The 144,179-nt window shown below is 36.4% G+C and overlaps 1 protein-coding gene and 1 long non-coding RNA gene across 7 annotated transcripts; both read right to left on the bottom strand.

The window, feature by feature from the left end:
* Positions 1-64,180: 64,180 nt before the first annotated feature.
* MDFIC (MyoD family inhibitor domain containing) lies at positions 64,181-117,548 on the bottom strand. Of its 6 annotated transcripts, none has more exons than XM_062017549.1 (5): positions 117,463-117,548; positions 115,179-115,334; positions 104,742-104,873; positions 81,469-81,744; positions 64,181-67,648 (listed from the first exon to the last, which is right to left on the bottom strand). In XM_062017549.1, exons 2-5 carry the CDS (start codon positions 115,267-115,269, stop codon positions 67,401-67,403), a joined length of 747 nt encoding a protein of 248 aa, XP_061873533.1. In that variant the 5' UTR covers positions 115,270-115,334; positions 117,463-117,548; the 3' UTR covers positions 64,181-67,400. The 6 variants fall into 6 exon arrangements, with proteins under 6 accessions (XP_061873533.1, XP_061873542.1, XP_061873550.1 ...); XM_062017558.1 differs by lacking the exon at positions 117,463-117,548 and adding an exon at positions 115,762-115,852; XM_062017566.1 differs by lacking the exon at positions 117,463-117,548 and adding an exon at positions 113,413-113,452 and having other exon boundaries at positions 115,179-115,265.
* Positions 112,156-113,405, bottom strand: LOC133628746 (uncharacterized). Its single transcript, XR_009820818.1, has 2 exons — positions 112,806-113,405; positions 112,156-112,277 (listed from the first exon to the last, which is right to left on the bottom strand). It is a non-coding gene; the product is annotated as an uncharacterized LOC133628746 (long non-coding RNA).
* Positions 117,549-144,179: the final 26,631 nt, after the last annotated feature.

Here is a 144,179-nt window from a genome sequence, read left to right as displayed (position 1 = left end):
GATCAAAAATCTGCCATTGTTTGCATTGCCATACACTCCTATTTAGGGCATATGAAAGCAGACATTTTTACAAGAAAATAATCTGTAAAATTAACATGATGGTTCACTTCTGAGGAAAATAAATAGCTTGTTGGTTGCTAAATTTATTATAGATTTTAGTATACAGATTTGTTGTTAAATTAAGATGGTGAAATTCCTTGAGTTGCAGTATAAATTAATAAGAATTTTTTTTAACCCAACAACATGAAAAAAGCATCTAATTGCACATTGTCAGCAGCATCATATACTCCAGCAATTAATCACAGATTGCTAATTGTAATAATCAGCAATGATTCTAACCCATTTAATGAATTGCTTAGTAGTAGATCTAACTGAAGTTTAATCCATGTTGTAACTACTAAAAAAATAAACCCAATGGTACTATAATTTGATATGACAGTCAGGACTGCAAGTGTAAGATCATTAACACTTCACAGGTTATACCCTGAAGTAAATCTTACAAGAAGTTCACATAAATAAGGACAGATTTACACAATTATGTAGTTATGAGTATCACTCCATTTCTAACCATAAGTGAATTCTTCTCAATTTGCTATTCATTTGACTTTGATATGCATAAAAACCGCAATCCAACAGAAAACAAGTCAACTCATTTTTCCTTTTTTCCTATTTGGTTTCAGGACATTTATATATCAGGTAGAGGTACATGAACACAGACGGTTTCATCTAAGAGAATTTTTGCTTGTGAAAGAATTCAGAAAAGTTTCATTTGTTCCACTTAGGTTTGCATTTTTGCCTATTGTTTGACAGGAATGCTACAAAAGACTTACAAGGAGCTAAAGAGAAGTTAAATTTAGCAAATACAGGACTCTTTTCTGGGGAGAACAAAAAAAAAAGAAAAAAACAAAAAGGAAGTGCTGAGAATTAAACAAAAAAAAAAACCTAGATAACCCCTGTTGTGGCAACATCAATATTTTGGAATCCTTTTAAAATAAAAAATGCAAAGACAAGGGAGCTCTCTACTTTGTAAGGAAGCTCTTCATTGGTATTTGAAACTGAGTAACTTAAAAATGATACTGCAGCACACCATGCTCTGATCAAACACATTAGCTTGTAAAATTTCTCACCTCTCTGGAGCCAATGATGACATTGTTTGATTTTTATCTGATAGGGAGCAAAGCAGAATTAGGAATGTATTATTTCAGGAGATTATAAATAGGTCTACATTAAAGACATATAGTCTTGAAAGATGGTGTGGTTTATTTTTTCTTTTAGGCATCTAGCAGGTTACAGTTCTTGCAGATAAAGAACTTTACATGCTATAAATGCAATATATCTGTCAGTCAATCTGTGTTATTTGGTCCTAAAATACTCCCAGATGACTAATGTAGATGTTGGTATGGAGGCCTCATATTCTTTTGACAATGCCATTGGCCTGGGGAACTCTACCCTGGAATGAGAAATGCAGTTAAAAATCACATTATAAAATATTGTGCTTAATTTTAAAACATGACCAGCGGGTATAGTTATATAAAAACCTGTGTGTTTATGCAGGTAAGAAATTGGTCTTTATTTATTAAAGCAAAAAAAATGACCAAAGCTTTGCAACATCTCTGAAAGAATTTCTGAAAGAAAGGATTTCACAGTATTTTGTACAAAATATAACAAAGGGTTTTTTTTAAAGAATTATCTTTTGCAGATCTATTCTATCAAATGTGAAGATTAAGTCAGTCATTGGGCAAAGGCCCAATGCAGTGAAAATGTCAGAGCAGTTTTTACTGCTAGGTGACTACTGAGAGCCTTCCAATATAACTTTTGCTAATGTTTGCTCCTATGTCAGAGAGTTACTTTTAACAGTGAATAGTACTACTGTCTTTTGAAGATGAGACAAGCAAACCTACTTTCATCCTTTCACACTTACTCACCTTTTTCACACTAAATATCCTCACTGATGAATGTACTCATTGACTCTGGAAAATACCTGATAACTCACTGTTAATATTAAGTCCTAGGTAGATCTTTTCTAAAATCTTACACTCCGAGGAAGTTCAGAAAAAGCACAAAATTCTGAAAACTGAAGGGTTTATAATGATAAACAAGGAATTCCTTTACTTCATTAAAATGACTCATGATTTTATAATAACAGATTATTTATTTTTGTTATTTTTGCTAACCGTTACCACTGGCAGTCGATTGTGAAAATGTTCCAGTACTTCTACCATCATAATCAAGGTTTCCAGTTTCAGAAATTAAAGCTTCAAATCTTTCAATCAACTCTATGGACATGGAAAATGTTCAACTCACAACATTTTAAATAATCAACATTTGATTGAAATCACTGAATTCTTTCTTTTTTTAAAAGTTCACAGTGTATTGACTTGATCACGCTTAGACTTTGCCAACAAAATTCTTCTCATTTATTTCTAAATACACACATGTAAATGGTATTTTTCATAACTGCTTATTTGTGGTTATTATATGCTGAACTATTTGACCTTACCACTTTTTAACATGGATCTTTCTTATGAAATATTAATTGCTCGGAACTGCTACGTGTGAAACTGTGAGACAGTATATCCTTTGCAAAGCATGTTTGATTTGCCTATGTCTGCTGAAAAACAGCATTCTTCATGAAACTCCAAATTAATACTCTAAATTCTAAAGAAAATTTACTATGAACAACAAAATGAAATGATGAAAAGTTCTCATTCTTTTTTCAATATTCTGCATATTTACTTGAGCATCCACAGTAAGTTATTTGGACAATATTGCAAGATTTTAAAAAATGCTTTCTAATGTCAAAGAAATTTGTATTAATCAGAATTGAAAGCTATTTATTTTTTTTATACTCTACTTTCAGACAGGTCACATTTAGTGCAATTTGGTACAGTACATGAAACTAAATATTGCTTTCAACTTTTTGGAATCTTTTGTTTTACCAGACTTCTATGTTATTTCACTATGCAATTTACTGAAAGCTAGTAATTATTAGGACATGTGGTAGGCGTTTATCACCAGTAACATCACACAACCCACTCTATGATCAAGATACAATAGGGCAAATGGTACAATTAAAGGCACATTCTTTGGTGCATAACAATAGAAGCCTTGTGACATGGCAAGATTAAGAAAAGACTCAAACATCTTTAAAACTACTCATTACCACCAGTTAAAATGTGCATGTCTGACCTTTATGGTAATCAGTAGTATTCTGCTTGTGCACTATAGAGCTAAATAAGCTTTATTTTAGACACACAGAATTCTTTGTGGTGACCTGCAGTTAACTTAGCTGATCTCAGAGCTGATGCTTACAATGAATCAACCCATCAGTGGTCATAATGATAGGCCATCATCTTTATCAACCAGTTTATGATGACAGGCAGAAAACAGTACTGTAGCTTTTGCTGCCAAGTGGAGTAGTATTTAAATGTTGACTGCTACATACATCAGATTAACAAGGTTGCAAAGTTACCGAGAATCCCATTCCCTGAGGTGTAGATTCAGCCTGTGGTGCTATTATACTATAAGGTATATCAAAGATAATTGCTTAGTTTATTATCCTGTTGTCTTTTATGTCAGTCCCTAATTGTGAATTCAGAAACCTCTTGATCTCCCAGATCCTTATGGACCTGTTATTAACCCCATTCATTCTAATTAGGATTTATTACTATTTTTATTATTAAAGTGTGGAAATTTTAAGAATAAATGTTTCCAAATAGCCCACAACTCCTTCAGATGGCTTCAGTAAGAGAGAGATTGATGGGATATTCAGTCAGCAGTGTAAATAGAAGTCTCCCAAGCTCTTTTTCCATCCTTTGACAAAATTTGGTGTATCAAGGTTCAGAATTCTTTACCCAGTTACTTTAATATTCAGTTAGAGAGCAAGTAAACATACAAAATAATAAACCAGATTATTATTGTTCTACATGATTTTATAGAACCATCCCAAGAGGAAAGTGCAAGGTGGCTGTGTCATATCCATTATCTTCCCCAGAGTCCTGAAGTATGATAGTCAAACTTTCACAGTTCTTGTGTTGCACTTACAGAGAACAATTTGAGCACATTCCCACAAAATACCACATGAAACCTACAGAACCTAGAAACAGTTAAAAAACTATGGCCTGGCTAGTACAGATAAGTAGTCATTCATAATTCCTCCTAATGTATACAATATTAATCTGTATGTACCTAGAAAATCTGACTACTTCCTATACTTCAAAGTCATTGCCTTTGCTACGAGACCTAGAAAGTGCTTCAGGATTCATTATGACATGTGGAATATATAAGCAATAAGGCATGACAGGGAGTGTGGTTATCATAAGATAATCACACCCCTGGGTCATTACAAAGCATGAGGTGCAGCCGAGCACCTCTCATTCCCCCTGGGGTGTGATTATATCATGATAAGCACACTTCATGCAGTTACCTTATTGCTTTTATAAAAAGTCTTTGTTGGGAAGAAAAACTGTATTTTTTGCTTAAAGATGATAAAGTTGGCAGTTTACAATGTTGAGCAGTACTTTCTGCTAAGCTCAGTGGTTTATATGTATTAATCTACTCCTTTAGATTGTGCATCTGCAAAAGACAATCTGAAATCATTAATCAAAGGGAGTTTCTGTAAATCAGCCTGTGTCCGAATGATCAGGCTGGAAAAGAAAGTGTAAATGTCCCAGATAATCACATAGCCCATGACTGCTCACCAGACACCTATTTCTTTTCTCAGAAATCAAACAAAAAATAACAGTAAACTAAGTTGCTTAACTAAAAGTTAAAACGATGTTTTAAACACACACATTTCAAGTAAAAGTTAGGCTTCAGTAACTGGAAAATAATTCAACCTGCAAAACAAGAAAAAGTTTCTAACTTATTTTTGTCTCTGGTAGATGTTCTCCCACAAATTAAGGGTGACAACTGAATTTAGGGTCCTAGATAAACTACAAAATCCCACTGCTGTCATTCAGATTGTAGCCTAAGGGGTCTAATGTGATCTTTTGGATTTACAAACACCTGCTTTGGATTATGCCATATGTCTTCTTCGTGGCTCCAGGGGTGTATGCTCTGTCCACTGTTCACTTCATTTTGTGCTTTAAGAATGCACAACTGCACACAGGATATGAAGGTTTGCATCCATTTACAATTTATCAAGTGTGATGGCCATGTTCTGATTTCAGAGGCATTCAATGGTCTGGAAAGGGGCATATGTATGGGCTGAATTTGGCCCTGGGCCATTTATGAATATAGGTAATGCTTTTCACCTAACATGAGCAAGTCACAAATTTAACAGTTAATTTAAATAGGTCCTTGTCACCGTATCTTCCAGATTTAAGAGGCAGGGTTAGGAACACTGTCAGTACCCTGGATGAAAAGAAAAATTTCCACTAGCCTTCTATCTTCCAATATTTGGTTTGACACAGTGCTCTTGCTACAGAAAGATGCGTAAAATTTTGCTTCTTCCAACAACAATTTGAACTCTACTATTTTGTCTTTGCATTTTAATCATATAGAGGTAGAAGATTTTTATCTATTTATTTGATTTTTTTCTATAAAATGTTGCCAATTTCTCTTTCAACTGCACATTCATTTCTTAATACAGAATATTATGTTACTATATTAAATTATTATACAGAATATGTACTAAAGGTTTTATGTAGATATATACATGTAACACACATTATATTATAATTATTCCAAAATGAGGAAAACTATGTAAAAAAATATTTATGAATATTTCCTTAGAAGCTTATAGATTTAAAACAAAGAGTCTGTCCTATAAAATAACAAGGATACAAGTTAGCTTAATATTTATAACAGAAAGCAATTGAGAAATAAGAACTAACAATATAACAAAAAAACCCCTGAATTAGCAATTTTTTGGCCAATTTTATTTTTTTCACATGACAAGTTTTTATGTAACAAATTTGTCATTTGAAGTGATTCACAAATAACTTTGGAAAGGCATTCTGTATCTAAAAGAGATGAGTTGAAAGTGAGGGTTGTGGTTACTCACTTCCTTACAATTAAATGGAAATAACAGATATTAAAAGAACAAAGAAGAAGTAAACTTCACCTCCTTTGCAGTTAAAGTTTCAATTTTTTAAATTGCAGCCAGTAAAATTAGTCTGATATTTTCTAAACACATTCCTAGTCTTTTTAACTCTGGATATACTAACATACAGATATAGATCTCTGCCAATGTATCTCTGTTCAGAAAATCAAATTTTGTTCCCCAAACCTTACTCCACATTTTAGATGAATCCTTCATTAATTAAATGAGAGACTGAGTATGCAAGGAATACCAAGCTGAACTGATTAATTTGGAGCAATACTGGTTAGAGGGGTTTTTTTCAGTTTATTTGAAGCTGTGGCAAAGGTGATCCAATTCTTGTGTATGCAGTCAATCTTAATTCTGCCACTGTCTGATTTAAGAGTGTTTTACTTATGGCTTATCATTCTTTCAATATTGAGCTATTGTGTATGGGATAGAGTATCTTGGTCCTACATCACAGTTAATTATTCCTACCAGTATCATGAAGTGCTTGTTGATAAATTACAGGATACAAAGAACGGAATGGAAGAGGAAAATTGGGAAGTGGGACTTTGGGAAGAAGGAATGTTTGTGTTAATAAGGTACTACATAAATGTAGTACAAATAAAGTTTATTTATTACTGCACTTCTGCATATTGAGTTTGCTCAAGCCCTGATCTGCATTGCGGACCTTCAATAGAGTGACAAAAATTGGCATTACATGGAGGTGCATGCTAGTAATTCTCAGTGGACAGGTGACTACCAGCTTGGAAAAACAAGGCATTAGGTTACATATGTCTGACAGATTTCCAGTACCTTCCCTATTAAAGCATCAGTGGGTATTAGCATATTTAAAATCTGTTCATTCCCTGGACGGGTAACCATGGCTACATTTGCCAAGATTTTCTCTCCATACTATGCTGTTGGAGCCCAGAACAGAAGTGGTAGGTAAGCTTAGAAGTGGCAAGTAATGGTGAGCCAGAGCAGGTTCCTCCAAGGAGGCTAGGAAAGGCTTGTCAGCTACAAAGAATTTAGCAGGAACACAGGAAATATCTTCCCAGGTAAGAATTTGCTGAAAACATCCTTTCATTTACTGCATCAATTGCTACCTGACACTAGTTGACATTACATCTTTTCTCAGAAGGTGGGGCAAAAAACTTCACTTTATTCAGAAAGCAGACCATCTGTCCCCAGGAAAATGGCTTCTCTATTCCTAATAGTTAAAGACCAGTATAAGGTCTGAATATGAAGAGTTTGAATCCTTTCCAAGACGATTTTTTTCTGCTGAGTGAGGTTTTGAGTTTGGTTTTTTTTTTTTAGTTCTTTCAGGATAACTGGCATAAGTCTTGCTATTCAGATAAATTTCCATCCATTACTGGAATTCTGTCAAACTTAATACCTCCTTGACATGAAGCAAGAAATCAATTCCTCATCTCAATCTATGTGTGAAGACATATTTTTGTTTACTAGATTTGAATTCACCATTCTTCAGTTTTGAGCATCCTTTTGCTCTGCAGGAAAAGAACAGATCATCACCATTTACCCTTGTTGTTTTATCCGATTCTAAATTGTTATTTCTTATTCTCTTTTCTAAAGTAAATAACACAAAATTCTCATCACACAGTTTTAAGATGCCTCTCTTGTTTTTCAGTACCTTTTCACACATCTCTCAAAGGTCAACAATGACCCTACACAGTATTTTGTATGAGATCATATCTTCATTTCATGTCATGGTATCAGGAAGTTTTCTACTTCTTCCCTGTCTTGTTAATATATCAGTATTTGCTATCCTTTTCAACAGCAATCATACCCTGAGTAGATAACTTCCTAGAGCTCTTCATAAAGTTTTCAAGTTTTCTGAAATTATAATGTTTATTGAGTTTTGTCTGCCATGCTGTTTCCTATAATCTACTTTAAACAGGTCCTCTTGAAATTTCCCATGAGCTTTACTAATTTTCTGCAAAGTTGGTTCCTTGCTTTACACTATCCCTGAGGCAATCACATCCTGATTCTATAGCAATCTTCTGATCATTTATAATATATTTTAAAATTTAATTTATTAATAACTGTATTACATAATACAGGGACACAGATTAATCCATGAATCTATTGACAGAGTTTCTTATGGAAAAAATCATTTATTCCTATTCCTTTTCTTGTCTTGTAGACATTTTTACTAAAATAATTCCTGTCTGTCATCCAACAACTACTTAGAGACTTTAACAGCCTACCTCAAGTAAGGCTTGTAAAAGCCTTTCAAAATATAGGATTTAGAAGTTTTTTCTCCTTTTGAAATATCTTCAACTAATTCTAAAGATCAGTAAAACAATTTTGCTTTGTAAACTTTACCCTACTAGAACCTGTTTACTATCTCCCAGGGACTTTGTTACTCTTTTCCAAATTATGTCAACTAATTATGTTTAATAAACTTTTATTGGCCTTTAATTCTCTCTATATAACATTTGATGCATTTCAAAGTTTAGTTCCAGATTTATTTATATTTTCCTAATGAGGAGACAATATATTTGAAAGCCCTTTGAATGACTCATAGTTAATCCCTTTCCAACTTTAAAATATTCCTCTAAATCAGGGCATGACAATCTCACATATTCTGGACCAGTTTCAGATATTCGAGATATTTACAGATGTTGTACCTTCTATAATGAGAAACATCTGGTTCCATGTTAGAAATAAAAGTAGTTGAAATAAAACAGCTAGATTGAGTAAATGCTTATCTATTAAACAAATACTGAATTCATGGACTAGGAAACAATTTACTAAGAAACCTGTAAATAATTTCATTTTCCTAGTTTGAAGCAAAACTGTATGGTTAGAGTCCACTCTTGCCCACTATTGCTCCCATGTACAGAGTTCAGTCACTCTGCCTCAATAGCAATGTGTCTGTGAGCAAAATTTTTATTTTTATTATTATTATTATTCTCTCAGACACAGTGTTGCTGACATATAAAATTTATACAGATTGGAGCAAAATTGTAATTAGGATAAATATTTGATGTCCAAAGTGCTTTCACACTAATACAGCTGGGGAAGACAAAGATTTGTACCTAGGTAGTGTATTGTTGCTGCAGTCTTCTTAAACTTTTGCTACATTTTTAAAGATTAAACAAATAAGAAATATGGACTGAAGCAGGCAATATTGTAACAGCTTTACTTGAGGTGAGTTGTTAGAGTCTTTCAGAAAATGGAAGCTTTAAAGCAAATAGTTACACTTCAAGAACGATACAGTGTTGCAATCTATTTGTAATGATGGAATTAGGCTCAGCAGAAACAAATTCCTACTTTTCTACAGAGATCTAGTCGATTTGGAATATCTGGGCTGATTACAGGGCATGATGTGGAGAACATAAAGGAGTCATGAAAGATTCTGTCATTCTAGGGCTAATTTAATGTATCTTGCTTTCCTTTAAAAAAGCAGACCCTGTTTCTCTAACTCAATACTGCTTTGGTCTGCCATTCCTTATGCAATCAAAATTCCCCCTTAAACTAATAACAGCTTCACCTAAATGTGAAGCAAAGGTTTAGTAAACAGGAAAAATATTTTGTTTTCTGAATATAGTATATCAGCAGCAACGTATATCTGTGATTTAGCATGTCCATTATTACAAAATCTTAATAATGATTATACATCACAAAACTATGGAATTGTTATCAGTGAAAATTTTAAAGGCAAAATCCTGCAAAAGAAAAGAGTATAGATTTCTCTTTTTACAGGGATTTACAGTACTCATCAACTTGTATAGTTCACATTAGCATCCAGTGACATTGCTTTGTCTGTATATATTTCTAGCTGTCAACAGAATGTCCTGAGGCAATCGCATCCTGATTCTATAGCTATCTTCTATTCTTTTATAATACACAAGGGTCTAATTTTCCATCAGCAAAGCATGAAATCATGTAAGAATGCCACATAACCAGCATGTGCAAACAAGTAGCACTTTTTCTACACATAAAAATGCTTCATAAAATAACAAATAAATTAAATCTTCTTGTTCAAGTAAAGTGCTTGAAAACCAAGACCATTTTTAGAAATTAGAGTACTCTGTACAGAGTGGCTATTCTGTACTAATCCTTTAAACATGTGCACCACCTTGCAGCATTATTTCCTGTGGAAAAATGATTTATCTTTCCTGGACAAATAATGAAATCACAAACATCATGCATATTAATTAAATTAATATGAAAATTAAGCAGCTAGCAAGTTAACAAACCCTACCATTTTATAATTCTATGATTCAATTTGATGATGCCTCCTTATTGTTCCAACAGTAACAGCCTTTCCCTATAGCTGAGTAGGTTCCTATAAAGTGCTTTGAACAGAATTCAGTGGAGCAAAATGGGTACAGAGACTGCCATTGGCTACTTACAAGGTATTTCTACAGAGTAGCCAGAGAAAACACTAAGGCTTAGAACTTTGTGTACCAGAATATATGTGCCTATATGGTATGCACACTTCAGCTTCCTGTCTGGAACTTATGTCTAGTTCTGCAGCACTGTTTGCCATCACCAGCGACTTCCTTAAGCAGCTTGTGTTTACAATATGCTTGAATCACATTCAAGACGTACCTCTTCCTTGCTAGAAGAACCACTGAGACAAAGCTCAGTTTAGCCTCAATGTATTGACTACAGTTGCCAAAATCGTATTCTTCCTTTTTGGCTCCTATATTTCTACTTTGAGGGATTTTTAACACCCTTCTTTACACAACGTACAGTTTATTTAGCACATGGCTTTCAGATATCTGACTGCAAAGAAACCTGTTATAATTTAAGGCAAACATGTTTTGAATAAAGCAGCTATTGCTTTTCATCTCTATTGTATCTAGGCCAATAGAAGCTTTCAGGGAAAACTAGATTTTCTAGGATGAAGAGGACCACATAGTCTCTACTTATGAAAAGAATTTACCCAGATTTACATGTATAACTTTCAGTAATTTGCTTTTGGCAGCTCTTCACCTTTATTGCAATACCTTTGAGGAATGAGCTGCATGTGACAGTCAGACAACAGACATCTGTTTTACTAATACACTCTTGTTTATGGAAACATTTCCTAAATATTACAAAGTAATACAAAGGTGAAATCTAATTGCATCTTAAATACAAGGATATAGGAGAAAGGATAATTGTTGCCAAAGCATAACAGACATGACTAAAGTCCTCAGTGATGACTCACTGTAAGCAAGAAACCAGCACTAAGCTGGCAGGAGAAAGTCCTGACCTCTCTCCACAGCTGGAGCAGCCCTGCCCACATTGGAACTAATGAGCATGTGAGGCTGCCAGCCCACACAGGTGCAAGGATCTGCTCTGAAATAAATCCTATGGTGCAGGAGTATTGAGAGTTGGCATCACCACAACCAAAGCTAAGCGCTCATTAATCAGGGACAGCTTTTCAGCAAGTTTTCAGTGTTACTGGTTCACAGAGGCCAAATTAAAAAGACTATCTGCAATATCTGAAAATCCACCCCTCCAGTGCTCCTCTCCTAAAAACTGGAATTAAAGGAAATAATTATATAGCTGACAAATATCCTTCAGGAAAGAGAGGTCACCCCCATGGAACTGAATTAATCTTGGATTTGAGTAAATCCACTTCAGTGCTAGATCTTTTCTAGGCTACATATATGACCTTGTAGTCTAGGATGAGCAAGCAATCTGTGCAAACAGATGCTGAGTAAATAGTCAAGCAAGTAGCCTGTACCTCATACATGTGCTGTTACCATGAATCAAGACACTCAGATCAGCTGTGCCTACCAGAACTAAGGCAGAGAGATACCACTGTTTTCACAGTCTTTCTGTCTCTATTGTAAACTGGGCACAACAGTATCTCCTTTTCTCCCAGTGGTACTACAGAAGCTGAAACATGGAAGGCTGAAAGGTTCAGCCACTGTATCTGTAGTCCATTGACCTGAAATCTAGATAAAAACCTGTAACTGTGACAATGCATGGTGTGTTCTCCAAGTAAGCACAGTCATGCTATAAGGTACAGGCCAGGTATATATGTCTTGTCCGCAACAACAGCAAATGTAATCTTTCTTCAGCCAGATCGACAAGAAAATAAAAAAAACCTGGAAATAATAAGAAGACGGAGAAAATAAGACAAAGACAATATATTCACATTACGACATCTTGCTTCTCCTATATTTATGTGATTTACCAGTCCTCAAATGATTTTCCATCAGTCTTCAGATTGTGTTGTGGGATGTGGACATTCTCAATGTTCTCCTTTTCAGGAATAACTTTTTTGTCTTTCTTCCATACCTTCTGCAACTAGTAAATAAATGGTGATCTTACATAATCAAATTTAACATTTCTCATTTAGTATATATTACAGATGATGGTTCAGCTGTGTGTAGATTTTCTGCTTTATACCACTACTTGTGGTGCAGTGGTGTCAAACACCTGGTTGTGCTCTAAGGCAATGCACCAAACTGACCTGCTTCATATTCTTGTATAACTCTTATACTAAGATTCTGGATATTTTAAACTTTCATATGAAATCCTTTCTGTGAAAAGAAAAATATTGTTTCGTTCTCTGATAGCTGTGAAGGAAACCTGCAATTGCTTATGGACTGTAAATGGATGCAACGCTTAAGGCTGGAAACAGATGGAAAACCAGTCTCAGGAAGGTGACAACTACTTCCCTTATTAAGCTGCCTTGATGTTGATATTAAAACCTAATGATGTCTCTTTAAAACTTAACACTATGTATTTTGGTGAACATTTAAACAGATAGACAAGGAAGAGAATAGGAATTAAGCCTTCATAAGTCATAATGAGAAGCAGAAGAGAAAAAGGCTGTAAAATGGGAAAAACCTACATATTGCAGAAACACTACTTTTTATGAAATATGTGAGGGGCAAATAAGAAATGAATTATACATGAAAACAAAAATTAGGAGAATTACAAGATCAGGTAGTACTATGATGAGAGGAAATGGTAGCCATAAATCTACAACTCAATACAAGAAATTTTAAATGGCTTGGATAAGCATATTATTTTGAAATATCTAATTTAATTGTAGCTTCTTTTATGGACATATCATATCTAAACTATCTCTTTTTTTAAATGGTATTTGTTGAAATCATCTGTTTCTGATAAATATTTTTAGTACAGGGGCTTCTGAAAGACTAAAGTAAATGAGAGCCCCAGAAAATTTCTAATACACTGTAAAGATAATTTCAGGTATTTCTATGGAAGAAGTTGCGTAGCTTAGTAATACTGGATTTGTGGAGTCACACTGAATTTGTGATTCCTCACATTTGGGGAATCAACATAAAATTATATGTGGTTTGGGTTGTTTTACTCTGGTTAGTTGCAACAGGGTCCCAGAGCCTCAATGCCCACTGGCAAGTGGAGAACACCAGTTCCAGCATTGCTTGTCTGTCTCAGATGAACAAACTGTGATCCTCAAGATATTTCACAAAGTGTATGAAATCTCTGTAGGTGCACCTTTGCTTTAGCGGTATGATACCATGCATATCTGTTCCAAAATCTGGGTGGTAAGGAGTGGTTACTGCATGTGCTATGTACTTCACTGCTATGTTGCTACCAGTCAACTCTTCCCATTTCCTCTTTCCCAGCTCTGAAACTACTGGAAGAATCCTAGGAACAGCGCCTAACCACTTGTCTCAGATCTTCCTGTATTGAAACTGGAAGGTGCAACTGGATGTAGACATTCACTGCCTTGCTGCAACTTGGCTGAACATAGCTATGTATCTCCAAAATAATGTCTACTGACACATAACTACACCCATTATGATAGCTTCTGTATGTCCACAAGAGCCACTTAGGAGCAGACAACTAGGATTGCTGATACTGAACCTTCTCCCACTTCTTTTCACAAATTTCTCTCTGTCTTTTTCATTGGCTGCTGCATGTGCCATCCTGGCAGAGAGCCAGTACAGTGAGGCAAAGGGAGAAGGATGACGCCTTCTCCTTATTAGCACTGAAACTGGTTTCTGGCAGGTAGGAGAATCTTGGTAAAACATGATTAGATCCAAGTGTCTATATATTTCTATATCGGTATTATAGACAGATACAGATTGGGAGAAGAGGGGTAAAAATTAGGAGTATGTATATAAGTGCAATGCAAAAAGCTTGACAGGTCTGCAAGGGTTTGACTATCAGGGTTATCTGCCTCTCAGAAGACCTCCTCAGCAGCCTCCTATGTAAAAACATATGGTCTGCTCACCCAAAGACAGCACATGGGCTATAATTAGAGCAGTAGGACTAGAAAGAGAGAGAAGAATTAGATTCCCCAAAGAGCTGAAAGATTATCATCTTGATTCTTCATCTCAGTACGGCATGTTCCCATCCCTACCTCTCCAGAAGCCCCACCGCATACTGTGGTTTTGTAGAAGAATTAACCTCTTCTCCTGTACATTTACTCAGACTGTTTACTGAAACCATTCACACATAAAATCCTCAAGGGCAAAACATGCAGGCAGATGCAATTTTGAGAATAACTTAATTTCTCAGTTAGAGCTGGTAATAAACCAGGTTTCACATGCCAGGAAAATGATTGCATTTGAAACATTTAAAAAAAAAATTAAAAAAAAAAAAAAACCACAAATCTGAGGCAAAATTTCAACTTTCTCTTTGAGTATCATTAAAAAGAATATTTTTAAATATTTGAAATCATTTAAATTTGTACCTACTTACATAGAAAAAAATTCAAAATAAAATTGCTTGAAAGCAAAGAATTCTTTACTTGAAAAAGAGTAAAAACAAGAGCTTTGTCATTTACATTCTTGTCAGCCTCCTTTCTCATAACAAAATTATCTAAGTAATTCTTATGACAATATGAAATTATTTGTATATTTGTCTATATATCTGTCGACCTATGTTTTTATTTGGCTCTCAAGCTTTCTCATAATTTACTCTCCTAATAAAAGTACATGTGAACTGAAATCTGAACTGGTTGTACCTCATGCTGCTAGGTTTAGGATAAACTAAAAAGGTTTAGCTCCACACCAGAGATTATCAAGTCTCTTGAACATAAAAGTAGTTGAGGACAATTCACAATCTCCAAGTGTTCAGGATTTTATATCACAAAGGAGCACAAAATATTTATAAACTAGCAGTGACGGGATTCACTTGCTCTGACTAATAATGCAATTAAGAGTGCTAATAATGCCCAAGGAGAGTCTTTTCCCTGAAACCATCTTATCTTCAAGCTTCCTTAATGATTCTTTGTATATTTGATTATTATTACCCTTCCTGAGACAGAGTCTGACAGTTTATCGATATCACTGCCTTTTCAAGAAACAGATCAAGAAATAGCACCGCACCACCTCTAAACATATTTAGTGGATGCAATGCTAAGCTGACAAGACACCAACAATACAAGCAGACGTTCCTTTCTCACCAGGTCTATGCCATTCAAACCACTTATCCAGAGCCAGAGTTTCATCAGTTTTACACCAGAACATTTTAAGGAGATGTTATGCACGTTTCTTCAGAATGGGCTAAAATCTCATTGCACGATTTTTTATTATATGCAAATGAGCAGCATCTGATTAGGTCCTGAGGCAGCTTCACCTAGGTGTTCACTGGAATAGCAATGGGAGCTGGGGAAGAATATTTCATAACTGAAGTATATTTTCCCTTGGGGGACACCACCATTTGATTTTGACATTTATTTGTCCTGTGCTGTAAAGGACAAAACTACAATTACACTTTCTTTTTCTACTGTGCAGTGGGCATTGTGTCAGAAAAAATTAAATCAAAGGTAGTGTGTTCCCACAAAAAAAAATAACAAGCTTTAAAACCAAATTTAAAGAACATATGCAGAGTTAAGTCACACTACCTTAGAAGAGTTTATATTATTGACAATGAATACAATAAATATATTTTAGGAAATAAAAATAAGCATAAGAAATAACATATGATCCTGTTCCTGCTTTTCACATAGTTTGTTATTTAATACTATTAACAGTTACTAGCATTTTACTTTTATTATTTTTTCATTGACTACAAGAAAGAGACATCAAAAATAAATCAGCTGCTTGAGCTTATTTCTAATTTACTCGTTATGATCTTTCTAATATTTGGAGAAATTTGATGTAAATTAATTGAATACAAGATTAAATGAGTGGTAAAGTTTATGACTCTTATGTCTTGAATTTCAACCATATATAAATCTATTTCTATTATGTACATTGCCATGTAACAAATAGTTTCTCGTTCATGAATTCCACTGACACAACTCACATATCATGTAACGAAATTTGTCCATGTTTTACACAAAGTATGCTTGTAAATTATCAATACTGCAAACAATTTATAATCTACTATTGTACATTTCACTTCAAGGTTTCCCATACCTTGTGCATGGAATTTTCATAAATGGATCTAGTATTTCAAAACAAATTATAGAATAAAAGTGTTAGGCAATCGTAAATTGTTGTTTCATTCTTAAATTAAATTTGTACTTATTTACAACACTCATCCAAACCTTAGTCCAAACTAGAATGGTGAAACATGTCATCATGTTCTTTCCTTCCATTGAATTTAAATGCAGCTGAACATGAACAATTCCTAGGGTTAACAGTTCTCTAGCATGTACACATAACAGTGTTTTATAATCATATTGAACTTCATTAGTTGGAATAAATAGTAACAAATAGGAAAAAAAATGAGGTGTCGGTAAAAATGTGAAAGGTAGCACATTAAGCAAAAGTTTCACTTTTTTTTTTTTTTAAATTAAATCTGTATTTGTAGCAGAGGTACTTTGAGGTAGGATATCATGATATCACAATATCAGGATATCACAAAGTTTGCAGAAAGCAGCTGTGGCCACTTTGATTTGAATACATGTTAAACCTGATATGAAAGTAGGATGAGATTAAAACAAATACAATATCTGAAAAATGGGAAATGTTTTTTAATTTCATTTATTATTGAATCTTGCATCCGTTACAGATTTGACCAGTGGTGGTGGATTGGTGGATGAAAGTGATAACCTAGCTACAACAGTATTTGCTTCCTTACTACACTGAGCTCCATTCAACAAAGAATTGCAGAATATAATTTAAAACATATGAATAGTCCTGATAAAGAAATAATACTATTTGTATACTTGAATTACTTGCATTGCAAACTCATAGGTCAATCCGGTCACCAAAAAGAAAATGACATATTAGTATGCAAGAATCTACCTAAGATCTGGAAAACAAGGTTTTTAGCAATTGCATATAGAAGAGACATTACACTCAAGTCATTCAAAGACGATGTTCTCAAGCAGATGCTCCCTGTTTCTAGAAAGGATACTGTGGTGATAACACTCATAGAAATTCTCCATGCCTGCCTGTGTTTTTAGTCCAAAAGAGTCTGCCTCTCAAGATGTGGAAGAATGAGAGGTCTTTATATTCAGTTACTGCTTGGCCTCTGCTGACATTGGTAAGGGGAACATTAACAAGATACATGAAACATGTTTCTTGCAAAAGTTTAATCAGTGAAGTTCCTTATGATTAGGTTGCATGGTGGAGGGAATAGTTCAGTAATAAATAACAAATTTTTCAAAGGGTGTCAAACAACTGTTTTTTGTGAACTTTGGCCTTAATTTAATTCTCAGCAGTGCAATAGTGTGGCAAGCTTGCTTACCAGGGATAGCTTTCAGCATGGCATGACACCTTATATGATAGTTTGAAGTACAATCATTTTCAGTTCTGGAATTGGGAAGGGTTAGTACTTCTTGTTTTAAATATTAATTTCTTTACAATTTGGATACTGAAAAAAGACTATTATCATAATCTATATTTTTTTCCCATAACAGTGCATGCTGTCTATTGAAGGTTTCAAAATTTCACCATATCTCTTCAAGGACTGAAAGCTACAGATTTTTATGATTTTTTAGTAACAATTTTTTTAAAAACCCACATACATATTTGCTCTTTAAAATGCAGTGGTTTGTAATAATATATTATAACATTTAGGATTTTAATATCAATGCTTTAGTGTAATAAAACTTTCAGTGATTCCCTCGCATGTCTTGTTCAGACTTAAGTTCCTCATTTACATATCTGATGTCCCCCAAGAGACAGAGAAGCTTCAAGTTAATTACCCATGTAGCTGTAAGAACTCCTGTTTCTTTAGTAAGAACTCTCTAAAAAAAAAAAAAGCTAACAGTTATTAAATATTACTTTGAGTTTCAAAAAGTAATCAAATTGCATTTAAAGAGGCACTAAAGAGATACTTAAATTTAATATTCTTCACAGACTAAATAATATATAAACCATGTACAGCTTTTACACAATCCACAAATAAAACAATTGTTAAAAACTAATGAGAAGCCCAGCCTTCAGTAATTTTGAGCACTACAAATACTCAGCAGCAAAAAGACTCTTGAGCAGACTCTGCACTATTCCCTAATGTGTAGTAATTTTACAAGTCAAAATTGCACCTATTGAAAGCACTGATATATTCCTGACTGCTTCTAGTGGAGCAGGAGTATGTTACAAAGAGCTCATAAAAATGTGTAGAGAATTGTGGTCTTTACCAAAAATGACAAGTAACAGAATAAATATTTCTGAAATGAAACACAACTGCTGTAAAGACACCAACACATCTCTTGTATCTTGCCAAGCTATAATTACAAGGAGAAGCAACAGAGAAATATAATGTATGTTGTCATTGTGACCAAAAGCATCTTTAAAAATCACTTTTGATGTACCACGGAAAAGAGGAATGGAATAACTGGCAAGCATAAAATGGACTTTAATTCTAAGTGTTCTACACAGCTTCCACTCACAGAGCGTCTGAATGGCTTCAGAAGGATGTTAGACAATGTACCTAATACATGTCATCTGTTGCTTATTCTCTGTCATCCTCAGCTGAAGCTGGCAACTTACAAGTACAGATATCAGGTGAAATAATTAATCTGAGTATTTTACAATAAATGAACATGTGTATCTATTTCCCAGAGTCTCATGATGACATGCATGAGAGGTAAATTCGCTGACTGTCTCCAAATTATTACATGCATCCTATAATTAAGTTACAATGACTGAATAGAATGTGGATGCTCATCTCTATACAGAAGACAACAATCTCATTCCACAAAGACCTCAAAGGTTATTTGAGAAACAATTAGATGTCCTGCTATCTATACTAAACAGAAAGAAGGCTGAGGGCAGAATAGCCTTTCTTCTGTTTCCTGTAGCTTCAGTAGTCACACATTCACATGAAGCCAAACAATATTAATGCTCAGAGCAACACACACAAAACACATATGCCTTGTAAAAAGACGGTGTTACTTCTATCCAGAAAAAATGGAACAAGAGTCATGTATGTCATTTTATGGAGAGGTATTTGTTAACAAATTTACGTTACTTTAGTTCCTGAGCATCACTGTGTACAAAGTGAAAAGCACTAAATAAAACCATTGACATTATTCTGCTGCATAAAGACAGAGAATACATACTATTGTCAGTTGTGTACACATTCAGGTCTGAGGTAGAAAGCATTAAAAGTGAAAACAGAAAGAGGTAAGACCTAATTTTCACACGTCAACAAACAGTCTTCTACTGTATGTGGAAAACATATCTGATCGTTTCTGACACTTTATGTTTGGTCAGACATACGATTTATTGTGATAAAGACAGTTAAAACTCAGTAACGCTCACAGACTTTGAGAAAGCAAAATCTTACAATCCTTAGGCAGACAATGCTACCACTGACTTTAAAGAAGACAATAGCTGAAGACTTCAAATAGACAATATCTACTGTCACTGTGAGATGATCGTTTCTGGCTGAAATATGGAACAACATTGACAGATAATTGCAAAGGGAGTCATTTCCATGCCTCCTCAGTCAAAAAGAGGGTCACTGAGATGTAGACCTTTAAGAGTGTTTGCAGGACTCTATGGTACTGCTTCCTCCAGGTGCCTCATCTAAACTGAGAAATATCTTAGCTTGTAAAGCTTTCTTTCTATCATTTATTTCTATACTATTGAATCACAATGCAAAAACTTACTGAAAGCCTTTTCTAAGATACAAATGGTTCACAACTCACTACTCTCTAATATTTCACCCTTTCTTTCCTTCCTTTCTATTTTTTCCCCTTGGTCCTCCTATTTCTAACAGAACCAAGAAACAATTATGGGACGAGTAGGGTAAGTATCAGTAATGAGGTAGGTTTTGCCGTTTGATCTGAACAGTTGCCTAGGTGAAGTTCAAAGAACAATGCAGACCACTAGAAGATTTGACACTAGAAGATTTGTCTCAGAAATAATGGTTTGTTTAAAGTACAGCTTTAGATGAGAGATACATAAAATACTAAGAGGAAGACATGGTCCTGGACTATCAAAGTGAGATGCTTTGAAAAAGCCATTAAATCATATCATACAAATAAACTGTATGAATAAAGAAAACATGCTTCCAGGGTGTCTTTTATCTAAGCATTTTTTCTCTCTTTATATTTAAGTCCACCTATATGCTTAAGAAGATCAGTTTACCTGGCCCTGAGCACTGAATTAAGTAGAGAAATACAGGGGCATTCTACAATATTGAGCTACATTAACAGACACTTTCAAACAAAAACAGAAGAGGAAATGCAACAATTATCCCTGAAAAGAAGATATGAAATTAAGAGCCTTTTTCTTCATCTAGGAACCACAAGAGGACCAAGAGTGATTACTGCCAGCATTTTCATTATCCAGAATACAGATACAGGTGACTAGCAAGAGATAGTCTACTTTAAATGTGAGGTATGGCATAATCTGTATCTCAAAGATGATGAAAGTCTGCCTACTTGTTATGAAGATTGAATCTGGATTTTCCCGAATCAGAAGAGTGTGTAATTGTCTTTGGACCCTTGCCATTATTTTCAGTCCATGCAGTAGTCATTTCACATGAAGAAATTGAAGCTAAACAGAGCTCTCTATACCAATGATCTTATTTATGGCAGTCTTGATCCTGTAGTGAAATGAGTTCAGACATAGAGTACATTCTTGGACTTGCAACTAACTCGCTGGTACAAAATCTCGTGATTAATAAGCACTCAGTTCCATATCTGCCCCCTTGTATCATTCCCAAGGCCATATACCATCCCATCATCCACAGCAAAATAAAATCAGTGTCTGAATTCATACCACAGTGTTACATTTTTTTTTTATGCCACTCGTTGAGTTTGCCTGGTATAGAGTTCCTGACTTCACTGTTTTGTGCCAAAGGAGAACAGGAATGTCTCATGCTATATTTAAATTTACACAAATGTTGATGGCACAAGATTTCACACACTTCATTATAGCATGTGAGATTATTTGGGCACCATACTCAAAAGGCAAAGAATAAATCTTGCCTCCTCCCTGTGGCGCAGGGAAAGGTGATCAATCAAAAAGGTTGCTCAGAATCAGACAAAATGGCCGTATGGTGCTTCAGTGTTCAAATTATGTGTGTTCTTAAAAAAAATTGAATGCTGGATAATGATTTGCCACACCGCTATACTACAGGTAAGTTCAAAAGCAGTCATTGTCAGTATGCTGATTGATGTAAAGCTTTCAGTCTCTGGGGGGAAGAGTATAGCACTTCCTACTGCTTGATCCATAAAGCAGCATTTACTGCAGCCCACCTTCCTGGTCTGTGCTGCATAATACATTGCCAGATTATAGGAGTTAGGGAATTAAAAAGAAAATAAAAGAATGGATGAAAAAGCCCTGACCCCCTCCTCCATAGGTGAAATATTTGAGTCCTGTTCTCAGGGTGTTGGAAGTAGACACTAATTGCCATCCAGATACCCACTACTCACTTTCACCAAAATATTTCCCACTTCCGGCTGATCAACCAACCTAAAATTTAATTGAAGAAGTTTTCATTTAAGATTTACACTCTGTGATGACAAGCTGAGGCTGGAAGCCTTCACTGTCAGAGCTACAGTATAAAAAGAGAGAATGGTACTGTGTGAAGGAGCCCAAGTAAAAGGCAAGAAATGAGAAGGGAGAAAAAAAGCTCTTAAGGATATACTTCAAGTTTCTTTTGCTAAGGACCTACAATGTGCACTTCAAGTGATACTTCATGTGCCAGGTACTGTGCCAGCTGTTTGATTCTGTACTTGCTCCTTACTGATCGCTTTCTGGATTTTTGTAGGCTTTTCCTCATGACTGTTGAACAGAAACCTGTAACGCTATCTGCAGACAGGAAGGGGAAAGTATTATTGATCTGTGTTTGCTTTGATGTGCTGCTTTCTGGGAGTGAAATCCAGTCTGTTACAATCAGATGCTGCACAGCCTGAATTATGTTGAGGTTCCCATCAATATATAGAGTAAGCGGGAGTAAACAAACTGTAGCCACAAGTGAAAGACTTGACCAGGTTATTAAACAACGCAGAGTGATGAAAAAGGAACTTGTGCGGGATACAGAGAGGTCTCATTCTTAAAGACCTTTTGGGGACAAAAATATGAAAAAGGGAGCGTTTGATATTGGAGTCCACGCAGAGAAGTCAAAGAGGATTTGTGCTTTATGAAGCATAAAAGTGACTTTTGTAATGATACTCTATTTGGAAGAGAAATGCCCCAATTTTAAAAAGAGAAAGCAATTGAGATTCAGAACTTGCAAACCTTGTTGGTAGCCTTACAGATATTTTCTGGTTTAGAGTTTTACCTGAAACAGGGAGACAGAGAACAGAACACCAAAAAACAAGAATCTTTTCTCAAAAGTGTTTACAGTCTGAGAGAAGAAACATGAGCACAAGCAGTCTTGGGAAAAAAACACTCAAAGGTGATGATTAGAGACAAGGGGAACTAGACCTGAAAGACAAAAGAATAAATGGATTGATAGTGTTGAGCAAATAGTATTCTCCCTACCTCTGCTGAACATGCCACCATCTGCCTATGAGCCTTAGGGCAGGGCAGGCAGGCAAAGGGGAATATTGGTTACAAACAGGGACAGATGCCAAATTGAGACTCGCTAAAGGCAGGAACAAGTGACAGAATGAAATTTGTTCAAAAACAAAGACCTTGCAATGATTTAAAGTTCAACAACAAAACTGAATCATGGATGTGTGTTTTAGAAGTTTAAAATATGTTTGGATCTGATTATGCAATGTTTTGCATCTTGTTTTCTTCCTTAAACTTAGAAATCATCTGCAAATCAAAACAGCATTGATTTTTACAGAGATGTAAATACACAAAGTTCAAGTGTTAGGTTGTGTAGAAACAACTTCCAGCTGCCTCTGTATTGATCTCTGGTAGGTATTTTATTCAAAATGCAGAGATGGAAGTGCTTTTCCAAGCCAACAGTATTCCATAACAGTAGTCAAGCATGGTATGAAGGCTGAATTCATCAGTAGAGGAGGTCAAATGGCCAAGTATATGTTGATGGCAATAGTTGAACAGGAGTAGAATGATATTGACCTAAGTGAAATGTGAAAATATTGCAGGATGGAGTCCAAGAGATATTAGAGAATATTACAGCATGGCAACTACATGTACTAGAATGACAAAATAATATATGGAAGATCCCTTCATTTTACTTAACTCATCTGACTCATCTTTTCAGGGTGCAAAGGTAGAAAACAGAGATAAATGAAACCAAACACTAAAGGTGACTTCAGTACCCCAAATACTGACAATGTATTAAGATATCTGGAACTTATACATAGGACACAGATATGACACAGGACCAACAGAGGACTCACGACATTGTGAAGTCAAGCAGAATACTTTAGAGCATATCAAATGGCACTTGACCATGAGGCACCTGAAGTATTCCTAAAGAGAAAAAAAAAAATCTCTCCAAAAGTACCAGGTAAACACTCCCCTAAATGCAATCACCGACATAAGATTTATTTAATCTTTTTACCCCACTTATTTAACTCTACAGAAACATCTTAAGGTGGAGTTCTTAAAGAGAAAGGTGTTAGGGCCAATGCCTCTGGACAAAGGCTATTTCCCTTGCAAATGTAAATGATCATGACTTAATGAGTTACATGCAGAACATTATAATTCATAATGAAGGCAGAGGACTCTGAAGCAGGGTCTTAATTTTAATTATTTGGAGAGGTTTATGGAATTCTTCTGTTCTTGGGGTTTCAATTTCTCTTTAGAACAGTAAATAAAATTAACTCAATTTCCAGCTGTGGACAGATTGTGGGCAGATAGATAATTACCCTGCTGTACCCGTGGGTAGCCAACTTCCCCCACTGTTTAGTAGCATTTGAATTGTTTGCCTTATCTCTCACTGCTTTTGACTTTGTTGAGAAGAACGGAGGTGACATTTATCTCTTAACACAAACATATATTAGTAAGCCATTTTTAGAGATATGGACTAAGTGAGGGACCATAAGGCACATATATGGACAGACCTATTACAGCAATTTTAGTAACAGCAAAGACCAGAAGGGAACTGTTACATTTGGAGAGAATGTGATTGAAAGGTAAAGGATAAATTCAGGTGTCACTATTCTCTCAATGCTAAAAGAAAGCAGGAAAATAATGACCTGTAATTCCAACAGGGAGCAAAGAATCAGACCTTCTACAGACAATAGGGGTGTTTCACCCCATACTCCTCTTTTGATTTCCATATGAAGCCATACACTGAATAAATTCCTGGCACAGTTCTGTCAAATTTCCTATTACTGTAGCCAGTTATTAAATATCTAAGTTTGAGAAGTGACAAATGAGCACTATATGAAAAGCAAGTATTTTGGTATTTTCGTAACTTCTTGACACAACTGCTATGTAACCAATAAGAGCTGGATCCATCCAGATGACAATGACTTAAGAGTAAGACTTCAACATTTAAATAAGTGCTACAAGAAACAGGCCTCTGATCCAAATCAGGAGATACAAAATGTGTTACCCTGGCACCAACTTGCTCAACAATAAACAGACAGAGTAAAGCTACTTTGAAGAAAGATCAAAAGAACCCAAGATTGTCTAGAGCAGGCCAGGAACAGGATGGTATCTGAAATTTGAACCCTCTCAATGCTAAGGTGTGCCTCTGCCTTCAGAATCCAGCCCCAGAGCTGTCTGCTAAGGCCTGATGTGCGGGCTTTTTGCAAAATGTCCTAGTGACCAGAGCACTCAGAGAAGATGTATCTCTGTTCCAGCTTCTTCTTAAGATTTGATCTCTAAAATGCCATACCCCAAGAAGAGTGTCCTACCATGAAACTAGAACAAACTGTATAAGAGGCTAGTAAGAAGGTACTTGATAACCTGTCTTTCCAGGCTGGGCCACTGTGCAGTCAAAAGGGAAAAAACCTTGAAGTCAAAAGACAATATAGAATTGAGAGTCTAACTCTGAAGCTGTGGACAGACGGACACAGGTAGAGTCCACTTGTGGATAGATAGGTAGAGTCCACTCTCTAGCCATTTGTAGCAATTTCTTAAATTTATTTATGGAATGTACTATGGATAAAGATAGAAACATCTTGGAAGCCTCCTTTTACTCAATTAATGCCTGTTCTTGTAGTTTTTAATATTCTGCAAGATGGAAGATGACAGGAAGAAATGTATATGATTAGAAAATTAGCCAAACAGTCATTTTTTAAATATTTTGAACCATATGTCATGGTAGAAACTAACATCTGACACATTAATGCTGCTTTGGACAAATTTTTCTGAAAAATTAATTTGATTGCATTATAAATTAATTGTATTCTGTAACTAAAACTTTTTTATATTTTACAAAATTACAAAAAATTGCAGTGAGATATCAGTACAATGCTTTGTTATTATTTTAAATTGACAAACAGTGGGAAAACAACAAAAATGCTTTCACTCTCAATGCCAGAAAAGAATGTGGAAGTAGTCATAAAGAATGAACAGAGTAGGAAAATACTGCGACATCTGAGAGCTGGTTTTGACAGAAAGATTTCCAGCATGAATAGAGATGTTGTAAGTAAAATGTGGAAGACTTTGCACAGACTCGTAGTCAATACAGCAGTAATAATCCCTCACATGCATTATTTTTGAGGCACGGCTGCCCCTGTGCAATGTGTTACAACAACGAACTTCCAAACCCAATCAGAAGATGTCACAAACGTTACTCCTCCACTCCATAACACACAGTACTGAGTCAGGGCAGGCCTCTGGGAGACTTTAAACAAGCAGTGGAGTACAGCACCAAGGCAAGAGAAGCCCTCAGAGGTTTAAACTCTCCCACTTCTGTCATTGTAACTTGGTCTGACTCAGAGATGGCAAAAGCTGCGGCTGCTGCTCTTTCTCACACTATCTGTAAACAAATGTGCCCTGTGTATTCTTGATTAAAAACAAAAGCACAATAAAACCCCCACATTTTTTTCTTATTAGCCAAAAAACCCCATTTTTTGTATTCTTTTTTTAACCACTGATCTTACTTGACCACACTTTTTTTCAATGTCTTATGAGATTCTAAACCATCTCAGTTGAAAAGAAAGTGAAATTGATATATCCATGTGGTATATATGGCCTGCAAAATTCCTCTGCATGTGTTCACTGCTTCTCAGTTTACATGAGCAGTAAGGATAATAGAATTTCCACTGCTTTCTCACCTTTCATGCCCATTCCAGATTCTATAAGGGTCTCTGAGGGACTGGTGTTAAGCATGCTATTTAATGGCCCATAGAAAATACAAATCCACTGATTTTTAAAATCCCCACTCACTTGACTACATAAAGTCATTTGAAAAGTATTTTTTACTAGAATATGTACACAGGGAATTTGAAACCAAAAATTCAGAAGGTCTGTTGTATACAACCCCTGCATAGATGAAACCAAATATTTCTCTCCGCTCCTTATTTAAAAGTGTCATTAACATAAACAAAAGCTAAATATTGTCAAATTGCTCCATATCCCTTCTGTCCTTAGAGGTTCAGAGTCCACAAGCACCTGATTTAGTTCCAGAGGGATCTAGTATCCACTAGTACACAACAACAGTACAAGAACTGCATTATATTGAATGGTTGAGGTTGTCAAGGGCTCAGATTTAAGTTTGCAGTGATGCTGAATTTGCAGATTGAGCTAGTATCTATCATATGGTCAGGTTCATAGCAGGACCAAATGCCTTACTCTTCTGCCAGTCTCACCATAACTCAAAGGAAAGATAAACCAGTTATCTATATTTAAAAATCCTGCCCTCCCAGGTCCAAACCCTTTGTATCTCTGATACAGATCAGAGCAAAATTGTGGAGTCCACTGTAGGCATTTATAGTTCAGGGCAATGCTACTCCTTGCTTCTCAGAGTGTGATTTAGCCAGAAATGGGTTTGTTCAAAATCCATCTGACAAAGGGGAGGATGATAGGAGTGAGACGTGGCTCCTCCTCCTTCTACAAAGGATGCTTCCTCGCTGGCAGAATCCTCTTCTTCTCCCTCCCTCAGTTTGACAATTGCAGAGTACCAAGACGTGGAAATCATCCTTCCACTAGTGACATCTGTCTCCCCAAAGAGCTCTGGAGGCAGTTACTGTGATAGCTTTGGAGTCTGTCATATGATTAGGTGAATATTGAACAGTCTGGGACTTCATTCTCTTAATGCTAGTTCCTATGACTCACATTTGATTGGCTGGAATTAAAGCAATGTATCAATTTTATTTTCATTTTCTGTGCTAAGAAAGCAAAGAAAAAGACTTAATTTATGCACAGGGCTTGCAGTTTAGGACTGACTTGTTTTTCATTTATTATATAATATATCTATGACTATCAGTCAGCATTGTCCATTTAAGCATTTACTGGAAATACTGAGTTTTCATTGTGAAAAGCCTGATGATGAACATGTGAGAAAGCTTTATGTGCCTCTTTGCAAACAGAGACTTCAGAACACTCTCATTAATGAACCATAAAGGGAAAAAAAAAAAGTTTAAATAACAGCTCTCCTAAGAAATGACATTTAAAAAGAGTGCTGATTAATATCAGAAACAAGTCAAAAGAGTTAAAGAAGTTTTAAGTATTATCTTTTTTAGCGTGGCTATCAATAGGGAGCTGACAATAGTATTATTGCTATTTACGTATTGGTAACACGCTGGTATGAATTTGCATAACGTATTGTGGTTCTATGCTCTAGGGAGTTGCATTGTAACATATTGGTGCTTAATGAACTCTGAAAAAATTGATTTTCCACAGAGTAAATTAAGGAATGCATTATAGCTGTTAAAGCAATCTTAAGGGAAATCTGAGGCTTCCACTGCAGCACCGTGCTTAGTAAGTAATAAATTACATGTTATACTTATTTGCCTTAATTCATGCTAATTTTGTCCAATTAATGTATCACAGTAATTCAGAAGCCTGTCACAGGAGAGCTAATTATTTATTGGATTTTTGTGTTCAGCTCCCTAGGAGTCTACTAGCAAACAAACTTGCGACTGTCTTTCTGTTAGGTCCACAATGACATTCTTATGTCTTACTGTGGAAAGAAAAAGAATGTTATTATTTTCTGGTTTCAGTTATGAATGTGGATCATTATTCATGTAAGTTAGTGTTTTGTTTACAAACTGTTGTCACATCATGACAGCCTGCCATACTGTTAGGATGAGACACAGTATTTTTCCTCTTCCCCTAAATGCCTGAGCATGACATAATTCTTATTAAAGACCATGGCAGTACTTTTCACAACCTGAAAGCTTCTGCCAAGTGAGTGTAAAGTTCAAGAAAAAAAAGGCCTTCTAATTCTTTTCACTGAAATCTATGTTTTTCAGAATCCATTGACTTGAAAAATCGAGTACAACGTGTCCATAGCAATTGGTATTCTTTCACAAAAATAGATTTTTAACTGTGGCAGAATGTTAATTCACAGAAAAAAAAATGAATTATTTATGAGATTAATTTGTGCAATTCATACCTATAAATAATATGGCAGTTGCTAAATAATTTGCACAGAGTGATAAGATGCAGACATCACAGTTAAACAATATGAGAGTCACCAGCTGTGAAATACCCACTATCTGCTAGCATTCTGTCATGCACAAGCATTTACAGAAAATTATTTGTTGGGGGTGGAAAGTATTAGATCTGATACTTGGCTTCTTCTCATGGGTAGCGGGAGAATACTTGTCAGTTGATTACTGTCTACGTGAAAAGAAGTGATATTTTTTTTACTATGTATAACGCAAAGTGACGTTACTAGCAGGCTACATAAAATCATGTGATGTAACCTGCCATAATATGATGCACATGACCGACTGTGTAACAAATTTAAGAAGACTTATTTTAGAAGAACTAGTAAGAAATAAGCTATTACCCTTATTCCTTTTCAGCCAGTTGCCATTGATCTCTGTTTGCCTATAGCCAAATTAATAACTGGTAGTTCAGTAAAGGTCTCTGAGCAATATAACATCTCACACTTACCTTAGGTATTATTATGACTTTAAAAGCACCTGTCAAGTACTTCATAGTTTTCTACCATTGTTTTTCAATCTCTTCAATCTTAACAAGCACACAAAAGCTCAACAAAGAATTGATTATCCAGGTCTTGTTTCTGGGAAAACAGTTGTTTTACTGTTTATGGCATTTATAATTGTTTTATTTGTTTTCCTCTTCCACTTCCCTGCTCCAGAAAATATAAAGCCCACTTAATGTCAAGCATGTCTTAAATTCTATCATAGTCAACAGGGATAATGATTGAGTTGTCTCCTACACTAATAGCTTTATTTTCAGACTGCCTTACGTGGACATTCTGGTCAAGGGCACCCCTTCCAAGGCTGGGAGCACATGTGGCCAACCATACCATGTAAATATGATGGCTGCTTTAGGAATGGATCAGGAAAAGAGGTGAACTATGCAAAACAGTAGCAATCAACAAATAAAACCAAAAACCAGAAAGATAAGATCTCATGACAATATCAAAAAATTTTTCTTGGCAGCAAACACATCAGTTTTGAAAGCCCACTTTTTTAAAAATATTCATAACATTTTCCATGTCTTATTCCTTTTTTCCTTTGAGTAGTCTGTATCATTACCTATATGGGGAAGTTTAAATAGCCTCTTCTTGTGAGCCAAAACCTGCACAATCTGACACTAAAAATCATCTAAAACACTAATATGGAACAGGTTTGCATTGTAAAGACGTCATACTATGGATATACAGAATAGGAAAAAGCCTAAAAAGTTAAAACAAGATTTGGAATCCCTAGTTGGAACAAATGTTTTAAAAGCCCATGTTTACTCTCTTGTTAAGCTAATATGTTTGCTTCTGCTAGATGTAGCAGAAATTTATAAGGCAGCTTTTGTGTTACTTTAACCTAATATAGAAACTTTAAAAACAACCACAATACCAAAACACCCTTGGGTAGGGAAGGCTGATGACAAGGACCTAGCTATTCATTAGAGACTCCATTTTTAACAAAGTTTTGACTAATTTTCTCCTTCTTTCTCCAAGCCACCCTCCTGCAGAGACCAGCTGCATAACTAAGGTAGGGAGGAAGGGTATTGTACTTCCCCTTTGCTTCTTTCTGGTTGTGCCATCTAATAAACATCTTACTTTAAAATCATCTTCTTTCCACAGAGGCAGTTGCTTCTCTGCTATTTATTTCACTGAGTTCTCTTCTGGTTGTTCAGGATATGGCAAATGAAATCAAGTTTTAAACACCTCCTTGTACCACAGAAATGTATGAAAATCTTGGGTCACACAGCAGCAAGTAACAAGACTGCCATGAATTTCAACAGCCCAAGAGTTGCAGTCTCTTGTTACACTAAACATCTGTAAACAAAAATTTCTGGATCTGTAACTTTCCCAGTGCCAATGTATTTTGTCATTGCTCCTGACACCTGACGTGTTCTGACACACCACTTCTTTCCAACACAAACACAACTCCTTTCTCAACACCTGGAATGTCTCTGCCTCACTTTTTTCCCCTCCCATGACCTCCTGGTACCTCCCTGGAAAACATCCATCAGCAAAGAGTTTGACATCTCCCTTTTCAGGCTGATAAGATTTTAGTAGTCTTTCAACACCCAACAAATGAAGAAAGGCTTCTTGTGAAAGCAGAAATATGTATTTAAGGTCACATTCACAATGCAGATTATTTGTACAATCAGTGCCTATACAGTGTTTCCTGCCTTACAAAACCTGTCTTGTCATGCCAATGGGCCACTTTTGTCAGACCATGACAGAAGATATTTAAAGAACAAAACCCACAAAAACAAACATACTAAAAAAACCCAAAAGTGATTGTGGAACAGGGTGCAATTTTGGGGAAGATCCCCACTGGAAGGAGCATCTTCCTTCTTCTCTCAATGGAAACAGATTACTGGCTTACGGAGACTGCCAAACCAGTCATTGACTCAGGTTTCAGAAAACACTGCTGCTCAGAATACCCGCATCCTCTTAGTCACAGCAGGATGCAGAGCCAGCACAAATGTCTTTCTGGCACTTCATATTATCATGGACGAAATCAGGGCAGGTATCACTAGAGAGAAAGATGTAGATACACTCATAAAACTGCAAGCTTATACAAATAGCACTGATTTACTCACTGAGTTCAGAAACAGGTTATTTAAAGACACGGAGGGCAATGATAGCAAGACTTTTAAATAATAACTAAGCAGCACCTTGGCCTCAATTACAACACTAAATTAAAGCAGAAATCATATAAAGAAAATGGTGACCCAACTCAACATTAATTATAGAATAACAAAACCATACAGGTTGGAGTGGAGCTCCAGAAGTCATCTAGTTCAACCTTCTGCTCAAAACAAGTCTGTTGCATGAGGCTGCCTCAGTGGTGAATGATTACCTTATTGGGGCACAACAGAAATTAGAGATAGCTAGACAAGGAAGGAGGATAGTAGTTTGTTACAGTGTAAATTCTAGAAGAGAAAACAAACAGACATCCACTGCAGATTTTTGCTTTCCTGCCCACTGATGGTCAATCAAGGCCCAGATAACCCACAGCCTTGTTTCCAGGACTCACTCATGATCAGATTCCTCATCCTGATCACCATGAGCACCACAAGTTCTTGTTGTATACATGTGATTCTTTTATTCCTGTTTCATGTCTTTCAAATGCTATCAAAACGAATTGTAACTATTTTTCTGTCATTCCAAATTTTATGCAGAGTTTGAAAACAAGTTTATTTGTTTCTAGTTATATTATCAAGTTAGTTAGCAAAAACAGCAAAGTTCTGCTTGCTTATCAATATCACATACTATTGTGGACTTCTTTTTTTTTCCATCTAAAGATTCTGATATATGTTTACATGCCCTTGCAAGAGAGAGAACACAGCCATTGCTCTGTACTGCTTGCTGATACAACAGCAGTTGCTGACTTTCTTCAAAACTCCATTTTTTGCAAATTGTGATTGCATGTATAAACATAGGACCTGCAGTAATCAACTTCAGAACTACAGTTCAATAAAATAATTTATGAATAACCCCATTACACAAGTGATGCCACCTGATGTGCAATTGACCCCATGGTCTGTTGGACGGTTGCACCTCTCCTGCTGCTCATACAAACCTCCTTTATCAGCATACTACTGTAGTTCAGAGTTCTGTTTTATAAGTGTTTTATATTATTCTGCCAGAATTAACAAAAAGACTCCTTTAAGATCTTCAGGTGAAATGTATTACAGAAACGTGAATAAACTACTAGCTTATTATTTGATGCAGAGGTTGCTGTATAGCTCTACTGAGCCAATTACATTTACTTTCCACGCCTATCAGTATACACTCAGAGATTGATAGATGTGGGGTTTATAATTCTTAATACTTTTTTTACATCCTAAACCTATAGAGCCTTCAGATATTTTGTTCAGGAGATTTGGAATACTTTACTACTTGAAATAAAAAGAGCTTCAATTGGCAGGGTTTTATATCTAAATATTTAAGGCATTGATTTTACTTAGTTTTTCTAAAGCAACTCCTTTAGGAAATTGAGTGCTACATTGCTAATTTTAACTTTATTCATTTTAAAGTGCTCCAGGATACTAGCATAAAAGGGCACTGTAAAAACTGCATTGTGCTGTATTAGGTTTGAATAGGATGAGTTATAGAACTGTTTGAGACTTTGAATTTCCAGAATTTAGTTATTACAGTTCTTATAATACTAAAGGTTTCTTATGTATGCATTTCATGTTTGGCATTTTCTTCTTAATAATCATTATTTCTAAGAAATATCTTCTACAAACAGTCTGTCATGAAAGTATTATAATATTTTCTATTGCAATACAGCCGTACAAATGTGTTTTATAGGAGTTATTCACACCTACATAAATATAATTTAAAATACAAATGTTCATTGCCTAAATTACAGTGGAAATTATTTTTTCTTGCAATTAAGATTTAAAATAGTTCCAGCTTTGATTAATCTGAAATGAGATTTTTCTTTTTCAATACGGTAACTATGATCATCTATAAAACTGCAAAAATCTCTACAGCATGCAAAAAACTGTCTGAATATTACATAGTGAGATCAGTGGGTTGTATTCAGAGCAACCAATGCAAAAATGCATCATTTGTATGTATTTTGAATTTTAGGACATTTTTACTATACAAATTTGGAGGTTTATGGCCCACAACAGCACAACTAAATATTAAAAATACAACAATGATTATAGTCATTTTCCTTTGATGATTACAGAAGTCTAATCAGAACTATATATTTTATTTCAGCAAGAATTGGTTCCTAATACTTTAAGTTTTAAAACTGTAATATAGTTTCACAATTATATTTTTCCCATAAGTATTTCTTCAAAAAATAGAAGCATAGTGTGAAAATGTGAAAGATATTGCAAAGATTCTGTTTTTTCCTCTCTGTTTTCCAGTGATGTGTCTTAATCTCACATATAATTAGCATTCACTAAGTGATAAATATCTAACATAAACAGGCATAGAATTATCTTAAAAGCAATAAGTAAAATTTGAAAAATACTATGAGTTGAGAGGGAAAAATAATCAAAAGTATTGAAAAAGGTAAACATTGGCTTTGGAAGACCAATGAAAAATATTCTTCACACACAATGTGGGGTTTTTTTCTCCTGCTTCTCAATAAGGAATAATTTGTGAAGGGATAACTTAGTGTAGAAAAAACAAGATGGATGAACTTTAAGCAATATTTTAATAGATATACCACCAAACTTCAGTAGGTCATTGGGGAGACAGATCGATAGAATATATGTTATCACTAACATCAAAAAGAATAGATCTATCACAGAAAAAGAACCCCAAAGTATTAAAAAATTTAAAGCATTATCTATAACATTTTTATTCAATGGCTTTTCTGAACAATTGTGTTTGCTTGCACATTTTTTTGACAATAGAATGTCACACAAACCTTACTCTCATGGTCAAAGTACTACATGGTCTGTTTACATTCCATATGTAACTAGATTCAGTTCTGTTTTAAATATATATGCATTATTGATTATGACTCATTTTAGTATTAAAGGAAGAGGACAATAGTGTCGTCACCACAAAGCTAAAAAAAAAATTGTCTTCCTGAGTCATATCAAAAAGAAACTGAAATCCATAGCTATCTTCTCATTGGTCTTTGTGTTTCTTGGAGCATGTCTTTTGTACATTTCCAATATGTCCTTCATTCTTGTAGTACAGATCTGCCTTTTCCCTTCCTTGCTGAGATCAAATAAATTTGTAGTTTTATCAGCACCCACTTCTTCTGTGCCAAAGTACAGTAGCCACTTTATTGATGAAGAGAAAGTGTAGTATTTGTGCTAAAGTGGCCAATTAACTTGAATATCACAGGGCCTCTAAAGACCTCCAGCCCACAATGCATTTATGTCAAAACATGGCCTGATGTGCCAGGAAGAGTGTCAACAAGAGCAGTCAGTTGCAAGGAAGAATGTGAACAGGAAGCATCACCAAAAGTCTTGAGCATGTATGTAACACATCCTACTTTTCTTCCAAGGTGGTAAAATGGGGAGACCAGACTTTCTGAGACAAATAATAACCACAAATTTGTTACAAATCTGTGATAACTAGGATGAGTAAATAATATCTGTGATATGTCCCACAGCTGAAACTCTTAAATAGTCTAATTAATCTAAGTTAACTTAATCTAATCAACTACTTAACTTTCCCAGTAGTGAAATCTACAGTGGGTTAGATAAGAAAAAAACTATTTCACAATTCCAGTACAATGGCTGCTTTTTTTATTTAGAGAATATAAATTTACATACAAGTAGGAAATATTTCTCGTTCATGGGGAGAACAATTTTCATTATAATATTCTGATTTTCCAATGAAAATCACAACTTTGTTTAGCAAGCAGAAAATAAAGTTATTTAAACCATACCCTACTTTTTCCATCAAAAGGGTTTTGAGTAAGTATACTCAGTTTTATTTATACGACTTCCTTTTCTTGAACAAAATATTTGTACAAAGTAATTAATGTTTACAATAAAAATCATTTATGTTGGCTGAATGTAACATTTTTTAAAGTGTGAATTAGCCTCTCAAGCTTCATTCATAAAGGTTATTTAGGACTGGATTACAACTCATACAATTTTTCCCCTTGAGAACGGGACACAAGATAGAATACAGTAATAAATGCATTGAAATGCATTTCCAGTAAGAATTAGTCATAAAATTTCTCCCATGGAAAATTTCAAATACTAATCAATATGCAAGAAATTGAAATATTTTTATCTGGAAATCCTGTCATACTATCTGCCAAAATTTGTGCTCAGTCTTCACCAGGGAGGTTGCATGACAAAGATATTGCATATAAAATGGTAACCTTTCTTACCTAATTTGACTGAAGAAAATCCCCAGAAGATGTAATGTAGCTGGACAGTCCAGCTACTCATTTATTAGTACACAGTCAGGAAATATGACCTATTGCTTTTCTAATCTCCTCGCTAAAAGCACCTGAGTGGTAGCATTCCAGGTTTCTGGCACATGGTTCTTACACTGTTTTTTAATAGAAACCCCAGATTTCTTCCACTAATAAAGAAACTAGTTTAGGCCACAAACACAAACAAAACAGAAAACAAAAAGAGAAATATAACTTCTCACACTCTTCTGACCCAAGACCCTCTTCATACTTAGTAAGAACAGTAGTCACATTTAGTCACAATTCTTCTAAATCAAGTCAGATTGCACACAAATGCATCTATTTCTCTCCACCAAGTCTCAAAAATGTTGGGATAATTCATTGAGATATAGATCTCCAATACTAGGTCCCAACTGTCGTCTTCAGTCACATACTGTTCTAGTAGAAGGAGAGAAAAAGAAAGCAGGCCTTCCCTTGGGTTAGGAAGCTACTTTTTCTATCTCTTCTGAGCTCTTTTTGTCCATGCCTTGGTGTTATTTCACAGAGTGATTTTTGTATCTCTTTCAGGAGACTTTCACAACATTTCTGAAGAATAATCAAATGAAAATTTTCAGTCCTATTTCTTCTCTGTACTTTCATGTAGCTTCCACAGAATTTCAGCAAAGTCACACTTAAGTTTTGTAAATGAAAACAACACAACAGTCTTGTTCTCAATAGAGTTTTGGGGTCAATTTCCATGTTCAGCTTGGGGAAATAATTAATAAAATTATGTATGTACCTTTTGGTATATTCCTATAATTCTAATTAATTTAACTGAAACCATATCTGATTTTCAAGAAATGTCAGCCTGGGGTTTGTAATCACATCTGAAATACAACACTTTAGATTTCCATTGACTCTTTTGAAGTCAATGGATTTGGTTCAGAATAATTGACAATGAAGTGTACTATGTGACCCTAAAATTGTCCTAGCAGAAAGGCTCCATCTGTAATCGTACTTTATGGCACATTACTGTGTAGGTCTACACACTTGCTGCAGAAACACACTTTTGAACTTTGCATTAGTTTCTTCAAGCTGTCATCTTAGTGAAAGAATTTAGGGATGTTTTGCCATCAAAATGTGTTAAAACAGACATGAGTTAACCAAACTTCACAAGCATAAGTCAGCAAGTGTATTTTAAATCTTTTTAGCACCACTAATCAGCTATTCTTACATCTATACAATTAAAATAATAGAAAATTGCTGCAACACTCTGGAGAGCTCATTCAGTTCATCCTTTACTTCAAAGCAGGTGTCAGCACTTGGGAGATAACTAAGATACACAGTATAGCTTTCTTTTTGCCTACCACAACATGAAGGTATTCAGAAAGTCCCATTTTCATTGTTTTCAGGAGTCCAGTCCAGAAGCCTAGATATATGGAGGCGAATGAAATACTAGCTATCTAAATGTTTATACATTCATGTTCCAGTTGGCAGTTATCTACATCTGCACATAAGACTCAACCTAACATCCACTGAAATCAACGTGAATGACTTTACTATTGGGTTTCTCAGACTTTAGAGCAAGTCCCTATCCAGGCCCCCATGTGGAATAATTACATGCACAACTATAAACATACAATATTTCATACAAATTTGACTGTGTAAAGCACATTTATTTGAAACTTTGAGCTGTAAATGAACACAAGTCAGCATAAATGTTAGATGAAAGTTTCTCCAGCTAAATTCAAGCATCATTCTTAAGATCAGGATATATTCATTAATAACATCACTAGTGAATGACAGTTTTCCCCTGTTCTCACATACTTCTATTGTATAAAACTTTGTACACCTAAATAACTAGCAGTTTCTTCACTCTAAAGAGCTCTAATAGCAGCTCTTTACAAGGCTACAAGGACAACTCACGTGAAAAATTTAGATATCTACAGAGAACCTTTAAAAAACAGTAAAGCTTTGTTTTACTTGTTATTTCTTGAACAACAAGCTTTTACCATTCTGAGTGTTTGATGTACAATGGAGATGTTAATATCTACCCTAAGATACCTATAAATAGCTATCTTTTACTGTGAACCTCTTAGGCAGTGCATTCACATTTCATGTCCTTTCACAGTGCAGTTCACTTGGAGATAAAGGCAAGAGGAATTTGTTTCAGTTGAGCTATTCCTTTTTAACAGACACTTTCCAGCTCACTTGCAGAAACTGCCAAAAGGGACATCAAGGATTGAGATAAACTTTTTTTTCCCCAAGATTTCAAAGATCAGTAAAGTCATGGAGACTTTAAAATATTTATTTGTCATTGATTAAAGTGTCATTAAAATATTTGCAAGTTGATGGACTGTCAACTATGGAATGATCCTATGTCTTTAGTCCTCTAATTGTACATTCTTCGAAGCTGTCATCATCAGATTTTAAACTTGTCCTCTTGGAAACTGCTTCCAAGTTTTACACTTTTCCAATCACTGCTATGGATTTGTTTTCCTACAAGAACAATAATAATTATGTTCGTTTAAGAGTGGGCATTCTAGACACAGTGCTGAATTTTTCTGTTTATGTGCTACTCAAATCTAAAGCTATTATATATGCATATGCATATAACCAGGAAGTATTTTGTCCAAATATTTTTAAATGTACTGCTAAAAATAACAAATGTGATTTTTTTTGAAGCTTTCGTACTTTCCTATGTATGTTGCTTATACATAATAAAGAATGAAGATTCATCCAATCAGAATTTAACCAACTTAAAAGTACACATGGAGTTTTTGCTATTTATTTTACGTTATACAAAAAGTAATGACTAAATTATAGATTACCTAAAGACTTCAAAGTTGATTGATTACCACCTTGTCATACAAACCATTGTTTTAAGCAAAGGTGGATCCAGCTACTGATTCAAAGACTTATGAGGGACTCTATTTCATCAAGGGCTTGTGAGGACTACCACTTTCCACTGTCGAAATGCAGGAAAGCATATAATGGTAATTCTACACGTCTTTCTACTCTATTTGCACCTCTTGCACAAAGCATCATCACAGAGGGACTGCTGATGTTCATCGAGATCAAGGATTCAAATTTTTTCTTGTCTCTAAGTGAAGCAGAGGTTCCCTCCAACACAGGTCTTAGCACTAAGAACAGAAAAGAAAAAAACACTATCAACTTTCAATGTTCTCAAAAACTATAACAGGGTGACCTGTCTCCAGGCCTTCCTCCTAGCAAGGACTGGTTTACTGGCCAAAAACTGTACGGAGGTCATAACTTATAGAAGTGCTTTATTATTTCCTGGGTTAAAACATGCTACATAAATGTACACCATTTTCAAAATTATTAAGCAACAACAGAAGCAGAGCTAGAAGATTACTTAAAGGTGACAGACAGAATCCTGTTGCGTCTCTGACGTGTTTTGCCAGGAAAGAGTCTAATAACCATTCATTCTGCCCATTGTCTGGTACATACTAAACTTTTCTTTCAAGAGGGAAGTAATTTTGGATACATTTCACTGTCAATGTGGAGATCTGTTTTTTAAAAAAATCCAACATAATATAATGGTAACAGTCTTTGAAAAAATAATGTATTCTTTTAAAAATATTGTAATTAATTCATACAGTTTGTTTCCATAATTTCTTTCAAGGATTGGGACTAGATCATATAAGATGAATTTCAGCAGTAGAAAATATTATCATTTGGCACTTTTTATATATCTTCCAAACTGCAATGTTGGGTTTTTTTCTCTGACAAGGATCTACACTGAGCATTACTGTTAACATTCACACCAAGAAAAATGCTACCAAAACTGGTTCAGAAACACTAAGGCCTACCTGAGTGACAAGGCCACCTATACAGGTCTTTACCTTAATACTGGCATTGGGCCTAAGCCTTGATTTAAGTTCCCAGGCAACAGATCTATTAAAGCTGTATCACTAAGGTTCACACTGCCTCTGAAAGCTTTATTAAATGATTATTTCACAGTATGAAGGGAAACCTATTGAAAATTAATATGCAGCATCAGCTCACAGCTTTTATGTCAAAAAAGTAGAATTTTCCAAATAAGAAAATGTAAGTGAAATTTCTTTCATTGACTTTACTTGTCTAATCTGACCTCTAGGGCTATAGTCAATGTGGAGAAATGGCCATTTCGTCTTCTGTCTTAGGAGTCCAATCTTGGGCAGGATGCATTGCCCTCTAGAAGTGCCTCTTTACTTCTGCAGACTATAGAAAGAGCCCATCTAGCTCATCAGTGACTGAAGTTAAACAACATCAGCTCAGGCCAGGTGAAAGGGTTAAGATTTAATGTATCCATATGACCCCTGGGATTCTGTCAGACTCAAAGCAGCATCTTGAATATATACAGGATTTAGCATTTTAGGTTATCTTTTTTGTAGAAAACAATTTCACATTTCTACACACATTTCCTCAAAACAACTGTTCAGAAACAGTTAATTAGCTAAATTTCTACAGTGCTGCCACAGTCAGAATACACATTATTTTCTTCGATAAAACCCAATTGCATGTTTTATAAAGGTGATTTTTTTTAATGAACAGTTAAAACCTCTAAATAATTTAAAGATACAATCTAATCTGAACAAAATTTGTCATTCTATATTATTACATTGCTAAGAAATGTAATAATTCAGATCATACAGTCCTAAAGTTAAGAACAGTTAAGTAAATGGACAAGTTCTCTTGCTGACTTCAATTAATTTGGAAGTTGAAGGATAGGAGGAGCCCAGGCAGGCAGCTCCAGTCCTTGTGAGCATGAGGTAGTGGTTTGGCATAGAGTGACAGGTCTTTTTCTACTCTTCTCCTCAGACCAAAAGCTTTCATTATTAGAGTACTTGTATGACTACCCCTGTTCTGAGTCTTCTACACTTTTCTAACTGCTAAATAACACACATTCACCCAATGGATTTAAGGATAAAAATAATTTTTTCAGAGCATAAGATTCATGATTTTCATAAAACCATCCAACTCCTTAGTACTGCCTAAATGCCAGGGAATTTCCTGGCATATTTTCACAAATTAAGCTCTGAATTTTTACTGGTAGGCCAGACCACAGCAACAAACCTCAAAAGTTTAAATAACCTACAAAGTCATGTATGGTAAATGTGAGGTAGATAAACCATTTACTAGGTCACTAACTAACATCATTTACTCGGTCACTAAATCATCTACTTGGTCACAATGTTTTTCACAGTACATATAAACAAAGGTTGGTTCAAATCTCTGTTACTCAAAAAGAAAAAAAAAACCTTTACAGCTCCAAATTAACACTAAAAAAACCACCAGATAAGAGATAAGGACACACTACAGAGTTTATAAGATGGGTTGAGATGGTGTAAAATCAGTACTTTTGTTAGGAATTTTGATGGTCCAAAAGGTTATGCGTTGGCTATGTAAGCTATTTAGAACAGTTTACAATCTGACAAGTTGAAATGATTCTATAGCTTTTCTCACTAATCTCTGGAAGAAAAATAAACTTTGTAATAAATAAAAGAAAAAATATACTAAGATATATACCGAGTTTCTCAAACTTTCATGGAAACTATTCTATTTTATTACTCATCATTGAATCATTTTAACTAATCTGGTGATCTATTTAATGATTAAATTTTGTTAACAAAGAAGGTACATAACAACAAAAAATGGAAGGAATTATAAAAATCTTATAACCTCTCATGTAGTGATAGATCTTTTTTAATATCAGAAAAACAAGTTTTAGTAACAAATATATCATTGAAAATGCCCGATAATTCCTATCTATATAAATATGCAGGTCATTCTTACTCAATGGAGCTTTTCTGCTAAGCCAAGTAATCAATTTTTTCACCTTGCAAAACTGTGCTCACAAATACAGATAACTCAATTTTCTTAAAAGGACCATTAATAATAATTTAAGTAATTTACAATGTTGATTCATTTTTTTATTTGTCCATCTTGGTAAACTCTTGGCACTAAATAGTGCTCCCCATCCTTGTCTTTGTGTAACCACCAAGGGAATTTCTTGCATCTTCTCCAGAGGATACCTAAAGTATTTCTGAAGCTGAGAAAGCTAAGAAATATTGTTATGGAATATTTATAAAAAACTTAAAATACATTAATTTAGAACCTGTGACATATGCATTAAAGTAAAGCTAGTAAAAAATGTATCTATTTTCCTCAAGGAAATTCAACCGTTTTGGAGAAGTGTGACAATGATTATTGAATTCTTAATTCTATTTGACTAAAAAAAGGTTAAATTCAGTAAGAAACTTATTTTCATAAGCATGCATCATCAAACAACTCAAACATTGTTCAAAGTACTTGCAAAAAAACACCCCAGGAAGCCTGTTTTCATCATGTAGACTATAAAAATGAAGAAGTTTGCTAGTATTCTAACTTATGTACATACACTTGGTTGCAGCAGATATATCAAGAATTTTAGCCTATGTTCCTTGAACACTTTTTCTAAATCCTTCTGCACATAATTCAAACATTTGTGAAATACCATATTGTAATTCTTATGAGATGCTACCCACCTTAGGCATACAAAATACATTTGTAGAAACTATATATCATTTGTCTTATTAAAGAAACAACTTGATTCTTCCAGATCAGTCTCATGTGGTTATACTCACTTTAGTGATGTTTAGAAATTACAGACTGAGGACAATTCAACTCACAGTTCATATGTTTTATTCTCTATTTAAAATGCACCTATGGAATTTTCAATATGAACAGACTATTCTCATCTATTTATGCTGTTGTGACAACATGGAAGAGCTTTATATCCTTAAATGTCTACAAAGGAAAGCCAGTGATGCAGACTATGCAAGACAACTCCTGCTGTAGTATACAAACGCTGGTGGAGGACCCACAGATAGGGGCAGGGTGGCCTCTAATGAAGGGGCAGGAAAAAAATCCAGAAGAGATTTTGAGCTATAATCATTATTGAAAGGGAAGTTGGGACATACTCTTTAGAGGTCACACCTCTCCGAACATTTACAAAATGGTATAGTATAGTATAGTATAGTATAGTATAGTATAGTGTAGTTATAGAACTCATACTAACTGGTGTTTTTGTAACTGGAGTGGTACAAAGTTCATACATATGGCCTATTACCACGGTTTAGCTGAGGGCCAATACCTTGCTATGCTAGAGTAACTCCAGTGCTTTCTGTTTCTGTAATCATACTCTTAAAATCAGCAGAGCACAATGACGGTGCAAATATTTTTTTTTCTCATATAGTCTGATTTAAAACTTGCTTCTTAATAAAGATAAATCACAAAATTTCACCTCAGATATCAATAAATGTTTTTTAAATCAGAAGTCTTCAACCAGTTCCTCATACCTACATAGCTTCCTTCCCAAATTTTATAGTAATCACTCCATTAGACAGTATTTTTAAAATCAAATCATAGATACATAAACTACTGACACATTATTTTCTATAAGTGTTTGGGCAGTAATGTGCTGCAAAAACTTGACAAAGTTATATCACTAGCTGTGTCATATGAGGACATAGACTTTGTAGGTTTTGCTTTCTTTGTTTCGATACAAATACAAAAAGGTTTTTATCAGTTATGGCTCTCTATACACATTTGACTGTCATGTGTCACCTATCTATTTTCAGGAATTTATCCAACTTTCAGTAAAGTAATTACAGATTGTCTTCTTAAAAATATAAACATCTGAGAAGCAGATATCTTGAAAAAAACCCTCATTATTTGCTATTAGTGTATTCAAACACTATTTCATAAAGTTCAAATAATTTTTTAAAATGAAATATCTGCACATAAAATATACACAAATTAAAGCCAAATATTCTAGAAAAAGGTCATTAATGATGATCAAAAGAATAGGAGTTTGACAAACTGTACACTGGCTAACATGAATGAGCCACAAGTAAAATAGTGCATTCCTGCACTTTTCAAAAGTCTTTTCTCCCTGCTACCCTGAAGTTTTACAATGTCTGAGTAATAATAGCAGTTTTATCCCACAGAGCTGTCCCTTTTGACCATTCTGAGTGGGATCTGCTGACTTCAGTAAGGAGGGAAAAAAAAATGTTTTAATGCTCTTTATTGCAGCTAGACCCGCAAAACCAGCACAGTTGAGAAAAATAGATTCTGTTTCTTCTTGTTCATCTTCAATAGAATTCTTTAAAATGCCAATGAAAAAAATGCCTGGTTGTCATAGACCATTAAATGTAGAAGTTTTCAGACACGAACTGTGCTAAAGGAGGATTCTGTGCTTACATATAGGCTTACAGGACAGGTGCCTTATAAATGATTTGGAAGGAAAACATATCTTCTCTGAATCAAGTGTTGAAGGGGACACACATCATGCACTGAAAACCAGATCATATTCTCAAAGTCACTTAAGTGTGATCACTGTACTTTTCCAGCCTGAATCCCAGTGGCTCTGAAGCAGCTGAGGGAACTCTGTAATGAAGTCTCCTATGCGTAACTCTGGACCAGGCTTTGCTGTCCAGGCTGCATCACACTATCTCTATACCATCTGTATCCATGCAATCCACAATGGTGAACACAGACTCCCCTTAGTATCAAAGAGAGAGAGACGGTGGCAGGAGGCTTTTTCCAAAGGTATGTTGACACAGGAACCAGCTTTTGCTGTTGATCTGCCATAGCTTTGACTTCCTAGTCTTCAATATGTAACAAAGCCTGTTTTCCTCTTGGGTCATCTTTAGCACATATCTGAGTTTCAGTTAGAGTGCTATATATTAATTATGGACTATTTTCTGCTATATTTGCCTCTGAATTTTTACCCACAGCACAAATTGAGACAATGACTTTTAACATATGACTGTGGAGCAAGCGGTGTAAGGAATGGGCACCTATTGAGACTTTTTCATCAATCTAAAGTAAATATTTTTAAAACCACACATGCAACATGTGATTTGCTGCGACTTTTATAACATGAATTACTTGCTTGCCATTTTAAAAACTGAGTTCAGATTTCAAGCATCACTACAAGGACCTAGTTTTATTTTATTACACTGGCTTCTACTTTATTGTTTCATTTTATGTTAGACTGTTGAGATCTCTTTATATGACGTGTTTTCTTCTTAGCCATATTTTATTGAAATGTCAACTAGTACTAGGGATCTTTCCATGGCTTTTTGAAACTTAGAAATAGCTTGTCTCTTACATGATATTTTAATAATGTTGCCAATCCTCTGATAAGTTGTTCACATCAGATATTTAGCCCCAATACCTAACGCTTGAGAATCTACATTGATTCTCTTCACGTTCCGCTTCTGCATTCCAAGATTTATGAATATTAAGTTGTGCTTGCCCCAGAGCAAAAGTATACTCACTAAGATATTTGCTGAGATCAGGAGTCTCTCTGTCCCATTTTTAAAACAAAGGCATTAATACAGAAGCACTATAAAATGTATGACATTGAAAAAATAAGTAAAATTCAGTATTTTTAATAAAGTGAGAGAAGAATCCTCTAGTTCAAAACACTCTATCTGAGCTACTCTAAATAATGCAAAAGGGTAACAATTTACGACACTTGTACAGAATTATGTCTGCTGAGAAACGTGAATAAACTCTGATTTCTAAAACTATGATGATTATCTTTTAAAATAGTGGGCATCCAGGGTAAAAAGATATTGTTCCCTACAATTTTAACCCTTACAAATATATGGGCAGGGAGTATACACAGGACCTGTGGAGGTCAGTTAGACCCGGCAGCAACGGTTGTATTGTTACCCGGTACACACATAATTATTTTTTGCACCAAGCACATACCTCTTTCAGTACTGAAATATCTTTCACAATGATCAACTCAGCTTTATATTTTTAAAGATATACATGTGAACTTAAAGATAAACATGTGAACTTTTAAAATTCCTGCAAAGTCATATTTCTTTTTTTATTAATAATTTCATTTCTTAAATTCTGTTCCAAATGCTTTCATCTTCCTTTGTGATTTGCTCTGGTTTTATATGCACAAGAAAATAAGGAAGTTGAAATATTTAAAGTAAGCTGGTACAAATGAGAAGGAAAAAAAATCACAGAAGAAATGTGAACGAGATGGTTTACTGGTTTACCAACAAGTGGAATAAACGTGCTGTGACAAAAACATCCCATTGAGATAAGTGCTGAAGCAAACTAATAATTTATGTAGGCATATATTAAGATTCTCAAGGCTCAGTTTCTAAACTGTGACTACATATTATTTCTGCCCCTCTGTTTGTAATTACATTGCTTTCAGTTTTATATATTAAACAGTCCCCCAGCTGCTTTTTAGAAAGTAACAAATTGCTTAATTTTAAAAGGAACCACAAATGGTTAAGATAATTCAAGAGATACAACTGAGTAATGTAATTCTTCAGGTTGTTGTGGTTTTTTGTTTACATAAGTCTTTATAAACGAAAAACTGAGCTCTATTTGTGTTTATTACAGTAAATAAACACAATCAACTTACTGAAAACAACAGTATATGAGGTATTCCCAGCCGGTTTTGTATAAGTCATTACTGAAATATCTCATTGCAATTATTTTTCAGCAATTTCCTCCCACTGTTATTCTCTATACTATGATATATTGAACACAAAATAAGATACTGATATCTCTGTCTTCTTTTGGATTATGAATTAGGATGGATATAAATTGGGTTGTAAATTAAGAAACGTGAAACGTCAAGGCATCCCTTGGATACAGAATGCTCACTCTGTGCGGCAGAGACCTCACCTCCACATCAGCATCAGGGCTAACACTCAAGACACTTCAGGATAATTCACCATACCTTCAGAAATAAGAAATTCCCTGGCTTCAAGAGAAGCGTTAGAGAAATTTATTCTCTTTTTTACTGGCAATTGCTATGTAGGACATTATATGGATTCCTGGATTGCACTAATGGTTCTGTTTTCTGCCTGCCTCAGGCCACAGGGCTGTGATTACTTTTAATCAGTTTCAAGACTCCCCACCCTCAGCTGTGCTTTGGTTATCTTCAGACTGGATCAGTACATTGTAGCTTACCTATCATAAAGCTAGGAAGTTTCCCTGATGTTTTCAGGCTATGCAGAATGCAGCCAAAATGAAAGTTTAGGCCCGTTTCCTTCCCCTTCCTTTTCCTACAGGAACTTTCCTGGCTGTTCTCTATTTCCCATCAGCAGTCTCAGATATTACACAGTAACCAGAAATCCTGTCCTTTCTTTTTTTTCTTTTGTAAATCATAAATATTTTTAAAGTAGTGACAAAATAAATTAAAATAATATTGTTTTTAAAATTAAAAATCCCTGGTGAATAATATGTTAATTTTCAAAAAGGGCTCAGCCAAACGCTCAGATAGTTTATATAGCACATCAAACAAAATATGGCAGCTATTAAAAAAAAGCGAGGCAGATGAGATTAGGCTTGTGTAGGTTGTCTCACTGACATGCAGTGTTCTAGACAAGCAAGTGAACATGCTACTAGACAAGCAAGTGAACATATTACACAAGGATCTACGCAAACTACAAAACGATCAAAGACTGCTTCAATATCATAATGTAAAATTGTAATGGGAAGGCAGACAGGATGATAAAAAGAAGCAGATCTCTTTGAAATGTGAGTCAAGAGAAAAAAGTGACAGGCTCATAACATTTTCAGATGAGGACTGAAGATTATGGCATCTTCCACAAGAACAACATAGGAAGTGAACGCCAAAATATGCAGCTGTTAAAACATAAAATTAGCATATTTTTTACAAGCCATATAACTCCACTACTGGATAACTTGGTTAATTCTGAAAGGGAAGATATCCACAGAGAGGGATAGAAAGTCTAATTAAATGAGGAGTAATTTTACTAAATAAAGTCTAGAGTAATTTTCCATCTTCAGTACAAAAACTGCAGTCTCTATACAGTTAACGAGACTGGACGCCGCTCATTTCCCAGCTGCAATTCCAAAACCAAGAAGCCGCAAAAGGTCTTTCTCTTTTGGTGGTTTTGTGATGACCAGCAGCAAGCTTGAAGTACCTCAGAGTTTTGCAAATGCAAAGGCAAAAGCTGTAGTACTACCAGCTTTTGAAAGCTGCCACTCACAGCACTGGCTGTGGGAAGCCTGTTGCAGCCTCCAGCTGCAGGAAACCATGTGTTTTTTATTTAATGTTCACTATAAAACTTCTCTTTACTCATTGTTGAAATACAGGTTGCAGGAAGAACAGTTTTGCCCTTCAACTAGAAAAGTACTCAGTTAACTCCTGACAGTGAGACTAGCTGACCAGCCCTGCTGTGATGAAAAGAACAGAAGCTTGGTACAAATAGACAAGGGACTGTCATGAGAAGCCATGAAAAAGACAGGTCAAAACACTTCACAGTGTGATAAAGGGGAAAGAAAAATAAATAAATAAATATTTAAGAAAAAGGAATGTATCCAAGTTACACTGGAAAAAGCAAAAGCAAAATATCTGTTAAACCATCTGTGGACAAAACATGCTTTTAATATGATGGGGAGAGGTGCACATGGCTGTCTCACAAGTCTTAAAATTTCTCTGTTTCAAGAAAGCACTAATATTCCTGTTAAAATCATCAATAAAATCAGAGAAGAATTGGGACAATTTACTAGTTTTTGATAGCTTCTTTGTTTGGCTATCTCTTTTAGTACTTCTGTAATATAAATCTCCATCCTCAGACATAACAAAACATCAGGCAGCAAGTAAAAACACTTTGAAAAGCATCAGTCAATTTGATCCTACCAAGTGAAGAAAGTTGAATACATCACTATAGAACCTAAACAGCAAAACAAAGCTGTAGGTTCAGCATTAGGATCTACTAAATTCATGATGAGTAACAAACACTTGGTATTAAAGAGCAAAATGAATAATCACTTTATGATGAAGCTTATGGGCACAAACCTGCAGATAAATGTAGGAGTATAATCTGCTTCTGAACAATCTTTTGTGTGCACAAGCACATGATTAAAATAATTCAGGATGAGCATTGGTTACTTTTCAAGATGAGATTATCTCTTTGATAATCTCTCTGAATATCTCTTTTTTTGCCTTGCTAGTGAACGCTGGCTGAAGACCAAAGTAGGTACAACAAGAAATCAAAGCAACATGTACCAGGAAGCCAAAGTGGGAAAAGAAAAGAAGCAGCAGGTTTTTGCTCAGTGTCAGCTTGTAGGATGCATGCCGTAAGCCCAAGAGAGGGGCAGGTCACCCGGCCCACAGAAGCTCTAATGTTCACAACTGTGATTTGAGGCAGAGAGCAAAACTTTAAGGAAGTTTAAACAACAGGGTCAAATTCAACAATTCATATAGTATTAATAAGAGAAAAATATAAAAAAGAACCCCACTATCTGATTTTTTTTTTCAAAAATGAAATATCTTTTGTTCCAGGGAGAAAAGCAACTTATTCCTGCTGTATATTTGTTATGTATGAAGGGCAGTGATTTGCTGGTCTGGACAGGGAGGAGTAGTAAAGAAAAGATGTTAAAGTTTTTAAAATACAAGTTTATCAACAAATGCTTGACATTGGTCAAATAGTCTTTTTGTTTACTCACTATGACCTTAATACAGTTCTAAGCAAATCAGATCCTAGAAAAAAGTGCTGCTTTTTTAATGGGTAAAACTTTCCTATTTATGTGTTGGTTTGGCAGATGGATGGCTTTTTGGAGGCTTGTGGGATGTCCATTTTCCCTCGTTTTGAGCTTAAAAAGACAAATGTTCATAATTCTTTATTTCTGTGGAATCCTTAGAAATGTTTTTCTGCAGTTTAGCTAGTATTGTGAATTATTCCCTTGCATAGCTCCACAATCTACCCTTGTACGAGGAACAGAAGAACAAGTTAAGAAAATGTAAGAGAAGTGCCTAGGGAAGACAGCACTGCACTGTACATTACAAAGATCAGAGGGAGCCCAGAAGCAGAACTAGAAAAAAAACTCTGTTCACAACATGCACCGCAGTGCAGAAATTCCCAGAAAACTCAAATACCATCATTGTCATTTTTGAAATCAAGAAGGCTGGGGAAAAAAATGCAGAAGGGACCTGATAAAAGTACAATCTAATAAGTTACTTCTGTGGAAATATTTTATTGAGACATTTGACTTGAAACAATAGAAATGGTAGATTTTTAAATCCAATCAAGAGACTATCAGTCCTTGAATCAAAAACACCTCCATATCTGCTGAAGAAAGCTACTAAAAATGTGTATTTTATTTCCTTCTGTGGAAGGAATTCACTGAAACCACTAATTAAACAAACAAAAAAAAATCTTTCAGCCTAAGTAAACAAACAGAAATTGCACTAGGAAGAATATGGAGCATCATACTCTTCCCAAAATGTTTATTGTGACCGAGTAGTAAGCATTAGGTGAGAGAAGTAAAGGATGTGACCGAGTAGTAAGCATTAGGTGAGAGAAGTAAAGGATATGACCAAAACATGGAATGTGACAAGAACAACCCTTACATTTATATATGAGCAACACTACAAATAGCTCAGTTTCACTTGCTGTCACCCATACTTGACTGGCAATCCTCAGTTAACAAGAGAAGTGATAGAACATGTTTACTTGGAATGTTTACTAGGTCTATGACTGTAAGAGACAACATCAAAAATAGAAACTAAGTGACTGGTTTCTTAGAAATAGAAACAAAATCAACAAAAGAATATTACTGCTTTTAATAACTAACTGGAAGAAAACACGTGACAAATGATACCTGTCAAGAGACAGAAATTAGAAATCTTCAGGATAATTTGGTGGAATAAAGGACTTGGAAAACCACCTAGAAAAGCTGAAACACAGACTACCATGCTGAACCTGATCCTACTCTACATAAATTACAGATCGATAAATTGAGATCCAGTACACAAAGACTTATTAAAATAATTTTAGCAATACTTATGACACTCCTCTGAGAAACATGCTGTGAGTTGGTGCAAAATTTGCTCATCAGCATTACAAGGAGAAGGAAGAGGACTCAGCTAGTGCAAGCATTGCTAATGAAATAAAGATAAGGCTTTGTGCTGATGCCTGGCAAATCATTGTTAAGTGGTACCATATCTTGCATTGTCTTTTAAATGTCAGCTCTTGGAATAAATAGTTCATATGAGAATCATTGTTTCTTTGACTTTTTTGCTTAGGTTATTCTTGCTACTGCTTTTTAAGGAAGCATTTAGCCTCTGTGGTACCAAAGAAAAGCTTGAAAATAAAAATTTCTAGGCATCCAGCTATTTGTCTATCATTCAGACTCTAGATTAAAGTTGTAGATCATACAGTAGCAAACCAGTGATCTCTGTGGGTAAAGATATTCAAATATATAGCAGTTCACAAACATTAATACATTTGCATTCCTATATAAAACAGATCTAGACATAACTCTAATTTGTGATATTCTGACATTTTGTTTACTTGAAGAAGGAAACATAACCCCAAACCAAACATGAACTATTACATGTCCAATTTGGCAATTACAAGTTCTAAAGAGGTATGACAAAGTCTGTATCTGTGTCATTGGGAATCACAGAACCACAGAATATTAAGTACTGGAAGAGAACTCAAAAGATATATCAACATAAATTTTACTCTTTCCTGGATGGCTAAACTTGTGATGTTGCAACTATCCAAAGAAGTCCAACTTCTACACGCTTACATGGATATTCCTGTGATGCAGTCTGTTCCACTAATCTTCTAAGTGTTGTATGTGATTCCTTCTGTGTGCAAAAGCTACAGGGCAAACTGAGATCAATGTGTAATATGACTTGATGCCCTTTGAGTTTCCCAGAACTCTGAAACAGGCAAAATCACTTAAGAGTAGCTGATTAAATTTGTCAGGCAGCACTGTGTGGAACACCTGTATTGGCCCTAACGCAACTGGAACAGAATAGGGTGTCTTGCCAGTCCGTCAGCAGATTGGGTTATTCACAGGAGTAGGGGTAGAGCAGGATGTGAGCCAGAAGCACTCCAAGCACGAATACTTACTTAGAGGAACTCATGTAAATGTACAAATATTAACATTTACAATCATATTGCAATATGTTTTATAGAGATAAATTCAGTGACTGGGTATACTGAAAGGAAAGTTCACAGGACAGGTGCTTTCCCACATAACTCACCAAAGCTCTCTGAAGGAACAAATAAATTCTCCCTTTGGCTCTTTTTGAACACAGCTTACAGTTTTCCAGGCTATCACCTCTCAAGAGATTTTTAAGGGTTTTTTCTGGCTTTGGTTTTGTTTTGGTTTCTGAGTTTGTTTTTTTTTCTCTCAAACTGCCTGACACCATCTCTCCCAGCACTCTGAGGTACATTTCTGAGAAGGGAAAGGAAGAGGGAGATATAGGTTGCTCCATTGTTTTCAACTGTGAAGTTTTTAATACAATCAGCAAAGGCAGAAGTTCCCATGCTATAGCAGACTGCTCCTCTGCCATCAGACCTTTAAACACAGTGTTTGAAATCAGCGTAACAATAACAAATTATAATAGAACAAACAACACAAGTTGTTTAATATATTGTCAGGAAATAATCATTTATGCTAATTGTATCTACATGTGAGCAAACAGTTCAAGAGTTCATGGTTTAAAAGTCTACTAAAGACTATTTCTTGATACAGTTCCCTTAATTCCAAGATTTATGTGAAGGCTGGGTTAATATTCATATAGGTAGGTAGACAGTGGGCCTATGCACATGTAGATGTACATTTGTAATTCCCTTTCATAAATTATAGTTTTAGAAAATATACAAATGTAATGTTTGAGTTACATCCCAGGATCATATCTTATCTTCTATTTGAAATACATCAGAATGCTTTTGGCCTCTGCTGAAAATACAAAAAGATCTGAGAAAAAAAAGTGAGATATCCTACATGTATTTAAACCACATACTCCACTGAAGAATCTTTTGTTAAAGATGTGGGAGTACTTACCTTTCCTAAAGCACTATTTCTTGAAATGTCAGGATCATAGAGAATTACCATTAAGCCTCTGGACAGCATGTGCTTTCCCTGATTGTCTTTTCTATTGTTTATCTGAACTCAGAATTGGGCCCAAATAATTCAGACATAAGGCTTCAACAAGCATATTAGCCCAAGCAGCTGTTGGATATAGTTTCACACATAATCAGTAAAAAAATAAAAAATTTTAAATGCAGTCAGCACAGAAGGCATTGAAAACTAATGGCGTCCTTCCCATTTTAACAAAAGGCTTCAAAAAGTCTTTACACTATTGTGCAAATTGCCCACCCTTTGTGCACCAGCATCCTCACTGGGGTGCTGATAGCCTACTCAGGGCACCTACAGTCAACGGGATCTCGCTTTTCACTATCCTGATTAAGTAAGTAATGTTCACTTCCCGGGAATCCCCCATGGAGCAGCAGTGCTCCTACGTGCCCAGCTGAAACACCAATAATGACTGGATTCTGAGAGAATTTGAAAACCTTTCTCAACACACTTATTTCTATTTTTCAACCTATATTCAAAGTGATCCTTTGGCATTGTTATGTGATTCTTGACAGGGTTACAGTAAATTCATCATGCTAAACTGAAACGTTTCTGGCAGATGTCTACTCTGCAACAATCAAGCCATGTGTACAATAAAATGTGACAACCACAGTGCTACTTTTAGTTGTAAAATTTACACATATAATACTTTATTAATGCTATCTGAGAGCACAATTATGCAGTATATCATTTATTTTTTCATTAGAGAATTTTCATTGCAAAAAGGTGCTTCAGTATGTTATATGGAATTTAAATTTTATAAAAATTAGTCTTGATTCAAAAACTTATTATTGATAAAAAGAAAACAAACAAGTATATGTGCTAATAAAAAGTTTCTTTTTAAATCTTTCAGACTTTTTTTTCTTAGCCACTGTCAAATTAATTTTTCAGTATTTTCTAATTTTATTCCTGAAGGCTACCTAGCAACAATATATTTACAAAGTGATTTGGTGGGAGAAAAAACCCCTGAGTGATTAAAAAGGAATACCATCACTTTTCCAAAAGCAAACACTACAAAACAGGAGACAAGGAAACAGGATTTACTTTGGAAGCAATTTAAACTATTCATATTCACCAAAGTCAAGTTTAAATCACAGAAAACTACTTGTTCCATGAGTAGTGGGTTTAATTTTTATTTGTGATTTCAGTCTCTCACCTTGATTCTCTTGTATATAATAACACGTGAACTTCAGCTGTAGGCTTTTCCACTTTTAAATATTTTCATTAAGTCTCCTTTCCATTAATTTTCTGATTGTTTATAAAAGCTGAGCAAATTCTACAAGTGTTCCCTCAGTGGAATAAGAATAGGCCTATTTTCTCTTGTTAAGGTTTTGGGGTTTTTTTAATTGCTGTAATTTTTCACCTTGCTTACTTGGGACCAACAAGCTTAAAAGTTCTTAGTAGAGACTAATAAAATGCACAAATAGCCATGCAAACAAATACATCACGGGGAAAATGCATTTCTGTCATTGGACAAATCCCTATATGTCACAGAATACAGTCTAACAAACTACTTCTGAATTCCATAGGGGTCAGTTTTAATTTTATCATTTCATTCTCTCAAGAACACCACAGAATTGAGGAAGTAGCCTGAGGGAAGTAAATAAATAAGTAAACAAACCTAATGGTATAGTTTTTGAGATAAATTTCTCCTGGACTAGAAGAATGCAAAACTATTGCTGAATCAATTAACACAGCATTGTATTAACCTCTAATTAAGGAGCAGGGAAATAAAATATGCACTAAAGTCTCTATAATTTCCTGCACTGTAACATGTCAGAGCAACAGATATCCTCTAATTGGACTTGTGCAAAGCACTTGTTATTGTCCTGTACGACATCCTTGTCTCTAAATTGAAGAAACGTGGTATTGACAGATGGGCCACTCAGTAGATAAGGAATGGGCTGGATGATCATACTCAAGACTTGAGGTCAACAGCTTGAAGTACGAGTGGAAAGCAGCAATGAGTGGCATTGGGGTCAGTATTGCAACCATCCCTGTTTGACATCTTTATCGGTGACATGGACAGTGGGACTGAATGTATGCTCAGCATGTTTGTTGACCATGCCAAGCTGTGTGGTGTGGTCAACATGCTTGAGGGAAGGGATGCCATCCACAGATACCTTGACAGGCTTCAGAGGTGGGCCCCAACAAACCTCATTAAATTCAACAAAGCCAAGTGCAGGATCCTGCAAATGAGGTGGGGTAATCCCAGGCACAAATATAGATGGGGCAGAGAGTAGATGGAGAGTAGTCCTGAATAGAAGGACTTGGGGATTATGTTGGGTTTATGTAGAGCCATTTCTGGTAACAGGGAAGGGACTGCAGTGGTAGTCCATGTAAGAAGTTCAAAACTTCTCCTGGCTCTAAGTCAGACCCACCTCTGGCCAAGACCAGGCCAATCTGGGATCACTATTTAAGACTGGGAAATCTGCAGTGGAAGGAAGAGGTGGAGGAGGATGAGAGAAGAGTGACCATGCAAACCGCAAGGAGATGTGCTGGAGCAGAGACTCCCCTGCATCCTGTGGTGAGATGGCAGCTGTCCCCGACACCCATGGAGGGCAACAGTGGAGCTGAGATCTGCCGGCAGCTTGTGGAGGACCCCAGGGCAGAGGAGTGGCTGTGCCCAGAGGGACCGTGACTGTGTGGGGAGATGGCGTTGGAGCAGAATGTTCCTGGAGTTCTGCTGCTGTGGGGGAGACCCACTCTGGAGGAGTCTGTGAGGAGCTACAGTACTGCGTTCAGCTCTGTAACCCTCAACATAAGAAGGACATAGCCTGTTGGAGTGAGTCCAGAGGAGGGTCATGAACACGGTCAGAAGCTGGAGCACCTCTCCTATGAAGACAGGCTGAGAGGATTGGGGTTATTCAGTCTGAAGAAGACTCCAGGAAGATCTTATAGCAGCCTTCCAGTACCTAAAGGGATCTATAAGAAAGAAGTACTTTTCACAGTGGCATGTAGTGACAGGACAAGAGGTAATGACTTTACACTGAGAGTAGATTTAGATTGTATAATAAAGAAAATCGTTACTATGAGGGTAGTGAAGTACCAGAACAGGTTGACCAGAGAAGTTGTGGATGCCTCAATTCTTGGAAGTGTTCAGGACCAAGTTGAACAGGACTTTGAGCAACCTGCTCTAGTAGAAGTTGTCCTTGTCCATGGGAGGCAGGATGATCTTTATGGTCCTTTCCAATTCAAATCATTCTATGATTCTATGTAGAAAGTTAGTGTACCAAAAAGAAAGCTAGTATCCATTACTGGTCGAGAGGAAGTGGACCTTCTGGCTCTGTATTTTTGCTCTTTTAACATTTCAGACCAGATTTGTAATGATTATGATGAGTCTGCTGACAGACACATAAATCCCAGTAGTTCTTTATTTAATGTATCAGAATGTATTTTGTCTTGTAAATTTTCCATAAACTTCTCTTAGATGTACTTTCATACTTTATTTCAGTGTGAGCAGACTATTTATCTTAACACTGCTGCTCATCTTCCTTTCACAGCCCAATTTATTAACTTTTTTATATTAAGTAAATTCACTTTTTATCTATGATGTTTGTTTTGCAGGTAATTCATCTAATTTAAAGTATTTTGTTAGGGACTTCAATTTAGCTTTGCCCTTGAAATTAACATTTAATGCGTTTCATATTTTTGCAATAGAAATTAATCTTTATTTGAATTATTAGTCCAGAACTATAACCTACATTCACCACATTTGAATGTTGGTATGGGAAACATCTGTCTGACACATTATTCTGGAGAGCTTCTGTGAGAGGACATACATCTTTGTGTTGTGAAGATCCTGTACTAGTGAAAAGAAAGCATCATTTCAAATCCCTTTCAATAGACTGGACACACATACTGGTAGTTCTTATGCTTCCACCAGTCAGGGTAAGGAAGGAAAGAAAAAAAAAACCCACCAAATAAAATGCCAGCCTACAGAGATGTTGTAGAACCTGTTACAGGAAGACAGGCAAGGAGCAATCCATCTTGTAGACCTTGGAGACCTGTCACTGCTTTATCTGATATATAGATTATATAGAGATACTATGCCAATGAAAATTTTATGGAAAAATATTTCCTTTGATTCTTTTTAATGCTGACAAAAGAACACAATGAACCCCATTCAGACCATTAAAATAATCTATTACTGCTGCTAGACAACAAATCTGTGAGGTATTTCTACATCACCTCATCTAACCTCTCTAATACGAAAGGAAATAAAATTCTACCCAGTTCAGTGTTTATTGATGATTTGTATTTTTTTTCTTTAAATGTTATATATTTATATATGTATGCATATACACAAACAGCCTTTTAAAAACAAGTATACTTCAGACAAGCATTCAGTTGTGAACTATCAGGAAGTGGGTAATTAAATGCTGGGTTTGGTAGTTCTACGCATTAATATCGTCGTAGTTACATTCAGGTACTAAATTGGACATCAATTTTTGTTTGGCTTTAGATTTTAGCTCTTTCTGCATCTGTTGGAGTAAGAATTGCCTCAGAACACAATAATTTGTGTCTGTGAAGATACTGGTCCAGTGTGATGATCATAGAATCAGTACAGCTGGAAGAGACTTTTAAGATCATTGACTCCAGCCTTTGTCACAGCCCTATGAACTACTAGACCACTTCCATAAGTGCAACATCCAACCGTCTCTTAAACACTTCGAGGGACAGTGACTCCACCACTTCCTTGTGCAGCCCGTATGAACATCTGACAACCCTTTCAGGAAAGAAATTTCTCCCAATATCCAGCTTGAACCTCCTGCAACTTGAGGCCATTTCCTCTTGTTCTACTGCTTGATAATAGGGAGAACAGACCAACCCTCACCTTACTACAACTTCCTTTCAGGTCAAGGTCTCCCTTCAGCTTTCTCTTCTCCCGGCTAAATAGTCCCAGATCCCTCAGCCATTCCTCATAGGACACATGCTCCAAATCCTTTACTAGCTTGGTAGCCCACTTCTGGATCCTCTCCAGCACCTCAATGTCCTTGTTGTAGAGAGGGACCCAAAACTGGACAAAGCATTCCAGGCGCGGCCTCACCAAATGTTGCCACATCTGAGTCTTCAGTTGGATAAACTGAGGACAGTAAGTTCTGCAATTCCCTCTTTTTAAAGCAATTTTATGCCTCCTAGTCATTTCCGTGGCTCTGTTTTGAACTCTCTTTTTCAAAACATGTAGGTCATAAAGCAGTGTTCTGAAACTGTGCTCCTGAGTACACACTCTTCCCTGCTTCCACTCACCACATTACCCATTTTAAAATTCAAGGTGACAATGAGAGGCCACGGCATTTCAACTGAAAATCATTGTTCAGTATTTTCATCATCATGGTCTTCAAGTCTTTTCAAAGTGCTTAAAATGAATTCTTTTTTTAATTAAATAAATGCTAAATATTTTCTTTCCCTTTTATAGCATGGAAAAACATTTTCTCAGAAGAGGTCCATCCTACCAGGATCTCCATAACCAGCAAGTTGTGACACAGTACATACTTAATTTACTGTTCCAACAACATTGATTCATCTACAAATTCTGCTAGAAATGCCTTCTGAACACACAGTGATGAAGAGGTTGGAATAGTGGCAGGTAGAGTACCAATTTCTGCAGAATTTCTCTAAAATAATCCATTTAACAATTATTTCATTTGACAACTACTGTTTGAGATCTATCAGTTACTTGGTTTCAGTCTACATTATCTGCACATATTAAAGTATAATCTTGCAAATAAGGATGTCATAGAAGTCCTAAGCCAAATGTGTTAAGAACCCAAGTATATTATGGCTACACAATTATTTTTATCAGCCAAACTTTTATTCTCATTAGTGAATAACTGAGATTTCCTACAAAACTATACTGACATGCATTATGAGTTTTTTCATAACTTAATTTGTCATTACTTTCAGATCAAGTTTCCAATAGTTTTCACTGAGAATAAAATGAACATTCCTATAATTCTTCTAATTATGATTTTTGAACAGGAAGAATAGTAAGGTAGGATCAATCTTGTGAAATGCAATTTGTTTATATTAATATCCACTCTTGGCTGAGGTCTTTAAACGATATTGTAAGGCTACCACAAAGCTGAGAGTTAGTTTAATAAGCAAAATACCGCACCTCAGTAGCAGGTATTTTTTGTATAGATAAATATGTATTAGGCATCAAAGAATCAATGAGAACCAGTAGAACTGGAAAGGTGGTTTTAGTGAAAACATGGAGGATGCTGGTTTAGTGAACAAAGTGATGAACAGAAATAGCAAGAAGCTGAAAGTTGAGATGGAGAAAAAATACAGAAGCAACAAATGGAGATAAGATTCAATGACGTGGTAGGTTCATCTTTTCTATTTGTTTGCTCAGATAACACTTGCAGGTCTCCATCCTGGGAATTTCAAGAAGTGTTCTACAAATCCCATGAAGATATTTCAAGTGTTTATGTAGAATCACACAGTATCACAGAATCATTTAGGTTGGAAAGGACTCATCAAGTCTGACTATTAAACTGGCACTGCAGATCATAATATTGTTCCTTTGGGCTATTTCATTTCCTGAAGTTAAGGTGTAACTGAAATACTGTGAACTCGCATGCCACAGAAACCCATGGATGTTATGGACATGAATATATTTCTTACCTCAACACACCGTCCAACACATATATTTCTCATTAGCGGAGAAGGTCCCTTCACAAACTGTTCCCTCAGTCTTGTGATAGTTTAAAATGAGAAGCATAGCTCATACAGTCATTAATGCCTGAAACAAGAATCATACTGAAGAAGACAGGTTGAAGAAACTGGACTGGAATTCCTTGGACTAGGTAAGAGAAAACTTACACAACCTATATAAAAGGTTAATATATGAAAGGTTATGACAAGAGAATGGTGATTGTTCTACACATCCACTGGGAATAGAACATGGATACATCAGTCTTACTTTGTAGTAATGAAAATAAGATTAAACGGAATGTTAAAAAAAAGCTTTCTGTCTGTGAGACTACTGTGGCACTGGTGTTGACCATCTCTAGAGAGTCAAAACCGCCTTTCATCAGAGGTCTTCAAGAACACGTTTTTAGAAACTGTTTCAGCTTAGACTGCTCAACCAGAAGCTTTCTAGAAGTTCCAACCAACTATGTACTTTGGTGTTTCCATAGTATTTGTGTAGACATTTTGGAATTAATATCTTTCAGTGGCAGACTTATTTGTACAAATTACTCTGCAAAGTAACTGCCAGTAAAAGTTGGAATTCAGTATTGCTCAGAAACACAGTACATTTCCCTCCTTTTCAAATAGTGTGTGAGATACAAGGTCAGTATAACATAGCTTTTTTTCATTTACATGTACATATACAACAAAAATAATAGTTCTTCTTTCAGATGCTATAAAAATTAGTATCAGCTTTAAAAGGATGTGAAACATGTAAAAATTTCATTTTATCACCAAAAATCCACATTTTCACCACAGGTTTCTGTAACAAGACTTGCACATGCAATACACGGAACAATTTAAAAATCATTTTGATGCATTATGAATCACTCATAAAAAAATAAATAAGTGAAGACATTCTCAATTTTGGTAAATATTTATAGAGCCAAACAATACGAAGTATATGTAACAATCAAATTTCTAGTGAAAATGTGTGCAAGTAGGTTTATTTTGAAAGGAAAATTCCTACTCCCAGTGTCATACCCAATTAAATTCTCCAGGTAATGACCCCATTTGCATAGAGAGCTGAACCCACAAGTGGGAATTTTAATGGGCACACCACCTGAGTACATTAATTGAGAGTGACACTACTTGAACTAGTTTTGTGCTTACCCCACTGAAAATTCTACTCATATTATTTTTAATGTCAAGCTACAAGTCAAATTTCAAGATGATGGATTTGTTCTTTTTTAAGCATTGAATTTGAATAAAAGAAAGCTTTAATTCTGTTATGCATTGCATAGCTTTAACTAATCTGTAGTTCTGATTCTCACCATTGCTTCATTTTTTTCAGTGATTGGAAGTTAATTTTATTCATTAATTTGTGAATAATTACATAGAAAATAATGCCTTCTGTAGCTAAATTACTTTTGGATTGCTGTTTAATGTACGTTTAGCAGAATACGTTACAGTTAAGCTGGCATAACAGTTTACTAAAATGTAATTGTGTAAATACGTCTTACTATTCCTTCTGAGGAAACAAGATTGAGTATAAAATTTCAGTCATGGATACCTTAATTTTCTTAAACTTAACCCCATGAAAGCTTGATAGCTGCAAAGCAAATTACTGATGCAGAAACAGTAGTTGTCAACAGTAGTGGAAATCTTGCACTGTGTTTCTCTTTATCCTTCACACGCCACTTGTAATGACCTTGACTTTATTGTGGATTCTAAGCCACTGCTGTTAGTCTACATTAGATATGTAATCAAGGTATCTCTTCCTCACATGAAGAAACAGATAAATGAAGTTGCATTTCCTAGGGAGGAAAGCAAATCCATGTTGTTTAATATATTTTTTTTTCCAGCTTATTCTTATTAGTCTTCAGTAACTGAAAGTAGCACAGAATCTAAAAGTAGCATATATATGCCACTGTAGAATGTGTTGATTTTAAACTAGTATACTGGTTTTAATCTTGTGAGTAGAACTATATTGAAGATTGCCAGTTTGCAAGACTCTGCAGAGTCCAGCTCAACAAAACTTTCAGTTCTTTATTCCAATGAGCAAGACAGAATCAACATATTTTGAACAGCATGTAGGAAACATTGTTGAGATACAGTTACTCAGATATATTCCCAAGTTCCAAAGATATTACTTTCACAAGTCTGTTCGGCTGTGAGTTGCATATAGTAGTGAAAACAGAAAAGACAAATAATTTACAATGTGACACGCGTCTTGGTATAGTTTTGGGCCTCCATAGTAAACTCCCTCTCCATTCACTTTGAAGAGCAAAGATTTTTAAAAAGACAAACAAAAATCAAATAAGCCTGCTTGTGACAAAAGCTAAAGAAACAAATGTAAAGCACTGTGGAAAAAGATTATAATGTGAAACACATACAAGTTGGAGTACAGCATATTCACAGTGTGGTCACTTTGTGCAACTTGTAGATGAGACAAATTGCAGAAGCCTACACCACTGATTGAAGAGGAATTGTATAGTGCTTGGGCACCAATTACATACCCTGCTGAGATGACATAAAGAGCCTCAATTATAGTGGAGTATTTAGACAGTTAAAATAGCATATGCATATCAGAATAAAAATTAGTAAGGTACTATTAAAGGTATAAAAGGTATTATACAATCTTTCTTCTAATATCCCAAGAGTATGGAATGGCAATTTATTAACAGTTACTACAATACACATACATAAAGGAGGAAAACAGAACTGTATATTGTGTTTTTTTAAGTGAGTTGTACTGGTAAACTAAAAAATAGAGAGAAACTAATATCACCTAATCAAACTCAACACATGCTTATTCTGTAGGACAGTAATTCAGAGAAATTGATCTCTTTCCAACTACAGTAGAAATAGCCCATCCTATCAAAGACTTCTAAAGAAGAGAAAGTTTATCCTTTTATGTAACTAGCACTAAATCCCTGATAAATAGCGTAAGCAAATGCTTGTGAGGAGGCTGAATTTTGCACATACAATCAACTTCATATTGGAGTATATACTGAACACAGTGAAGTGCATCATAGAAGTGGGTGTGGGGAATTTTTACTAAACTCCTTTCAACATTGTGATGCTAAAATTGAGTTATGGTCCCTCTGCACACTTTGGAAGTGATAAGAACCTGCAGAAGAGTCAGAAGGGAGGAAAAGACTAATGCCTGTAGGACTCTAGAGCTACTAATGTCACCACTGACACTGCCTTAAGTCTAACACATAGTGCACACACTCATGTATACACAGAGAAACAGAGAGAAGATACCAGGGGGATATTTCTCTAATTTTTAACTTAATTTTGGGGTAAGACTAAGAATTCAGATATGTGATTCATTCTATGATATACAATTACAGAAATTTGGGCTCTTTAGCCTGGAGAAAAGGAGGCTGAGGGGAGACACGATCACTTTCTACAGCTATCTGCAAGGAGGTTGCAGCAAACTGGGGGTCAGTCTCCTCTGCCAAGTAACAAGTGATAGGACAAGAGTAAATGTCCTCAAGTTGCACCAGGGGAGGTTTCAATTGGGTATTAAATAAAACTTCACTGACAAGGTTGTTAGACACTGGTACAGGCTGCCCAGTCAGGTGGTGGAGTCACCATCACTGGAGATATTTAAAACTTGTGTAGATGAGGTGCTGAGAGACATGATTTAATGGTGGGCTTGGTGGTGTTAGGTTAGTGGTTGTCTTGGTGGTCTTGAAGGTCTTTTCCACCTGAAATGATTCTATGAGTCTATAGTATCTGTTGCCTTTCACAAAGTTACAAGACTGCTAACAAAAGGAGATTTACTGTGGAACAAAATCAATACCATTGTCACTGCTCTCCAAGAACATATATCAAATATTGCAATCTCTAAGACTTTTTTTCAAAACAACCTGTGTGAACATCTCAGAAAAGTTACTCATTTAGAAGATTACAAAAACAATGATTTGTCAAAGTTGACAAATAGTTCTTCACACGAGTACTATGGCTGAAATAAAATCATTATTCAATCGGAAATGTACCAAATGTTCCTGATCTTTCTTAACAGAAGCCACTTCTTTCTAGAAATATTATGTGTTACGGATACTGGCTAGAACAGTTAAAATAAATTTCAAATGATACTATTTGTCTATGTGTTTATTAGTTCTCTTATACAAAGAATTATTTTGGCACATAGTCTCAAAGGTGAGGCTTCACGACACATACTCAAACACAATTTCTGTCATTTTAATGTTTTACACCTGTAATGCCCAGATGAGATTCAAAATTTTTTTAGACCTTCTCAGGGCTCGTGTACACAGACATAGAAGAACATTCAATACATTTAAAATAGATGTATAAAAATTAGTGTAAAATATTATAAAACATGCTGTTTTCAGTTTTCAAGTAGCATAAGCATGTTCACACTTAGCTTAAGCCAACATGAAGAAAAATCTACTATAGAGTCTATAGTCTACCCCATGTGAGTTGAAACTAACTGTTTTTAAAATCATACCCTACTTTAAAATAGTGGTAACTCAGCATGAGTCTTCGTTTCACGGGCTGCACAGGTCATTAAACCTTAATACGTCTACTGCAATACTGTGAGCCATTTACACTCTTGTTCAGTTTGTTTTTAGTAAACCAAAGACTGTTGCTGCAGATGTATTGAAATAATTTTCATCTTGATCAAATGTAATCATTTCTGGAATTTCACTTCACTAACACAATTTCACTAAGAAATTAATTTGGCCTCTTAATGACTAACCTTTTTACCGTTGGAGATTCAAGCTAGTGCAGCTTCTACCATGTGAGCCAGTTTAGCTCCGCCTGTAAAGACAACTCATACACTGGCTCACCCTCTGTGCAAATTGCTCAAAGGTCAAAGCCCTTGGGAAGTACTTGGAAAGACACGAATGAGACACGAAATTACCATTCAGAAGAGTAACAGGACAAGACTAGAAGAAGAAGAAATCCTGAAGTTTCAAAATAAAGATCTTTATTTCAAAATAGTGTTTGTGAATAGCACATCCAGTTGATATACAATACAAATAGGAAGTTACAATTTTTTTCCAATGGAACAGTTTGCAGAACTATATACTGAAACACTGTACAAGTTCACAAGAAATGTTATAAAACAAACAGATTCTGGCATTTTATTTTCATTTAAACTATGTTTTCACATTTGACTCCTAACTTTGCTTGTTTTAAGTACACAAGGTGCTTACAAGGTTGCTTATAGAGTGAAAATTACAAACCAGAATTTAAGAATATAAATATAGAAAGGAATTCCTTAAACTAAATACTAATATTCTCCACTATAAAGATACATTTTACAAAAGTGCTAATATCTCTATGACAAACAGTAGCAGATTACATTTAAACATCAAACAAACCACACAAATTATTTTTCTTCTGATTGTCTGCAATACTTCTTTGATACTTCTAATCACTATGAGGGTTAATAAACACTATTTTTACTTCCCAGTATTTCACAAATGGAGTGGGAAAAGAAAAAATACATCTGCATAGTTGTGTGTGTATGTATGAGAGAGAGTCTGTACACATATGCATTTATGTATGAACAAAGTCCTTGTAATTATTATTTTTAACAGTTCTGGAAGTGAATGGTTAATAGTAAATATATTTATCAGGTTTTCATAATTTCAATAAAATAAAAGACCCTCTGAGTTCCTGTAAGTAGAAACAAGGGTTTGGGCAGAACAAACTGTGTAGATAAAGTTATACATAGAAAAAGACAGGACTCTCTAGATTGGTATTTTCTTTCTTGAAAACTATATCTTACTCTGGTAAAAGTAATTTTTAATAACATCCAGTATTCACTAGAAGCTTGATATGCAAATATGCAGTTTTCCAAGCATGAAACTGGAACTGCTCCAGCAGGGCATGGACAGTGAGGCAGGCCAGGAGACGAAGTCCTTTTCCCCGTCCCCCACAATCAGACAAGAAACAGCCGTAATTCACCTCTCTGTGACCAGAAGGGCGTGAGGAAGGACAGTTCATGGTGCTGCTTAGCCCCAGAGAGGATGTTCCCACCACCACTGTGTCAACCAGACCTAAAATGGGCAAAGCACTGTCTAGACTTTTTCCAAGGTGCATTGAGTCCCAGTGCTCACTGTGATGCCCCCAGTTTCCCCAGAGGCATTATGCCTTACAAAGGCAAAATGCCTCCAGGCACTGCCACTCAACCAAGGTACCTCTTCCCCCTTCCCAATGTGGTTCAGACTTTTAGGAGTCATAATTGAGCCCCATGGGCCTGATTCTGAGCTCAGGGAATTTATCAGTTTAACTATATGATTCCTTATTAGCTTGCCTATTACCATAATATCTTTGTGCTCTCTAGCTGGAGCTTAACCAATGGAAAATTCTGACATTAATGGAAATGCACTTAGTTTATGCAACACAGATCTGAATCTGGCCAAATATATCGGGGAAAAAAACCCACCATAAGAATGAATTCTTGTAGTAACTATCAAAACAACAGATAAGAAACTCTCCGAGTAAATCTGCATCAGAACACACCACAGTATTGCAGATGTTAAGGCAAAACGTAACATCTCCCAGCTCCCTAGTATAGTTGAGCATTCAGCTATGTTAACTTCAGTGATAACTTGCAGTAGTAGGCACTACTAGTCAGTGTTCACAGGGAGAAGCTTTGGTTAGTATCAGATCATTTCTTGACTTAGCTTCATACTCCTGTGATCTTTAGCTTGTCACATTTGCATAAACTGAATTCACTACAGTGGAAAGAGACATTTATGGTCAATTCACTCAACAGAAATACACTATTGACTCCTGTAACAAGGCCTAAATTTCTGAGACCCAACAATCTACAAATGGGATATCTAGACTGTAGATAGGAAAGTTTAAATAAGTGAGATCAAGATGTGTAGGCAGTTTACACAGAAAAGTTAATAAGCTACAGACATGGAGGGGAGAAATTAGCAGGTAGTAAAGAAAATTAGTATAATTATTCCCTAAATTTGGGAATGGCTTAAAGCCCTTTATATGTTGGACCAAATTCATTTCACAATTCTTGCCAGATCCCAACTATGTTTTGCAAACATTTAAAAACTCAATTCTTTTAAAAATAAAAGGGTAATATAGTTTTTAAGTATCTTTTGCGCAGTTATTTTAAAATAACACTTAAAACTTCTCTGAGAATAAATATTTTTGCATTTTTTTTTTATTCAGTGACAGAATTCTCTGATCAAGTCCATTTTATCTTTACACCCTGTTTAAATTCTGCCATGGTGAAGAAATAAATACGAAGCTACGTTAACACCGGTTCTAAAGCCTCAAACATTTATAGGACCACTCATAGTTTCTTCAGTTAACTTCTGATAACCTCTCACTTTTATGGCCAAATTTTGAAGAACTGTTAGTCTAAGGATATATTTAATGTCCACACAGATTTCCAAAGTCTCTTTCTAAAAAGAAGTATTTCAAGTAATATTAGTATTGAAGTAAAATATAAGTTCTCTATTCTGTCTTGATTGATAACAATGAAATCTTGGTTTTGTAGTCCATGAAGAAACTTTAATTGACTTTGCCAACTCTTCCCATAGTATCAATGCTGACAATGGAAAATACAAGGAATCTCTCTCAAATAAATGAGATATTGAAAGCAAAAGAAATACTGCCAATGTGACCACTGTAGTAAAAACAACAGTAGATTCCTGATATTGACTTCTGAATTAAGTTTAAAATAATGGAGCAAAGTTGCTTTCAATCCAAAGACAATGAAATAAAAAAAAATTGCTTTTCAGAATGACTGTTAATGGAGACATTTGAGTATTTAAACATTAAAGCAGTTAAAGGTAAATAGTTAAGGCTTTGTCCTGTAGTCTCTTCTCTGATCAAAATCTGTCACTCTATCCAAATGGTAATTTTTTCCTCATATAGCCTGTGGTATCAGGCCTCTAGTTCAGTTTCAATAGTCTTCCATTTGCAAGGCCAAAAGGAAGATGGAATGTAGCTTGAATTTCACATACAAAAACTATACAATTTGTGCTAGAATACAGATTTGAGGATTGCTTTTTAAAAAAATATTTATATATAGGGAATTAACAGTGCAATACCAGTTGTTTGTGTGAAAAATCTTACCTTGTCTTCCTTCAAACATATTTAAAGAAAAGCTCTCCAGTTTTACAGAGAATAAAATAAAAAGGGATAAATATTTCATGATGGGAAGCAGATCCCACAGCATTCCATGCAGATCTCCAAGCAATCTGAAGATTCACAACATGCGTCCATTATGCCACAGTCCATATCACATGGGCAGTTACAGTCATCCCCCATCTCATCCCCACAGCAACAGCAGCAGGCCTCCGACGTGCAGATGCCACAGGATGCTTGTCCCAGAACAATGTTACAGAGAGTAAGAAATTCACAGAACAAGCAAGCCAAGATACAGTGAACACAGCAATCTTCATACATACCAGTTCAGTAGCATGTCATGTATGAACGACCAAAACAAACAAACAAAGGAAAAGAAAAAAGGAGAAATCATTAACATATCATTCTAAATATATCATATTGTCAAATAAGTATGTGAGAGACAACAATTCAAAATAGATATTATCTCACACTGGAAAGAACAAGTTCTCCATCTTCAAGGTCACTTTTGGAGCCTATCTTGTCTGCAGTTCGCTATTGCCTTTGGCGCAAATTCCCTTTCCCCACTTCATTTTATGCAAATCCCAAGTATTAAACGCTGGCTTAGATCCAGCTCTCCAGTCATTTATTATGTAAAATATCTGTACCTACTATCTTCAACTGTAACTTTTTTCAGCAAGTCCATAAAGTGATTAAAACCAAACAGTAAAAAATCAGCTTATGAAAGAAACTATCTAAAACTATTTCCAGCCTCTCCCAGTGCATCTTGCCCTTCTGCATCTGTTTTGCTGGCTTCCTAGTTCTGAAGAAAAATAAAGAGAATTTGTCAAGGCATTTTTTTCTTTCTTTATAGTTTTATGCACATCTTAAAACCAGCCCAACAGCATGTTATATACATTTCTGTACTTTTAACAATACATAAAACATTCAGTCAGAACACAGTGTCTACCTCTTTTAACTACTGCTAAATTACATGATACAATTGAGGTGTCCCACAAATTGCCTGCAAAATATATGGCACCCGAAAAATAAATACATATATTTTCTTCACAGTAGCTAATATGAGGTTATGTTTTATATTTGTTTGAAAACAGTGTTAAAAACACAGGGATGTTTTATTTATTGCTGAGCGGTGCTTATACAGAGACAAGGTCTCACCCTGCCCTGACAGCAAGTAGGATGGGGATGGACAAGGAGTTGAGAGGGGACACAGCCAGGACAGCTGACCCCAACTCACCACAGGCATATTCCAGATTGTAGGACATCATGTTCAGCATGTAAAGCTGGGAGAAGAAAGAAGGCAGGGATGTTCAGAGTGATGGTATTTGTATTCCTGAGTAACCATTACATATGATGAAGCCTTGCTTTCCTGGAGATGGCTGAGCCCTGCCTGCCCATGGGAAGTGGGGAATGAATTCCTTATTTCGTTCCGCCTGTACACACAGCTTTTGCTTTGCCTGTTAAATTGTCTTGATCTCTACTCACGATTCTTTTTACTATTACCCTTCCTATTCTCTCCCCCACGGGAGCAAGCAGCTGTTTGTTTGCTGCTTAGTTGCCACCTGGGGTTAAACTAGGACAATAGCAATTGGTCTGACCATCTACAGATGTTATGTTCTATCACAGGCAAAAGCTTGCAATTACTTGCAACAGTAAAAATAAATAAAAATATTTATAAATATAAAAAAAATGCAGTAACTATAGCAAGTATCTTGATTAATTCTAAGAACCTGTAGCATCGCAGAAACTGTGAATGTAGGATAGCAAAGCAATGACTTTACATGAGTAAGTGGGAATACTTACAGCAATGCAGCAACAGAGGCTTAGACCTGCAAATCTGTCCCAAGATTCAAAGTAATTACCTGAGCTCTTATCCCACTCTAAACATCACACTGCTGAGGATTGTTTTCTCCTACTTACTATACTACTTAGATCCAAACTTAGCTTGGGAATACCTGTGCTGTAATGTCATAATATATATTAACCTCAAAAAATCACTACTACTACGCAGGAAGCAAAATTGAGAGGAAACCACAGGGAAGTCTGAGCTGCTTTTAAAGAAAGTTGCTGCTTGCATTAAAAGACTGTTTTTCTCAAAGACTGTTTTTCTCAAAGAAATTCTGTCACTAAAAAAATGACCTTCATAGAAAACCCAGAAGATATATGAAATAAAGCTGGGGAGTATTAGTTCACTGAAGAGGACCAAAGCCAGACCAATAGCAATTAATTAGCTAGTTGTCATGGAGATGGTGTTAAATTTGTTCAGGTACAATCTCCTTTCAGATTTTCTTTTAATATGAAGGAAAAAGATAAAGAGGCCAAGAGTTCTATCAAACAAGCCTTCATATTTGAAGAACCAAGGTTTTCACTGTTCCACATCTTTAAAACACAGCTGAAAGAAGCTAATACCACAAATTTAGTTCTGCAAATATTTTGTTATATGAAACACCACAACGTAACTTTATGTGTATCGGTACTGAAAATGAGATACTAAAAAAAATCTTGCATGCTTCATGCAGGAATATGTAAAATTGTAGAAAGAGAAATAAACATTCACAGAAATTATTATATACTATTTATTGATTGGCAAAGAGACAAGGTTCATAGGTTAAACAAAAGGGACTGCACTCAGAAAGCACTTTCTGTACCCACAAAAGAACTTTTCTTTCATAACCTAAAAAAAAAAACCATTAAACCAAGAAGGTGTGCTGATCTAACTAAAAGTACTTCAAAGCTAAAAGTTAACAAAAATGGTCCAAGATACAGAAAAAATTTTGGTCATTAGTGCTAAAACGGAAACTCTTTTTTTCCCATCTTTTCTTCATTGATTGAAATGCTAGAAGGATTTATTTATCTGCTGTTTATTTCCTTCTCCCCAGATGGCAAAACTTGTTTTCTGTTTAGAATATCTTCATATAACAATTTTACTTAATCTACACAAACACTTAACATAGATATATTCTTTACCGCTTTCTTCATTCTTGCAATGACTCATTTGTACAATGAACATAAACTTTGATCCACATTTCAAGGACAAACCTGAAATAATCATGCTTTTATATTCTTCATATTACTGACTTTTAATAGCATTCCAAGTAGTGATTATTTAACACATGATAAAGCATGATGTTACCTAGTCCTACGTAACTCATTGCATTCAGAATCATGACTTTCAAGGTCTGTAATACATTTGGATAAAATGTGTGGATGAATAATTTCTTCCATGTATGACTCCTACTTCTTATCTTCTTATCTACAGATGTTTTAATTATAAGTAAAAGCCAGATACAGTCGTAGTGTGGTTTTTGTAATAATAATAAATCTACATGCTACACAAAACCCACGCAACTTTCTCTAGTACCCACACTCCTACAACAACCTGTCAATTCCACAGAAAAAAAATACACAGCTAAAACCCACTTCCTTTGACTTCTGTTGCAAAGTGTGACCATCAGAGGAGTCCAATCACAAAGAAGATGTGATAAAGAATAGAATCTTAGAATCATTTAGATTGGAAAAGATCAAGTCCAGCCACTACCCTAATAACGCTACTCTCACCACTAAATAATGGCCACACATATTTAAGATAAGTCCAGGGATGGCAACTCAACCACTTCTCTGGACAGCCTGTTCCAATGCTTAACAACCCTTTTTGTTAATAAATTTTTCCAAATCTTCAATCTAAACCTCCCCTGATGCAACTTGACGCAATTTCCCCCAGTCCTATCACTTGTTACCTGGGACTGACCCTCAACCTCACCACAACTTCCTTTCAAGTAGTTGTAGAGAGGGATCACATCTCCTCCTCTTCTCCAGGCTAAAGAACCTCAGCTCCTCATCAGACTTGTGCTCCAGACCCTTCACCAGCTTTGCTGCCCGTCTCTGGACATGCTCCACAACCAAAATGTCCTTCTTGTAGTGAGAGGCCCAAAACTGAACACAGTATTTGCAGCTTCAGCAGTGCAGAGCACAGGGGCATAATCACTTCCCTGGTCCTGCTGATAACACTATTTCTGATACAAACCAGGATACCATTGGTCTTCCTGACCACCTGGGCACACTGCTGGCTCATATTCAGCCAGCTGTCAACCAACACTCTCAGGTCCTTTTCATTTCCAGCCACTCTGCCCCAAGTCTGTAGCATTGCCTGGGGTTGTTGTGGCCCAAGTACAGGACCTGGCACTTGGCCTTGTTGAACCTCATACAATTGGCCTTGGTCTATTGATCAAGCCCATCCAGATCTCACTGTAGATCCTTCCTACCCTTAAGCAGAACAACATTCCCACTGCTCAACTTGGTGTCATCTGCAAATTTACTGATCCCTATGTCCAAAACTCACTCCAAAATAGATGATCTCACGTTTTTCATTACCATGATGAAGAGACCACAAAAATACATTTCACTGCTTACAAGACTCTAATAATTCTTTCCAAATTCCAAGACTGAAAGCACTATTATAAATTTCAAATTATTTTACCCTTCAAAACTGTTTTAAGAGTTAAAAATAAAGACTATACTTAACTTCTGCTCTTTGGCTATACCACATCAAAATTCTACTATTTTTTTCAGGTGAGTGACTAACAGAATACATTAATCCAACTGGAACTAAACTTACTTTATATATTTGAGAAGATTTTGAAAAAAAAGAGTAAATTTTATGACCTTAATGTCTGCGAACAACTTTTCTGGAAATTTTTAATATATTTTAGTATTTGCTGATAGAGACATAACATAGTAATATCACACTTATGACACTGTATTACTGTAAAGAGATGCTAGCTTAAAATGATCTATTTCTTTATGTCCTTATATTTTGCTTGAGAATTCAGTGTCTTCTCATTCTTCTTTTCCCCATGAGAAAAGCTAATCCAACTAAGACTTATGAGTATGCCTTTATCAAGGACCAAACTCCATCTGCTTTGGTGTTGATAACTGTTGATAAATATTTAACTCCCAAGTTTCTTGGGGTTTAAGTTTTCATGAAATACTTTCACAGAGAAAGAAGAAATTAGTTTGTCTCAGTACGTAAGCCCATCATTAATGAAGATAAGTTTTTTCTTAGGACCTCCACAATATACTACATCAGGATCAAATATCTGTTTCTTTTCAATTCTTCTATTATACTTTTCTCTAATTAAAAAGAGTTTACAGATCAGCACCATACAAAAGTGAGGGTGTGGAGTGTCAAACACTGTACAGAGGTATACTTCACACAAAAAGACTCCAAAACAGTACATCTGCCTTAGTTCCTTTATCAAATACATTTGGTTTCATCAAAGTAAAATATCACATCTGTTGACTGTAACCCAAGCTCTCAAAAGCTATTCTGAATGGCATAAATTATGACAGGCTTGGTATGTAGGTAGTGACAGTATATTTTATTAGATCAACTCATAGCTGGGGAAAAAAAATGAGCTCTCAGACACTCAAGCTTATCTTTCATTATCTTTTCATTATGCCTGGGATGAAAGTTAGACCTGAAGTTAAAAGGGTCATCCCATGCAACATTTTTAAATATCCATGTAAGTTAAGCTGTTTCCTTAGTCCTTTGGCATATCCCCAAAAGTTACAAATTTGTTAGGAAACTTCATCAAAACTACTAAAGAATGCCAAGTCAAACAAACGCAATCAACTCGTCCAAGTTTTTGCTGCTTATATCGCATACACGCCCAGCTACTTTGTGCTGATTTAACTAAAAGAGGATAAACAGTACGTGTAACATCTCCTTTAACTCAGTTATGTTACCATAGACAATATATAGACAAGAAATAGCCTAAAATCCATTATTTACACGCTGTTATTCAAAGCCCAGAGGACCCCACTCTATATCTTATCCCAGTTGTAATAGCTATGCTCATTTAAGGAAAAGAAACAATACCAACAATAAAACAATTTTTGTTCACATCTTTAAACATTCACATGTGCACACTACTTTTTTATTTCTTTGCATACAGATATTACCCTGACATCTGAGGTCTTTTAAATACTGAAATATATATTTCTTTTATTTCAGCTTCCCTTTTATCACCTCCTCTTCATTTTTATGAAAAGGTTCAGCTCTATTTAAGAAACACTTTTAAGAGAACTATCAACCATTGAAATTGTACAAGGGACACAGAAGTTAAACTGAAAAATGTGCAGAGAAACACACACGCAGGCTGATCCATGCTGCTTTTGTAATGTTTGACACTAACTTGTCACAAACTGACCCAATAAGCTTTCATACCAAGCAGGCAGGTCACATATGATAAAAGGTTTTCATGTCTGCAATGGTAAATAAGCTCACTTACAGGATGGTGACCTTGGTCAGCTTCTTACTAACTATATTCACTGAGTTCAGACAACTCAAAACAAATCTCCAGGTGCTCTGCTGTCTCACAGCGAGAATCAAAAAGGGCAAAACTGCAATCAAAGTGGCAGCTGAGGTGCTCAGCGGGAGTTTACTCCAGGCCCCTGCAGAGCCTTGAACAGAAGCCCCAGCGGGTGCTACAGGCGTCCTGTGGCCTGTTCAGCGGCACAAGGCTGACACACGTCACTGACGGCAGAGACAGCCCCAGGCAGAGGGGCACAGCCAGCATGCAAGAAACCACCCTGGCCTGGCATAGGTGGGGCCACATTGCACAGAGGTGGGGCATGAACTTAGGGAGCAGCAGCACACCTGCCATCACACTGCCTTTCCTGCAACGCATAGGATTCACATGCAACCTCAGATACCCATCCCCTTCCAGAGAACACACTGCATTAAGGGAAAAATAAGGGACTGTAGAAAGAACAAGTTACCGTGTCCCATGGAGTACAGTTATCTCTAGATAACAGAGTTCCATTTACTTAGATGTGGGAAAATACAGTTACAAAGCACAGTATACATGATAATTGAGATTTTTAAAATAGAAAACTACCATTTCTATTGATCAAGAAAATTAAAATGTTGCCTGAACAGGAAAATTACACAGCAAAATGTGGAAACTTTTATCAGAGCTTCTAAACTCTCCATACAGATATAATCTCTGGAGTAAAAGGATCCAGTTCAAAGATACAGATATACTAAGAAGCATGTTAATTTCTAATATCTAAGATTTCTTCAGAATACGAAGCTTTCATTGTCATTGCTCATCACTGCAAATACTGAGACTAGTAAGGTGCTAGCTAGACCATGACCTTATAAAATGTATACCGTGGGGAGACTTATTTTCGTTATGTTCTCCACTCACTCCTGCTATGTTCTCCACTCACTCCTGTTACACTCGTAAATCACCTCCCAAGACTTTTACTCAAATAAATATGCAAACCACGCTTCAAGAACACCAGTCTTCAAAATGTCTTCTTAAAAATCTCAGGTTTGATCATGTGATAATATTATTTGCCTAGTGTCTGACTGACAACTGCATTCTCATACAGTCTCATCTAACAAAAACCTGCTTTGTTTTGCACATTGTGCTAAGATACAATTCCACATTAAATCAAATTCTAAAAGATGACAATTGAAATTTTGGCCGAAGATTTTCACTATACCGACCAAGTAACTGCTACCTGAATGCTATGGGATAGATTTCAGAAGTCTGCATATGTTTAAGAAAAACAAAAGAGAGAGAGAAATGACCAGCAGATATTTCTGCCATATCAGGCTATTCTTAACACACATTCACTCTGAATTTCAATAAACACCAATCCAATGACAGAACAATACATAAAATAAAACTCACCACTGCTCTTGTGGCACCCAAGAGGAAAAAAAAACCATCATCCTTTTCAAAACCATATGTCCAAAAGGAAAATAAACTTGACTGAAAACTATTTTTCAGTTTGTATAAAGTTATATAAACCAAAGCAAGATGCTCCAACCTCAAAGAGAGCTCTGCTACCTTGCTAAGACAACTACTCACTAATTTACAAGTATATGTATCTAGTGGTTCTTAAGACCCTGGCTTAAAAAAAAGGCCACTTGGTGGACTTGCTTTGTCTTCAGTTAAGGCATAAGTAGTCAGTAGCATGAGTTAAATAGTGCCCACCAAATTAATACTTGGTTTCAACATCTAGAACAAATGAAGTCGCATTATATTGAAAAGAAGGAGAAAAAATTTTATTCAAATGCACGTTGAAATGTTGAATTTTAAACAGTGTATTTCAAAACAACACCATACATTGGGTGAGATTGTTCACCGCATCTCTAAGCTCAATGGCACAAGATACACAGTCCAGAAGGTTCAAGTGGGTTGCTTCAGGCCTAGCTCCTGGAAAAACACAAGTGGTAACTTAAAACTGTGGGCAAGCCTACATTGCCTATGCTTCCCCTGAGCCTCATTCCTATGCTGCAGACTTTTTATCTACCTCACTCCAGCATCTAGTCCTATGACACTTCCCAAGACCTATCTTGAAAAAATCCTTAGAAAGAAAATGTCTTCTAATGCATCTCTGATTTAGAGCACCTGGGAAGGAATAAAGAGAAAATCATATTGTACATGCAGGAGGCAGGCTCATGATCCACTCATCATTACTTAACAATGTACCACTTCTAGAGGACTATAGAAGTTGTGTATGCCCTCAGGCTTTTGAGTATGTGAAGCAGCACCCTAAACTCAAACTATCGCCAGTTACTGGAGTTGTAGGAATGACCCTGACAAACATAGTAACTTGTGAAGTCACAGTAACTTGAAGCAACAGCTCCATTCCAAATCTGAATTATCATAGAATTAAAATCTGTATTCTGTTTCCATCATTAGCATTTTATAAATGACTGCTTTGATTAAAAAAATAGTAACATCAAGTTTCAAAAGGTTTTGGTAGAAAACTTTCTCTGTGCTACACGTTAACAGGTGCAAGGGAGCAACAATTCTCTTTGCTGGTGGTCCACCAACCAGAATTTAGGTTATCAGGGGAAGTCAATATGGATTCACCAAGGAGAGATCCTGTTTGACCAAGCTGATAGCATTCTATGAGTGCATAACTGGCTGGTTGATGTAATTGCTAAGCCTCTTTCCAACATTTTCAAACAATCATGGAAGACAAGCGAGGTGCCTGAGGACTGGAGAAAGGCCAACATCACGCCAGTTTTCAAAAAGGGCAAGAAGGACAACCCAGGAAACTACAGGCCGGTCAGCCTCACCTCCATCCCTGGAAAGGTGATGGAACACCTCATCCTGAATGTTGTCATGCTAAACATATGAAGGAAAAGATGGTTATCAGGGGGAGTCAACATGGATTCACCATGGGGAAATCCTGTTTGAATAACCTGATAGCCTTCTATGAGTGCATAACCAGCTGGCTAGATGAGGAGAGAGCAGCAGATGTCATCTACCTTGACTTCAGTAAGGCTTTTGACTGTCTCCCATAACAACCTCATCAGAAATCTCAGGCAGTGTGGATGAGTGGACAGTGAGGTAGATCAGGAGCTGGCTGAATGACAGAGCCCAGAGGGTGGTGATCAATGGCAGAGAATCAAGTTGGAGGCCTGTGGCCAGTGGAGTTCCACAAGGGTCGGTTCTGGGGCCAGTCTTGTTCAACATCTTCATCAGCAACCTGGATGAGGGGACAGAGTGTACCCTCAGCAAGTTCACTGATGGCACCAAACTGGGAGGACTGGCTGATTCCCCAGAAGGCTGTGCTGCCATTCAGTGGGATCTCAACCGGCTTGAGAGTTGGGCAGAGAGGAACCTCATGAGGTTCAACAAGGACAAGTGCAGAGTCCTGCATGTGAGAAGGAAGAACCTCATGCACGAGTACAGGCTGGGTATTGACCTGCTGAAGAGCAGCTCTGCAGAGAGAGACCTGGCAGTCCTGGCTGACAATAAACATAAGCCAGCAATGTGCCCTTGTGGCTAAGAAGGCCAATGAAATCTTGGGCTGCATCAAGAAAAGTGTGTCCAGTAGGTCAAGGGAGGTTCTGCTCCCTTTCTACTCTGCCCTGGTGAGGCCTCATCTGGAGTACTGTGTCCAGTTCTGGGCTCCCCAGCTCAAGAGGGACAGGGAAGTGCTGGAGAGAGTCCAGAGCAGGACCACCAAGATGATCAGGGGACTGGAATATCTTTCATACGAGGAAAGGCTGCAGGAACTGGGGCTGTTTAGTCTAGAAAAGAGGAGACTGAGGGGGGACTGCATTACTATTTATAAGTATAGAAATGGTAGGTGTCAGGAGGATGGTGCATCCCTTTATTCTATCGTACCTAGCAACTGGACAAGGGGTAATGAGAAGAAGCTGGAACACAAAAAGTTCCATTTAAACATAAGAAAAAACTATTTTACTGTTCAGGTGACGGAGCCCTGGCACAGGCTGCCCAGGGAGGGTGTAGATTCTCTTTCCTTGGAGGTCTTCAGGACCTGCCTGGACATGATCCTGTGTGACCTATCTAGGTGAACCTGATTTTGCAGAGGAGTTGGACTAGATGATCTCTAAAGGTCCATTCCAAACCCTACCATTCTGTGATTCTGTGAATGCAATTTTAATTCCGAAACCTCAGAAAGTACTATCTACAGCACAAGCAGAGTTTGCACCTGGAACAATTAATAAAGAGTTGTTAATTATGGTGGGAGGATTCTGGTGAGAGGGTAGACTAGTGGGCTTCATAGCTTGAACCAGGGCTGTCTAATACTTTGGAGACCAACAGGGGTAGTACTGACTTTCATGGGAAGATGTGCTATCTTAGGTAAGATAATACTGGACTTCATTTAGCTACCTAGTATATATCTACTGAAGTCTGCAATATATGAAGGAGCATGCTCCATTTGATAGTCTTTTAAATAAGCATGAAGTTAAATATGCCCCTGTGCAGGACTGGGTGGCAAGTCTGAATGTTTCTTGATTCTGTCTTGCTTCAAACACTACCAGATTTTCTGTTCTGTCAATAGATAGGATGTTCTAGAGTAAAATAACTACCTGACCTGGACTTATTTAACATTCCAAATAGGTGTGGTGCTCCAGAAACATCTTCACATCTTGTCTGTTAAGAAGAAACATGAAGAATGCAGCCTTTGGAAGAGAATAAGAAAAACTGAAAAACATTTTCTCTTTTCTACAGTCTAAACTCAGCTTGATGACTAAAATTTTAACTTTTCTTCCTTTTGTAATCTCTTCTTTCTGGCCACTTTGCTTCACTTAAAACCAGTTATTCTCCTGACTGGCAACAGATCAGAGCACTCATGGTGGAAGACAAGGCAGACGAAGTAAAAACACATGGCATATGTTTTCAGCTGTAAAACACTCCACAAAGCTATAAATTAGATTATAAAATCCAAGGTCATGCATAAGGAAAAGCAAAATTAAAGTTAATTGGAATATCTGAAAGTTTACAAGTTTATCTGTGTTTCCTTCTACTAAAAATATCAGGACTCTACAATAAATTTCGATAGCTGAGCTAATTTGGGTGAATGATTATTCAATACTCACAGTATAAAAATTAATATAATTTGTCTTTCTGCATAGGATTACACAAGAAACTGAACTGCATGCAAGTTATATTATCATACTGTAATGAAGTGCACAAACACACACCATTGAGTAAACTCAAATCCAGTAGTTCCTCAGCAGCATCCAATGGCTTATGAGGTTAACATCATACAAGTAAAAACAAAACCAAGTTGTAAGACAACATTGCAAATAATTTCCTATAGTTTTCTATCTTTTACATCTTCCTGTAAACCTTTTCAATACTTAGTGCTTCATAATATAAAGATACTGTTAGGTTCAAATTAATTTGTGCACCTTTTGAAAGAGTGTCTATGCAATCCTGTCATAGGCTTTACTTGTGTACTCTTCTGGCTTTATATAGTTAGATGTATTCATCAAGTACATACATTGCTGATTTAAAAGCAATTAAACTCTGTTAAAGCAATAATCTGGATAATTATATCAAATTTTTCAAGTGTAGCCTTCCAGAAGTAGTTAGCATTTCTTAAATTAATAAAAACAATTATTTTTTAAATTACAGATTTTTTTTTTCCCTTAAATTTCTTTATTTTATTTTAGATATTTCAACTGATCATTGTCAGAGTTGTCAAGTGGTGCACCTCATTGAAAAAATTAGTGACTTCCTGCAAGGTAACAACTCGATAAGAACATTACTTGCAGCCCCACCACAGGGTGAATTACTGAGAAACCAAAGAATATGTCCAAAGGCTTGTACATGCATGCATGCAAATCTGTAAGCACAAACACATCTGCCAGAGAACTGTAAAGAAAAACAAATTTCAAAAATAGAAAATGATTTTTTACAACATATATTTCCTTATAAGCACATCACAATACTCTAGGTAAAACTTGTGCCTCACTCCAATCGGTTAACAGAAAACTTAGAGCAGCAGGCCTTAGCAGTGCAGCTCAAGCTATTCAGAGCACACATCCAAGTTCCCATGTTCAAAACAAGGACAAGGTTAGATGTATAACATTGAATATATTTAGTTTTTATCTATCAAGTGTCTCAAGACAGTACATGTGACAGTGAGAATTATCCCGTATATCTGTACTTTGAAAGTATGCAAGTTAGTGTGATGACACAATGTAATTATCTATACTCTAGTCAGATATGCCTTTAAAGATATCATCTTTTCTGATTGTATATACAAAAATTTATATGGGCAGTTTCAGGTAAGTAATACAACCACGTCTCAGATATTAAAATCTGACATTAGAAATTAGAGATAAATCTGAAGGTACCTTAGTAATTTTCTCCTCATTGCCAAGGTTATTAAAAACAAAAAAACCACCAAGCCCTGACTGTATTCATTCCAATATAATTTTGGAAGAAAAAAAGGAAATGCTTGCCATAAACAATTGTACAGGGGCATGAACTGGGCAAGCACCATCTCTTTAGATCCCTGTAATTTTTTTTTCCAGAGGTTCAATTTCTTAAATTTAGAGGCCTGCACTTTGTACAAGTCATTTGAACAGATCTAGGTCTCTTAACTCAGTTTTTCAATACCATAAGAATGAAAAATTTCAGGCTGGAAGAACTGCATTTCACACAAGAGGAAGAGATAAGGGGGATATAGGAAGTCTGAAATGGTGATTTTGGAAAGAAATGTTAGAGGACTAATAGTGCAACAGAAAAATAACTGTAGGTCCTTGAAGATAAATATGAAAACAAACCATACTACAGAAGACCTGCCCACGGCACAGTGGAAGTGAAGCTTTCTTGATACTACTCACTGATACACTGAGTAGTTTTGACTGAAATAGTTCAAGTTAAGAGAAGTCACTCCACTGATATCAGTAGGCTTCATTCAGGCCACTACATGCAATCCTTCTGATCCTTCATCCTTTCATCTAGGCTGAGAATCCTCCTCATTTCACTGATCAGTAGAACAGTACCATCTCCCATTTCTCTAAGAATCTGTGTCTGTACCCACTCCCCAGAGGATTTTTTAACTAGATGTATCTATGCCTGCCTCAAACCAATAAAATTTATAGAGCCTCTTCACCATTCTTGTAATGGGCAGGAGCAAAGACTGTTGAGTGTAACAGTGCTAATGGGAAGGCAGTGGATTGAGGAGAAGCTCAGGAACTCTGGGACCATTAGAGTAATTGCAAACAGTGAAAACACATACACAGCTAAAATGTAAGGGAGATTATTTACTTTTGCTTATTTAAGCTGTGCATAGGGACTACCAAGCTTTTTCATGCAAATTATTTACAACCCAAATATCGCATAAGGCACGTTAAACATTGAAGCACAGGTCCAAATTTTATTATCCAGTGTTTGTACTTCATGGCTAGTCACAAAATCTGCTAACATAATATTTTCAAAAGCAAACTCTACCCTTGTGAAGCGATTACCAGCTTTAAGTATTTACTATGCTTGAGCTCTAGTGCTTTAACACTTTTTTCTGGTGTATATGTGACAATGTTGACAGGAGCTTCTGTCACTTCAGGATACTAACTAGAGAGACTAAAACATTTATCAGACTATGCTGGCCAAATGTTTGAAAGCAAGAAATCTCCCATTGCTTCAATTTCCTTCAAATGCTTAATATTTTCCTTTGGGGAAGTAACTTGAGTTTTATCATAATGATTTCTATTTGCTTCTGGAGCATGAGTCACGCTTTTCAATTATTTTCAGTTGATTGTGTAATTATTAGTGAGAATGGGGTTTGGCTAGTCTTTATTCAGTTTGGGGTTTTTTTAATAGGAATTTTTGCTTACCTTCAGGTGAAGTACCTGGCTTTTGAGAAAACGCAGAGCTTATTTTACTCTTCTTGCTGCTGTTGCTGTTGACTGACAAAGTGGACTGAATTTTTCTGTGCATTTTTTCTGAAACAGGAGCCGAAAGTTTTCTGTTGTCGGCAGGCACATGCTTGACCCCATTGTGAATTCCACTTCCATTACTCAGACCTGCGTGGCCATTTTGGATTTTGCCACTTTCTTCCTCACCCCTTTCCAGTGCTGAAGTATTTGGCTGAGGCAAACGTTGAGGTTGTGCTTAAAATGAAAGAAAGAAAGGGTCAATTTAAATTGTAACTTGATAACGGAACACTTTAAGTAGACTGGGACTACAAATAAATTACTCTTACTGACGAAAGAATAGGCTGAGAAAGAAAAAATTATCTCTAGATTTAAAATAATTACTAGTTATTTGGAAAATGTCTCGTATCTGCATGAGGCCCAGATTCATCATTCACATAATCAAAAAACGTTCCAGCTGAGCTTTGAAAACCTCCAGAGAAGGAGCCTCAATAACCTCCTTGGGCAGTCTGTGCCAGGGCTTCTTCACTCTCACAGAAAAGAAGTTTCTTCCCCATGCTCTACTGGAACTTCCCGTGTTCCAGCTTGTACCTGTTACACCTTGTCCTGTCACTGGTCACTACAGAAAAAAGACTTGCACCATCCTCTCAACACCCACCCTTTAGGTATTTGTAAGTGTTGATAAGATTCCCCCTCAGTCTTCTCCATGCTAAACAGTCGCAGTTCCTGCAGCCTTTCCTCAGAAGAGAGATGCTCCAGTTCCCTCTCCAGCAGTTCCCTCTCCAGCAGTTCCCTCTCCAGCAGTTCCCTGTCTCTCTTGACCTGAGGAGCCCAGAACCTGACACAGTTCTGTGGCTATTCAACATCTCATGGAAGGTTTACAAGGCTCTGAATTACAAAGAGATAATAAGGCAAGCAACTGAAGAAAGAAAAAAAAATCAAGAACGGAAGAAAAAGTAGCAAAAGTGAGATAACCTTCCAACCCTTACGATTCTGTGATTCTGTAAGCGAACCAAATGAAGAATAGTGGAAATGCAACAAAATGAGAGAAAAAGGTTTGAGAGGGAAGATACAGACTATAGTAACAGAAGTGAAGCTGCAGGTTGGTCAACCTACCAGTCTTCAGAAAACAACCTGAGTGACATGCAAGGAGCTGCATGACAGCCACCACAGAAGAATGTATTAGAGAAGAATATGTGTATTCAGGTAACTAAAAATACTTTGAGCTTGAATTCCTAAAAATCATGGAATTCTGGAAAGAACAAAATCAATTAAAATCTGGTTTTGTGGAGGAGGTGAAGCAGTGATCAGAACGAATATGCACGACACAGCTGTGGCAAGCCAGAGTTCCCTACTCCATATTCCTCAATTCAGAATCCCAATTTTAAAAATGGCTGAAATGGGCTGGTTACGGCTTCAATGGAAACAAACTGAAATGGTCAAAGGAAAAAAAAAAAAAACAACCAAAACTTGTCAAAGCAGGCCTCTGCACTGGCCTGGTTAAGACTCCAAGAGTAGATGTTTTACAAATGGTCTAATGAGAGGGCATGAAACTTGACCACTCTTTGTTGAGCTACTATATCACAAAGGAGCATACGTTTAATAACATGGAAAATGCATTATGTATGTATTTAAAGTCTATATGTAGAGATGCTTTGTAATAAAAAAGTGGTTTTGTGGTTTTTTTTTAATATAAGCTTTGTAACTAATTGAGTAAACTATATACACAGTAACATAGCAAGATTTCATAATAAAAAAAATCAGTCCAATCATCTCTAGCAAACAAACCACTACTGCATCACGCCTACACATAGAGGTTTTCAGACAGCCCAATCTTCAACTATTTATAAATCTAATGCCAAGGAAAAAACCCAGATTCTAACCGACCACTCAGCTGAAGAGAGATTAGATAGCGACAGCAGGAAATAAAAACAGCGCTGCAGTTCATTCTCTTTTCAGATGATTCACATCCATTTCACAGTATGATAATTTCACAGTATAGCTTTGTATGTAGATTACACTGTGCCCAAGATAACAACATATATAGATAATTTTAGTTAGCTTATTCTGAACAAAACATCTTCACTGACAACTCAGTTACATGTGATCAAACTTTCAGACAAATTCTGCTGGGACACAGATCGATATGGTCTCTCAAAAGACTTGCAGCTCTAAATTGGCTTGACAAAACCTCAATGCTTCCCTTTTATCAAGGACACTAATACTAAGATTGCTTCCTCCAACTATCATAAATTTGTCCAGATTAAACTTGAGATAAACCATAAACTTTACATCGCGGTCACGTTCATAAACAAATAGAGATACTTTTCATAATAGTTTAAATATGAACTTGCTCATTCTTTCTTGCTATTTCCTTTTTTAGTCACAGCAACTAAGATTGTAAGAAGATATCCTAGACTTCCCACATCTATCTAGGTCAGAGTAACCTTGATTAAACCTGCTTTACAAAACTGTTAATTTTGCAACACAGGAAAGAAAAGGAGGGCTGGGAGAAACATTTACGCTTTAGCCTCTTGAAAGATGTTGCAGGGAAACATAAATCGTTCCCTTCTATTACGATCAGTAACTGCTCACAAACTTCCAAGCCAACAGAGCAGGAGCAGGAGCACAACACTGACACCTGAACAGCTAAATGTTGCGCCAAAAGTTTTTCATTGGCGATGTTGAAACATCGATGTTGTTTCTGCATTCAATTTTGCATTAGTGTTTGCAAAACCATATTATGAACAGAACAGTAAGTACGGCACTTTATTCACTCTAGAATTCAATTAGTTTATATTCTGTTAATGTTTCCAGGCTTTTGTAAAGGCCTCAAAACAAATTTTTATGTAGTCTTCTCCTACTTGAATAGGATTCATTATGGTATACTAACAGGAACCCTTTGTGTAGGTCATCTTTCCACATAACAAATTTTGTTTAAAATCAAATGCTATTCCATTTTTAAAACTAGCCAATGTAGACCTAACCACAGTTTAAGATTAAATTTTCGGCAACATCAGGAATCAACATTTTACTCTCTAAAATACAATGTTCACACCCATAGCTCCCCATTATCCCACTCAAATGTAAATTGTACTACTAAGGAACAGTGTTTTTCATATTCCATGTAACAATGTTTTCTCATGCAGCACTCCCTATGATTCCCAACCATGGAATGGAATGGTGCAGTTCCACCAATAACCTAAAATTAGGGGAGAGGGATTAACATTCCTCAATAAATAAAAGCAATGGACAGTTATGACCTCTTCCAAGTCAGCTAAATCAGTGGTGGCAACTAACAATTGTTTGTATATTTTTGGCACTTTATTACATCACAATAACTTGACAAATTATCCAAAATTCAGTCTTCAAAATGAAGTGTGTTTGTGTCAAACTGTGGGTGAATGGGAAGTCTTGGGGAATCTAAACAGCTACATGTTTTTACTTCTATTATTATTTTATTGAGGGTTTAGGGAGGTTTTTGGTTGTTTCATTTATTTATTACTAAATAATCCTGTTCCCCAAGTACTCTTACTTCAATCTTTCAGCATTAACATACAACTTTTTAGCTGACTGGCTTTACAGTATTCACACGTGATACACAGGTCAAATCAAAATAGAATAAAACCCCAAATGGATTAGTTATCTCAATTTAAATTTATTTTAACTTTATTGATAATTTTGCACGAGGGAGACTTGAATCTTATGGTTAAAACACACTTGAAGCCAATTAGGAACTGTATGACCGCATTTTTAGCATAAAGAACAAAAGCAATTGACAGTTCCACAATGAAGCCACAACCACTCAGTTTAAAACAGAAATATTTTTACCTTATTTTTTAAAGGTTGTGTATATCTTAAAAAAAAAAGGTGTAATATGGGGAATGACACAATGCTTCTTAAAACACAGCGATACCCAGGGACTCTCACTCTCTCTTTAATGATCCACTGCTCTCATTCAGCTGTCTTTCTTTTTTCAAATCTTTACATATGTGACAGCTCTCAAAAGTAGACCATAGACCATCTGGCATTTTCAGAGGTGTAACTTGTGCAAATTCAGCTCTACTGGGAACACAATGCTATCTTCTGCCTGCGTTATAAAAGATACAATAGAATGTAGAACTTATGAGTTGTTTTGAATTATTCATTTTTTGCCTGTATATTCAAGAAATTTTACAAACTCTGCATTTTGTACTACATAATCACATGCGTTAAAGGTACAAAGAAACTTTTTGACACCTCTTTTCTACAGAAAGATGGCATTTTGTTTGATATGTGAACATTCAGCGCCTGTTATATCATTCTAAACAGGCCGTGTGCTGCTACAAAAGATCCCATTTTACACTCTATGTATGAGCAAAAATTTTATTCTTGATATTCAGTAACTAATGCAATACGCATAAAAATTTCAAGTACGAATTGGATGAACATTCAGCATCTTCAAATCAGGATGGCACTGGTCACTTACTATATATTAAAAGGTTTTTTTAGAAGAATCAGTCCTCACACAACGTAGAAATATTGTCATTTTGAACATCCACAATGAATAGTTTCAAATGTCCTAAGAAATATTGTGCTTTTTAGGTTAATGTGTTCCTAATCTTTAGCAAAACCAGTAGATTTAAGTCAATATTTTATACAGAGCTAACACTAGTGGATTTTCAATAAGAATGATAAATATTGGATTAATGATTCAATAGACTGAATCTTTTTTGATAGAAAACTAGCAGATAATGTAGCTAGTAATAACTATACATGAATCTGCTGCCTGTGGAAAAGTAATAAAAAGGCAATATATTGCTATAGCATATAATCTATTAGTGTGTTTCACTGCTTCCTTGTCATTGGTTTCCTTGCAAAGTGGGCCTTAATACAATAACTTCTGCTGTTATTTAACTGACTTTATGTAATAATTTAATTGTGAGGTTACTATCTGGTGAATAAATATCTGGTACTAAACATTTACTATGGTTTTGAACTACGCACATTCTAATTCAGACTGTAAAATCCTTAGCACAGTTTAAATGAATATGCACATATATATGCACACTGACAAAACATTGATTACACCTTGCAAAATAACAACTATTCTTCAGAGAAAAATCCTGATGTATGTATTTCATGGAAAAACGTATGTCAACACAGGGAAACTCCGAACCAAAAGAGGACAGTCTAAGCTATCATTAGGGATTTTAAACAAAAAGTAAAACCAAACATACATGGCATACAGACTCCTCAAATTCGTTGATTCAAAGTGAATCAAAAGAAAACGTCAGGAGGGAGAGAAGAATTGAGGCAGCTAATTAGTAGCCTAATCACATCAAAAGCAATTCCAAGACAGCTGAAACAGATACTCGTGGAGTTTGCCCGGCTGGCCAATGACATCGATGGAAAAAATACTTTCCATTTTACAGTCTGGGTTATCTGATTCCATACTCAGAGAGGTAAGAATGCTGTTTTTCTTCATTTATGACACAATAGTTTATGACATCAGATCAGGCCACAGAAGTAATATTTTTGCAGGTGGACTAGGGAGGAATAAAATTCACATCTCCTGGGTGGGAAAAAATAATATAACCTTTGGCATTTTCAAATATGGAGGAAAACATAAAGTATCATTTCATTTGAAAACATCCTCAACATTAGTCTGCCTCCAAAAACTATTTCAACCACAATATGAGGATGAGCCGTTTTAAGGAAACACAGAAGTCCTGCTTGGGTCCATCAATGTTGAAAGCCAAGATCTATATGCTACTGTGAGCTGGGTAAACTGTTTGATCTCAGTGGTAGCTGCTTCTACTTTCTCTCCATGGATCACATGGAAGAAACCACATGCAAAGACGGTAAGAATCAGGCCTGTGGTTTTTATCAGTGCGTCTTCATAACACAGACCTAAGCTTGAGGGGAAAAATAAAGCATATAAAAGACAGTCATGAATTGCACAGTATAACCAGTGGCTGCCTGCATTCTAGAGTAAAATTAAGGTGATTCCAAATTGCTTCTGGAAGAGACATAAATTCCTGAGATATAAAAGGCGACATTTCCAATTTACTAGCAAAAAGTCTCACCTTTTCAAAAATATTACAAATTGTATGCATTCATATGCTCAATAGGCACGCAATTTCAGTGAAGCTGGGAGAACTCAAAATATATTAATCTCTCTCCCTCACCACTTTTCTAACTAAAATCCTGACTAGTCTCCACATGGATCTTCAAACTACATCAATAGTTTTCTCTGCCTAGCTATCCAGAATATTAACATTCAGATTACAAAATGTACCTCTGAGTCAACCTGTGAAGTGGCTTTTGTCAGCAATTATTTTTGAATATTTTCTAGGACATAAATAGCATATACTGCAGCTTCCATATCACAGAAGGCATACATTAGCTAAATAACAAGGTACCATCAAGGTACAATCTATCTTTTAAAATCAATTTTTTACACTGAATTTTTTATACCATGCTGACTTTACAAGGAAAACAAAGTACCAACTAACAGCATCAACCTCCTTTTTAGAATTGCTTCTTGTGAGACATGAGGACATCTTCAAAATGAATACAATATATTATTATGAAACAGGATGTCCTTTGTAATGAAAATACTGTAGTAAAATTGCTGGTATGAGTTTTACAGGACCCACACTGAGAACACTTTGTTAAAATATGTCTGAGAACACATCCTGGGAACACCACATATAAGAGAAATGGGGCTGGCAGGGGACAAAGGGAAAAGACATTTTATCTCATCAGCTCTGTCGGTGAAGGGCTGACAGAATGGCAAATGCATGTGTGCGTGTGTGTTTACAGGTTGAGAAGGCGACACAAGTGCACAAGAAGGTGCCAAGAGTACTCTTAAATCTGTGCAAAGACACCTGCAGTGCCTTCCTTTGGAAGCACTGCAGGACCTTACATACTGTTTGAAGGGTTGCAGGAATTGTATAAAGATGTCTTTGACATGCCCAGAAAGAAGCAGTTACCACAGGGAAGCATAAAAAGGGCTGGTAGCTGGTTTACAAAGTTGATAGGCATTCCCACTGAAAATGTAGAGTGAATTTCTCTGGGTACAAACCCTCTTTCTTGGTGCGTGTTTGTAAAATGAAGAAACGTCTCCTGATTTTTTTTTTTTTAAATGACAGCAACAGCAAATTTTTAATCATTGCTGAAATGAGCAACTCTAACATTTTTAATTACCTATCTTTTAACAATTATCTCAAAATTCAAATATCCTTTTCTCCTCTTCATTACTATTAAATTATCAGTAAATTCTTATTTATCATATGCAAATTATGTCATCATTAGCAATGTTTTCTGTGAGACTGCAAATACTGGTATCTATGATAAACTCTGCAGTTGATTTGGAAATTCTTGCAAGTTTGGTTAAATATAGATAAAATAGTTAAATATAGTTAAGAATATAGTTATAAAACCAATTCACATTCAAAAGAAGTAGAGATGAGATGCTGAGGGATATGGTTTATTTTGGTGATCGGCTTGGCAGTGTTAGGTTGGTGATGATCTTAAAGGTCTTTTCCAACTATAATGATTCTATGATAATGACTATTAAGCCACATTTAACTGTAGCACACAGTTTTTCACTTCTTGAGAATAAACAGCTTGCCATGAAAAATCCAAGAAAAAAGATAAACACAAACCAGGACATTATTGGTAACAGGCACCCAGACACCTGGAAAAATGATTTCTATATAAAGCTGTGTTCAAAAGTGGGAAATTTTACTGCACACTTTACACTTGCAAGATTTAGCTATCCATTTTTCTCCTCAAACGTTCTGCTAGACGACCGGAAAAGAACTGCTGTATATTTGCTCTTATGATTCATAGCATTAAAGGTAGAGTCGTTGTAATCATCATGGGGATATTTATGATGTTATGATGTTTTACGCATTCCTTACTACTGAAGCTGCTATTGTTTATTTTTTTTTACTTGCCTAATTATTTCATCCTATATTTTCTACATAAGTAACTTATTAAGAAGCCTCTTAATCGACTTGATTTTTAATTAACTTAATTGACTTGCTTTAGAACGCAGAGTGGCTTGTATAAACTGGATTTGCAAACAAAATAATAAACACATTAAGAAACAGAGAATTAGGTATTTTTTTCATTTCTAAACTGCTGAAAGAGATCCATTCCTCCAACACAAATAATCAGTAATTTAGCAAATGTGAAGACGGTCTCCCAAACTATAAAGGATACCAAGCATTGCAAACCCAATACAATCTCATCTCACTGAGGAATAGAATGCTTTGTTTCTGGAGCTCTATTTTTAAAAGGAAGGCTAATTAACCACTAGATGCCAAAAAATGTAATCCAAGTTATTAGCATGACAATTACAGTACTTATGAAATTATTATCTATTACAACATACAGTTGTACTACTGTATAAAGACACACTAGTGTCCTATGGAATTTAACACATTAAGTCAAATATTTGCAACAGTTTTGAAGCCCCTCCATGTTGTGTTATTTGTTCCCAAATCAAATAAAATACATCAAAGAGAAGCTACAAACAACAGGATATCCCTTGCTGAGTACTGCCTCATAAGCAACACAGCAGGATGTACCAGACAGGAGAGATAACCCCAATGTCATCAACAGCCATAACCTGAGCAAGTGCACAAACAGATCCTGTTGGCTCCAGCATCTCCTGTTCCCTTCTTCAAAATCCCACTGACCAGGACAAACTAGACACTTGTTTCACTGCAGGAAAGAACATAGGATGGTCAAGCAAACAGCTTCTCAGCCTAGCCCATTCACTATTCGCCTCCGAGTTAGAAAATAGAGAAAGGTCAAGTTTATTCTCCATTGGCCATATATATTGAGTTTTCATATGATGAGTTTATAGCATTCAGTTAAACTCATAAAAGTGTACTTGGTTTTAAAAAGAATGTGAAGGCAAATGCCTGGAATAAGCAATGTTCACTGCTCCCTTGATTTCTAGTCCTCCACACATGTAAGTGACAGAATTTCAGAAGAGTCCAAAAAGACCTCCACCTCAAGTGTGACTCTGACCATCTGTTCTCAGTGCTCTGTCTTTTTTAATTTCTATAATTCTAAGTAATACTCAGTGCTACTATTAAAAAAAACTAACAAGATGAGAAAAAAATAGAAGGAAAGAAACCAGAACGATAGCAACAAAGAGTAATACAAAAAGGCAGAAGGAAAACACAGAATAACATTTCAGAAAATAGTAATATATGCACTGATAATTGAGTTTCTGATCCTTTTGCTGCACTTATTTTCTCTCTGCTATTCTTTCTTGCAACCTAGAACTGCTGCTAAGTTTGGCATCAGCTGATTTCAAGTAACAGAAAACCACAGAAGGAAAGAAAGCACAGCTGCAAGGAAAATAGAACAGGAGAAGCAAATGGGCAGTAAACACAAGGAACAGGCTAAAAAATGGAATTTTACATTATTAAAACAATAGTAGGGCAAAAACATCAAAAGAAAAAAGAGCAGATAGCAGCCACCCAGAAGAAGACAGCACTGGAGGGGAAGGAGATGGAAAGGGAAAAATTACATAGTGAGCTGAGCCACTTCAGTCTGTGAGGGCAGAAAAGAGTAGGGAAAAAAACTAAACAAAAAAGATCACAAGTAAACTCCTACTAGATCTGAAGTATTTGCTACAAATTTTACAAGTAAGAGAAGAATTAAATGATAAATCACTTGTTAATAAGCAATGAAATAAACTGAAGATAAACACATTGTACTTATACAGTGATCTAGCATTAAAGCAATAGTTTCCTTTCTGCTCGACATCAGAGAGGTCCTAGAGCCCAGGTCAAAAATCAGCTACTTTCAGCAACAGCAGCACAACAGAAAATGGAAGTTTGGTGTCAGAAAAGAGGGCAGGGACTTGAGATCTGCTACAATAACTCTTTGTGACTCAGCCTGTCATTACTACAGACTAGATAATTAATAAGAGTGACTGTCAGTATGACTAAAAAGATGTGGAAATGTAGTAAAGAGTGCAGCAAGTGTCCATCTATTTCCTGATCCTGAAAAAGCAAAGTATGAGAAGAAAGAGAAGCAAAATGTTGCTGCACAGATAACATTAAACACACTGAGAAGGGCTAGTCTCTGCTACGTATGTCCTTAAGCTACGGGAATCCCCTCATGGCAAGCAGGGTCTAGGAGATGGGTACAGGACTCCATCACTGATCTACCTGCCTGCTGTGCCCATGGGCTGTACCTCATCTCACAGCACTCCAGAGACCCCAGGTCACCAAAGGATTGAGTCACCCACAGGAAGTCCAGGAAGAACAACCATTAACGTGGTTGGCTCTTGGGCTGCTTTATGCCATCACTGCACCAGTGTGGCATTGGGATAACCCAGAAATGAGAGCTCTTTTTCCTTTTTTGAACAAATTGGTTTGGTGTGCCTTGAAGGGACATGGCACAATCTCACCCACAATGGCTTTGTGCAAGCTGTACAAACCAGATTCTTGAGAATACACCTTGAAAAGTCTTCTTATCAGAGTCCTTGGAAAACCTAAATTCTCCTTTTTCTTTCCCTAGGTTCAAAACTGCAAGCAACCATGGACTAATGGCTGCATCTCTGCAGCAGAGCTCACTGTCCTTTCCCCTCCCCAACCCACAGGCAGTTTAACATTGTTTTACTTTAAAATAGTAGTGTCATATGCTGAAGGGAAAGGCAGTGTTATATTTCAGAATGTAAAAATTTATCAGCTAAGAGATTTGTGTGTTGAATTCAAAGCTGGATGTTCTTAACACGTAATCATTGTCACCAATACTTAGCATGAAGGAAAAAATTCTTTTTTTTTTTTTTTTTACTTATCTGCTGTATTCTACTCAAATGATCTAGGAAGTCATCTTTCTGACTCAGCTGGACAAACCCAACCGTCCTGACCAAGCTTTCATACATGACCTCCATTACAGGAATTCATTATATTAAAACAAATATACATGCTAAATGAATTTGTGCCTGCTGCTCACGCACACATCCCTTAGAGCAGTGCAAAAGTCAGACTGCTGACTGTGCCTGGCGAAGACTGAACTTCCTGTAAAAATGATGCACATAAGTTTCCTGAAAGGAAACAAAGCATAAGCTGCTCAAACAATTCACAAGAAAGCTCTTGTATCTGAGACATGCAGTTACAAATCTGTCCTGCTAGAAAAATGTAGTTTCACATCAATACTCAACAGCTACAAGCACAAAAATCCAGAGAAACAAATGCATTACCTCAAAGGAAAAAGCACCAGATTATCTGAATAAACAGGTACATTGTCTTAACCGGTCAAAATTTTTTCTTTCATCCCATAACTAAGCTAAAATTCTGATTCTCAACTCTGTTCATGAAATAAGATATAAATATCTGTGAAATTATTGTGCCCTGATGACTTTAGATACAGTATGGTATCACTTGATAGTACAAGTCAGTAGCACCTGCAAGTCCTTGTACTGCAGAGCTGACTGAAAAGCAGAATACTGGGTTTTCTCTCTAACACACAGCAAGAAAGCATTCTTACTTCAAAATCTGTAAAAGCATTCAACATCACATATGGAATCATTTTCATTCTCTATTAAAAATATTTCTTTCAACTTATAAAACTACATAACTTGGCCCTCTGAAGTTTATTTAGTTCACCTTTTGTTGGAAAATACCTCTAAGTAGCATTTAGATTCAGATGAGGCCCATGCTTTGAATCAATGCTTCTTGCAACAAGGATCTTTTTCTGAAATCCTTTTGTTTTGTCGTATTTAGAAGACATGCTTCACTTTATTTGAAGAGAAAAAGAAAGTCCTTCTGTACACTAATCACAATTACTTTTTGTTTAAAATGGAGTGCAGATACAGCAGTGAAATCTGTGCTATGTCAACATTATTCACAATACTGAAAAGAGTCCATTTTTACATCTAAAAACATTTTGTTACAAGGTTTTGCAAACAAGCTGAAGGATTTCACAGATAACAAACAACATTCTAAGTGAAAGCATTAGAATTTACAGTTTGGGGTTTTTTTGGTTCCTTTAGAATTTAAGAGTTTTATCAAGTCACAGCTGAAGCAGCAACTTTGTCTTACCCAAAACAATCCAAAGTATAGCGGCAACACTTGGCTCATAGCAAAAGACAGCTATTACATTACCTGCAAATGACCTTCCTTGCTGCTGACATGGGCCTTCCAGCATTCATGTCATCATCAGCCACAGGAGCTTGACCATGCTGGTGATGGGTAAGCCAAACTGCTGCCTCCACCCCTTTGTGCTCTTGTAGCTGTTTTGTGCTTGGCAAACATCTCAACCTCACTCCTTGCCTTTCTTGGCCACAAACAAAACTCTTAGGAAACCATTCAAACAATGGCCAAAAGGATAGAACTGCACTTTTTTGGATACATCCTTGTCCACTCTACTAAGAATTCACGCTGTCATTTTATTTGCACTGCTGCCAGAGCCTTGCCACTTTGAGTCAGTTCACTACTCTTTTCATTCCTATTCCTTCAGCATAACTAGCTGCATTTTGTTGTGCCGTATCATTTTCTCAGGCTTCTGGAATTAAAATTCATTGTTTCTGTACAGTGTGTCACTGCCAAGCCACACCACTCAAAAATCATCAATATTTTATTTTTAAATGCATCCTTTTTATTGGCATTATCAATTTTCAGTCTAACTTTCAGCTTTTGGCAGTAGCTCCAGGCTAAGACCAGGTAACTTTTTTGTTAATTTTATGAAAATTTAAATCTCATATAATCACATGAATCCAGAAGCTTAAGATTTTCATAGTGTGTTGTAATATTTAACAGTTGATTAGAGTTTTTTTCCTTAATGCACAGTATATTTTCATAATGCATAATTTACTGTTAATTCTCCAGTAGTCAAAATACTCATTCTAATAAGAAGGTTCATTGCTACTCACAAAATAGCTTAAACATTTATGTTAACACACAGAAACTGAAATGAACAAGCCTTTATACTGAAGCACTTTAAAAATAGCATAACCTTCCTGTCATTGGTTACAGATATCTAACTGTAACAGAGAAAAGAGGGGAGGAACAGGAAAAAGAACTGTTGAAATAAAAATCAAAAGGATAGAACTTGACAAAATTATGCAAACAGAAAAGGAGAAAATGGTTTTACTTTATAAAATAAATATGGAAAAGAGCATGCAGAACAATTAATGACAACAAACCTTTAGCACTCTTCCAACTTTGACCACACTGTGATAGACATTACTATCTCATCAATCCATATCCTTTACTTTCTTTCAAATTTATCATAATTTCTAAAGGATTTTTTTTTTAATGATGAAAGCTTTGAAGTGCCATTCCATTATTGTCATTGTGAAACAGATTTCTAATTCGAAGTTAGAGTTTTGAGAGCAAAGTGGATTACTCTGTGGGAACATTTCCTGTGCTATCAAACAAATCCTCTCTCCTTTTCCATAAGGATCTGTTCCACAAATATCCAACAACATATTGATAATGAGACCTCAACTTTTTGTCCCATTCCAGTTATCCCTGCAGAATCCCTGGTGTAGATGCAAATTGACAATGAAATAAACCCTTTGCTTTCTGTTATTCAAGAAGGGAGAACAGCACAGCAAATGAGGTCTCTTTGTTAGGCTGTTCTCACAGAGTAAGAGTAACAGATGCTCTCTAGTACACAAATGGCCAAAACTAAATGGTGATTTATTTAAAATTAAGATTTGGTTTATCGATTAAATTGTAGAGGGAAATCCCTAAATTGTAGGAAAATTCCTCAGGTGTAACACTGCCCTACGAATGGGAATCAGAAAATCAAGTGGACAGAAAAGTAGACAAAGTAGCAGTCAAAGAAAAGGAACGAGAAGAGGAAGGGAGGAAAAAAAAGGAACTTCTATTAGAATTCCTTCTTTAAAATGGTGGTGTGTGTTTTTCCCCTTCCGTATCTTTCCAAAGTTAAACACTTATTTGTTATAAATATAAAACTAACACTAGTTTCAAATTTCCAAGACTTGATCCAGCACAGAACAGTTTACAAAATGGCTGTGATGAAAACTTATGAAACATGTATAAGATCTTTATAACTACTTCAGATGTGTGAACATACACTGGACATACTGTATAGACTGATTAAAGTATAGCTCTACTGAAAGATCTATTCCCATATAAAAATATTTCTCAATACTGATCTTACATTATAAATATGATAGTAATTATGATTATTCAAAAGACACTATAAAAGAACATATATTGAGGTAGAGAAATACTTTATATAGACATAGTTACAAAGCAAGCTAGGAAATACTGAATTGTTAAATAAGCTGGTGCAACTTAATACAATTACAGGTATGAAAACTACATGTTCATTACTCAAAGTAAGCTCTATATGCAGCCTCACCATCCAAATATTTTTTCACATCACTTCAGTGAAAAACTCAGTTCAATCAGTCAGAAAAATCTCTCCAGGCAAGGTGATCGCACCAAAACGTAATGTTTCCTTCATTTTGAAATTCAAACAAAAAGAGTATTGTTCACTAATCTCCTGTATTTCTGAACTGTATGCACCTAAAACATGTTCACTCTGGTTTGACACTGCTCTTATGGCCTGTTTTGGTCAGCATAACAGTATTTCATCTTTTCCTGTTAAAATGTGAATTTATTTCAACTTGCGACTTACAGAATGCAATTAAAATACGTGTCTGTCCCAATAAAGAAAGGAGATGGGCAAAGGTACATACTTTCCAAATAGGTTTTATTTTTCTAGAAAGATGTACTTCAGAGCCATACTTGAAGGCATGCTTCCTCCACCGAGTAATGGGCAAATGGCTTGTGCTGTCTCTCAGGGGCAAAAACTTGCCCCGAAGGTCAAATCTGACTCATAGGCCACATATTTTACAGGCTTGCCTAACAGTTTGCTCTACTTGACTTGTCTCAAAAGCAAACTTCATAACATTTTATGCAAACATTATACAACCTTAAGTCTGAGCTGCAAATCAATAAAACTCGCTTAAGCCTGAGGAAGCTCTGCAACAGGAAATAGTATCTTAGTTGAAATTCTGCTGTAATTAACATTAGCATTGTTAAATCTGACATTTTTTTCTAAACAATTCTCAAAATATTTACGGCTTCAGATTAAAGTAAAAACATGGTAATCAAGATAATTCCTAGAATTTGAGGGAAGTAGATTTGGAAGTAAAATTTAAGTCTCCAGTTTACCCAGGTCCAGACATTGAAGTCAGAATTTGAAAGCTCTTGTGTTAGAATGCCACAGGTTCACATTTCATGACCACAAATTTCAAGAGCAGTCTCCCTACACTCCATACAGAAATGTTTCCAACATGCTGGAACACTACAGTTCATTTAAAAACAGTTAAAGCTCAGGTGGCAAATAATCCATAGTTCTCTTAAATCAAGCCTCAGTATTTCTGGATGCCTACATCATCAGTATAATGAGATAACAAAACCGGTATTAGAAATAGCATGAATGACCACAGCTGTTTGACATTTGACATTTTTCAAAAGGATCCTTTGGGGTTGAATTGTGAAGAATTTTATTATTTTGAAAGGGAAAACAAAAAACCACCACCACCACAACAGCACACAAATAGGTCATAAGTGCCTGTTTTTCCTTGTCCTTTACAAAAATACCTTTGGGGAAAGGTACTTGTGGGTACTTTTGCACTGCAGGTATTAACAAAACGCAGGACAAGTAAGTAGTGTTCAGACTGTTCTTTCTTCTGGATGGCTATTTAAAGAAGAAAAATGTTTAACTACAATTTCTTAGCTAAGTTTTCTTCTGTGACCATGAGCCCCTCTTCATCTCTCATTTTACTGTCAGTAAATACTAAATTCTTTGGATTAAAAACTATTTTGGCTCTCTAAAGTTTGAAGGAATAATTTAATTATTTGGATGTGTACATAATATATAGTACTACTTTTTAGCTGTATAAACTTACTCCAAGTGTTGCACACACATGCCAGCAAATAGAAAATAAAATTTAAAAAGAAAAAAACTGAGAGAATTTTTGCCATGGTTTAAGTTCAAGACTTTTTTTTGCCAGAAAACAGGTTCCTAAAAGTACAACTTGCATGATGATACTTCACTCTGTAATTTGATGTTTTCTTTGCTAAAAATGACCAACTGAATACCGTTAGTACTGCAAATAGCAGACTGAAACCACACTGACTCACTGGTTTTGTAGTATAATATTTCACATAGAATGCAGTCAGACTTTTATTACACTTCCTCTTTAAGGAACCACTACAAATATATTTTACTTTTTCCCCTATGTGAGGAACCAATCAGGAAAAGAATATAAATAGTCTTTCCCATCTAGGCATAACAGCACATTAATTCTGAGACAGTACCTATACAACAAAGGAAAATATTCTGAAATTAAGATACAATTTACTTCAGGCTCAAACACAGCAAGCACAGTAATCTTCACATTACTTGAAGAATTTCACCTTTGTCTGTTAGTGATGATTACTGCCAAGCAAACTTCCCCAAGCCTCAGACCATAAATACAGATGATATTCTGAGTCAGAAGTAAGGTAAAACAGAAAATGAAAGGCTCCAGGTAATTCTGGCTACTGGTGATATGCAGAATACATGCATCTATCGCATGGTCATCTGGTGCAGTTTAAAGTTCTCACTGAAGTTTGACTACTGTTCTGCAAGTGGATCAACAACAGCAAGAAGTTTATTTCTCTATGTGGAGTCACCACAGAGTATACAAACTCCTCACTTATTGCAGTCCATTTTTAACTTCATTACTTCAAAATATTCAACCTAGAATCGAAGGGAAGAGGCTACACAGAAAGTATCTGCATCCCACATCATCTCTGTTGGCAACACTCGGGTCATTCCACAGGTAACTTTTGTAAAAAACAAAGACCCAGTCTGCAGTTTGTAACTGTAAGGATAAGGGTCCTCCTGCCTGGGAGATAATGAAATGCAGATTAAATTAAAATGCTGTAGTTATGCAAAAATGAGGTGTGGGATTACCTGGATATAAAATTGTCTCAGCTGAGAGGTTTGAACCAAGAAATTACTAGAGGAAGTAAAAATGGTAAAAAGATGGGTACACTTTCAGCAAGAAAAAGCCTAACTTTCTGCAAAAGTCTTCCTGGTGAAGACTAGGAGAAGTGCATCATCTTTATCTATTAAAAAAAGGAGGAGGGAAATGTAAATAATCCCAGATGAATCAACACTCAGGTGAACAGCAGAGAGAATAAGCCCCACTTGTATATGTGAGCACCAGCTGCAAACTCCAATTAATTTATTTGGAATACTGAAAATATTTGGTCTCTTGGTATCCTGCTAGCACTGACTTGACTTCCCATTTGTATTTCTCAGTGTACTGCAAGAGCAGTACTGTGCATTCTTCTCCTCAAATTCAACTGGTGCATCATCCATAGGAGTAAATCCATGGGTCCTTCACAGGCCTTTGTATTTCTGATAGGCAACACGCTGGCCTGTCTGTAAGCTAAATTAAATTTGTTAAACAGCACAGTTTTCACTACTACCTTTGTGAAAGGTAGTAGTTTTCACTGTGAGGGTGAGGGAGCCCAGAGGGGTTGTGGAGTCTCCTTCCTTGGAGGTCTTCAAGACCCATCTGGACATGTTCCTATGTGACCTGATCTAGGTGAACCTGCTTCTGCAGGGGAGTTGGACTAGATGATCTCTAAAGGTCCCTTCCAACCCCTACCATTCTATGACTCTATGAAATGTTTTATTTTGACTGGCAGGAATGCTCCAAATATGCTGTACAACACTTTCTTCCAGTTTATATAATCAAAATAATATTTTACTATTTAGTGGCTGAAAACTAGTCACAGTGTAATCCCAGTGAGCAACTATGAGGAAAATTAACTCCTTCTCATACAAAACCAATTCAAAACTAACCACAAACCACATTTTGCCTCCTGTGCTGTGCTAAGGGAACTAGCTGATGCACAGTATTTTTCAAGTTTTCATAACTGTCAGCTATCCTATGTCTGGTTAGGAAGAAGTTAAGAACTCACCAGGCTTCTCAACAGGCATGAGAGGAGTTTTCTGAAGACTTTTGAAGAAGTAGTAGTAAGAGATCTGCCAGGTCATGGGGAGAAACAGAAGTAACAAGGACTAGTTCTCTGCTAGGGAGAGGATTAGAAAATCTTTCTGGAAGAGGAGTTCTCAGAGAGGACCTTCACATCTCTACTACCTCTACTGGCAAGATTCCTCAAAGATTTACCTTTTTTTAAAAGAGGGATCTAAAAATCTAATACTACATTCCTGTATTTAAGTACTGAACTGATTAAAGTTTTGTTCATTCATAGGTTCACAGTTTTTTATACTTTGGTATATTTAGAACATTGTACATAAATTGCTTCTTTTACTAAAAGAATACACCTTCCAGAGACTTAGCAATATGTTCTGTATAATTTCCATTAATCTATTCTGCAAGATTTCTGTACTCACATACTCAGTTATGTTGCAAGAAGATTGTGTCTGTCATATTTTCTATCTTTGAAGAGAACCATTTAAGTAATCTCAAGCACTCTGCACTGCTTTTTAGGCAGGATAAACACAGTGATCTGAAATCACAATAATTGTAAGATGGCTGTGCACCACAAATTAGCCAAGCAAAGATACCTGGATTAATATCAAGCAAAAAGAACAGTTCCAACAGTAGATTATCTTCTTGTTGGGGAAAAAGTCACAAACCTAAACTGCATAATTTAAAACTGCAGAAATCACTCATTCAGCCAGAAGGAAAACATTCTCCAGACGTTACAATTAAATAGTCATGTAAAATAAAAATGGCAACATAAAAATACAGAAAACAAAAAGATAAAAATATCTAGCTTTATATTTCAATAAAACAAAATGCAACAAAGAAGAATCTAGTAAATAAAACAGTGGGCACAGAAACATGTAAAATTGTTTAATCCCCACAGAGCAGAATGAAGAACCTTTCTCTGAACAACCACTCTTATCAGGAGGGTGTTTCATGGAAGAGAAAGAGGCAATTGAAGCTAGGAAATGATGGATAGCAATGACCTTTCTATCTGTAAAACATGGGCATATTTTAGGTATTTAATCTTGAGAATTGGATTATTATTAATCTATTATTCATGACAATTTGAATCTATGGTAGATGTTTTGTGTTTTCTTAAATATCACATAGCTAAGGTCCTGCTGGAGAAATGGAAAGGAGATTAAATCTTCCCAAGCAAATAGTATTCAAGACTGGCTCTTCTTCACTCCTAAACATTCCTTCCCCTGCATAACAGTGCACATGGATGGTAACTTAGTACCTTCTGTTAAAATTCCACCTGAAGAGTCTTAAATTCACCTTATAGCCTATTCTTCTAAGAGGGGAAAAAATCCCCAACCTTTCTCAAAGAACAAAGCAGGGCATGGTGGTAACATGGGGCAGCAAGAAGGCCTATGGCTTCATTCTTATATCCACAGGTTACTCTGCTGCATGTTTTAACATCCTTACTTGCCAAAGGTGAGTGATAACAGAAGCAGAACACCTCCATTACAGGCCACCAGATCATACAATCAAGATAAGCAGAAGCTGTTTGCAGATACCTAAAATGTTCTGCCAAAGCAGAAGGAAAAGCAGATGTAGATATTCAAAGGATAAGGTCTTTTGAAAAGTGCAACCTCTACAGCCTGAAATAAAATACAAAATATGTGTTATTCTGTGAAGGAAAAGGAATAGCTCTCAGCGTTGCCTTGAAGAATACCTGAGATGAAAATACAGCGATTATCCAAGTTTAGAGGAATCGCTATGGAAGAAGAGATTTTCCTGTACTGAAGTTCTAAAATTGATGGGTATGGACAGCAATGGCCATCTTGTGAAGAACAAACCAAACTTAACACACCTAAAATGACCAAATACTTAGCAGTTCTTCCTGTTCTCAAATACTCCATTAAAAACTTTACACCTTATTTCTTGTCTAACTGAACTTCCAGACATTACATCTAGTTCTTTATTTGTCTGCTCTAGTTGAAGAATTGTCTTATCAAACTTCTGCTCATTTTAGTATCATGCTGCTTAGGGACTAGGCAAGCTCGTCTTTACTCTCCCTGTTAACACTAAGCATATTGAATTCCAGGAGTTTTTCCACAATAAGGCACGTTTCCAACTACTCCATTCATTCCTGAGATATTTGTGGTTCTCCCCAACCCATCTCCAACTGAACAAGATATTTCAGTAACATTTATGCAAATAAATTATTAATCAATACAAAACAATAATACAAGATTTTTTTTTTCTTATTTAGCTCGTCCATATTTTTATGTCAATATACAGTAACCTTTTGACTCTCAATCTCTCTTAAAAAAAGATTAGTTCCTTGGTTGAACCTTCCCATAACAATACCCATTTACCCATTCTGATTTGGGGTGAGAAGAGATGTTCCACAGGAGATGGGAAAAGGGCAAATCTGAGGGAAATCTAGTTTTAAAAAATGGGACTTGAGAAAAGGACTGCAAGGGCAGGGCAAGGTGAACTGAAAACATCTTAATGTGGAAAATAGGGGCAGCATTTTAGTTTATTGATGTTGCCTGGTAAACTGAGTTCAAAAGTGCAAATGAGAAATCGTACATAATGAAGTCATTACAGAGTCTCTAACACTGGACTTCGTTGTTGGTCTGCCAATAAAACTGACTGATTAATCTAATTCCATATAACAGCAGGATAAAACAGCTGCAAACAAGGAAAACCTTGGAAATTAAATGCTGGAAACATTTATAAAGTGAAAACTAAGGCTAACACAAATGGAGTACAACTGTGAGGGTGGAAAACAATCTGTATGGGAAAAACAGAAACTGAATCATTAGGATAGTGGTGAATGGTTTTTAATACCTGAAAAAATTTAAGTGTTCCCTGTCTAAAACAATTACAGAATCACTTTTAAAATAGACTATAATTATTAAAGCACTGTTTATTTCTAACCTCAAGCTTTTTTTAATGTGCAATATTCTACAGACTTTAGTCTACTGGGGTAATAGATCTAGTTGAATCACAGACATTCTGTGTGACAATACTTATTATTTAATAAGAAATACATAAGTAAAGTTTATGACAAACAACTTTCTCTTTGCTCTACTTGTTCTATTTTTCAAACTTCAGTTACTACGTAGACCAAGTTGTAAAACTGCAAACTACAAGAAGTACTTGTAATTGAGCCAAATATCATTCCTTAATTTTTTAAAGCAGAACAGACTTCCGTACTTAGCCAGATCCCCTAAAAAATAAGAAAAAGAAGCTGTTTTAATTTCACCATTCTTGTTTCTTTCATATACAACACTTTAATGTTAAATATCACAAAAAATGATGAATTGAAACAAAGAGAAGATTGCATCATAACAGTTACTCCAACTCATCTCATAATAAAGCTACTACACAAAACTCAGCTATTAAGACTAGAGTTTTAGAAACTTCCAGCTTTAACCTAAACTCACTTTTCACAAAGTCAAAGATAAAACTAGTGGTGACTCCAGGAGGAGTACAGCTATGCACACTTGAGCAGTACATTATACCTCAGAATTCTACCCTACTTTTGTCCCTTTATCCTTTTACTTTTTTAATTCAGCAATAGGTAACTCTCACATCACAAAGACATAAAACCATGTGTAACTGCCAAGTCACTTTACCAAGGACTTGCACAATCTGACACAATTTCTACTGTATATTCAAAAATTTACCTTTTCCTCTCTCATTTACTCAGTGCAGCCACTACAGTATGTCACAGTGGTGAATGAATTAAAGGAAGCACAGCACCACCCTACTGTCCTTACTCCTTTCCTCCACAATTCTGATCTTTCAAGGTCCCTTCCAACCCTTCAGATTCTGTGGATTCTGTGACTCTGTAATTCAGGCATGCTGACAATTGCTGACAAATCTACTTTTCCATGGGCCTGAGAATAAAGAAGCCTTTAGGGAGAGGGAATGAAGAGGCCACTTAAAAGCAGTGGATGTCATACACACCTTCTCATGTCCTCAACATAAGCACAAAGCACTTGCTTGGCTAGGGACAGTTAAGTCTAAAACAACCACCATTTGGAGTTCAGTAAACTCTGAAACTGTGAGGGAAAATTCTTTCTCCATATAGACCCTTAAGAATTACTTTTAAATTGTCAGGTAAATATTGTTAGGTAAACATACTCAATGCAAGTTTTCCTACAAAGGATCTAGATAACTTTTCAATATATTAAGGATATAAATATTTACTGGGATTCAATATTTAAAAAAAAATATTAACTAAGGTTTGAAAAGAACTTCAAATGCCAACACAAAGTTCAGGAGAAGTTGATGGTATAGATAGGATTAAAAAAAAATAAAATAAGGAAACAGGCAACTCCATAGAAAATCACCAATTACATCAACAGCAGATTCAGAAACATGAATTTATCTTGCTGTGTATCATGTAGTAAAGACAGACTGGCTCTGAAATGTGTGGTCAGGCAACAATCTCAGAGAGCTGGAGCACCACTCAGCATTTAGTCCATTTGCTTTCTGAATACACCCTATAATTAGAGAACAGTTTCTCATGCTGCCCCTCCCTTGAGCAACTAACGTTCAAGCATTCACAGAATTTTAAAGTAGTATTAGATCTGGCAGTTGACAGAAATATTTTCTTCTCAGGAGAGGGCAACTGTGGAGGATCTTTTGGACAGCATGTGACCTTCAAGATAGAAAGATGGAAATAATCTTGCATATTTTTTTATGTTTTAAAGCATCGAAGACATATACAAGGAATGTGGACTTGTAAAAACGAATTAAAAAAAGTAGTTCCACCACAGGTCTAAAACCTTGGTTTACAGCATTCTTCTAGTTTAGAAAGGAGTAACTACTTTGAGATTCAACTCTGTATAAACTTACACCTGACCAGTACTTTATCTGGAAGCAACTGCTATCACCATAGTTTACTCTGCCACTAATATACAACCTGAGAAATCAAGGGTGATGACACCTAGCACAGTTACATACTGCAGCTCATGATATCTCATGATAAGAGAAGAATGCAACATTAAGGCTCTAAAATGTAGATGCTACAGAGATCTATTTTATATTGCACCATTCAAATCACACCTTGCTCTGAACTTGTTGCTTATCTATGCTGACAGGAGTCATTCTGGGAAATAAATTCAGTAGACATGCATTATAGTTGCAACACAATTGCATTTGACACACATTTAAATGAGTCAACACACAGTATTCCGTTACAATGTGAAAGTAAGCCTAAATGGCAGCAATTTGTTCTGGAAATACTTACTTCTGATGAGGTCACCATCAGTGCGATTTCCCCAGACAGACTGGTCTTGTATCTCTGGTTGTATACTCTGGTTACTGGAAGGCTGTTTTATGTCTTTATCTCCTGTAGCAGTATTCTCTTGATCAGTTTTTTCTAAGTCAAAAGAAATGTTAATATATTAGTTTCTAAGGTATTTTCCCTCTCAGTCAAGAAAATTCATCTTTGAAAATTAAAAAAGAGACCATAAAATAGAATTTGTCTTAGCATCTCATATAGTTTCCATAGAAATCCCAATAAAGCTGATTTTCAACTTGTTTTCTTGTCCAGGTCAAAGAATTTCTCTTTAAGAATGTATTTTAGTCATACTGTGTTTAATCATACAAAGTAATGCTCAGTAGTTTTCAGAACAAGTAGTTATGGTTCAGTTTGTTTATATTCAGTTATCTTCCACAAAATTTTAAGACAAAAATTTGAATTGCTTTGTCACACAAAAAAATCCCATTATTTTTTTGCCCATGTACATGTGGCTCTGGCATGTAAAACACAGAAAAAATCCACAAAAGTATTTTCTCTGTTATTTGCAACTGAACTTATATTGAAAGACAAATGTTGAAACTTCAAAACTAATTAGTACAGAAATTCTGAAATTACCTATTTTTCTTTGGAAAATAACAGGGTTTTAAAAGCCATTCCTGAATAAAAGTCAACATTTACCCTATGATGAAAGGAAAAAATATTTTTTCTCTCCAAGTATATATAAGATGCAGGGAAATATGCACAGCAAGGTTATTTGAGAGATTCTTAAGGTTATTTCACAAGATGGAAGATCTTGTGATGATTTTGCCAGTTAACACATGCAGACTTACATCTTTTCAAACTAAGGTTAAGTGACAGCTCTCATTTTTGCTGTGATTAATGTTTTAATAGCCAAATTCACACACACTTTTTTTTGTTGTTGTTCTTGATTGCTACAGGTTTTTCCTACTGGCATTCATAGAAGTGTTACCAAATCTGGAATTACTTTGTTCATCATTCACAGTGACAGATTATCAGTTTATATCACTGTCTCAAGGGATCTATATAATACTAAATATTTTCAGTTTTTAATATTTTTTGAGTATATGCACATTTATTATTTACAGTAAATCTAAATGAGTAACTGCTGAAAAATCTATTAGCTCAATTTATGTGTTTCAGACAAGAATATGTTTGTAAGCCACTTAACCACAATGTAAGGATACCATATCCTCTAGTAAAGCAATGATCCCAGTCCTGAAATACAGCAAAATCACTTATCACTTACTGGGACATATTAGTTTCTTTATGTAACCAACAGCAGTTTGATTTTAAATCCTAACTTTCTGCCTTTGTTATCCACCCTATTAAACTGAGGCACTGAACATAATTCAAAATAATATATGCCATATTGTATGTATAGCAGCATGGGCCTTCAAGCACTGCTGCTCCCCTTCTATTAATTTCCACCTCTGAAATACCTGACTCGGCTACCTCTGTGGTACTTCTCTCTCAGCCCTTCCTCCCATCACCATTTCTTCAGCAACTTGTCAGTATCTCCTCAAGCCCACCCTGAGATGAACCATTTTACTGGGATTGGCATAAAGTTACTGAAGTGATTGGGAAGATACTCATTAACTTCAATAAGGCTTGCATCTTGCCCTGATGACTTAATTTCACCTTGATACCCATCCTATTAAAAAGAACAAACCCACAACAGATTTTTTTCAACCCCTTTGACAGACATTAGATACAAATTATTTCTTCCTGCTATCTATCAGATACAAATCCAACTGTATTACACATATAATGATTTTGCCTGTGCAGTTAGGTATCAGGTGCAAATATGTTTCAAAAAGTGTTTGAAAAGTGCCCTGAAACAGACGAAATGAAAATAAGTACTGTCTTGGAGCGAGCTACTGTAAAAGCACTCTGCTTTCCACACAGAGTAAGCTTAAATGAACTATTTTAAGAGATATCGCTCTTAAATTACTGCAGTAACAACACCAGGATTACCACCATTTCTACCTGGCAGTGGCAGTAAAAAACTGCAGAGAGTTTTCTTCTATGTAGGTTGCATGTGTATTTTTCAAATTTACTTCTATTATTCCAGCTGGATATGGTTAACAGCCAGTCAAACCCACACTAACAGTTAACAAGGAAGAAAAAGCACTACTAAAAAGTAAAAAAAAAAAAACAGACCCAGTGTTGGAGTTGAATACCAAACAATTTTGTCAGGAAGTTTACAACAATTAACATTTATTGAGTATCTGTTCTTTGCCCTATTGAATTCACATGAAGACTTCCCCATGAATGGGCATAACAGAAGCCTACAGCATTAAACATGTTTTTGGTAATTTACTTTGCACTCCAGAATTACCTGCTGGAGCAAGTAAGCTCCTGGCAGATGCTGCTCTGCAGGTGTGATGGGGTGAACCAGAAGCAGCTAAGGACCACTTTGCTGCTCCTTCCCTCCCCAGCCCACAGAGGATGAAGGGAGAAAACAGAAAGAGCGTAAGTGAGGAAATTTCTGGGTCCAGATATAGTTTAATAAGGGAAGGAAAGAAGAAGTAAAAACAGAACACGTGATTAAAAGGCAATCACTCACCACCTCCCAGAAGTAAAATGATGTTCAAGTCAGCCTCTAAACAATGGCTTCTTCTCCCAAAACCTCCCCTTCCTCAGTTTCTATTGCTTGGTGTGACATTATACACAGTGGAATACCCCTCTGGGCCAGCTGTCTGGGTTGTGTCCCCTCCACCTCCCTGTCCACTTGCTGCAGGGGCAGAGTAGGAAAAGAGAAACCTGTGCACTGGGCAAGTGGTGCTCAGCAATAGCCAAACCACTGGTGTGCTATCAACCTTGGTTTAGTCAGAAATCCCAAAGACAGCAGCACAGGGTCTGCTATGAAGAAAGTTAACTCCATTCCAGCCAGACTTAGTACAATGGGACTTTAGAGAAAGCAGATGTTTAGTTATGTTTATTTAAGGTTTTTTCATACATCCCTACTGATGAATCAGAATATTGAAGATAAACAAACATTGGGATCATAATAATATTTTTTTTATTCTAGAGGTGTAACTACAACATGCCAACTACAACCAATCACACATGAAGAAACCCTCAAGACAACACCTTTGAGTTTTTGTTTTGCTGCTGCCATTATTTTTGTGTTAGGTGCGTAAGGACACGGTGATGCACAGTTTATGAAGAATAACACACACTTTATGAATAATACCACATTTAGAAGTCCACTAAGAATCAATGCAAAGACCTTAATCTTCTGTGACGTGCCATACTGTGGCAGGGCAACTTTAGCAAAGCCTGTAGCTGGCTTTATTATTTATCATTTATGCCCAGATCTGGGAATAGACAGGTATGGCTATTCTTCTACTGCATCTTCAAGTAAATTTATAACACTCCTCTGTTTCAATCAAGCTTAATGTTAAGAATTTTTATGTAATACTTCTTTCGTATTTTAGCTTCTGCTTCCTTTAGTACGCTCTTCCACATTCATGTGACTAACCTCCAAAACTGACAGCCAAGAAGAAAAAGAGATGCTCTTCCTAGTAGTTCAAATAACAGAAAGAAAAGACTCATTATATTCTGAGTCTGGCAGTGGTGAGGTAGAAATCTAATCTCTCTTCAAAACCACAGTAAGTTACTCTAGGTCATGTCACAAAGGCAACAAAGATAGTTAAGTCTTCTTAACTACCACAGCTCAGCTCCCAGACTCACATCCTGTGTGGCTATGTATGTCTCCTAAACTTCTAGCCAAAAGCCCCTTGGGAGTGACACCCACACAGAGTACTCTGTGATTTATCCCAAAGGTAAGTATGGGCACAAACTCTATTTATGTAGAGATTAATACAAGTTTAAAGTCTAAATAAGGGAAAGATAAGACATGCTGGAAAAGTATAGAATTGAGGGAGGATGTGGAGTCTCCTTCCCTGGAGATTTTCAAAACCCACCCAGACGTGTTTCCTGTGTGACCTGATCTAGGTGGACCTGCTTGAGCAGAGCAGTTGGACTAGATTATCTTTAGAGGTCCCTTCCAACCTCAACCATTCTGTGATTCTGTGAAGTGCTTGTCCACTTGTACATTCACACTCCAGCTGCCCCGACATGCTCTGCAACACCTCTTGAGTTTACTCAGAAATGGGTCTCAGTGTCTTCATTCAACCTTAATGCATCACTAACTATGTAATATTCAATCTTTGAATATGCAAAAAAAAAAAACCAAACAAGTGCCTACATTAAGTCGATTCCATGTCCTGGTGTAATTGGCAGCTGATTGCTATTCAGTAGATTACACATAGCCTATATACTGGTTCTGCCATCTCTCCCAAGCATGTGAACTGTAAGAGTGCTTGACTAGCAATATGACAAACTGGACTTGAGAAACAAGTTTAGAGTTTGTCTATTGACACAGAGACACTGTGGATACAAAATGCTGCAACAACAGAAGTCTTTGTTGTTATGATGCATTCATTTTCTGCTCACTAACAATGTGGTGGACCACACCAAATTACAAGTAAAGCAACAGCAACAGCTGGGAAAGGCTTCTGGAAACCTGAATGCATCATTTTCATCAAATTGATGCAGACAAGCAGAATGGACTTACACAGTGGAGTCACTGTGATATCCAAAACCACAGAGTCAGAGACAGTCCAATAGTTTCATTGTTTAAGGGCAGAGGAATGATGGAAGCACGTGGGAAGGTTGCAGGGACGTAAACATGATCCTTGGAAGGCCAGAGTATCTCTGAACAAGCAGATGCAGATTGAAACATATATGGGCAAAGCTCATACATCCCAAATCAAATTTTGCTCTTCAAAGCAGAGGAATTACAAAAATTAAAATAAAAAAACCTCACAAAACCACAAAAGTAGATATATAAGGAACAAAAAAGTGGAAGACTGTTTCCAAAAGGAAAAATAACAAAACAGTTCTCTGTCTCAAGCCTACAGCAGTTGGGAGGGATTGAAGAGCACGTGGCAAACACTGCATTTCTAACACTTCCTTCGTCCGTTAATATCCACATTGGCAAGGAACCAATGAGGTCGCTATTTCCTACCAAAAGTTCCACTGTTCACAACAATAACACAAAGGAACCATGATAATACCAGGTTTTACAATGCAACCGTTAACAGCAACACCCACCAGCTACTTCATGAAATGCCTGAAAGTTTTAGTCATTTCACATAACAAATATGTTCAACTGTATTACTCGTGTAAAAAAATGTCAGTGTAATAAAACTAATCCAGCTCATGGTTTGCCTGAAATGATCTCATTTCATTAATGACTAGTACAATCTAGTTAATATTGATAACCCACAAATTATGATATTTACATTTAGATATTTGGTTGTTTTAAAACTAAATTATTTGTTTTTATTTAATTTCAATGGCTTTCATTTAAATGTCTCATGGCAACTAACAATGGCCTCAAAAATAACACTAAAAAAAAAAAAAAAAAATCAGTCTCTTAAAATATGAGCAATTCAATTGTACTTCTTGGAAAGCTTTTACATAGAATTTTCCAGGTGCAAGCTATGGAACAACTATGAATGTACTACAAGCTTGACAGTCCTGGACAAATTTCAATTGTGATAAATTAAAAATTAATAGCAACTGGCAAATAGGTACTCTGCACTATCACAATCATTAAAAAGTACAAATACTTCAGTGAAACTTCTTTTCACAAATGATCACACTAACTGTCAGATAGTCAGATATAAATTTATGTAATTCATACAACATTTCATATGCATACAAAGCCATTTTCACCTAAGAGCTAAGCAATACTCAGTGGCAATGGCTGCATTAGCAACAGCATGGGTCAATAAAAGTGGGCCCGTACAGAGAAAAAGTTGATTTTAAGGACACATTCCATATTATGCATGTCCTAGGGGCTTTCTACTTTGGACTAGCTCTCAGATTTAATCTAAGACTGAAGGCTTGTTAGTGGCTGGAGTGCATTAGGCACATTCCTGCAGTGCATCTTTCATATTATTTTGTCCAAAAGGAATCCAGTCCAGGTCACTCCCCAGGATCCCACTGCGCAAACCAAAGCAGGGGTGAACAGGAGACTTCAGAATTACACTGCTGATCCAAATGAAAACATATTAATTGCTGGATGCTATTTATTAAGGAAAAACAAGTTTTTAAAACAAAGAGAAATCTAGCTGCTGAGGGCCTGGAAATTATTCTGATATAAAATTAGTCTATGAGATGGAACAAAAGTATTTCAAATTTGGTGCAAGACCTTTATAGTCAACTCTATGAAACACAAGTCTATCACACCCATGTGGACATGAATCACTTTACTGGAACGGTCTGCACATGAAACTGAAAGCAGAAGTATATTTTTATGACAAACTAGAGCTAGACACTTTCGAAAGTTTTATGTTTTTTAGTCAGTAACATTCAGTAAATACCTCAGTACTGACAGAGAGCAACTAAACAGAATAACACAGATTCACCCAATTATCGACAGATTGCAAGTGGGAACACAAATACAGAGGAAGTATTTGGTAAGTTTGAGCAATCTGAGTGCACTGGTTAACCGTTAAAATAAAAAATCCATTACTCATAATACTGAGGCCACGCTGGTAAAGTACAATCATCACGGTGATAGTAATCATCGTTGCTTCAAGAACATCCAAACATTCCCCACAGCAAGTCTTCTGTCACCCCATCTCATTTAGCTAACACATTCCTTCAGTGCTCCTCATCATGAAAACAGTTATGCACAGAAAACAAGTAGAGGTTTGAATCACATTCTTGAAAATGAGCACTTGGTTCTTGTACTTTTCTGAATGGAAGTATTAGCTGCTGAATATGGCTTCTTCAGACACTAAACTAGAACTGTGTCTCCATCCAGCAATAGTGACATGATTTGCACCAGAGAGAACAGTCACTTCCACAACTTGACCTTTAATATTTCTACTAGACTTCTCCATCCTCCTCTCCATTTTAAAAAAATAAATTCTAGTGGATTTCCATGACCTAAAGATGGAAATCTTTAGATGATTACAATCTAAAAAATATTTTTAATTTTAGTAATAAAAATTAGTATTCTTTGTCTTTCTAAACTGAGAAAGCTAAGTATTACTCACTTGTTATTCTGGGTTATATTTAGTTATCAACAAGCAAAGGTAAAAGGACTCAAAATACCCTACAGATGATAGTCCCTCATTTTCTAAAATATGTCCTGATTCTCTAAATATAGTTCCATGTCCATTGATTTTCTTTCCTGTATTCCAGAGTCTATTAAAATGCAGAAGATTTAATGAAAAAAGTCCAGGCAATAATCATGACATGACCTCTAACACATGTAACATCTTCCTTAAAGAAGAGAGACTAATGGTCACTAATAATCATGTTCCTTGCTTAGGGACATTGTTTTGGTACCTACCAGTGGAGTAAATACTTGATGACAGCCAAATTGTAGTGAACATAGAGATGACACTATTCATTGACTACACTACACAGCACACAGTTAGAAGTAGTCATAATTTGATTCCGAAGTCTGTGGAGCTACAGAAGAGAGATGGCATGACCAGGGTCTTGAACAAGTGTGCAGGATAAAGCTACAGTTTTGGAAATATGTGACAAAAATTAACTACATGTTTGCAGAAATCAGGTTAAACCTTTGAGCATTGATATTGCCACAAAAGAAAAATACTATGATTTCATTTGCTCTCTCTCATAGCATGCTAACTGTGGAGGTGCAAAGTCCAATAATCTCACTAATGTTCATGCATTAATTCAAAAATAAACTAACGAGGAACAATAGTGATGGGGGAGACTGTGAGAGAGCATCTTGACTAAAATAACACACAAAAATTTTTTAAGTTAGAAAATCCAGAGCACGCCACATCTGTAGGCCAAACTATGTCTCACCCCATAGTTTTCACAATGCCTGCAACTGATGTATATCCCTGCAATCTGCCTTAGCTTTTGCCTGGTTTTTAATTAGGTTGCGGGATAGCTGCTTGTTGAATATTTAAAATTCAACTGAACTTTCTTTTCCTTTCATGGAAAAATGCAATTTGGCTTTAGCACCTGAATATATGGGATAGCAAGCAAAAGGAGAACTTTGAAGATGTTGCAGAACCTCGTTGAACTCATCTGAGTAGAAGTTTGTTCTCAGAGTATAAGATATCTATAGTAGTCAAACAAATACAAAAAGCATATTAAAGTATCCTGTTAACAATAAAAGAATTCTTTCTTACTAGAATGCACTTAGTACTTTAGTATACATACAAGCCCCTTTTTTTGATTAAGGAACCTTCATTCCTAGGGGCACACAGGTTTAAAGTATCTCACTGTAAATATTCAGACTCATCCCATAAATATAATGAGGTGATCTTAAGTAAAGTAGTAATTATATGAAATTACTGCAGATTTTTCCAGGTATCTCTAGCCTATTTCCAGAAATAACACGATCTTCAACCACAGCTTTTAAAATTATCACCAAATTCTAGCAAAATCAGTGTACTTTTGGATGTCCTGGGGGTAGTATAAAAAGAGTACGGTGTGTTGAAAGTTCCAGATGTATTATCTTAGATCTTTAGTCCTGGAATATCTGGACTACCTTACCCTGTAACCACACACTGCAAAGCTGACAACAGAAATGCTGGAATATATACTGGAAATGTTATGAACTCACCTCTTCCTCTTTCCACCCCCATTTCCCCAACAGACTTAGGCTAGAAAAAAGCAACAAATATCCACAGTTATCCTTAAATCTAAGTTCATTAAAATAAAAAAATATGTACTTGAATGCTGAATTCTGTAAAAAAACAGCATTCTCTTCCTGTGAATTATACATATGCTTTAAAATTGAGCATGTGCCTTGAAAGCTGTGGCCAGTGAACAAACCTGAATCGATGTTACATTTGTTTGTACCTTACTGATCCCTAAGAATGTAACTTTATAATCTTCTACCTCAACAGCTGTGAACTGTAATTGTGTCATTCAGATTTTCTGCAATTAACTTATCTGTGAATAGATCAGTGTTTGTCTCTTCACCTTTCACAAAAAGAAGAGCATGTGTTGAAAATCTTACAAAATGGGATCACATAAGACTTAATTTCATACTGAAGTCTCAAAGCGGCTCTTTAAGAATGAGACCACACTAGGCTAGTTAGTTCACTGACTTACAACTTCAATAACTTTGATGTATGGCCTACATGCAGAATTTAACTAGTGTGGCCACCTGACAACATGACAGATAAAAACAACATATTGAAAATAAACATGTATCAGAGATACTGCTGTTTCTGGGAAAAACATGATTCCAACAGTTCAATTCTGCATGCTTCATCTTCTGTATCTAATCTTTTTCTTATTATTATTTTTTTGCTGTTTAGAAGTTATGAGTCATTCTCTAGGATAGAAAAAAAACCCTCAAACCAACAAACAAACAACAATAAGATAAGTATAAGCCAATTTAGTGTGTCTCCCTGCCAGCATATTTTTTCACTTAGCTACGGATACTTTCTGGTTTCTCAAATGAGTCTTCAACTTTGATTTCACATAGCTATTGATTTTCCAAGTTACAAAACCAAGACTGCTTATTTAATCCACAGTTGCACAACTGTGTTACCAGGCTCTGCTCCAGTTAACCAGTTATGAATAAAGTTACAGTTTTTGAACAAGCTTATTTGTCTGTTCTTCAGAAGCTTTTTAAACGCCTGTCAGAACTCTGGAAAACAAAGGTGTAGCTGTAAATGAAAAAAAAAAAAAAATTAAGTCTCCTCTTCACAGGCTCACTCCACTCCTTTAATACCTCCAGTCAAACTTCCCTACGTGAAGGTAATCAGGCTATCAATGTATTTTGTGTAAATGCAAATAAAATATAAGTTAAAGAATTTCACTTTAAGACAAATGTACTTTTAAACAATCTTTTGAACGTGTGATATAAAACAAGTTAGTACCTTCAAAAACTGGTTTTAGCTGCAACATCATAGAGTAACCTCAGGAAAAAAAAAAACAAACCAGCCAAGTGACCTACAACCTGAACAATGCTCCTGTTCCTGGATCAACCTCTCTTGATTTACTTAAGAGACGTAGAAGAACAGCTTTACAGGCAAGAGGTTCTAAACACAAACACAAAGGTGAGAAACAAGAAAGTGTTTTTTAAGGAGCAGCATCTGCCTCTGAATGACTGCAGGTTTTCAAGTACTGAGACCCTGTGGTGCTGGCATCAGTGCACCTTTTTTTCTTTTCCTTTTTTTTTTTTTTTTTTTGTATTTTCTACATAGGAATTTCTGATTAAAATACTAATTCGGTGGAAGTGAAAGTGTTACAGAGTTATACCAAAGGCCAGGGGAGGGGAAAGAGAAAAGGGGTTAAAATCCACAAAACAAAACAGTAAATGTAGCATTCAAATAAAAGGCGCAACAATTACAAAGAAACTTTAAAGCAACTTACCTCGAGGGAGGGAGATCAAAGAGCTGTTTTCAGTCGGAGCTTGTTCTGGCCCTTCAGGCCCCGGAGGAAGAGGTTCTCTCGCTTGGGACATCTGCCAGCTCTCTCACCGAGTAATAAGGAGCCTGCACCCCCCTCCAACAAAACTAACACGCGACCCTGAAGGAAGAAGCAAATGAAAGGGCTCGTTACTGTATTTTATGCAGAAAACTCACGGCTCAGGGGCGAGGGACTGAGGAGGCACCGCAATGGAACGGCAGCAACTTCGCGGCGCTGCGGCGGGCGCGCCGTCTGCCCCCCGCCGCGAGCACCCGCAGGGCCGGGGGGCGGCGGCCGCGGGGCGGGTGCGGCCACGGGCCGAGAGCCGGCCGGCAGCGCGGGGCTCCAGGGCGTCCCGTCCTTCCCGGCGGAGCGAGCCGGCGGGCAGCACGGCGCGGCTTGCCCTAGCGCCGCATTTCCTCCCGCTTCGCCGCGCCACCCGGCCTCCTCTGCGCCCCACGGCGGGAACCCCCGCGCCGCAGCCGCCCGCCCCGCGGGCCTGCCTGTGCCTTCCCCCGGGCAGGGGCGCGCAGACAGTGGCACTCACACCCGCCGTCCCTCCGTCGCCAGTCACTCCTTCTCCACCATTTCCGGACAATGAAACATCCCGCTCCGGCTCTTGGCGGCCGCGGCTCGGGGCGGCGGTTCTGCAGGTCCTGCCGCCCGCCAGCGACGGGCCCGCGGGCTGGGCAGGGCTGGGCTGGGCTGTGTGGGGCCGGGGCCAGGGTCGGGGCCGCGGGGGCGGGCAGCCAAGCGCTTCGCTGCCCCCCACCCCTAGCTGGGCCTCCAGCCACGGAAATTCCCCACGGAGGCCGAAACTCGTCAAGCAGAAATAGGGAAGAAGTAAAAAAAAAAAAAAAAAAACCCTGAAAGGCAGGCTTTCATGCCTGGACAGGGTCTGCAGCTGCAGCGCTTGGCAGCGGTGCAGGGGCACCTTTAAGTGGTGTAACCGCTGGCTCAGAAGTTGTCGGCTGTGGTTATTGTTTTGCCTTGAACCAGTTGCACCTCAGAAGAGGGTACAGATAGGCATGTGAAGCGCCATAGGCCTCCACGCCTGTCCTCCCGCCCCTTCCACCCTTCTAAAAGATCAGTTCTTACACAACCTAACCTTTTCCTGTACCTTACTTGATAATATGCAGGAATGTAAGAAAAAGGAGTCTAAAGCAGACATACAGAAGCATTCAAGGCAACCCAAAAGACAATACAAGCTTATTTTTTTTTTTTCAGAAGTAATACCCAATAATGCAAACTACTTCCACCATGATCATCTGTCAGATGATGTTACCTATGTTCTCTGTATAGGAAACACATTTCCTTCCCATGGCAAGATTTTGTTTGTTCATCATTTGTTCATGCCCAGTGGAGGACTGCAATTACTGCTCATGTATGCTGGTGTCCATAAGCTACTTAGAAGCGGGGTTTAGGGGTTTTTTTATGACAGTTTACTAAATATACCTTACTAGTATGTATTATTATGGTGTACATAGAATCAAAGAACTATAGAATGGTTTGTGTTGTAAGGGACCTGAAAGATCATCTAGTTCCAGCCCCTCTGCTTAAACGACACTTTCCTCTAAGCCAGGTTTCTCGAAGCACCATCCACCCAGCCAGGTATTTTGGAGGAAACAAAAGTAGGAAGACAGAATAGCCAGACTACCTACATCCTAACATAAGAAACTATAACTGATGGATACTTATTTTGATATTGTAAGTGCTAAGAAATATTCTCAAGTATTGTAAGTTTACTTATTAAAGTTTAGCATTTCCCTGCTATGCTTGCAAACAAACCAGGATAGTAGAAGTACTTGAGTAGGAGCCAGTTCTGTGTAAAACTCTACATCCTTCAGGGCCTTCTCTTATTTCAGGAGTCATCAATAATTCCACGTCACTGTATAGCTTTATTATTGGTCATTATTGGTGCAAAAGAGAACATTGTGATAAAAGGTGTATATATTTTCTTCTGAGAAATACAATAATCATTTCATTAACTTAAGGTGTTCTCTGGTATAATATAATCTTTCTTTAACCTTTTTCCATCACAAAGGGGAAAAAAGATTCTATGTGGGAAAGAAGCTATGTAAAATATCCATTTTGGGCACACAAAGTCATTATCATACTGCATAATAATAATACTGGTCTTAATATCTACACTTTTCATCTACAAAAACATTGCATAACTTTCCGTAGTTACTTCTCTCCTTGCTGTCCTGGGGGCAGAGCAATTGGGACATAAGGTAGAATGACTTACCTCAAACTCCTAAGTGAGTCAGTAGCAGAAGAGAGGTTATGACTCATACTCAACATACAAGCCTGTGTTTTTCCTTTTGAAACTGGAAATATAGCAGAGAACAGTGGGAGGAGCAACAGTTTAGCCAACCACACCCTATCTTCAATATATTTCATTGGATAATAAATGTCTATGAAGAGTTGACACCATGTCATGATAGTGTTTTGATGTTTTTTTAACCTTATCTATGAAACGCACATGGTAAACTCGGATCATGTTCAGTTTATCTTCTTAAAAAAGATGATGAGCTGAGCTCACACTGCTAAGATTCAATTGTATAGCAGCCTACATAGAGTTTAAAGGAACTAAATGAAAGGAAGAGAATCTTCAACTGATACTGCAACTGATGCAGCAGGAAATAACCCTCAGCAAAATCAGATTTTTAAAAAAGATAATTCAATATATGGAAAACACAATTCATTGAAACATTAAAAATATCACACAATACATAATATATTACATACCGAAGGCTGTGATGATTGTAAGAAGATGGATACAATTGTGGTCACTGTTAATGAGATACCATAGATAGACAAAGTTCATTGGTATAAGCAAACCATACAGCACATCCTGACAGTACAAAATAGTTCTAACAAATATATGGGTAATCGGAGATAATTGTTTTATTACTTTCCTTTAAAAGATATATAATTATAAAATGTTATTGAAAATTCTCATGAAGTGGGCATTTCAGACACTAACATCAGCAGCCTTTCAACAGAATGCAAATATGAGGTGTATGTTGTCTCACTACAGGAATCAAGTTCTAGGCTGTAGCATGTATGTGTTCCAACATATACTTCCATTGCTAGATCATAAAATTCAGGTATGATCATCTAGACCATTAATATCAGATTTCAGCATGAATGTAAAGAGAAACTCAAAACACTTGTAAATAGGCAATAAGTATCAGTTGTAGGCAGGTAAAATTTCCTGAAAGAAAAACAAACAAATAAAAAACCCCCAAAATCCAAACTCATTTTTCTTCCCCTATTAAAAAAAATCTTGTAAAACAAATTACTATTACAAGCGCACAGAACACAAAATACAATCAGATGTTTTTAGGACAAAATTTGTCATCACTATTGTAGCCTGAGCTCCTACACAAGCCAGAGGGTACATATTAACTCCAGTCAAAACAGACTTGTGACCGACCAAAAGAAAGTGTTTTAGAAAGACAGTATCCCAAAATTAACTGCTGCAAAGGTTATTTACTTAAAAACTTCATCTATATTCCTAGCTTGAATTTTCCAAGGCAGACTCTGAGTCTTAGTTTCTTGTGGAGAAAGTTTTGAATAGCAGAGTCACTTATCCTCACCTCAGCAATGCTGTAGAAAATTTGTGCATAACTCTTCTTTTTCTTTTTAATTAAAAATGTTATGACTTACACGGCAAAGTAATCAATGACTATTACTTATGGATCAACACAGCTGTATGTGCCCCAATTTCCTCTAACACATACCATTCCCTCCTCGAGGCTACTCTAACTGATGCTGACTTCCTGTAGTGGTTTTGCCTGGGCCAGTTTGGTTTTTTTTTTGGAGCAAGGGGGGGGGCTACAGGTGTGCTCTTCTTTAAACAAAAAGAGTTGTCAGAAGCTTCCCCTTCAGCTGACAGGGTTAGGGCCAGTCAATTCTAAGCTGGACCCTGCACCTGACCCAGGCCTAGCCTGGTTGTATCCCTGCAGTCCATGGAGGACCACCGGGAAGCAGAGATCTACTTGCAGCCCGTGGAGGAGCCCATGCCGGAGCAGGTGGATGCCTGAAAGAAGCTGTGACTGTAAGAAGTTCATCCTGCTGCAAGTTCCTGGCAGGACCTGGGAGTCTGTGGCGAAGGTACCCACGCTGGAGCATGTTTGCTGTCAGGACTTATGATCCTGTGAGGGACCCAGGCTGGAGTAGTCTGTCCCTGAAGGACTGTTCTCGTGGTGGATGACCCACACTGGGGCAGTGTGTGAGGAGCTGCCCTCATGGGAGGCCCCATGCTGGAGCAGTTTGTGAGAAGCTACAGCCCATGAGAAGAACCCACACTGGAGAAGTCCATGAAGGACTGTCTCCCATGGGAGGGACCCAACAGTGTAGCAGTAGGAAGTGTGAGAAGGCCTCTCCCTGAGAAGAAGCAGCAGCAAAGTCCATCTGTAATGAACTGACTGCAACGCGTATCCCCTGCGCCTCTGGGGGTGTAAGGAAAGGGAGTCCTGGGACGAGGAGGGGTGGGAGGAGGTGTTTCTAAGACGGTTTTATTTCTCATCTCCCTGCTCTTACTGTTTCTTTAATAAATGAAACCTTTTTCTCCCTGAGTCTGTTTTGCCTGTGATGCTAATTGCCGAGTGATCTCTCCGTCCTTATCTAAACCCACAAGCCATTTGTTATATTTCTCTCTCTCTCCTGTCCAGTTTAGGAGAGGGAGTGATGTTATGACTGGGTGGACATCGGGCTAAACCACCACACTTTCTTACATCAGCAGAAACAGAGCATTTTACATACTTTGTAACATAGTGGACCACTTTAATGTTTCTAAAGATGGACAATAATATTTAGTAAATCTTATTGTAGCTGATTGCTTGTACCTTAGTACTTGTGAGTTCAAGTTATCCTACTATGTCCAAGAACATGATTTTCAACTTTGTAATGTGCATTTTTAACATATTTGTATTGCTCTAAACTTCATATCTAAGTATTAGGATCATGACAGGATCTCTGTCCTAAACATTTTATAGTGCAGCAATGCTGAAATAGTAAGACTATTTTAGTTAAAAGGGCTAAATAAAAGACTTGGAGTTCAAATGATATTATAAAATAACAGTATTAAAAGTGAGGCTTGCAAATTGTTGAGGTTATTTTGTTTGGTAGGTTTGTTTTGTTTTTTTTTTTAATTTTAGATCAAAAAATACATGCAATGTTTTCGTAAAAGCCCAGTAAAAAGGAATTTGAAAATCACTACCATGCCTGATTTGGAGTACTTTTCATTCTTGGTGCTCATGGCCTAGCTTGTGTATTGCACTTCTCCAAACCATTGTGCCTAAAGCCGTGTAAATTGTCAGGTGCCGGAACAGAGCTGGATGCAGCTGTGTTGTAGATGAGGGTTTGTACTCTATAAATCATAATCACTGAAGTGCTGTGGAATTGACACCAGCTGGTCCCAATATGGCAACTAATCCCTTCTAGTCCAAGGAAATGTACCTCCAAAGAGTTCAAACATAGAAACAGTTAAATGGGAGGATGCCCAAAATGAAATTAAAGAGATGCAGATTTAACTCCTTCCATAACCAGAAATGGAATTAATAAATACGTTCTCTTTTGGAGAAGCAATTGGTTCAAGTAATGCTGTACATGGCCCTGGGAGCGAGAAGAGGACTTTCTACTATAAATTATTCTTGTCCAAGTGTGGTGTTTTTCTGCCACAGGATGTACACTACAATGGGGAGAAAGGGAATATGATGTTTAATGACTACTCCGTGCTGGCTTGAGCTGGCAATTGAGAATTAAACTCAGTGTAAACATGAAATTAAAATATGTAAAAGTATTTTTTTCCATTTTATATTTCTATTTCCAGCAAGTATAAGAAATAGTTCGTTTTTGTAAAATATTTTCTAACACAGATTGGAAAGATTTCATTTAAATGGATAAATTACAGAGTAAACCAAAATAAAATATTCTGAGATTATTTCTGATGTAACCCCAATGAAGTCCATGGAGTAGCATGAAGATGAATATAGCTCAACAGGCTTTATCCTACTTAGGGCAAAACACATCACATGGTATGGTTTATGGTGGTTTCAGCTATTCCTTAACAAGCTCAAGCAAGTAGCTCACTCAAGCAGGTAATAGATCTCACATGAAAAAGTAACAGATCATATATTGAGGCGTGCAAAATGTCGTTTCATCACAACAAAATGTCATCTAGTAATTCATTACATTCTTACAAATAAGTCAATAAGAAATACTCAGTATTCAATTACAAATAAGTGTACTGGATTGCAACAGTTAATTTATTTGCATATATTCTCTCCAGTTATTCAGCTTTTCACTTTACAGTTAATATTACACCTGAATAAAAAAGTTACCTAGGACTTCAGAATATGCTTGAAAATCAGAAAAAATGAATGTTTAAAAATACTATTTTTTTAATGCATACAAAATTCTTTGGAACTTGTCTTTATATTAAGGATCATCTCAGCAAAGACAAACAATAGACAACAGCATTTTTTGAGCTAACAGGACAGGAAGTTTCAATGAATATTAATTAAAAAGTATGTCTAACTGAACACAGAATACTGTAAAATGAACTATATAGAGACTTAGTAAATTTAGAGTGATGTAATGAATTTACCTGAACCCCTTAGTTGTGAGAAACCTAGATGCTCTATTTTTACCAAGCAAAAAATCCCAAAAAAACCCTGAGCCAAATATTTCTTTCTGTAGCTTTTCAGGTTAACAAGGCTCCTTTTGCTTTTGTAACCTGAGCACTATGAGGATCTGGCATTATACTACATTAGTATTTTATGCACATTCCTTACAATTGTGAGTATTCATGAAATTTACATTACCTTTTCTCAGCAGTATCAAACTAATTGCCAATATCAAATGATGTTTACAAAATACTGTATTCAGAATTCCATAAAAATATTTCCATATGAAAAGAATACCTAGTCAAACTTTCCCTAAAATCTTAAAATGAAAAATACTAAAACAAGCATATTTTACAAATATAATAAATAATGCAATAGGACAGAAGACTGTATCTTATATTGCTGTATGAGATCATGGCACCACGTCTGGAGATCTATACAGATTTAGTTAATTTTGTGCATCTTCAGTAGGAGTTTGCAATACACAGTACAGTTTCTCCTTCTGAGCATCCAGAGAGTACACTATGAATGAGTATTAAAAACATTGTGCATTTTATGTCGTATTTTCATAATCTAGAATGCTCTTACTTAGATATTGTGTGTTATTCTTAATACATATTCAGAGCATATATTATAACTGCCCCTTTGGAACCACTAACATGTATGCTGTGAATGTGTATTAACAACAGAATGCATTTGCATATTATGAGTCCATAATACTGAATGCACAACCTAATCTTTGATAAAAAGTCATTGCTATACATAGAAGCAGAAGTTATTTTCTTATGCCTCTTAGTCATAACTGTGCCATCTCATACAGTCATTTCTCACCAATATTTTCATCACTCACAAAGAAAAAGACATCCAGTACTGCAACAATTCTGTGTATTGTGGTTTTCGTGAAGTAAAATATTTCATGAGGTCTTTTTCTCCATTTGTTGTTCTGTCTCATAATCAATATTCTCTTGAATTGCCTGACCATATCCTTCTGGTTTTTAATTTTGGCATTAAATGAGCATCAAATACTCATTTGGATATTACATGTAAAATACAGGTCTTAGGAAGAATGAACATACAAATGAGTTCTAATAGTATTTTTAACTATCATGATATTGTTTGTTTGTATATTTGCCTAAATAACAGCTTTTTCTTTTTGCCAGCCAGGAACATGTAATTCTCTAGACTGGGCAGAATTAAAATTAAAAAATAACTTTACAAAATAACACGATTACAAAACTTCATTTGGATCAATTTTTTTGTTTTTCTACACTAACAAATGAGCACCCTGGGGACCCATGGAAGTGCAAATGGAAAAAGGCACCCTTACTTGTCTAAAAAAGGGAGTTAAAGAAAAATTATCTTCTGTTGTGGTTTCTTGCCTAGCTAAGTGGAAGTAAAGCAAGTCTGATATAATTGTGTCTATGCTCCCAGGATGGGGATTTTCCCCAGGACGCAAAAGAAAAGCTAAGGACAACTTGGCTTTTGTCAGTACCCTTCTTCATCCTATAGACTTGCTGGAATACCTAGAAAGACACGAGACAAAGTTACCTATACCGTTTCAAGAACTGCATAGTGACCATACTGGCTGTTAGTTTCAAAATACTTTCAGCTATATTTTTTTAACAGGCAGTACTGGAAAGTAATTTTATAGTTTTGATATCACTGCAGAGACATTAACTTCAAAAAGTATTAATATAAGCACTCTGGCACTTAATGGCAGGTATAAGCTACTGACCATACAAGAACCAAATATTTATGCATGACTGTAATAATACCTCAGCTAAAATATTAATAAAATTGGAAAACACAGATTCAAAGGATCTCCCATACAGCTGGTATGTTTGGATCACATATATGGGAATGGAGTCCTGCCCACTCCACTGAATGATAGACACAATTATATTCTACATTAATGTGTGTAATATCTACCACATATCAGAGAGACTGTGTGTGTGTAAATGGGCATAAAATCACTGGAATTTTAGTGTTTTCCCTTTAAAATAAATGGTTGCATTTTAGTTTAGTGAGGAAGCCTAATGCATTATACAAAATCCTTCAGTTCTCTTTTCCTTTTTTCTGTGGTTTATTTAAAAAAAATTAAAGTATTAATGAAAATGCTGTAACAGTTGTAATGTTTAAGTATCACTTTATTTAACATTGTTTTACATTGTAAGAGCTATAAATAGGCCCCTGTAAACTTACACAAGCAGTTATTTTGAGGTCTGAACTGTTGTGGCTTTTTATTATTGTAAATAAAAGTAAAATAGTTTGTACTCTGTTATTTTATAATTCTAACATACCTGGCTTCCCCCTTCTCAGAGATAGTTTCAAGATATAAATGCCAGCAGTCTGTAAATTACCTTGATCATCAGCGATCAGCAAAACCAAGTTAAATACTTTTCTGTGGTTTTCCAAACTGAGCATCAGGTCTTCTTGATAAATTACTTGAATTTTCAATTTTATACACTTTATTATAATAAAAGTAAAGTTGTGATAACCATTATCTATAGTCAAGTAAAATTAAAGCAATTGCGGCATAGGTGGTTTCGCTGTAGAAACTCTGACATTTCAGTCCTGTATTTCTGACCAGTTTCCTGGGTTTTCCCTATTTTGTTACGTTAGTAAAATATCTTGTTAAAAAGTGAGATTTTAAAAAATTACTAGTGGTTAACGAATCCTGAACTTGATCCAACACTCTTCAGAATCTAGTTAAACCTCCAAGCAACCTGTGGGTTTCAAGACATTTTTTAGTGTGTCCAAGTTTTTAGGGTAAAGGCATACTTGTAGTAAGTTTACACCATAAATATAATTTAAAAGTAAATCAGGGTAGTAGTAGCACAAACTGCCATTTTTCACATGTTTTTGTCACTTGGAGTATGGACAGGAAGCAACCTAATCCATTCAATTTTTCTCCATCTCAGCAGCAGTCTGTTCTGAGGCTGGGAATTAGAGTATTCTTCCTGTGGCCACCTCCCAGTCTCAGCCCCAAAAAAAATAAATACTTCTTACCAGAATTGTATCTTGCCTCTTCCTATTACCATTTGTGGTTAATTCTGAAAAAGAAATACATAGAATTTAGAAAAGGGCTATTGAAATACTCTCTCAAAACGTCATAGCATCACTAAGGTCTTACTTTCTTGACGAAAGAAATACAATTTACATCTGGAATTTTATGTGAAGTAGCACTCAAGGCCTATATTCCATAAGTATCTCCTTCTGCCTGCCATAGTAATGGGATCACATATGCTAAGAATTTTTTTTTAAATTCCTTAATTTGTGAGAATGTGAAAATTATGCAAATGATGCTGTTGTCATATATGAAGAATTAGTATAAATGCCCCTAAATCTTTCCACTGAAATATCTTGTTCTAAAAGCATAGCTGGAAAAGACAGAAGATGAGAGTAGAGCAGAAACACAAACATATGTTGTCTTTTCCCTTTTAATACCAAAAAATAACTTTCTCTTATGACATACACACTTTCTAGTAGCCTTTCACACTTGAAATTCTTCTCCTTTATGAGATTTGCTGTGGAATGAGAAGTGATAGATAGCATCAACAAGCTCCCAGGAGTATAAAAATTTTAAAAATTAAGCAGATGATATTTGATCTCATTTTCTCAAAGTAAATGAGTGAACTTGAGAACACCGGGATGATTTTGGCCTCACATTGACTCGAACAGAATCTTGACCCATGGATACAGCACGCTGTAAAATATTACGTTAATTTTCTCTGCAGTTTGCAGTGAAATACTTAACTTCCGAATCTGGTAAAATAAAGTGAAGGTTTTAGAAATACACAACAGATTTCTGTACATATACTTTAATGTTTGTCTAAGTATCTGTCTAGACACCTGTGCATATACATTTGTCTTCATTTGTGAAGGCGGATACCTAGAACTCATGAATGGAAAAAGATGTGTTATAAAGTATTTCATTCGAATCAATATTTATTAGAGGAGAAAAAGTAACAGTAAGGCAAACCTACAGTACTTTAGGAAAAAAAAGTACTAAGTTGGATTTCTTATCTTGCTATAGTTAATGAAGTTTTATGATTTATTTTAACCCTGAAGTGGGTTTTAAAAAACCCTAATTATATTAATGTACTAAAAGAAATACAATTGTCACTTAGTTTCATTAAGCATGACAGGTGACAGTTCCAAAGATAAATGCCGAAAGTTGTGAAAATGGAAAGTTCAGGTTGAAGTGACAGTATGGTAGGAATGGGATGGAATTGGGCTGCTTACTGTGTTAATCAATACTACAATTTAGTTTTTTAATTTGTGAAGAATGTTTAATTTCATTAATTTATGGCTAGGTTCTTTCTACTTAAGTCTTCCTTTCAGCCTTTGGATTTTAGTTTAATTTTAAACGTTCTGGCTATTTATAAATCCACAGCCAATCTCATAAAATATCACTGTTGGGAAAGAATCAGTTTTCTGCATGTCATGTGGAATTTGGGAGACTGATAACATAACTAAATCAATTAACGAGGATGTGGCTCTATTAAGACTGGAAAAGTTGTACTATTGTCACCTGTGCTGTACTCTGTGCAAAACCAGAATATTTAAATTTGTTCAGTTTATGATGTCTCACTTATCTTTGCAAACCACAGGCTACACCTGCAATCCCCTAGCAAAACCTGGTGTTTTTTTAATTTCCAATTGTGAATACATAGTGCTGTACCAAGTCACTGTTATAGTTAGATTAGCAGAGTCTGTATCAAAGTGTCACACATCTGAAGCTCTTGAACTGGGACTGAGAGGATCCTGCTATAAAACAATTTCATTACAACTTTACGATTCAAAACAGAAACACACACATGCTCCATGCTGCCGTGCACAGACGGGGTTTGCTCATGTTGTACTTTGTGGTAGCCCATGTAATTGAGCTTTAGTACTTGGGGGTAAGCGAGCAATTAAAAACTTTAATTTCCAGTACAGTTAACGAGCAGTGGGAAGATGTGTGTACAGTAGACGTTTATGAATGGCTATCAGCAAGAGTGCCTACAGCTCTTAGAATAAACAAATATTTGGATTTTTTTTTTCAAGTGTGAATAAATAACATACAGATAGTAACCAATATTTGATTTTAAACTTTAGAAATTAGAGTCATGAAACCATGTAAGCATTCTTCACGGCACTATAAAGTCAGTACGTGAAGGGTTTCTAGAGCAAACCTTTAGCTGTGGTTTGGGGTACAAAACCCTTTTCAACTGAAAATACAGGCAGTACCAAGTATCAATACTGAAAACTACCCCTGTCAACAAATCTAAGATCCTTGACACTATTAGAGACAAGAAATAATGCAAACATGTTCATGGTCAATGTAAATAAATATACAAAGTGTAACTTACCATGAACCTGTTGGTAGCTAATATCGCTTGTTTCTGCTCTCTGCATGTTATATAAGCTTTTAAGTTACATATTGGCAACTTACGTTGCTGTTTACATCTCCTGTACATCTGGCGTATTATTCTCATGACCTACAAAAATTCACATATAAATGGGTAATGTCTCTTAAATTTATTAATCCAGTTTGATTAAGAGACAACATTCACGATGGAGGAGTATATGAGGCAATTTATGGCTTCTGAGGGTGATTAAATGCTGAAGTGGAGCTGAGGCATTTGATACTTGCAAGAGCTATTTATTGCTGGAATATTCCAGCCATATGAAGGTTTTTCCCATCAGACAGTAAGAGAAGCACATTTAACAAACAACATTAAAAAGATGGGTTTTTCTAGGTAAATGAAGGCTTTAAAATTCTGTATGTAACTACAGTTGAGAGACTGTGCTTGTGTCCTGTGAAGGGCAGGTGTAGGTAACGTATATAGAATTCAGAAGGAAAATGTTCCTCTCCCTAAGAGCAAGACTAAGGACAAATAATTGCATGAGGGAGTTACCTGTGTAAAAACTGAGGGCTGAGGCTGAAGTGGGAACATACGTGATTTGAGTTAGGATTTATGACCCATTTTCATATTGCTACTGTAAATGAGCAACAATTATCATCTGCCAAACTGGCCTGTTAGCACATGCTGGAAACAAGTCCAGAGCGACTGCAATTCTCTGGTCTCATGGGAACAGGCCTGTTTCATTTCTTCCTTAAAAAATATAGATGAAGTATGGAACGACACCTTTGGAAGCAGCTGCTACAGAGTTAGGAGAGTGAGGTTCTGGTGGACAACCCCCCTAAAAGCTTGGAGAGGGAGTTGGAGCTGAGGGTTTGGTTAATCTTTTTTTTTTTTACTGAGTTTGGATTTTTATTTTTTTTTAATGAAGAAAGTGTCACTGGTAATTATTTAAACTTGAAATAACGCCTTCTGCAACTGAACTACTAAACCCAAGAATGTTGGGCTGTAACCAATTGGGAAACCAACCTGTACACAGCCAGTGACACTTCTGATCATCATTCTCCTTCATCCTATTCCTCTGAACTCAGGCAACAGTCTAAAGCTGTATCAAATTCAACCTTCTTTTCATTTAGTGGAAATGAAGAAGGAAGGTAGAAGGAAAATACTGAAGAGTTGGGCAAGCAGGTTTGTAGAGTCTGTCCAAACAGATTAATCAGAAAGCAGATAACTTTACTTCCACTGTCAAGCTGGTACTTTCTTTACTGTTAGTCAGAAAAAAAATAGAACATATTGGTCCTTCTCACTGGCCATTATGGAGAAAAAGAAAAGAAGTCCCATTTCTCTGAGGAATTTTCTGTCTTCAGCTTTCTGACCAGTCTCACTTCTTATCCTATAGCACCAATTCACAGACATAAAGGGAAGTAATCTGAATTGGCGAATATACCAAAGAATCTTTTTTAACAGCATCCTGGAAAAGGCTGGAGATGGACTATTATTGCACAGTAAAATTCATGTAGACCCACAGGGCTGCATCTGGGAAGGAACAACCCCATGCACCAGTACAGGCTGGGGGTCGACCTGCTGCAGAGCAGCTCTGCAGAGAGAGACCTGTAAGTGCTGGTTGGTAATATGAGCCAACCATGAGCCAACAATGTGCCCTCATGGCCAAGAAGGCCAATGGCATCCTGGGATGCATCAAGAAGAGTGTGTCCAGCAGGTCAAGGGAGGTTCTTCTCCCCCGCTGCTAAGGCTTCATCTGGAGTACTGTGTCCAGTTCTGGGCTCCCCAGCTCAAGAGGGACAGAGAACTTCTGGAGAGAGTCCAGCACAAGGCCACTAAGATGAACAGGGGATTGGAATATTTTTCGTATGAGGAAGGGCTGTGGGAACTGGGGCTGTTAAGTCTAGAAAAGAGGAGACTGAGGGGGGATTGCACTAATATTTACAAATATCTAAATGGTGGATGTCAGGAGGTTGGAGCATCCCTTTTTTCTATTGTATCTAGCAACAGGACAAGAGGTAATGGGATGCACCTGGAACACAAAAAGTTCCATATAATATAAGAAAAAACTATTTCCCTGTGAGGGTGAGGGAGCAGTGGAACAGGCTGCCCAGAGGTGTTGTGGAGTCTCCTTCCTTGGAGGTCTTCAAGACCCGCCTGGACATGTTCCTATGCGACCTGATCTAGGTGAACCTGCTTCTGTAGGGGGGTTGGACTAGATGATCTCTAAAGGTTCCTTCCAACTCTACCATTTTATGATTCTATGATTTTTATTTACAATTTCTAGATGTCTAATTTCAGTGTCCAGTTTCTTCTCCCTAGGTAATTTCAGAAAGGAGAGAGAAGGGAGGTAGGAGGACTGAGGAGTGGTGTTGTGGCAGGTACTGATTTTCACTCCCTTTTGCTCATAGATGGTCTGTAACTCCCATTACATATATGGTCTCATGTGGTGAGAGGGCAGAAGTAAGGGATTGCCGTGTTGAGCCACTCCAGAGAATCTCCTAGAACAGTCTAACTCAGAGAGCAGGCAACACCAGGTATTTCAGGAAAAAGTAATAATATTACTTTCAGTAATAAAAGTGGAATAATTCCTTCACATCCACACACGGTGAAACCTTATACTAATTTGCAAAGAGCTACTTTTTCTTTTACTCAGACATCAGACTTTGTCCATACAAGAGACCATCCCTACGCAATAAATGGTTTATACAGTTCAATCACTACATTTTGTTTTTCACAAAGAAACATATAAAATCTCATCATAATGTGATCAGGTATTACAATTTTTTCTCCAAATATTCCTCAGGCTTCAAACTGAATACAGCCTAAATGCATCTAAATTATGAATCCCAGCTGAGTTTCTTTAAAGAGAGTTTCTCTACATGTACCATTGTCCCTTTTTTTTTTTTAATGCAGGAAACCTCAACTCTCTTCTAAAATCTACTACAAACTTTAACTGTATCTACAAGCAAAACATTTAATCTTTGTACACCTTTTTATTATTTATGAAATAAGAATGGCAATACTTCTTTCCCTGGAAGTTTATTCACTTGAGATCTTGGAATGGTAGGTAGCAATGAATTCCAAGCAATCATCTGTTAAAAGTCTCAAGGAAGAGTTTGGAAAATTGATACAGGACGATGTCAGGAGGCTCCATTAGGAGGCACCACTACCAGATTTTCAGACTTGCCTGACTCTCAGTGTTCAAATTTGGCCTGTCTCACCCATGGTATTATTGACAGAGATGCCTTTACTCACTTTCACTTTCCGCAGGCAGTCAGAAAGGATGTGATGACAAAATAAGAGCTACCGCCAAGATAGCAGGGTAGTTCTAATCTCCTAAAGCATGCTGGGCCACAGTTTCAGAACAATCCCACAACACTATTTAGAAGTTGACTGGCTTCTTGTTAAGGATATAACAAATCAGTTTGTTCATTCTTGGGATGATGATAATGCCATTTCACTGAAGTACAACTGAGTTCCTTTTACATTTTCTGTGTGCAGAAAAAAAACCTCTGTAACAATACTATTGAGCTTTCTGAAATGAATACCTCTTGAAGCAATAAATCTGTTAAAGGAAAAAAATGGTTTCTGGGCACCAGGGCTATATGTTTAAGAATTTGAACTTTCTTAATGCCTAAAACCTGGAAAAAAAGTCCAGAAAAGGCACCCAATTAGAAGGATATTGACTCATCCTGACAAAGAAGAGAGGGGGGAGAGAGAAAGGGAGGAAGGAGGGAAGAGATCAAGGCTCACAACAAAAGACCTATTCATTTATAACAGCTTGGCTGTGGAACCATTCCAGCATGCTTAAAAATACTTTATCCATTAGCTGGGAACTATTTTCTAAATGACAACTTGCTGCCCACATCTGACCACAACCAGCTCCCTTTTCACATTGAGGGTAGCAAGGTTCACATCGTCAAAAGCAGCTTGCCACCTCTTCTGGACGTTGCAGGGGGATGAAGGAGGGTGAAGCAGAGGTGTGAAACAAAAATCCTTGACCTCCAGCATATAGAGAGGGGAAGTACAATGCTGTTCAGTTCCTCCCAGGCTATTTTAAGAAAAGAGAACAAATGAATACAACATTTAACTAGAATTCTCCTCACATGAAAGACAGAAGGAGCATTTTAGGTTAATCAAGTTATTAAAAATTATATCCTTTAATGCCTCAGTGTACGAGGTCAACATTAGTCCTTTGCAATTTTGTATGAGGCTGCTTTATGTTGAGCTCTGATCACACACCTGAATAAAATCATCAAACATATATCACCAATGTTCCTACATCCTGCATGTTAGGCAACAAACATTTTTAATTACAAACACTATATACTTGTTGAACAGCAGGGTTTTTTTTAAGATCAAACTATTCTCTCCTAAGAACACTTCCTCCTCAGTTTTAAAGTGGTATAGCTGGAACTATCAATATTTTATGCTAGGGACTGTGGATACAACTTCATATAAAAGCTTTTATTTATCTGAAATGTGACTGCTGCTGTAAAGTTGGCATTTTTACCTTTTGCTAGTGTTTTGTTGCATATGCTTTCAGAGCTTAGTTTGAGGAAAATGAATGTCTGGTTTAATGTGTGTTTATTTCTCTTGACACATACGTTGCATCCTTAACTTAGTTTGCATTGAGACTCTGGAGAAGATTCTGGGAGAATATTGTGCAGTTGATCTTCTCATCAAAGTATCAGCTTTTCTAAATGTGTCAGTCAGCTAGAGGAAAAAGTACTCAGTATTACAATATATGCTATCTGATTCACCTTCTTACATGGATCATCTTTGCAACTTTTTCTCATGTGGATATTCTTAATAACACCAGCCTTATGTAAATGCAAAAAGACTACATCTGTATCTATCTACAGCATCTATTTAAAGTAAAAATGCAGTGAACAAATGCTTAAGTTCTTAAAACAAAGTATTTAATAATTTATATTTGGGGTTTTGATTTTAGATATAGAGCAACAAGATTTGCAAGGATTCCTTGCTGTCCTTTCTTGGTTTAGTTGATTGTTTTCAAGCTAGGATGAGAAAGTAGTGATGAAAGTTGGCATTGTAAATAGATATTCATATGTGTCCAGTCGTTTCTAAACATGGTTTTACTGTAAGGAAACTCAATGAGTGTTCAATAGCTACCTTTTTAGCTTTTTGAGATATGATAGCTCTTAACCTAGGCTTACAAGTACTTTGAAATATTTATGAATAATACAACACAGGTCCTAAAATATATCTCCTTTTATGAATACCGGCACATTGTAACCCAGATGTGCAAAAGGCTCAAGAAAATTATCGGGGCAAGATCAAACATTTGTTTACATCTCACCTCCAACAAAATATAATTTTACTTTGGCTGACCTTTAAGTAGCTGTAACAATTATGTAATGAAGTAAACTGCAAGCCAAATACAGAAAGAAAGACCAGAGGTCACAGAACTAAAAATGTACAAGAAACAAAATCTGGTTATTTTTTTATCACACTAAGTATCTATGTTTTATGTGCAATGCTGGACTTGTAAATGTTTCTAATTTGATGAGGAAATATATCCAGGTTTTAATAGCTCATTTCATTTTCTGGGGTACATCAAAGAGTGAGATGACCTCAATGCAATACCACGAATGAAAAGAATTCCTGAATTTTGAGTCCAGTGGCAGGGTAATTTCAGAAGCCTTTCTGTCACTGCCTTCCCCCTGTCTCCTGAAAGGTTGGGTGGCTGAAGTTTCTTATTTCAAAGCAACTTTTACCAACTGCAAAAGAACATTCTGAACATTAATTCATTTACAGGCCATGTGAAATAGGAAATGTGCTGGGAAGCAGTTGTGCTAGTGCAAAGGGCAGTTACAGTACTCCTAGCACGTTGTCCAGGAGAAAGTGCCTGGTTTGTCTCTGTTGACTTTAAGCTCCTTGCTCTGTCATTCCTCAGAGAACACACCAGGACAGAAAGGAAGGGATCTCAGGGACTGTCTCCTCTTTCCAGTCCATAGTGGAAAATGTTCTGCAGCCCAAGACGATGCAGACTGCTTTCCTGTCAGGTCAGGTGTCCTTACATTTCTTGTCCTTAGGGCAGGTCAGAGCCTTCAATAAACTTCTCTCTCATTCATACCTGGGCTTCTCTGCCAAAAGTCCTTTTGGCTTAGCTCAGAGCTTAATGTATACACAGAGTTGCTAATCAGACAAATTTGACTCTCAAGCAAAACAGAGGATGATTAGCTTGGTTACATAAGCGTAGCCTATGTATCATGTATTTCACTTGATTATTGAATTCTAATTTGTGAGGCTAGTGGTCTTAAAATAAGAGAAAGGCTTAGAAATCCTGGCCTCCTCAAATAGGAGCAATCTTAAGCAATATCGTAGTACAACAAAAGGTAATTATTAATAGCAATAAAACATTTTTACAGTGAACACTTCAAAAACAAAATGTCACTATTCTTCATATTAATTCTTTTTATAGAGATATATAAGCAATGAAAGGTTTGTTTAATAAAATATTAAAAAAAAAGTAGAGAACATAATAGACCAGTCATCTCAGTACCAGATAAGACCAACTTCAAAGTACCTCATTATCTTAGAATCATAGAATTGTTTCAGTTGGAAGAGGCCTTTGAGATCATTGAGTCCAGCCTTAGTACTAGTCCTATCAACCACTAAACCATTTTCCTACGTACAACATCCAACCATCTCTTAAACACCTCCAGGGGTGGTGACTCCACCACCGCCCTGGGCAGGCTGTTCCAATGACTGACAACCCTTTCAGTAAAGAAATTCCTCCTCATATCTCGCCTGAACTTCCCCTGCTGCAACTTGAGGCCATTTCCTCTTGTTCTATTGCTATTTACTAGGGACAGACTCCCACCTCACTACAACTTCCTTTCAGGTAGTTGTAGAGAGTGATAAGGTCTCCCCTCAGCCTTCTTTTCTCCAAGCTAAATAGCCCCAGATCCCTCAGCTCCCCTTAGATTCTCCCTCCTCATAGGAGACATGCTCCAAATCCTTTACTAGCTTGGTAGCCTGCCTCTGGATCTTCTCCAGCATCTCAGTGTCCTTGTAGAGAGGGGCTCAAAACTGAACACAGTATTCAAGGTGTGGCCTCACCAAAGCCAAGTAGAGGGGAATGATCACCTCCCTCCTCTTGCTGACAACACTGTTCCTGATCCAGGCCAGGTTGCCTTGGCTTTCTTGGCCACCTGGGCAAACTGTTGGATCATGTTCAGCCGCTGTCAATCAACACTCCAAGGTCCCTCTCTGCCTGGCAGCTTTCCAGCCACTCCTCCCCAAGTCTGTAGCACTGCTGAGTGTTGTTGTGCACTTGGCCTTATTGAAACTCATGGCATTGGACTTTGCCCAGCCATCCAGCCTATCTAGATCTCTCTGCAGAGCTTCCCTACCCTCAAGCATATCAACACTTCCACCCAGCTTGGTGACACCTGCAAACTAAGGGTGCACTCTATCCCCTCATCCAGATCATTAATAAAGATGTTAAACAGGAGTGGCCCCAGTACTGAGCCCTGGGGGACACCACTCATGACCGGCCAGCAACTGGATTTAACTCCATTGACCACAACTCGTTGGATCTGACCATCTTACCAGTTTTTCACCCAGAAAAGTATTTGCCCATCTAAGCCAAGAACAGCCAATTTCCCTGGAGGAAGGTTGTGGCAAACAGTGTCAAATGCCTTACTAAAGTCAAGGTAGACAACATCCACAGCCTTTCCTTCATCCAACAAGCTCATCATCCTGTCATAGAAGGAGATCAGATTTGTTACACAGGACCTGTCCTTCATAAACCCATGTTTACTGGGCCTGATCACCTAGTTGTCCTGCATGTGCTGCATAATAGAACTTGGGGTGATCTGCTCCATCAGCTTCCTGGGCACTGAAGTCAAACTGACAGGCCTGCAATTTCCCAGATCATCCTTCCATCCCTTCTTGGTGGCCCTGCACTGACTGTCTCCAGCAGTTCCCTGTCCTTCCTGAACTGAGGGGCCCAGAACTGGACACAATATTCCAGATGCGGTCTCACAAGGGCAGAGTAGAGGGTAAGGAGAACCTCTCTTGTCCTACTAACCACAGCCCTTCTAATACACTCCAGGATGCCATTGGCCTTCTTGGCCATGAGGGCACATGGCTGGCTCATGGCACATGACTCCTGAGGGACTCCACTAGATACAGGCCTCCAACTAGACCCTGCCCCATTGATCATAGCTCTCTGCCTTCTTCCCTTCAACTAGTTAACAGTCTACCTCACTACCTAATCATCCAGCCCACATTGTCTCAGTTTTGCTGCCAGGATGCTATGGGAGATACTGTCAAATGCTTTACTGAAACCAAGATAAACCACATCCACTGCACTATCACCCTCTATCCACCTGGTTAGATTTTCATAAAAGGCTATCAGGTTGGTCAAACATGATTTCCCCTTGGTAAAGACATATTGACTGCTGCCAATGACCCTCTTGTCCTTTAAATGCCTGGAGATAGCACCCAGGAAAAGTCATTCCATCACCTTTCAAGGGATGGAGGTGAGGCTGACCAGTCTGTAGTTACCCAGGTCCTCCTTCTTGCCCACTTTGAAGACTGGAATGACATTTTCTTTCCTCCAGTCTTCAGGCATGTCTCCTGTTCTTCACAATTTACTGAAAATGATGGAGAGTGGTTCAGCAATGACTTCCACCAGCTCCCTCAGTACTCGCGGGTGCATCCCATCGGGGGCTCATGGATTTATGTACATCCAGATTGCTCAACTGATCCTTAACCCAGTCCTCATCAACCAAACAAACTCCTCCTTTAACCTGACTTCCTCTGGAGTCTGGGGTGCGTGAGGACAGTCTTCAGCAGTATAGACAGAGGCAAAGAAGGCATTAAGTAACTCTCCCTTCTCTGTGTCCTCTGTCACCAGGGCATTCACCTCATTTTTTTTTTTTTCTAACCTGAAAAACCTTCATTTTTTTACTTTAAAAGAATATTGGAACTATTTCTTACCTCTGTTCATCCTTGTTGCCTCTCTGTATCTTTTTGACATGGTGAAGGAGAGGAGAAAACTGAACCAGGAGTGTATACAATGTTCAAGATGAGGGCACACTGTGGAGTTACAGAGAGATATAATGATGTTTTCTGTTTCTCAACACATATCCACTATTTATAACTTGAAGATCTCATTCCTGAGTGACAGGTTGTGTATATTAAGGTAGGATTTACATATAATTAAAACTGAGGTGGTTTTTCCCTGTGAACATCATTTAACATTTATTTACATTTCATGTCACTTATTTTATTGCCAAGTATTATGTTTTGCAAATCTTCTTAGTTGGTCCTCATCCAACTTGTCTTGAATATCTTTGTAATACCAATAAACTTTATCATCTCTTTTTTCACCCACCTTTCCAACTCAGTTTCTGCTATGTTGAAGAGCACAGGTCCAGCACACACTTTTGGAGGTCTCTGCTACTACTCTCCTCAACTGAGAAAATTGACTATATAAACTTATTTTGTCTCCATATTTTGAGCAGTTATTCATCCATTCAAAGACCTTCCCTCTTACTCTATGACAACATAATCTGTTTTATAAGAACATTGTAAAAAGGGCAAGGAACATTGAAAAATCCTTTTGAAATTGCAAGATGATTTTGGCAACTGTCTTAATCGTTGTTTTTGTGATTGCCTCCTCCTTCAGTGAACTCTACTCAAGACTTTATATTTTGCTTTACAAAAGCCACACTACTTCTTCTTACACAATATACCATATTTATTCTTGCATCCACTAATTCTGTTCTTCTAGTCCATCCATATTTACCCAGTTCAAATGGAAACAAGCAGTTTCCTTGATCCTCCTTGGATTTTTTTTTTCTAAATCAGCATCATATATGCACCTTTCATTCCTTAGGTATCCAAGCAGTTTAAAGCCAAAGGTTACATGCTGTACTAAAGAACCTGACATCCTCATACTCAAATTACTCTAAAGTTCTTGATTTCATTCGTGTTAACTTATTTTTTATCTTAATTTTTTCATCACTTCCCATAATTTCTTTTGTTGAAGCAGTTGCTTTGGTGTCAGAAACTGTTTTCCAGGGGCTTCAAAGATGGGACCCAAGTTTCTCCACATTTAACACACTTGCAGAAAAAATGCAAGTAGTTTCAACTTTATCTTCCCTGAATCTTTTGTGCAGACTGTGTCTATAAACTCATTTCCTTCTTGTAAGTTTCTTGTTTTGAATGTGTTTGAAAAAAATAACAATTCTTTTCTTACATATTTTTGGTTTGGGTTTTTTTTTCCTTAATTCATATTAAGGCTGTCCTTTCCAATGTGTTTCAGAAGTTTCTTCATTCTAATGTAGTTCTTTTTTTCAAAATAAAAAAAAAATTTGCTTTGTTTTTCTGGGAACAATTTTGAAATTAAGTACATAATGGCCACTCTGTCATTCTAAGCTTCCTGTGTTGATTGCAAAACAACTCTGCTTGCAATAACATTTACATTAACACCTTTTATTTTAATGTAGAGGAAATTAAATAATCTCTTGATGTACCTAGAAAAGAGCATGCTCATAATAAAGAAATGGTGGTAGATCATGGTACAAGGCTATTAGGATAGTATCTTGAAATTTAAAGTTGTTCTTGACCATCCCAAAAATAGAGAATAACAGTAGCCAAAAACCAGTGTGATCCAGTATAACCGACCTTCACATCATCTCGAGCCAGTGGCAGATGGACAATGTCCCGTACGTATTGTTGAGCTGAGGACCATTGTCAGCATCAGTTTGCAGTTCTTTGTCCCAGGTAGAACAGGTGATAGCTCCCACAGCAAGCCTCATATTGCAATAGATTCACTTATTTCCTAGAGTTTCTCTTTTTTTTGACAACTTTCTCTGATTTGTAGTATCACTCAGGAAGTCAGATCACTGTGGTGGTGAGAAGCAGGGACAAGTGGAACCCCTATATGGAGCTGCTTGCTGAGATGATGGGTTATACATGGTGCAGAAAACATGGCTATTAAAAAGAAATAAAGGGCAGCATGTCAGATCTGCAACCATTCTATTGGGTCTTCCATTGTGCCTGATCACAGCCAACCTGCAATTCAGATATCAAAATGATCCTCCAACCTATAACAGCCTGTATATGGCCTTTGACACTCACAGGTGGAACTGTGACTGACTTCCACAGACTAAACTATGTGGGAAAGCTCAAAATATGAAACTAAATACAACAGGAAACACCGAATAGAAAGAGTAAATTGGGATAAAACTGGCAAAAATGACATCAAATATCAGTTGCCAAAAATGGCTACCAATTTTTGTACAGAATGGTTCAAGAAAAGTAAGAGATATTAATGGTGTGGTCAATTCCTGACAGGATGGTAAATTTTATTCAGCTATTAGGTGATACAGAATTTGAACACAGAATTTTAGATCATGTGGTAGCATTCAATACTCACTTCTTACAAAATCACTCCATATTTAGGAGGACTGCCAAAGAACAGTTTAGGATTTAGTCAGTCATGGAGCATGTTTAACATTTGGCTTACAATTTGAAGGATTCCAGCCAAATCTGCAACAGTAGGCTCTATATGACTTATCCTTACTTCTGTTACCTGCAGGATTTGTAGTCTCAATCAGTTGTTAATGCTTCTTTTGTAAGATTATAAAATAATTGCAAATAGCTCAGATTAGGAGGTGTGAATGTCACTTAAAGCTCATTTCTGTTTCATATGCTATCCAGCATTCTCTGTAGGCAGCAGATGAGGGTCTACAGAAAAACAAGAGCCTAGAAACAAACAATAATAACAAGTGCTAATCAGAGTGTAATAATCTTTTGAGTTGCTCTTATGTTAAAAGGTAATCACAGATATTCACATGGCAGTGAATAAATAGCATTTCATATGGATTTCACAGTTACAGAAAGTAAATAAAGAATTTGATTTCCTAAAGGGCATCAGGAACAAAATATGAAGAAAACATATTTGAAGTCTTAGCACTGGCTTTTAGGGGAGCTGCAATTTATCAGTTATGGTATGAGATCCTGTGCAGGCTTAAGCGACTTTTGCATCAGTTCTCTATTAACGCTGTGCTTGAACACATTTTTCAGTAGCAATATTGCATCAGATGAGTGTCTTCTAGGTGAACAACATGGAAACAAGCATGTCCAGATGTACTTGGAAATAACTGTATTGGTAATTTAACTGGTGGAAACTTCCATTAAAAACAATGTAAGTACCACCCTGATTAGATAACAAGGAATGGTTTCATGACAATGGATCTCAAGAGATGCCATCAATGTAAGGAGCCATCCCTATTGTCTCCTGTTCTGGTGGCAGCTGGGACAAGCAGGTTTTTCCATATATAGGCCAGCTGCTATTCCCATAGCTTCCATACGTGAGCTGAGGTTTTCAATACAGAAATGCAATTAGACACCTAGATCTAACCATACAGTCTTCCTATGTTTCACCTTTCATTTTTAAAATACAGTAATAATACCTACTCTGCCAGTGCATGAAACATTTCCAGCATATACAAAGTTCTTGAAGAAAGGGTGTTGTTGAGTAAGAATTAGTTTTTAATTTCTGTTTCACACATAAGAAAGATGGCATCCTTCTAGGCACTATTAAGATTTCTTCAGAAAGTTGAGATGCCTGAATAAAATAAGAAATTAATAGCAGAATCTCAACACTAATTACAAATAAAGATAAACAGTATTTTTCAGAACATAACTAATGTAGAAAGCAAATAAGATTTCTAACCTATACTTTATTTTATGCCTGTTTATATGAATATATACTAAACCAATACATATACATTATATACCTGTGGGCATAATGCATGTGTCCTAGCCACTTGAAAGCTTTTTATCTGCTTGTAAAACAACGTGTATCTGCAATGTGGTTCTCAACACATACATTTCATATAGATTTCTTTCTTTGTTTGATTAACACAAACAAATACACTTTGGGGACTAAAATACAACAATTATGAATAACTGAAAGGAAAAAAATAGTATTTTAAAAATATATTTATCATATGCTGTCACATAATCTTTGTATTCATAAATATGGTAATTACGAACAGTGGACTTTAAAATCAACAATATAGTAGCATGTGAAAAGTAGTATAGTAGTTTGTCATGATAATAACCTCAGTGATATGATATTCTTTATGTACACAAATATGATCTTTAAATTGGCCTCTATCAGCTTAAAAAGTGGACAAAATCATGAAACTTGTTAAAGCCAAGGTGAACTATAGCACCATATCCAAATGCAGAAAAAGACAATCACATTTTTCGACATTTCTACAGCTGATGGCATTGAAATGTCAGCAAAGCTCAAAGAAAAAGTACACAATAAATTTGATATTATACTACATGTTTGATTAAGCCCAAGGGGGAAATTGTAACCCGCAATTTTATTCTGAGTCAGTAGATTTCTGACACATTTTGACTTTTAACAAAGGGAAACTCAGTCTTAAGTCTTCACAGAATTCAACTGTCATTGTTTTATTCAGATTCTCCTGGAGATAGATCTTTGTAAGCCCAGTGGACACAGTACGTTAATAAATTTTATTATTCTAAAAGCTATTCCCAAGGAATTGTTTCAAAGAGTAAAGCTATGACCATGCTCTAAACATGGATTATTAATTAATGGGAAGAGTGTGATGAAAAAGCAACACTATATTCTTATGAAAAATATGCTATTTTCTATTTCAGGTTTTTAATACAGTGAAGATATTTTTATATGCATACCTGAAGATGTTCATGTAGAGTGCTGTCTATAAAAACCTCAAGGAATTTCTGGCCATACTTGGTTATTTAAAAAATCCACTTATACTCATTATAACGTATAGGATCATCCCAATAATAGTTAAAAAAAAACAACTGTGGCTCACGATGAAGACGCGGGGAAACTGTATCAGTTATTGTGACAGGTCTCGGAGAAGAAATGCTTGACTACAGATGAAAAGAAATATAAATGGTGAAATCCATGCTAGTTGATGACCATGGAGCATGGTAATTAACTGACACATATTCAAACATTTTTAAAGAAATTGCGTATTCAAAAGACACGTCTTGTTTTTGTTGTTTCCTAATTTTTATCACACTGCTGGATGATTCAGAAGTGATGCTGTCAAAGCAGCAGTCAAGAACCGAAGTAATTGGAACTGCTGGGTGAAAAGACAAGCTCCGTACAGGAATTTCCTGCCATTTCGGTGACTGTGACAGAAAACCTCTGAAAATGCCGGTAGAGATTTAGAATGATGAATAGCTGCTATGTTTAGTGAGAAATCTTGGAAGTTCAGTTTTGTTTTATTTGCTGAAATATTACCAAAGAAAGATTGAAGCTTGTGACTTGTAAAATGTGACTCCAAAATGACCTCTGACAGTTGGGGTTGCTGTGGATGTTATGCTTCTATTTATCTGTGAGTATTGTCAGATCCTTTGTCTCATTTCTCAAAACAAAAGTGCAACCTTTGTCCCTCTGTTTGTCATTATTTATACACTACAAGGTCAATTTCTTTATTTTGAGACCTCTTAATTTTCCTGACATTATTTGTTGGGGCTGTCTTTTCTGCCGTTCTTGATAATTATCCCTATATTCCATTCTCTAGACTTCAGGGATAAACTTAACAAGGCTATGTCCACATAATGGACTTCAAAGTAAATTGTTGTAAGGTTGAACCTAATTACCCTGCTGCTCGGTAGAATCTGTAACCCCACGACAGGCACATGGGCTCCAGCTGTCTTGAAGCTCCCAAAGAAACAGGCTTGTGAGAATAATATCCACAGAAGGCAGGAAAGTGATACAAAGTTGGAAATGTGAATAAGGATATCCATCAGCACTCCCATCCAGGGAGCCACCCGTCTCCTGGATGGACACTGATTGACTACTTACCCTGCTGAGGTTCTCAGATGTGAACGCTCTTCTCATCTCAGGCGCTTAACGCAGGTTAATCTGCTTGATTGAAGAGGCAGGAATAGTAAATTAGAGAGTGTAAGTGACACAGTAGGCCCAACTAGATTGTTGACCTGCAGAAGACCTATGCTCAAATCCCACCTCTGGGGGTGTAAACTCTTCAACCTCTCAGATCTTTGGAGAGCATTCCCCAAGGTGCAGTGGTTAGAGCAACTGGGAACAAAAGCAACCTGTTTCATGCAAAGAATTATACAGTAAGTACAAATCATGGATATCAACATCATTACATGTAAGAGTCAAAAAGATGAATTTGTGAAATCTTCCGGCATTTAACAATTTTCCTGTTTGCCATCACCAGGACTGTGGCTGTGATAACATAAACGTATGTCAACTACTTCACGGCACCTTGGACATGTACAACAGCAGAGCAATGGCTTTGAAGATCTACCTGAAAATATTAGGCACCTACAAGTAATTTTAAGTGAACAAGCCTTGACATGTCTTCACCCAAGTGGTTCTAATTGTAGAAGCAAGGCCTGAAGACTTGTCTGGAGAGCATATCCTGGAAGCATTAAAGCTTAAGACTGGTGAAAAGGTCCATTGGTAATGAGTATCTGCTAGACACTCTTAGCTATAAAACCAACACTCAGAATAAGTGCTAAAATAACTTTATTTTGTATATGATTTTTCAAGACGATAGCTACAAAACATCACATGAAGCAGACAAAATGAAAGCAATAATCTTCAAAGCCTAATACCACATCCTTTTCCTTCCTGGTGTAAGTACAAAAAATGCAGGCTAAAAGATGATAACTGCTTACTGAATGGAACTGCTTTCATAGAGACTGACTCTAAACTGCTTTCCTCTTTTCTACTGAAGTTGCTTTAAAAAAACTGAGAGAGTGGGAGAGAAGGATTCCAGCAAACCTAATATAAAAAGAAAGAAACATTTTACATGGAAAATGTAAGCTTATTGGTAGAATTGAACAAAAAGGTCTTTCATAACTTCTTCCTAGGAATTACTGTAGTTGGTTCAGTAATTCACAACAGAGAGACAGGAATAGTAAGTTAGAGAGTGTAAGTAATACAGCAGACCCAACTAGAACATTGACCTGCAGAAGACCTATGCTCAAATCTCACCTCTGAGGATGTAAACTCTTCAGTCTCTCAGGTCTTTGGAGAGTATTACCCAAGGTGCCATCGTTAGAGCAACCAGGAAGAAAAGCAACCTCTTTCATGCAAGGAATTGTATGGTAAGTACAATTCATGGATATCAACATGATTAGATGTAAGAGTCAAAAAGATGAATTTCAACTTTGGAGAGTGGAACACTTCTAAATGGAAAAGTTCACTTCAAAGTTATAAATACACATACGTACAATTCATAAAGTTAATTTTCAATTATGTAAGCTCTCATTTTTCTGTCTCAATCGTAAAATACAGAATCTCACTAAAATAAACACTTTTCACAAAGCTATATTAAAATGCATTTTTCAGGTCTCTAAAACAATTTTCTTCTTGTTTCTCTTATTTCCCAATACAACTTCTCTTTTCCAATTGTACTTCTAAGTATTGCACTGTATTCCTGTTATGTTATAACAACAAGCCTTTAAAAGATTACAGTAAGTTTTTAAAAGTATCTACTCAATAAATCGGAAACAAAAAACCTATGAAACTATTATCCATTTTTGTTTACTTATTAACTTGGTTTAATTTACCTGATTTTAACAGGTGCTGTGCTATACAGCCAAACAAAAAGCCTTCAGACTTTGCAACAACCAATGCCAGGCCTGAAGTACTAAAAAACAGTAAGATGGATACCACTAAAAATAAATTTTAAAAAAAGGTGTTAACTAAAAAAATCCATTCTAAATCCATTCTAAATTTAGAATGAAATAGATTTTGAGAAGACATGAAGAATCAAGGTAGCATTACTTCCAGACCACCTACATTATGGCAGTGGTCATCTTCTTATCAAAGCACCAGATGAAGAGATGAGAACAAAACAAATTTAAATACAAGCCTGATACTTGTCATGCTCTGAGAGTAACCTCCCAACTTTACCGTTATTTTCTTTGGAACC

The sequence above is a fragment of the Colius striatus genome, chromosome 1 (assembly GCF_028858725.1).
Source record: "Colius striatus isolate bColStr4 chromosome 1, bColStr4.1.hap1, whole genome shotgun sequence".
Taxonomy (NCBI): domain Eukaryota; kingdom Metazoa; phylum Chordata; class Aves; order Coliiformes; family Coliidae; genus Colius; species Colius striatus.
The sequence above is the reverse complement of the archived record's forward strand: the minus strand, read 5'-3'. Positions and strand labels throughout refer to the sequence as shown.

Coding starts and splice junctions, on each gene's coding strand:
- MDFIC (XM_062017549.1), bottom strand. CDS start 115,269: ATGTCCCAAGCGAGAGAACCTCTTCCTCCGGGGCCTGAAGGGCCAGAA. Junction 104,874..115,178: donor TTTGATCTCCCTCCCTCGAG/GTAAGTTGCTTT, acceptor CTTTTGACTTAG/AAAAAACTGATCAAGAGAAT. Junction 67,649..81,468: donor GCCAGGTACTTCACCTGAAG/GTAAGCAAAAAT, acceptor GTATGTATGAAG/ATTGCTGTGTTCACTGTATC.